The following is a 111,716-nucleotide window of genomic DNA, read 5'->3' as shown; positions in this document are numbered from 1 at the left end:
GAAGATGCTATTTACATTAGGAATGTATTTTGGAGCTATTTATACACGTCTCTTAGAATAACATTTTAAAAAAAACAAAACCGTTTGCATTGACAACGGGTTGTGAATACTGAAAACAGAGTTGAGATATTAAGTTCATATTTGGCTAATGTCATAATTATTCCTGTTTGGATTCCATAGCAGTCACTTGGAAACACATGTCAAGTTCATCGCGTTATTTTTTCCACGAAATACAGAGGAATAGACCCCCTTTTCTCTACCGCAGTGTAAAACTGCTCATCTTACTCTCCACCCACAAGCATGAGTCACCACGGTTCAGCTGAACCACGAAAGCATACAGTAGCCTACCATTCAGTGAGCTGTCAGTTCAGTGGCGAGACAACCTGTATTAGCCTACCCAACTGCTCCATGTTTTCTACGGCACTGGTGTGTGTGTGTGGTTATTCTCAGCCAATGTATGTTTATTTCCAAATTCAAAATCGACCGTCCGACGATACTGAAACCTAGCGACGTCATACGCCAGCTCAGATAATGTTTTACTGTGTGGGTCAGGCTATAAACCTGTCAGTACCTGGTGGGCCATAAACGAACAATACATTTTCGATAAATTGTGATGATAACAGATAGAACGCAACCCGTGCCAATGTATCTTGGTATCTTTTTTTTATTGTTTAGGCAGTTTTTTTTTCCGTGAACACGTGCCGCATCTTCTGTGTAATATGCTCCAATTATTGTTCCATTCTTCAGAACAGTGCAAAATGCTCAGCAACTTATCGCTTTATCTGCTGCTAAAGGCTTTAGGCTATGCATTCCGACGAAACCAAAACATTTAATATAGCCTACCGTAGCATATTAACATTCAAAATTAGGCTATAGTCGGTGTGGCACAGAGAAATTAATCCACAATAATAAACCAGTTTGATAGTGATTCAGGAGTGTTTTATACAGTCTATGGTTAGGCTCCCTCTAATTTTCAGAATAATTACAATATTCATGTTAGCCACTAGAAGGCGCCCAATGCTTTATATCGCTATTTTCCATGTACCATGCAGACAGTAGCCGAGTGGAATATCTCATAAAATCCATATGTAGAGATTATTTGTCGCGGTATAGCCTAGTGAATACACAACTGAAGCTTGCGAATTGTGTGAAATAAATACTGCTCTTCTTTAATCAAATAATAGCTGGAATAGGCTACCCTTTCGTGAAACACTGTATTCCGAGATGCAGATGCTTGGTAAAGAGCTAAACCAACGCTGTGCAATGAAGTTGTGATTGTCCTTTTTTATTAGAGTCATGTAGCCTATCATATATCCTTGACCATTCTTTGTACATCATGCTCGTTATCACGCTATTCGAAAATTTTAAAGATTAAGATTAGCCTGCAAACAGTATTTTTGTCATTCCTTTAAAATTGCCGTAGATGACGTCTGTAAATTAAATTTGAAAGAGGGTGTCCAAAATGGTGTAGCCTATTCATATCACATTTTTGTGCCCCTAAACAATAAACCCGCCCAAATGCTCCGTCAGTAAAGTAGCCTATAGCCTATGTCATACAACTTCCAAGGCAGAACGGACCCTTTCCTAATCCACACATACAATTACTATCGGCCTGTGTTTCTCAACCCTGGTTCTGGGACTGTATGCTGGTTGTTGTCAAAGCCAATCAATTAAGTTTGTTAAAAATTGATTTTTACGTTCTATCATAATTATGTGGTTACATTTATTTAAACGCAATCATGCGTGTTTGGATTCTTGCCATTTGCAGTCAGTAAACTCCATTCATTTACCGATGGTTTCAGGTTCCCACATTCTCAGAAAATGGGACCCAACTGATTTCACCTGTCAGTTTGTATGAATCAGTTCAAATGGAACCTCTTTCAATTAAAATTATTTGAAATATATTACAGTAGGCTAGATTAAAGCATAAATTGTTCTGACCGATTGAAATTCCTGGGATGTGAATATTGGATATTTTTAGGACATCCACAGCTAGGCTATTTCTGCCATAATGTGACTTGAAGAGGGTAAATCGTTTTTTAAAGACGTAAAAAGTCTAGTTAAGAACAATTAGTGTACAATTAAGAATCGTTACAGTAGGCCAAAATTAAAGCATAAATTGTTCTGACCGATTGAAATTCCTGGGATGTGAATATTGGATATTTTAGGACATCCACAGCTAGGCTATTTCTGCCATAATGTGACTTGAAGAGGGTAAATCGTTTTTTAAAGACGTAAAAAGTCTAGTTAAGAACAATTAGTGTACAATTAAGAATCGTTACCAGTTCCTTACAATACAACGCGTGTATATGGTTGGAACAAAAACCAGCATAAGCATACACAGTGGGCGGGATCGGGGTTGAGAAACACTACACGAGGCTATGGGTAGGCCTATTACATTTTCGCAGCAGAAACGTAAAATAAAAGCCTGCTGCGCATAATACGACGCTACCTCTTTAAACCTTTCGGGCTGGGTTTGGTTTCTCTTCGTGTCCACTAGTTATGACAAGCTCATCTGAATATTTAACGCTCGTTCAAATACGTCGACAGGGAGGGAACGATATTTCTTCCAGTTCTCCGTCCTGCCTATTTTCGCAGCATATCTCAATGCAAATAGTCAGGCTACCCCTACACGCCGACCGTACGGCAAGCCAGCAGTCAGCCTGCAACAATGTGCGCGTTAAGTAAAACATCAGTCGTCTTCAGATGCCTCGAAAGAACTTCAGCGTTATTTCAACAGTGGTAGCGCCTCCGCCGCCTGCGTTGTTGCAATCATGAGACTGTAGCCTGAAGATCTGAATACTGTACGAGGACTGACATTTAAAGGAGACTCTCGCACAAGTCATCATAATAAATATATGGCTTTCATCATGATGAAGAAAAAGAAATTTAAATTTAAAGTCGATTTCGAACTGGACGAACTCTCTTCCGTTCCTTTTGTTAACGGCGTCCTGTTCTGTAAAGTCAGGCTTTTAGACGGTGGTTTTTCGGAGGAGTCATCTCGGTAAGTATACGTTTTTATTAATTGTCTAGATAGCCAATTAGCAAGGTTTTTCTGTTACTGTACTCCGATAATCGAAAGCATCACATCTTAGTTCGGATTCGACTGCTGGCTATCTAGCTAACGACTGCTAGCCTTCTAGCTAACCTTAATTTATTCATGTTGTCAGTCCTAGCCTAAATCATTAACAGTATCGTTGTAAGATGTAGCGTTCAAATATTGATACCGTTATAATACGGAAACCATTGTTTAAATTTACTCATTGAATTTTTTAAATTATTATTATTTTCCTATCTATCCGATATTCTCTATCCATTAGGATAGTTAGGCTACATGCTCTGTTACTGTGATGGTCTATCCCTGGACGAGATGCACGAGAGATTGGGAACGTTTTGCATGTTAGGCACTCATGATATTTGAAATTGAATGTCCCACTAACAAAGAGAACGATATGAAGGAAACACATTCGCTCAGCAAGAAACAAGAACATCTGTTGGATAAGATACCTTAAAGCAGTTGAATTACTCCCCATGTGTATTGACGTCGGAAAGCTAGATGACTAGTAAATAGCCTATGTTGCCTCTGAAAATCAAGTTTAGAAACGCTTGAGCATAGTTTCTGTAGGCCTACTATAACATTAGCATTATCTGCCTATTAGTTTAAAGTCTGGAGTTTTTGTGGTAGTCAACAAGTTGCTGAGCCATGAGATAAAGTAGAAAAGTGTAGTGGTTATAGGGTAATCCTTTGCTAAATATCGGTCATTTTGTAAAGAGTCGCCTTTTGTTTACACTAAATATCCACACACAGCCATCAACGATGATTTACATACAACTGTGATGACATTGTGTTTTCAGAAATTGTGCCTTCATTTTTACAATCGCAAATTCATGTAATTCCTGTAACTTATAAATTGGTTTGACAAGTACAAAACTGTTAATCAACTTGATCCTGATATAAACACAAGGAGTCAAGTAATAAACAGGCTGACTAATGCTCAGTAATGATAATTTTGGGAGATCATGTGTAGTGTATAGGGCCAGTATAGTAGTTTTACTGTAGTAAATATAATGGCTCCTGTCACTCCCAGCTGTGCTATGTTTATAAGCATGGTGTGAGGCGCAACAATTTTAAGTGAAGAGCCAGACATTGCACTGAACTTGTGCAGCTGAGCAAATTTATTTAGTGAATGTGTGATTAGGTTTCTTTCTCTCAATACAATTACTAACCACTGGGTAAACAGATGGTTTAAAATGTAACTGGCGTTCATTTGCTGTGCTATAAAATGTATCATGAATATACTGTTTTACATATATTTCTGAAAAAATTAAATGCACTGCTGAATATTAATAAGTTTAATATTTTAAGTTTATTTATTTATTTTTTATTTTATATACCAGTTCTGTTCTGACACTTTGCATATTTCTGTGTCATATTTTATAGGCTTGTTGGAACAAATGCAGACAAAAACTCAAGTGCACTTGGGCTTGCGCAATTCATTTTTAAAACCATCAGTTAATGCATGGGTTTCTTTATATGTTTATAAAATGAAGGAACATGGATAATTAGCTAAAGGTATATTCCGTACTGACATTAAGAATAATTTTTTCACGCAGAGAGTAGTCAATGTGTGAAATTGCCTGCCAGGTCATGTAGTAGAGGCAGAAACTCTAGGGATTTTCAAGACTAGGCTTGATACGGTATTAGATTACCTACGAACTAGATAGTAGGCTATCAGAGCACTAATTTAGTTAGGAAAATGGCGAGCATTGGGCTGAATGGCCTGTGTTGTTTTGTGTTATGTTATGTTATGTTATGTTACAGTGGGGTACAAAAATTTGGGCACCCCTGGTTTAAATGTCTGTTACAATTAAACTCTTAAGTGATCAAAAGCAAACCTGAACTCTAAATGGTACAACATTAAACATGAGACCTTTCTGCAAAATTTAAAGCAAGATAGATTTTTATTTTCATTTTTTACATGTTTTTAAATGATAAAAAAAGGACCCTGTGCAAAAGTTTGGGAACCCTTTTGATTATTCTTTGTTACTTTTTAAAAAGATAATTACTAAGGCCCAGACTCAGGTGATTTACTCGTTAGGGCTTCAATGAGTCAGGTGAATATAATTCCAGGGCTGAACTATTTATTCTGAAGTATCCGAATGTGGTGGATGTTCTGTCTGGTTTTAACAGCCATGGGTTCCTACAGTTGTCCAAGGATGTCAGTATAAAGATAGTTCACTTCCACCAGAAAGGAGAAGGGTATAAAAAAAACTCTCTCAATGTTTCAAACTACCTATTTCACCTGTTAGAAACATTATCAGAAAACGGAAGATAAATGGAACAGTTGAAGTCAAGGCAAGGTCTGGAAGACCAAGAAAAATTTCCAATAGAATGACTCGAAACCTGGAGAGAAATGCTCAGCACAACCCCCACGTCACTGCAAAAGAGCTGCAAACAGAAGTAGCACACACAGGTCTAGTTGATCACAGGACAACAATACAACATATTGTAAACAAAAAAGACCTACATGGCAGAGTTGCCAGAATGAAGCCTTTCCTACGACCTCAACACAAAATTAAGCGTCTGAAGTATGCAAAAGAAAACCTTGAGAAGCCTGAAGCCTTTTGGAAGAATGTGCTTTGGACTGACGAAACTGAAATGGAACTTTTTAGCCACAACCAAAGAAGGTATGTTTGGAGAAAAGAACACTTTGCCAACTGTTGAGCATGGAGGTGGATCCATTATGCTTTGGGGTTGTGTGGCAGCTGCGGGCACAGGAAATATTGTGCTGGTGGAAGGAAGAATGGATTCCACCAAATATCAAGAAATTCTAGAGGCTAATGTTCGAAAGTCAGTCCAGACTTTGAAGTTGAAGAGAGGTTGGGTATTCCAGAAAGACAAATATCCAAAGCATACCTCAAAATCAACAATGAAGTACCTCCAGGAAAGACGGATGAAGATTTCGGAATATCCACCACAGTCCCCAGACTTAAATATTATTGAAAATCTGTGGAGAGATCTTAAACATGCTGTGCATGCAAGGAGGCCGAAGAATATTTCTAAGCTAGAAGTGTTCTGCCAGGAGGAATGGAGAAAAATTCCAAAAGCAAGAATCGAAGGACTCTTAGCTGGCTACAGGAAGCGTTTGCAAGCTGTTATAGCTTCCCGAGGAGGAGTTACAAAGTACTTACCAACAGGGTTCCCAAACTTTTGCACAGGACCTTTTTCCTTTTTTTTATTATTTTGAAACAGTAAAAAATTAAAATAAAAAGTAGTCTTACTTTAAAAGAAAGAAGAAAGGTGTCACGTTTAACTTTGTACCATTTAGAGATCAGGTTAGCTTCTCTTCACTTAGATATTAATTGTAAAAGGCATTTCGACCAGGGCTACCCAAATTTTTGCACCCCACTGTATGTTGAAACTGCACTATCAAAACACACACATTCTATTCCTTGGTGGCTGCATCAGAAAAGCGTGTGTGCCAGCTGGGTTCGGTGCAAGTGGTTCTGTGAGTGGAACCTTTTGTGCCTATGCTTAGCCATAGCAGGACTGTTTAAGTGGTTTAAGGTTTGTGTTGCTCTTGTGTGAAAATATGACACACATTCTAAACATTTAATCTAAATGACAACAGACCGTATTTTACTCAAGTATTATTTTGGAAACTCATTTGGCCTCTCTGTGCTCTCCTGTGCTTGTTTTGAAGCATTTCAATTTGCACTTGTAGAGCAAATGATTGAAATCTTGGGAACACCTTGTGTGAATGTCAATATATGTGGACCATGAGGGGCCAAAGAACACTGACTGGCTGAGCGCTGCCAGCGTGGTTCTACCCAACCGGTTTTCATCCTTTAAGGTTGACCTTTAACTGGTTTCACTTGATGTTTTATTGAACAACATGGCACTGACAGGAGGTCTTGGAAAATGAGTGAGCCGTGTAACATCTAAACAGTGTCCACAGTGTGTGACAGTGGCAGTACATTGCTGGATAAACCGTCAACTACCCCCCCCCCCCCAGTTTCTTCTGCTGTTCACATTTATTTCAGAATCTGCTCTGTGAGCCGGCATGTATGCTATTACATCAGGCCATTTGGTCCATCAGTCGCAATGTCCTTTCCATGGTTTGATTTAAAATTAATGATGGGTGAAATAGGAACTCAGGTCTTGCTGAGTGCACTTTCCGCATACCTGTGATTTGTTTATGCCTTGAAACCTCTAGCCAAGGAGCAAAGAACCAAAAAAAGAGCACTTTGATCTACTAAAGTCTCAACTGGATATTTAATAGCTACACACGCTTTGCTATGTTAAAGTGAATTTCTCCATCGTCCGGCCAGTTTCTCTTGATCCCCATGCCAAAGGCTGCACAGACGATACGAATGAAGCCAAGCGCAGCCCATTTGTTCTACTGTTCTAGGCATTATGCTTAACTGTGGTGTTATTGGGGCTGCTGAGTGCCCCAGTTATTTAAGTTCCAGCCATGCAGGGTTGAGTCTTGGCAATGGCATTATCCAGCTAGCTAAAGGATAGCCTTGGCGCTCGTTGTCCAGTGCTCCTCCGGTTACTGCTGCTCAGTCCCTGCCAAACCGCATGTTGGGCGCTCGCATGCTACCAGCTTTGGACAGTGAGAGACACGCCTCTCCTTGGGCCCATGCATGCTTTACGGTTGTGCTGTTTGTGCTGTATTATGGGAAGCAGGGGGGCTCGAGAGTAAGTGCTTTGGAGGAGTGCACGGGCTTCAGCCGCTCTGCTCCCTGGCATAGCGCTAACTAAAAAGGTATTTCCAAATCACTAGGGAAATTTGTTAATAAAGGCTAAAGTACTGTTGTTATGCTGTGGAACACCCCTGTCGCCAGATCATATTTACCCCAAACACAGCCTTAGTCATGGTTACTGGGTCCCTGTACTCTCCATTATACCGGACAATAAGCATGAAGTTTTTTCCCTGTGGTAAAATTGAGTCAGCAATGTCGCCTGCAGACGCTGTCTCCCGTAAGTGCCCGGCTTTAAAAACTAATTTACACTCACAGTAAGAATGCACTGGAGATTTTTAACAAAGACCTCGCTGTCCAAGCACACACAGGCTACCTTTGATATCACCATCATAAAAATATGACATCCAAAATTATTCTTTTTTTAAATCTCTAATTGGAATGCGTGTGCCTAGGTCTTATGCAAACCATAATGAGGAATTCGGGTATCCATTTTGAATTGAGGGGTACCTGTGGCACTTCCTGTACCCAGACAGCTGGAGGCTGTTGTCAGTTCGTGCCGAGAATCTGAGGTGTTTATTCACGGTGCTCGGCTCCAGGTAGCATATGACCTGCCACACAGAACTTGCATGCGAACAGGGTGAGATTATTTTCAGACGTACTGTCACAGATGCAGGCAGACCATCTTCATGTGGAGGTGGGGTCTAAATATAGCGGTGTCAGATACAGGGACCTGGGCCTCACGGTGATTTGTGGGTTCTTTTTGGATTTCATCTCTCTTTGAGCAGGACTGATATTGCTGATTTAACTCGTGACTAAACCGGCAAACGGTTGGTGGACATTTCACCATGCGCTCAAGCTCACATCCCGTTCTTTTTCATTTTTAAATTATTTACAAGGGCGTGCCTGTGAATACGAATCTGGTTTAAAAATGCTGGTGGTAATTGGGCAATTTCTCTCTATTCCGAGAGGCCAGGCTGTTGAGGGAGGAAGAGCAGGAGGGAAGAAGGCAGACGTGGGGAATGAAATGTCCCACAGCAATGAATAACAAGCAAGCCTCTCTTAAACATTAATGAAGCGCCTTCCAATTCGTCACAGCATAACAAGAAACTGTGAACACAGTCCTGACACAATACGAGTTGTAAAATGCCTCGGTGGTTTTCAGGATTTCAGGCGAGCGCCTGACCATCTATTTAGAGGACATTTAGCGGGTTGCTCGGTAGCCGTTATTTACTTTGCTTGCCATATCTCAGATTGTGTTTACGAGCGTGTAAGAAACCCCTCAGATACACCAAACGGTACGTCAAGGTCACCAACTGTGAGAAACCCCTCCGCAAACCGAACAGCGGAACTATCTGAGCAGCGAAGGAACACGTAGTCTTACCCGGTGCTACTGGAATGGGATTCATTTCATTTTATCTCAGTTATCTGAGATGTTTTAACCTTTCCTATGTGCTAACAGTTATGCTTAGATGGAGACCACTGTCCTCTAGTAGTGTGGCTTTATATGAATCGCTATCTAACTTGGTAGATGTCTCTGGCTTGTGTAGCCTGCATAAATAAAATTGTGTATCCTGCTATGACACTAGTGTATAGGCGAGTGACTACGGGGTGCAGATATCCTGAGTTCAATGTTTATGTAAGGACCTTAAAACTGCTAGGTGTGCAGTGGTAAGAGTCAAAGAGGAATGCCAGGTAAAAATGAATGCAGTTTGTTGTTCAGTGTGTCTAGTAATAATTACAATATGCAATGGTGCAAAACGTGAGTGGTGAAATGGATATACGGGTAAATGGTTTATATGCGCAGGACACCATGTTGATGAGTCTCCTCAAACCACTGCACATTTCCCCTTATATACAAAATGATCAAAGCAAAACACCAAGTCATCAAATAAAGACACAATTATGGCAAAACACTATAGATCTATGATACTGCTGGCGCTACCTCTGTAAGCATATACTGCTGGGTTAACCTTTGTATCTGTCTGGGTGCTGACCCATAGGTATCAAGATCTTTAGCCAGCACCCCACCACCAAAGACACCAACTTGTTCCCCTTGACATCAGTTTTCCAACAATACAAAACCTGATTCCATTGTATTTTGGAGAACCTGAAGTTCACATAATGCTGATCCAGTTGGATGTTTTGCAACGGAGCATTGTCTCCTCATTAAAATGTCTGACTCCCTGTCAGCACAGTAAACAGTCTGTTTTACTCTGAGGGTCTGATAAGAGGCAGACTTGTGTGAAAAGTGTTGATCTGCCCTGAGAATATGTGAGATGTTTTTCAGTGAAAGCCAGCAGTATTCCGTGCTATTTTTCTTTTGTCTTTTTATAGTCATATTTGAAGAGGCTTTGAAAGAGACCCTGAGAACTGTGCTGTATGGATCCGTTGTTGGCTCAGCCGCACAGAACTCTTAAACAGTAGTGCTTTTCATCTTCCATCGATGGACTGCTCCATAGCAGTGGGTATTTTCTAAAACCGTAAACATATTAGACTCATCCATGTTATTGGTCCAGGACATTATCTCACTGGTTTCCAAATAAATTTTGAAGTTACTTAACAAAAAAATTAATAAGCTATGTAATATAAGATTTTCTGCTGTTTGGTTTGTTACCAATGTCCTTATAAATCTCTTCAACTAGATTAAGCTGCCGTGTCCCTTTGTGCTCGGAGAAAGGATACCGTGTAGCAGCTGAGCTAACGGCCACCAAATGTTCTAAATTACATTAAGTGAAGAAATAGTGAAGACTGCTGGGCTGGAATCACAATGGAAGTCAGTGCATGTGCTATTAGGGCAGTGAGCCCTTAGGCACATATGGAAATGATATCCCCTTAATGCCTTGTGCTGTTGCTCTCCAGACTAACCCAATTTTCTGAAGAGAATGGTAAAGCAGTGGCATTATCAGACTTGCAGATCTCCGACTTGAGTTTCTGGCCAGAGTGTGTCTTAAAGAATTTGTGCTGCGGGAGTGCAAGAGCGGCCATCTTTTGTTGGAATGGTCGTGCATTAGATTTTCCTCTATGGTTGTATTATTGTTCAGAGAAATTTGTGTGTTCTCTTTGTGCATTTTCACATGATCAGTAAATCTGAAATTTTATGCATATTTATATAATTTTTAAATAGTCTGAAATTTATCTGCTAAAAGCAAGGTTATTAAAGCATTTAGATCACAAAAAAGTGTGCTGATATTGGTAGATTTCAGGTGTCAGATATGCAGTCTCATCTCATGTAGTCAGTTCTTCTTCATTCCACCCAGTGTTAGTCAGGGACATTAGGTGGAATTCAGGGTATTTTCACGCACTTTCAATATCCCAAGATTGGTCCCTCAGTCATATGTCTGTTAAAGGGAGCTTAGAGGTGTCAGAATCAAAGTGAAACTTTAAAGCCAATCAAAACCTTGTCTTTGCCTTTAAACCGCTTCTTCCTTATGAGTCTTATGTCTCTGAGTTATGCTCTAGTTATGCGTCTGTAGTTATGTGTCTCGAGTTATGATGAGTTATGCTTCTATCTCTGAGGTGTGCTTCAGGTTACCTTCCTGTAATAGACCCTTCATTGAGGATTCGGACGCGGGCTGTTTAAAGTGCTGCTGCCGCTGAAATCCCCCCAGGACAGAGGATTATTGGGTTATCACCGCGCTAGCGGTGCTTCACACAGGTGCAACCCGTGTTTTTCATTAACCGACATCGTTTGCAGCGGCCGCGGCGAGGGAAACATGGGGTTTGACACGCAGCGACGGAGCCGGGGCCCAGCACGCGCTCCTCAGCAGGTGTTTAGATTAACAAACGGCTCCCACCGGAGATAATTCGCACAAATGATTAGCGCTGTCACCGTAACGTGATTAGTCCATGACCTCCTGGAGGGGGAGTATGGCCGAGGCAGGGAAGCTCCACTCGCTGAAGACCTGCCGTTAGTCAAATGCCAAACAGTCTACTGCCAGTGAACCACATTCTAACTGATTTAATGGTATATCCCTTGCTTTGTAAGGAAAGTATGGTCTTCTGAGGGAGAAGATGATTACATTACATTGAAGAGAGAGAGAGCACTATTAGTCACCTTGATGAAGCTCGTGTAATCATAACTTGATTACCCTCTGAGAGATCTACTATAAGCTGTGAATCATCTTTTCCTGCATTTGGGATTTTTTTCTTTTCTCCATTGTGAATATGTGCCATTGTTTGCCAAAAGAGAAGTCCCCCGTGTTTTGCGTTTCCATGTTTCTATGGTAACTGTATGTTTGAAGCTTGAGATTTTTATTTTTAAAAAAGATTCACAGAGTGGCAATTTGGACCAAGATAATAACAGAAGTATTTATCTCAGCCATAAAACAGCAGTATCTTCACAAAACAGAAATGACTCTCAATTCCTAAAAGGATATTACTGTGAAAATGTAGACTTTCGCAGTGATCCTTAGATGCCTCCTTTTTCAGGAATCTACTGATGCGATCAAGAGCCCAGGTTACGTATCACTTGTAGTTGCTTTTGAGGTAGGTTTAGAATTGTGGCGAGCTGTTTTTCCAGATGATCTAAACGCAGCTGAGAACTGATATCATAGGTTGACAATGAATGAAGGGTATGTGTTTTCCATGGATCCCCCAACCCTGCTGTTCGGTTCCAGTAAGCCGTCATGTGTTGTTAATACACTTTAAATGAGGCAGGGATTAAGTAAGCCTACAGTGCTCTGTGTGATATTGTATTTGTATTTTTTCGTGCACTTGTGGAAAAATAACTCTCAGTCAGGCCGTGTTTTATTTTGTTATTAGCGGCTGTGGCCATTTGCCGCGTTCATTTTTCAGGGGATTTTTAATGTCTTTGCACATGAAAGGAAGGATTGAGTTGGATGAGCAGCGTGGATGCACATAATCCAGATGGCCTGCCTTCCCTCTGGTGTCGGTTTCCTCTAGCCCCCTCTAGCACGGATTCACAAGCTGTGCGTTCCAGCAAAGCAGCCTTTCGACACAGAAGCAGTCTTTTCCTTTCCTCCCCGACCCGACGCTTATCGAAGTGGGCGTAGTGTTAGTCAGAATGGGATCTTGTCCAGGGTGCAGCGTTCGTCTTCTGAAATTGTGGCTATGTTTTTCTGCACAGGCATGCACTCCAGTTCTATACAGTTAAACTGCCCCTCGTGTGGGTAAATTAAACGTCTGCATGACTGTTGCTGCATTGGTGTGGTGTTGTTGCATGCTGGGTAATGGTGTTCTTTCTCTTAGGGAGGTTGTCCAAGCCAATTGCGTACACTGGCGAAAGAGGTTCTCTTTCCTGTGTAAGATGAGTGCCAGTGCCAGCACAGGTGTGCTGGACCCCTGTGTTTGCCGAGTGTCCGTGCGGAAGGTAAGGAGCCCGAATCCTTTACGTGTTCCGGTTCAGGTCTGTTTGGTGATTACGCTGGTGTTTCCTCTGATTTAATGTCGTAAGATGCCTGTTTTTGTGTCTCTTTGCAGGAACTGAAGGGTGGAAAGACATACGCAAAGGTAGTAAACCCAGAGTCCACCCCAACTTTCCTACTTTCATTTTTCAGAAAAGAACAAATATAATATAATCATTTAATAATTTAAAAATCCTTTTGAGTGAATCTGCCAGCAGTACCTGCCACTAACGTATCTAGCCTGTTTGTAGTGCTAAGAGCACATTTTGTCATTGTTTACTTTGCTGTGTAATAAATTGTTTGTTTAAGTAATGCCTGTCTACCATTTGTTTCCATTTTCCATTTGTTACCGTTTGGCTATTAACAAAATGTGCCTGATTCCTTGGATTTGTTTTAATAAGACCAGATCAATTAGAAAGAAGCCCATAAAGTCAATTCCTTAACGCGGTAATATATCAAATGTTAATTCTATTTGAATTGAACTTAATTCTTTCCTTATCTTAACTGAAGTGGTAAGGCTTTCAAGTAATTGAACAGATTGCAGGCATCCCCCAAACAAAATGAGTGCTGTTTTAATGGTCTCAAAATCCACCTTAAGTAAACAGCGTGTGCAGTTGCAGCTCTGCGAACCGTGCACGTACTGTTAGGATTTAGTTGGTATTGAGAGAGTGGTAGCCATTTTAGTTTCACAGTTTCAAGGTTTATCATTAAAAAGGCTGAGTGAAAGTACAGAGAAAATCCCGTGGGAATGAGATATGAGGCAACTTTCGAGATTGAGGAAGTAACATGGGGACAAATTTTGTTTTCTTCCCATGCGCAGCTTGGATTCGCTGACCTAAATTTGGCAGAGTTTGCCGGGTCTGGGAATACCACTCGGAGATGTTTACTGGAAGGATATGACACCAAGAACACGCGTCAGGATAACTCCATACTGAAGGTAGGAGGTTTGGGAATGCACACACCATTCCCAGAATTCCTCTCACTTGGCTCAACATAAGTGGGCGGGGTTGACAGCTGAGCCGAGTGTCCTGGCATGTTTTGTTTGGACTGTATCCAAGTCTATACTGAAAATGACTAAACCACCCTAAAACTATCTATAGTCTCTAACTGCGGTTGTGGCTGAAAGTGAAAACTACAACAGGCCTACAATCACTTGTCATACTACTTTCATTTCAGTCAACACTGTTAGATTAGTTGGGCATATTGATTAGAAATGCATATCCCACTCTTATTATTCTCAATCTTCTTTCTTTTAGGTGCTCATCAGCATGCAGCTCATGTCTGGGGACCCTTGCTTTAAAACGTAAGATGAACCCTTTACGTGATTTAAAAAATTTTAAAAAATTTATAAACCTGTATGAGGTGTATGGTTTCAGGCTGAAAGCAATTCGCTGGTTGGTGCACTTCAAATGATACAAAAAATAAGAGCTGTGTGATACTGTGGAATAGTCTCTGTGTCAGTTTAGTGCCTCTTTAAAGAAAAGGCTCACTGGTCACTTTGTAGAAACAAGTGGAATTAATCAAACTTTTTACTGAAATTTGTACACTATTGAAATAAAATATCTACATAGGATATAGAAACAAGATTATATAAACTTAAAAAATAAGCAAGTGGCAGGAATTTTGCATAACAGACTGTGAGCGGTCTCATTTGAGCAGAAGAGTGTTCTGTCAGTAAAAGTTTTTGCCATGCTGTTTATTTTGTTCTATTTAATCTGTGTGAAATAATGGTACATGTTTGATATTTACCTGGCTCAATGAAATACTTAAATTTGACCATAATAAACTGATAAGGAGCTCCTTGTGTAATGTACAATGCACTGTTGAGTGGAGATTTTTCACGGTAATACACATTTGTTCAGCATTTTTCTTTTTTCCAGTTTTGAAAAAGAAAGCCATTTGTGCGTGACCCACACCAAGTTTCTTCCAAATTCATTACAAGCTTTTTTTAAATCACTAAAACATGGGAAAAATACACACTTTTTTTCATTACTTGAATAGGATGGATAATATAAATATGAATCATTGGTTTGAATATGTCTTAATATGAAACAATGTAAATTACATTTTTTTTGTTAATCCTTTTAAATAATGGTTGTTCTAGCATGGAACTGGAATCATTTTAAGGGATAAGAGCCTGACCTAGTTAAAACATCTGTGCTCAGGGCTGGGTCTTCCTTGGAAGCAAGCTCAGACTTCACAAGACTCTGGCATGATTTATGCAACTTTCTGTAACCCTGTTGTCACTTTCTATCAACATAAATAATATTTTGACGCTGTGATTAAAAAGTCAAGGTTTGGAATGCCCTCTTAAATTGAATGGAAACTTTGAGAATAGGCTTTCCTTTTTTGTTGAATCTGTACCTTAATTGTAGGAGAAGAAATATGCATTTAAAAGCTACAGCTTTGTGGGGGCTGAAAACAGAAGAATATTCCGCAGGACTGCTGTTGATGAATGACCTGTGATGTTACTCTCTGGTTGTATGGTGGAGGACTGCATGACAAAGTAATGCATGAAGTCACTCATCACTACCTTGCAACTTTACCTTTATTATCTGAAGCCGCTTCTATGAATCTATGTAACGGTATGAATATGAAGGTGTACTGCCTTCCAATGTCTGGATTTATGCTTCATTACAAAGTGTTGCTTTGATGCACCATGTGCAACTTTTTAATCTGTATGTTTTTATGCCTCCGCGATGGCACAGTCGTGGCCGGAGGCATTATGTTTTCGGGTTGTCCGTCCGTCCGTCCGTCCCGATTCTCGTGAACGCGATATCTCAGGAACGCCTTGAGGGAATTTCTTCACATTTGGCACAAACGTCCACTTGGACTCAAGGATGAACTGATTAGATTTTGGTGGTCAAAGGTCAAGGTCACTGTGACCTCACGTCCGTCCCATTCTCTCGTGATCGCGATATCTCAGGAACGGCTTGAGCGAATTTCTTCAAATTTGGCACAAATGTCCACTTGGACTCAAGGATTAACTGATTTGATTTTGGTGGTCAAAGGTCAAGGTCACTGTGACCTCACAAAACACGTTTTTGGCCATAACTCAAGAATTCATACGCTAATTATGACAAAGTTTCATACAAATGTCTAATAGGATAAAATGATGATGACATTCTATATCCAAATGGTCAGTCTAGCCAGGAAAAGGAACCAGGGAAGGAGTGAATTATCACATGCATGAAGCCTTTCCTCCTGGCTAGACCCCATTGTTTAGAGATTGTACTTACGTGCCCTTTCAAATGCAAGCTCACCCCCGAGACTTAGGTGCCGACAGCCATTGGAAAGCAACCCTGGGTGACTAGAAATTATGTGAAGAGTCATTGATCTAGCCAGGAAAAGGAACCAGGGAAGGAGTGAATTATCACATGCATGAAGCCTTGATGAAGTGATGACATTTTATATCCAAACTGGCTACTGGGAGGTATACAACCGCGAGGTGGTATTTCTAGTTAGAGACTGTTGTTTACCATTCAATTTAGATCTTGTGACAGAATCAGATATTGTGATGAGAATCTTGTATATTTTCTTACTATTCATAGCACTGCAGTCAGGAGGCAAACAGACATCTGGTTAATCCAGCTTGTTATAGTGGTTTTGTCTGGAGATGTGGCAGACAAAAACTCATTAGGTTTTGTCTGTTAGGTTTTGTGTTTTGTGGTTGTGTGGTTCATTTCATGGTTAGGAGAATCATATTTGTGCTGAAATGTATTCGGTTGTTTTGAAGTTTGGCTGTAAAAGGAAACTGGAGATATTGAATGGTGCTGATCAGGGATTTGTAGTTTTGAAAAGCTGAGAACTAACTTTCAAAATCCTCCAAATGTCTTTGAGTCACACTGTCCTCGATTAATTAACCTAAAAGTGTCCCAGTTTAAAGGTGTCTTTACAGTATTTTGCAGTATAGTGCCTCTTTAGCAGCGGGTTCCTGTTACATAGAATGTAATATAATGTGATAACTCAGCCTCTATGCACTTCACATTAATGTTAAATGCATAAAGGAAGTACTTCCACTGCAGACATGATTAAGCAAAAAGATATCCGCTCAAAACTGGCAATGAGAATTGGTTTAGAAACATTGTAAGTTCTCTGGTGTCATTATTTTAGACTAGAAAGAATGACTCTGCTTCTCTGCATAGAAAAATGAAGTCAAATGGTGCGCCAAGCCCAAAATGCTAAATAAAGTAGGCCTTCGTCTGTCTGGTAATAAGTTTGTGGGAGTGGCGCCTATTCCCCTGTTTCTTTTGTCCCCAAGAGGTACAGAATCTATTGTCATTATTTTCATCTCACCAGAAGTGATGGAGTGTTGAAAGTCCCTGGGTTTGCCTAGCGCACAGGTTCAGGTGACAGGGACTACAGATTCAGATGACAGGGACTAGTGCACAGGTTCGGTTGAGAGGGGTTGGGCATTGACAGCAGGCAGGAAGAATGTCTTCCTAGGGGTTTAATGACCCTTCACAGTTCTCCCTGTTCAGAGCATCACACAGAGATTCGGTCACTGTGTCAAATTACTGGTGGGCTACGGCACTACCAAGCCCAGGCTCATGATGCCACATACACTGCACTGAAGAGTCAGAGCAGGAATTGTTCTTACTGTCCTCAGTCTCTTCGTTCATGTGTGTTGCTTGGCAAAGTCCTTTCATTGGGTGGGTCTGAGAGCTTGCATTACCACTGGGAGCTCAGGATTCTCTTTTCAGTATTGAGAAGTAATGGAATGGTTGAAGTCACGTCCGTGATGCTGGGGGTTGTGGGGGAGGGAGGGGGTTTTATCAATTGACACATTCATTGTCATATTCATCCCCAAAACATCAGAGCTGACCCCTTCATCCCACACCATGATTCCCCACCCACTGCACAGGAAAGGCTGGCAGCTTTGGTAGTTGTTTCAGCATCAGTGTGGGATTCACCCTGAATGTGTGGGGATTATGAAAGCACAGTGCAGGGAGGAGGGAGCCGGCAGCTGTCGCTCCAGCCCTGATGTGCTGCTGCAGATCATCCCTTAATCCCAGTGTGGATGTCATCTTTAACACACCCAGGCGGGTCCCACACTGCAGCCAAAATATTCCGTTTAATCCATTGAACTGGACACTGGCGTTCATACTGCTATGAAGGGCTATTTGAGATGGAGGATACTGGCTATATACAAGGATATATAAGATATATAGGCTATATATTGAGGATCTGTATTTTATTTTAAAAGCATAGTACTGCTGAAAAGATTGCTTCAATGATAGGGGAACTTGTTGTTGCTTTGCCCTTCGAAAAGTCCTATCTCAAGGGTTATTGAATGTAAACTTCAGTGAAGAACTTGATTCCTTTCAAGGAATCCCCTTTTATTTCTATATTTTTGCACTGAAAGGCTTTGGTTCACTCACGGTTGATTTTTATGTTCAAATGAGTGTATGTCCATTAAATGTCCATTAAAATGACCATGAACATTAGAGAGCATTGGTCTGACATTAAAATGATTCATTAAAATGAGTTTTTTTAAATAAGGAAAGACACTCCTGAGTCTTCTCGCTACGAAAAACATTTCAGTGGATGCTTCAGCCATTTTAGCTTAATAAACTATGTATCCTCAAGCACACCATTTCATTACAATGTGGTCCTTAAGGATAAGGACCCTCTTGAAATCTTTTAAGACATTCTCAAGATGTGGCGGTCTTCCATTTCTGTATAACACTATCCAGGTTGTCATTGCACCCTTCAGGAGAAACTGAGAGAGTGAGTGAGGAAACGGAATAGGTCAAATGGTCCGAAATCTAATAAATATAGAAGCCTACATCATCCAGAGCCACATTAAATATAATGCTGTAGTTTGCTTTTTTAAGATATGTTATGAAGGTGCTCAAAGTGGTGAAGCTATGTGGGATTATGTGAGTTTGAAGCTGGTGGGTGCACTCAGCATTGTGAGAGGCACTTCTCCAGCTGGCTGTAGCGCTGTCCGGAACATCACAGTTTGACCAGAATGCACCACACTGTCTTGTTGTTAACCTGGTTCATATGCATTCTTTATGGTGGTGTGACCGATATTCACAAACACTGTTTGTGACACACAAAGCACAAGAACGGTTTGTGATATTTTACATAAACAGGGAAAGGAAATGACAGCACGTGTAGTCAGACCTGTTGTTCCAGGGCATTGTTCTTTGGTTCGCATTGGGCTGACCTGTGACTGCACTGTGTGAACACTGTGTGCCATGTTTTTCCCAGTACTGAGGTGGTCTTAAAATTCCCTACACATTTTTTTCCCACAGGCCTCCATCCACTGCCATGTACATAGGGATACAAGGAGACACAGAATGTCTACACGGAGATAGAAAGGGAGGAGAGACTCAGAAAACATTTTTTGGAATATCAGGTATGGACTTTTGGGGGATGTTTTAAATCGGGAAAGGTGGCAGTAATCAGTAATCGGCTTTTGTTTCAATGGGGTGACTATGTTTTCACACTTTGTTAGCTCTGGGGCCTGTTGAACCTGCTAATCATCTTCTCAGTGCCAATCACCATGTGCCCTAATTCCATAATTCATACATCGCTTCATCAAATGTCGGGGCTGGGAATGCAGACATTGACCTCTCCTTCGATCGTTCAGTGTGATGGATAATGAAGCCTGGAACGACAGCAGTCCTTCTGCCTTGCGTGTGGAAAGCCTGCCGCTCCCTCCCTTTCCCCGCTCCGTGTAGTGCTGAGCAGCTTCTGAGAGTGCGTCTCTTTCATGTATAATTCAGACCGGCGCTTTGCTTTGCCACGGTCCCCAGGCAGCCCTGAGAGTAGTCGCACGCAATATAAAAATGAAAAATAAAATAGGCACTGGCGTGATGGCGGGACTGCTCTTCACCGTGTGGCAGACAGTGGCTCATGTCCCGTTTATTTCTTTTTTTTTTTTTTTCCCCCGTGTCAAAAAAAAAAAAAACCCTGACAGAGACCCCAGGAAAATGTGCCTCTGTTCCCGACGAGCTGGCGGGGTGCGGCCACTCCAGAACCTCCAGCTATGCTAGTCAGCAGTCTAAAGTATCAGGTAGGCCTCTGCATCTGACCGTGTGGGCGGACACACTCGCCTGAACCACGGGCCCTTGCATCAAACCCCTGGCCCCCCCTAGGATTTTACATTTAGGCCTTCGGCCTTCTCACAGGTGTTGTCGTAAACAGAGATAGGGCTTAATGAAACACTTGCCCACACAGCGGAATTGATGCGTTTTAGCACTGGCTGGTAATAACATTGCGCTTTGATTGATTGCTGTGATTCAGTCTTTCCTTTCTCGTGACTTTTCTCTAATTAATGCAATCTGGGGAGGAGGCGCTCTCGCCCTGTGATTCTGCCGCTCGTCTCAAATCTGTATTTATCCTTGGTGTCTGACTTCATGTCTGCTTTTTGTAACCTTGTTTGCTGTGGTGATTAGCCATAATTGATAGGAGGATGTGTGATGGGGAGGCCATGCTCAATCTCCCCCCCCCCCTTTCCAGATCAGGTTCTTTCGGCAGGCCCGGGCTCGGATGTCTAAATGGGGAAGCCTCTCGGCTCTGCCGCGTGAGCTCCAATTACGCGGCACTCATTCGATTACGTCCCCACCCAACCTCCCCATTATACAGGCTTCTGCTCTCTTCAGTGAGATAAATGTTGGGCTTTTAGACAATGGCTCGATAGCGGGAGCCCAAATGCACTCAGCGCCCTGGATCGCAAAATCTCAGTATTGATTTTCAGGGTGGCGATTTTGATATGTAATTGGAATACGTGTTAATTGTTTGGACGTAGTTGTAGTTGTGACCTTTGCGGTAAAAGGAGAGGCTTGACTTTTCGAGCAGAAAAAGAATACATCTTAGGAATGCCATTGAGTAGGACGGTGTGCTCCAGTTTAAAAAGGGAGGAAGCAGCCTTTGCAGTGCGCTGTGTTCTGGAAGATTCCCTGTGTGCCGGTTGAGAGTGAGTGGGAGGTTTTTTGCTCTTAGGAATAGCACATTGTGCCTTTTGTTTCTGCGTTACTAATCTTCTGTAGATAAGAATAACATGCCAGTGTGTGGGCGTATGTGTCCTTGTTAATAAATGTGCATAAAATAGTTTTTAAAAAGGAAGCGTTCATCGCTTGGCTGTTTTACCGCTTGACTTCGACAGAACTCAAGGGTTTCTGAGCTTTTCCCTCACCAACACTTGTCAAGTAGATGACTGGTAAAGGTGGAACATATCAATATATTTTATCCATCTTCCTTCATAATGAAGATAATTTATATTAGAGTTGTGTATTAATGATTGCATATAGTATGAAATAACCCCATAAAAAAATATAGATTCCTACCCTCCTTTTATCTTGCTGTGTATTATTTATGTAGTGTGTGTGTGTGTGTGTGAAATGAATATATATATGAGCACATGTATATGATACGAATGTGTAATTGTGTGTTATACGTGTGTGATAATGTGCATGGGATGTTTAACTGTGTGTGCGTGCTTGTGTTTATACACGTGTACACATACAGCATGTGTAACTGCGCGTGTGCACTCGCGTGTAACTGTGTGCATGCGTGTAACTGTGCGCGTGTGCACACGCGTGTAACTGTGCGCATGTGTGTAACTGTGTGCGTGTGCCGGCTCGGCTCCTGGCAGGCTACAGCACGGGCCACTCGCGCTCCTCCAGCCTGTCCGAGTTCTCTCACAGGCGGAACACCTCGATAGGCAGCGCCTCCACCGGCATCGCCAGCATCCCGGAGCCCAGCGAGGAGCGGGAGCCCAGGACGGCGCCCCCCTCCGCGGCCGGCGCGGCCTGCGCCTCCGTGCCGGAGCACCCCGGCACCCCCATCAGGAGCGCGCCCTCCTCGGAGCGCCTCCACAGGTGAAGCGCCCCGCCGCTCTCCCTCCATCACAACACCTCTGTCGCCTGGCCTGCGTCCGTCACGTACTGCAGTGTAGCCTGCGTGCCTAATGGAAACCTAATGACCCACAAGACCTGTGACACACTCTTGCATGAAAGACTCCTGTGTTATTGGCCTGTGGCGATGTAACAGCTCTGAATTTGCTTCTCAGTCCCTTGAGCTTTCCTTACTATTAAATGGTTACAGCTATGAGAGTTCCACATTTATAAAATATGCTAAAGGAGCTTCATGTTATGTAATGATTGCACGTGTATACACAGTATATGTACATATGTGTAAGTGGATGGCTTGTGATGAAAAAAGTCAGAGTAATCACATGATGAAGAGTGAGAAACCTCTGAGGTGGCAGCAGCATGGTTTGAGTGACAGATCTCCTCAGGCATCCGGTGAAGCAGGACTCTGTGGAGTCCCAGCTGAAGCGGGTGGATGCCACCAGGGTGGATGCTGACGACGTGGTGGAGAAGATCCTTCAGAGTCAGGACTTCACTCCCAGTCTGCTGGACTCAAGCGCTGAAGGTACTACACATGTGCACAGAGAAAACCAGGGTACTGGTGGCTGGGGAGGAATGAGTCAGACTGCGGTTGAACAGGAATGTTGAGAGGGACACGTGTAGATGTGGAATCCTCTGCTCCATTCCACCTTTAAGTGTTAAGTACTGTCGTGCATTAGTACCATCGTCATCTTATTAACAGCAGTACTGTGCACTTCCTTGTTTCTGGGAGCAAACACCAGGGATGTCCTTAATTGTTTTGCAATGTCTGCCTTTAATTGTAATGGAACCTCTTCAGCATGAATAGCAATAGAATATTGCAGTACATCTGCAATACATTTTCAGTTAGACTTAGGAGGAGTAACACAGCCTTTTGAAAACTTGAACTAAAGTCGTCTGCTATTGCTGCCTAAAGTGTCTTGCACTATATAATTCAATATATTTTATATTTCAATATTTCATTTTTATTTTTTGCAAATGCATAAAAAAACTAAGGTCGCTCTGCGTGAGTGCACACTAGTTATTTTTGATACATTTAATTTGCTGAATCCATTTAGATTTAAAAAAAGAAACATTAATGTCACATGTTTTAAAGTGGATATGGCATTATCAAAAATAAAAACCAAAACCACTATCCTTAATGAAGAGTCAGACTGATATATTGTAGAGTATTATTTCGTACGGATACATACACACAGTCGGTGTATGATTGAGTGTAGACAGGCTACCAGAGAAGAGTAATTAAGTAGTGCAATATTGGAGGTGTGTAGTAAAGTAGGACCAGAGTACTGGAGCTGTCTGACAGAGCTAGAGGAGAGGACTGAAGATACATGTGGTGTAGGCCCACAAAGCTGTTGTGAACACACAGTGAATGCGAGTCCTTCGGGGAACAGTCACACTGACGAGACACGGACAGCTGCCTTGTGAACGTGGGCGTGCAGGCCTTGCTAACGCACTGCTAAAAGACAGGCTTCCAGCTCCTCCCTCCCAGTCACAGTTCACCAGCAGACACACTGAGTGACATCATGGTTAGGGACTTTACAGTACTGTTCGTCAAATACCATAACACTGCACAATGTAATGTCTGTGATCTTATTTTAAGTAAGTTGGTTATTAATTAAGTCTTAGTCTAGAGGTTCATTAATTATTAAGATATTTTACTAATTTTCTACTCTCTGAGTTTAGTTTCTTTTTCCCAGAAGGGATGTGAGGAAGATTAGCTGCTCTTTTAATTATCATAAACCACAGAGACCGGAGTCCTCCGCTCCTGACGTGCAGACACCCCCCCCCCCCCACTGTGGAGAGCTGGGAAATAAATGCGTCTGTCAATACTGGCTTATTTTTAGATCGCTTGGCAACCAGCTTTTCTGGGCGAGGTATATGCAGGAGCTTGCGGGCTTCATCCCGCAACTTGAGTGACAGGTTCTGAATGACGTGTCTGTTGGCTTTCAGAGGAGGGTCTGCGCCTGTTTGTGGGTCCTGGGGGAAGCACTGCGCTTGGCAGCCATCATCTCCCCACCAGGTGAGTTAGCGTTCAGCACTCCGCTACTGTCACAGCCCAGTGACAATGCTGATGAACAGCCTGAGGACATTCCCTGATATGCCTTTATCCAGGCAGGTGGATACAGTACGAATAGGCCCGTTTAATGTGTTCAGTTGATGGGTAGGATTTATGTTTATTTCTGTGCTGGAAGCGTGGAGTTTAACAGCACTTATTCGCTGTGTAATTTCAGGGTTGGTGCCGGAGCTTATGAACAGGTGGTGATAAAGCGCTAGCCGCGGCGGGCGCCGGGCCGACGGGCGGCACAGCCGAGGGCCGACCGGCCGGCTGAGAGCGACGGCTGCACCCTCAGGTTGTACCTCACTTCATTCCAGCAGCACAGTTTTTGAACCCGGAGCTGAGGGCGGCGGAATGGACTGCACGTACGCGCCGGCAGCAACGATGCCCCCTGGTGTTTGAAGTGCTCCTTCGTTAATTGAAGTCCATGTTTGTTTCACAAGCTCAGAAAATCGTGATTTAAAGGGGATTTATTGGTGTGTGTGTGTGTGTCTGTGCGCTAAGCTACAGTGTAACGTATATTGCCATTCATGTCCTATCCTGACTGAAAGGCCTTTTGAGAGACCAGATTTAAACTCTGTTTAAGACAAGGGTCAAATACTGTGTTCTATTCATCTCTGGCATATTTCTCATGTACAGTGTGTATATACTGTATGGTTAGGCTACTTATTTTATGTCACTTATGGCCTTCCTGTAATTCTCTGATGTATTGTTCTTTATTCATATGCTGCTAAGTGGTGTTTCAACACCTGTAGTGTCAACACAGTACGTGTGAATCTATGCTGATCTGAGCGCTGAGCTCAGGGCTATGCTGTCAATGGTGTAGGCCATCTTTGTTGTGGTGAAAACATGAAGGCATGACTAAGGAACTGTAAGCTCAGGAAAAGGAAAGGGGGGATTTACTGTGGAGATTCGCTCAGTTCCGAGGGCCCTTGATGGTATTAAGGTTGAAATTCAAATTCAGGCTCCTCCATTGAGTTAGAGGACCAAATGGAGATGGGAAAATAATCGGAGCGAGTTTGCGGAAGAGCTGTGGACAGCTGCTGGCTCGTAAGTGTGATGGAGAAGGAAAGAGCCTTTAAGAAGCAAAGGGTTCCTGCCAAGTAAATTTAATTCTGTAGATGTAGGGCTCCAGGAAGCTGATGACCTCTTACAAGCTTAAGAGCTGATGGACTGTGAATTTCATGGGATTGGTCATTGCCAGAAAAACTGTGCTTTTGAGTCTGCTTAGGTTTCAATCATGAGGCTTCACTGTAGCCTGTTATTGGAGAAGCTCAAACAAATCAGCTGTTAATGGGATCAATTAACTTGCTAACAAATCTACTGTATTTCAGTATCTGTACAAAATCCTGTTTTCTGATATATAAAATGTGTATTTGATACTTTTGGGATACATTTGAAATGTTGTAATGAATTGCAGTTCATGGGGTATATTATGATGGAGAGATACTTAGTTCTAAGTAGAACTCTACTAACTCAAAAGAAGAGAACAACCATTGTGGGGTATCGAAATATCATGCATTTGATTCGATTTTTATTTATAAGGATATAGAGCCAGTTTCACTAATACTGGTTCTTATCACTGTATAAAAATAACACTTGGGGAAAAAAAAAGAAAAACAATGACACGTGGTACACACATCATTTCTATAACAAGGAAAGACGTTTATTTACCTTAATAACTTAATAGATTTGAACATTTTACTGAATAGATCTTGATTAACGACTGAAAGATATCAATTGTCACACATCATACATACAAACATCAGATTATTTAATCTGTGTCACATATACTATTATGTGGTCAAGGTTGCAACTTATTGGAGTTCCTGTACATTAATGTTTGTGCATGACCCGCCACCCGGAAGTTACTCCATAAATGTCATGAAATCGACTGTTTATTTCGTCAGAAGTGAAGACGTGTTCAGAAACATTTCAGACACCATATAACATCACAAGCCCATTTTCTACATGCATCAGAGGACCAAAATGAGGACTCTGGGATCTTTAGTTCAGGTTTGAATATTTTTTTATATATTTTTTTTTTACTCATTTTTTTTAATGGGGCATGCTAAATGAAAGTCACTGCCCATGTTATAGTATATCCACTAATGTATTTGTGTGTTTTGTATTAATCCTCAGCACACACACATACACTTCTGTGTTTCTGATACAGTAGTTCTCCAGCTTTTGAGGAGCAAATACTGCACCAATTAAATGAAAATGGTCTCCATAATAGGAATGAAAGAAGTTAAATTCATATTTTTGTTCTTTTTAATGTTCTGTAGCACTTAGAATGCAGGGAGCTGGGGATAGCTGCCAAAATTACATAATCAGAACAAAAAGCTCATTGGTGTCATCACATCCTCTGAGCGTCTGGCTACAAATCTGTTTCACTACTTTACTGGAAGGCTGCTAAGCTCTCATAGAGCTCTGTGGAGTGAACTTCCTTCACCCATGCCAAATTAACTTCACACTGTGTTTCTAAATGATATTGGTACTAAGTATGTGGTAAAAGATGTTTTTCTTCTGTGATATCTTAGATTTATGGAATTGTATATGGTTTATTTCTCTAAAATGATGTTGTACTTGCCTATCACACAGTGTTTATCTCCAGAGATGAATTTTCTCTTCATCGTTGGCTCTTCCCCCATGTGTATGCTTACACATGTATCATTTATTGTCAATTAAAAGTAAAATATTTAAATACGTACTTTGTGAATGGGGTTTTTTTAAGCGCCAGCTGTCTGTGGATGTACTACTGGCCAGAGTGAATGCCAAACATCATGCCTCTTTATGAACAGTTCAAATATAAAAAATATTTGATTCTTTAAACTTTGAAATGCATGAAAATAGATTGGTAAAATTCACATAAGAGCTGCACTGCTTGGCTGTTCTGCCACCCACAAACATTTTATCACCATCATGGTTTCCTTTTCACAAGAATACTTTGGCTTTATGCTGTCTTTCCACATTGCGACCAAACACTTGTGTGAAAAACATTGAAACAACATTCTTTAGTGCTCTGTATCTAGTGCTAGAGATAAACAATGTCTCTTTTAAACAGATGACCTGAGCAATGAGACACAATCTAAATTTAGACCATAAAAGTATCATGCTAAGGCCTTCAGATTCAAAAACCAGTCTTCCTGGCAAAATAACAGAAAATAATGGAGAATTTCTGCTTTGAAATTCAGATACCTCTTCACCCTGAAGGCACCTTTCACTATACAAACAGTATGGAGCTGGTTCTTGTCATACAATTACCTCCACTGTATTGTGGTCTGTATTTAGAATTATCCATACCTGTTAAGCAGGTCTTTTTCACTGTATCCACTAATATCTTCATTTTTGAGACCGCCCCATGTGTAAAGGTGACTAGCTCTTCAGAGACAGTATTGTCATAGTGTGGTCCGTAAGTATTTTAATGGTGACACAATTTTAGTTGTTTTGGCTCTCTACTGCAGCATGTTAGATTTGGGGGAAAAACAATGAATATGAGGTTAAAATGCAGCTTCATTTTGAGGGTCTTTACATCCATATTAAGTGATCCGTGTAGGAATTACAGCCCCTTTTATACAGACCCCCATTTTTCAGTTTTGCACAGCTGAAAACTGGGGGACACGACATAGAATCATGGTAAAATGGTATATATGCATGTGTATACCAGGAAATAAAAGTTGATTGTCTGTACTTTTGTTTCATATTCATCATGTGATCTCAAATCAAATGCATTAAGTATATAGCACGAATGAATTTCACTTTCTACCTTTACCAACTAATTGTGTAGTTAGCATTCAGCACAAATGATCAACTGGTGCTTCTGAACACCATGTCGGAGTCCAGCTCTTAATCCTCATCAGCTTTAAGCTTCTAATCAAAATAAAAACATCTCACATCAAAAATGGATACAACTCGTTTTTTTTATGAGAAGATGATTGGTGAATACTTGTGTTCCATGTTTTTCAAGCACCAGGCCATAACATTTTAGACCATTTACAATGGAGAGAAACATTTCAAAAACAACAAAGGTCGTGCATGACCACAATTGTGCTAGAATCATTTGAGACACAAAAAGTAGATGCAGTTTAGACTTTATAAACAAAAACGAATCTCTCAATTTGACAAATCTGCAACGTTTCACATGTTGCAGATGAAATATATAACAAATGAATATAACAAATGAAATATTTGAAGCAAAACTGCTTAATCTTGGACACAAAAACAATATGGTTTTCATTCCAACATCACTTACATGTATAGCAAATAATGTTACAGCTTGTGTGAGTGTTTAGTGTACTGTATCAGATGACAGCAGAGCCACAGATCTGTTACAGAATTTCTGTGGTAGAATCTAAGCCTTGACCTTGAGCCTGCACTACTGCCACTCGAATTCTAAAGAATTCCTCAATCAGAAGGCACCATTCTGATCCCCTGTAATGTCTCACAGGGGCATCAAAGCTCTGCGTCCCAGTCCTCTGTGCAATCCACTGCACACTTTACCGCTTCAGCGCACGCAGGACCCACACATTCCGCCCACTCCTCATCCGCATCGGTCTCCTCTTCCTCATCTGCGGCTAATGCCACGGCGAGAGAGTCACCCGTCAGTGCCACCCGACAGTCACCCTGCAGGGCCTCCTGCAGTCGCTGCAGAGAGCCACACAGCCTGTGCACGCTGGGGAAAGACAGCACTCTGGCCAGAGGAACACACACTGAACCTCCCTGCAAGTAGGGCTCCTGTGCCGCCTCTTCTGAAATGTCCTGCTCCTGACGGTCATTGGGGAAAGCGCTGATGTCACTGACATGAAGACCCGCCCCCTCCTTCTCTGAGGCTTCAAGCCATTCCCTCTTGACGTGTTCTGCCCAGTACAGGACTTCATTCACCAGGGTCCTCTGGAAGATGTTGTTGTCACATAGGCTGGGATACACCACATCATACAACTAGAGGGAGAGACACCATAATTATTCAAATACGCAGTTTTGCTATTCAAATAGACTAAAAAATGCTGTTATGCAGATTATGACTGGCAGCAAACTACACTCTAAATCACAGTGCTGTAATGAAGTACAGACTTGTGCATCTGATTGATGAATGTTGAATTCCTTTACCAGTTTGTAAGAAGAAGTGTTTTCCAAGTTCTCACATCTCACATAAGTACCACTTCTGTAGGGATCCTTGCGAAATACTCCGATCTGAGAACAGAACCCGATGCTCTCATCATTGGAGGGGGCTTTGCCTACTCCAGTGAACTCCACCACATAGCCGTATAATCGACACACCTCCAAAGCCCTGCAAAAGAAGAGCTCAGTTTCAAGTGCACAGCAAGGGTTGAACTGAGTAGTACAAATACCATGGAATTATTACAATCTTCTGTAATACTGAAATGCAAAGGCATCATGTTAATTGTTTGGTATACCAACCAATTCTGAAAGTCTGTTTTGGTCCACTCAAATTTATGGTCAATGTGTCTAAACCCAGAGCATCCTGGCAGCAAGGGGTTGAAGTCTGCATTTGGAGTGCTGACGATCACGGCGGCAGGGGACATATATCCAAACAGAACCTCGGAAAACCTTTCCACTTCAGCAAGTGGCAGGTGTTCAATGCTGTTCATCAACAAAGTACACAACACCTAGTTAGCATACTGACCAAAAGCTTTAAAAATGTCTTCAAAAACTCTAAAAATGAATATTGGATTAACCAAATTCATATGAAAAAACTCTTTACCATGTAAATTATGACAGATAATACAATCCTGTTCATAGTACCAGGCTAACGTTAGTTTCAGTATAATTAGTTAGTTAATACCAGTTAATAAAAACTGATATATTTTATCACAATATTATGTGGCACAAATGGAACTTATCACAGACATTACCCATAAACTATAGCTATAAGAGAAGAATAACTTACAGCTCAATGCACGTCACAAGATCAAATCCCTTGGTGCGCAATTCCTTTTCAGTGACAGATCCCTGATAAAGCTCAATTGTTAACGGCTGGTCAGCTGGTTTCAGGTACTCACTTGGGAAAGGGGCCAAAGCATACCTGTTAAAAACAATAAACATACAAACATTTCATATGACGACGCAAGATCAACCATGGTTTTGAAATGCATTAAAAAATTAATGTTACATTTTATGTTTAATAACGGAACTGTCAATGTCTACGCCAACCAACAGCTCTATGTCACGATGAAATTTCAGCTTTCTGAGCAGACTACAGTCAGCACATCCCAAATCTACCACCTTCAAGAAAAAGAAAAGAACGATTAAAACGTTAGTGCTTCCTTCGAATGTTCAAATTAGCGTCTGAAGTTAGTTAATATATAATAAAATATAATAGTCTAGTATTATTAGCAATAATATATTTGCGTGGTGTACATGTCAGAGCAAAAGACAAGTTTAAGTCACCTTAATTAATAATTAATACTTCGATTAAATCATATATCTTCTAATTTACGAATGATCAAAACAAGAAAAATTGCCAGAGCTAGCTACCTTCTTGGGTTTGTGCCTTTTAACAAACTCTACAACAAACTGGTATCTCTGCTTGTACAGTGGAGGTGTGAACATCATGGCGAAAAAAGTTGAGCCAACATTAGTTAGTCTTCATAACTTTCGCTAGGTACGTTACGTGAATACACACAAACAGATATTCATTTCTGTAAGTGATATGATAGGTTCTCAGTTACAAAGCACAAATCAATAGGAATACCAGCGAGGTTTTGCGCAAAACATCTGCTCAATCGTTACTAAACTAAATTAGTCTTGACTAGCTATTTGCTTGCAGTATTCGGTTGGCTAAGCCCGTTCTGGGCTAATCTATTTATTGTGTTTCCTAACCTACGCAATTTGCAACCATTGTGGCTCCTGTAGGATGAAGTACTGAAAGATAATGCGGCAAATTTCAGAGCCACCATGGAGATCGATCTATTCAGTTTCCTGAAACTAAGACAATATTTAACCTATTCGAAAATGTTTTCGTGAATCTCATTGGATGTGCGAGCGATACGTAAACTGATTTTCTGCTTCTTTCGGCTGCAGTTACGGCCATCTTGGTCCCCGGTTAGCTGGTGCGTTGAAGCAGGTCTTTGCTCATACTTAAAGGGCTTAGTAATTTTGTAAATTGGTTGAACGTTTGTGTTTAGATATTGGATGTAACGTTACTTAACCGAGAGACGAGCGGAAATCAAGTTTTAATGGAAAAACAGTTGTAACTAGTGTCCCCAGAATAATAACCGTAAGCGCCAGATACATAGCTAGCTTTAGCTACGAGATATGGCAAATAACACGGCGTTGGCGGGGAATCAGCAGCAGCAACAGGCCGTGAATAAACCCGCTGCATCAGGAAAGCATGGCAATGTATTACCTCTGTGGGGCAATGAGAAGACCATGAACCTGAACCCCATGATTTTGACGAACGTGCTGTCCTCGCCTTATTTCAAGGTACAGCTATATGAGCTGAAAACTTACCACGAAGTCGTGGACGAGATCTACTTTAAGGTAAGGATGCTTTTTTTTTTTTTTTTTTTTTAATCGTCACGCTGTTTAACGCTAGATGCTTAGCTAGCAGAACCGCTACATTAATTAATGGCAGGCTAATTTGCTGTGTAATTAGTGTCTTGCTGTCAAGCACCTGTTTACGAGTGCGTTAACATAGCTAGCGGTTTGCCTAACGTCATACTGGAGTATTGGCTGCTAATTCCCAAAGGTTGTTGGCTCAACATTATGGTGCAGCCTACTGCAAGTCAAACTTGGAACATATCGATGGATGCATTTGTATGGAATGTAGCACTCGTCACCAGATTAATTCTGCGGTCCACATTTAGCGTCAAAATCGGCTGGTGAGGTCGTATGATTCCCCTCACCCACCCCACATAGTGTATGTATGTCAACTAGGCTAACTACACAAACTAACTTAATAGCCAGTTAGCAAACCAGTTCGCAGTTTGGAAGTGACGGACGCTCGTAGTAACGTTCGCTATTTTGTTGGGCACCTGACGATATCTGTCATTTTTGCATATAGGTAGCTAGCTGGCTGGTATTACCCATCAAGCAAGTACGAGTTTTCCTATAATAAGTGCAGCCGATATAGCAATAATATAATATGAATAATTTGCTTCCGTTGTTTATCATTAACTGTTACTGAGTCGAAGAATTAACATGTTATTGTAGTCTGCCAGTTTAAATATCTTTTACAGGATTTCTGTTCTTTGTTATTGTACGTTTGATCAGGCATTATGCAACCCTCTCGAGGACTACGAGTCCATTGAATCATCAGCGTCGGTTCAATGCCGGCGCAAGTATGGTTAATTTCTCCACTTTCTTCCTCTAAGTGTTTGCTTGAAATGTCCAGCATTTCTGATTATGAAAAATTCGAACGTACTGTACGCGTGTCATTTTGCCTTTGAAGTATATGCTCTGTAACCACATCAAATTTTGAAGAAAATCTCTTCGGATTTAGGTATGTGGCTAATGTTATAATTCAATAAAATATAAAACATTAGCAACGATTTGGCAGTTCTGGCTTTACAAAGTATTTATTTCCTCGTTGTCACAAACGTACTTAACTATTCAAGGGTATTGCTCTTCCAAGTCCTTGGTACTAAGAGGAAAAAGCTTCCCAAAAATGTTTCTCTTTGTGGTTGCGACAGGACAGAAGGTACAGTCTTGATTACATGGCAGTAGTCTGATAAGCCAGATGACTGATGATGCGTGATGTAATTGTGTGATTTAAATGCAAGTTTGCCCCCCACAAGTAACACAATGGCCTTATTAGAGCCTGTTCAGCTTTTTGCCAATCTCGACCACGGAAAATAGGATAACGCAATGTTAAATATTTAAAATAATAATTGATGCTTTTTATTGCATTCGGCACTCATGCACCCAATTGAGAACTCCAGACTTAAATTCAATAGCACGTTAATCCTCCACTTGATGGTACAAGTCAGCATTACTTTTAACCATAAGCTTTTATTCATCTGGGTGATAACATAAATTTGGTTGCAAAAAGACAGCTTTTTTTTTTTTTTTTTTTACCGGTGGCTCTCTGATCAATTAAATGCACAAGAAACTCAGCTAAATACAGCCTAAAAGATTTTTAAACACAGACTGGGGAAAATTAACAAGAAATGAGTTGCAGCTGTTTATCACATGGCACATACCAGTCCTGGGCTGCCTGTTGAGTTGCTCTAATTGTTTGCCATGGTGGTAAATATGTCTGTGGGAACCAGTCCTCATATTGCATTCGGTTCCTTCATTTCAGAGTTTGCAGTGTTTGAAGGAAACCACTGCACAGCCTTGCTGTCCTAAGAGCAAAATTCATACTCTGGCTGCAGGAGTGAGAGCATGCAGTTCTATTAATAATGTATGAAAAGTGGCCTCCTGATTGGCACAGCAAACTAAAGCACTCGTCCATGCTGCAGCGACATGCCCCTCAGTACACAGATGAACCCAGCCAGTGCCCACTGCGGCTGCAACGTGCTATTGGCCCTAGCGTCATCTAGAGAGGGAGGGTTCCATCAGCAGGTGTTCCCCGCTAGAGCAGCCACTCTGGTCGATTGGGTATGAGTGTACTAGGGCTGTCAAACTATTCGAAAATCTTTTCTTTTTTTTAAGTTCAAACCTAAATTTGAGCATTCGAATATTAGTTTTGGATCCCACGTTTTGTAATTAACATGAATATACAGGCTTTAATTTCATGCGGCGAATCATGTTCTTGAACGCAAAGTTCATTTCCTGTGCTAACGTTACTTCCTCTGTCAACAAAAAACGTTCTGCCCTGGACCCAGAGCAAGTGGATCGTCTGGTTTTCCTGGCTAATAACCTCCGGTGATACTTCCAGCTCATGGACACCTAACGTTACTGGTCAGCTAGCCTCGCGAGCCAGCCTCTTTTTTTTAACTTCGTTCAACAGATCTGGTCAGCTAACATTTTAGGCTAAATAATGTTCCCATGGCAGGCTATGTTTCCTTTCTGTTCTGAAGATTTTTATAAAATTGGATGATGAAAGAAGTTAAACAAACTAAACGGAGTAAGTAATTTATGTTGTTTTAGGCTACACGTATTAGCCATTTGAATAGTTTTTGTGTTAAGAAATAACCAGGGATTTCCTATAAACAATCATTTCCCTATTATTGTGATTCATAAATGCCGAGTTGTGACAAATTACATCCTCGAGAAAGTGCTTTATTCATTTGCGCATTAGGCTATAGAAACTGCAGGGGGCTCATTTATAAAATGAACTTGCGTGCTTACGCCAGTGAAGACCTGACGTAGAGCCACAACCGTTTCCACGGTCAAATCGAGTCATGTTGAAATTTTATAAATCACTACTTTGACGTGATTTTCTACGTACGCGCCACACAGTTAGTCTAAAATACGTTTTATAAATGAGGCCCCAGATGTAGTAACCTAGTATGAAAGTTGTCCTCTATTCCACTGCCCGCTTGTGGAAAATAACGCGCAGGCCAGTTTAGAGGGAGCGTCACGTGCATATTGCGCCCGACAATAAGCAGCTTATTTTTGTGAATTATAGGCAAATGATATTCGAATATATTCGAACTCTGACTAATTACAAAAGCTAATATTCGAAATCAATTTAATTGCACTTTTGACAGCCTTACAGTGTACCTCCACCAGCTGCACACTGTGCAGTTCAGCTAGCAAGCTGCAAGGTGCACTGAAGCAGGCACTGGCTGTATATGTTTTGGAGTAGCGCTCAAGACTGCTCCCTCCTGAAATGTTGAATGAAGTTGCAGTGAAGGGTTGTGCATATGATTATGATTGGATGTAATGTATGGGGATGACTTTTTTCTTGTCTTCTGTTTTTTGTTTGTTTGTTTCTTCCCTAAATTTTAGGAATTAAGATTTTGTGTTTCCTATATTTGTGTGTTCAAACTCATCAGCAATGCAGTTTCCGCTAGGTTGCAGTCAAAGCCAACCATAGGCCATTTATTGTGTCATTTTCATTGACATTTGATTCATGAATTGTTTTTTTTAATATGTGGTCATCCCTGTTAATTGCTCTGAAGAATTTCACTGTTTAAGATCTATTCACAGTTTAGGGTGTCTGCTGATCTGGATATGACTTGCTACAGATTTATTTAAAAAACAACACAGTGGTTTGGTTTGTGGTAACTATTTTTTTGAGCATATCCTGACTTCGGTGTGGTCTACCAAGTGGCAGTATTTCGAAACTACTCTGTTCACCAAAAACCCATAGTTCCTTCAAATCAGAAGTATTTATTCTCCTTTCAGTCACAGAACAGTTTAAAATGCAGCATAGTGGCAGATGAAGCAGAGTTTGAGATATTGGATTGTATATGACCAGACTCATTTTTCCCTCAGGCTCTTCCTGTGAAAAGCTCCATTATACTATAGCCGCTTTTCCACAGCATGGTACCGGCTCAACTCGACTCTACTCGCCTTTTTCGGTTTTCCATCGAGCAAAAGTTGTGGATAGTTCCTGGTACCTGGTACTTTTTTGGTATCACCTCCGTCGAGGTTACAAGTGAGCTGAGGCGATACCAAAAGGTGACGTGAAAACACTGCAGACCACTGATTGGTTAGAGCAACGCGTTTCATGCGGCGTCGCTAATGACAACCAGCTACATTGACGGGGGTACTATCTGCAGTGGAAAACGAAGTACCAAAAGCGAGTAGAGTCGAGTCGAGCAGTACCATGCAGTGGAAAAGCGGCTTATGCTGCCTCTTACAGTAGCATAAGGAGACATAGCTCTTTTATTGTCTCTCTCTTGCATTACTTCTAACAAAATAACAATACCCAGTGCCCTGGGGAGAAATAAATACTAAACTGAAAATGATTCAAGGTTCAGAATTGAATAGGGCACATGGATGAATTATCAAGTATTTGACCATTCTGTCATCCTACATTAACAAAATCAATTTTTAAAATTCGGTCAAACTGTGATCATTATGTTTTGAAACTAACAGTGAAATTTGTCAGACTTTGACAAAGGTGTTTTTGTGTGCATTTCAGGTGACCCATGTTGAGCCATGGGAGAAAGGCAGCAGGAAGACTGCAGGCCAAACTGGCATGTGCGGAGGGGTAAGTAGAAGTACGTGCCTTTTGACTACTTCCTGTCCTACTTCCTGTCCTTTGTGCAGAGTAGGAAAGCCTTTGGTTTCAAGCTGAAAAGAGACAGTGAGTTGTGCCACCCTATCGATCGCACGGAAGTGTGCACGTCTGCTACGTCCGTTACGCTTTCGCTGGTGGGACGCACTGGCTAGACGTGTGGATTTCTGAAAGTGTGTTCTCCTTCAGGTCCGTGGTGTTGGAACCGGAGGCATCGTTTCTACAGCCTTCTGTTTGCTGTATAAACTGTTCACCCTGAAGCTGACACGCAAGCAGGTGATGGGTCTCATCACACACACCGACTCCCCCTATATTAGAGCCCTCGGGTTCATGTACATAAGGTACGCCTGTGTATTCGCTGAAGAAACATTTTTGGGCTCACGGAGTGTTCATGGCTGTATGTCTGGTCTTTCACTGCACTGATTGGCAAGACCAGTTTGAGCAGATGGACTGATTTCTGTCCTGAGAATGTGATGTACTGGTGAATGTGGCAGTGTACTCTTGTGAAATGATGTCTTTGTTGCCGTGAAACAGATACACTCAACCCCCTCCAGACCTCCTGGACTGGTTTGATGGGTTCCTTGATGATGAGGAGGTATGTTAACACGGGTAATATGTTTTTCCTTACTGGTATTGAAAACAAATACTTTTCTATAACCTAATGCATGTTTTCATTATTCAAATAGGCTATAGTTCACTACTTTATATTGTGATGCATAATAGCTAATTTTCACCTTTGCCTTCATTTGGCTTAATGTAACTGTCTCTCAAATGTTCCTGGCAGTTAATAAAGATTAGGTCACTGCTCTGTTCCTGTTTTATCATGGTAAGTACGAATGAAATGTAATTTATATAAACATTAAAACATAGGCATGCTCTGTTTCTTTTGACAGAAATGTAGTCACACAAGCCAATGTAGTACACCAGTGTAATATTCACAGCTATTGCCAATGTTTACCCCAAAATAATGTAAGATTTAAGGGATGAAGATACTATTTTCCTGATCTAAGAAGTATACTTGGCACTAGCAAAGAGGGCATCCATTTACACTTTGGCTGTTGATAAGGTGTTTTTTGAGATTTCTTTGTTCTTATGCAGCATTGACGTGCCGCTTTACCTCCTTCCAATTGGCTAATTTCCATGTTTTCTTCTTTAGATCTCCCTTGTGCAGCAGGTGAATTGGAAATTGTATCTCAGCACTGTTGGTTTGTGTGTGTGAGTGCAAGCAGCCGTTTTACCATTTAGCCTCTTCTTCTGTGTACCTGGTTTGAACATTGTTCTCCACCTGTGCTTACGCTGTAGGTTCAGCCAGACAATAACTAACTAACTCGTCTTGAACTATGGGGCGGCACAGCAGAAAAGATGTTGGTGTAAGGACATGTCTCTAAACACAGTGGTCGGATAACGGTCTTTTCACGGTGCCTCTTCCTCATTGGACTAAAGGCAGTTGGTTTGTTATTGTGTCTTTTTATTGAAAGGAACCTGTAGTGTAAACATCTTTAAATTAGCTGAGCAGCAGTTACTTTTACCACCTTTCCTGTGCATTAAATCTTGACCTTTCTCTGAATTAGCTTATAAGGATGATTGCTTTTTGTCCATATTAAGCTTAATGAATACAGAGGTGAACATTGGGTACTTGGTCATCACAAATGTTATGCCTGGATTTGATGACTGAAATCTTGGTAGACCTTTGTTAAGGATCAGTAATTGCACAACTCTGAGGACACTTTGAGGTGAGATTCAGGCTGGACTGGCTGTGGGGGGAATGAGTTGCTAATGGCACGGATGGCCGTGTTTTCCAGGAGCTGGACGTAAAAGCCGGCGGTGGATGCGTCATGACGGTAGGGGAAATGCTGCGCTCTTTCCTGACCAAGCTGGAGTGGTTCTCCACGCTGTTCCCGCGCATCCCCGTGCCAGTGCAGAAGATGATAGACCAGCAGATGAAGAGCAGGCCCAGGAAGATCCCAAACAAGGAGGGCCAAGAGGAGGCGGAGGAGCCAGAGTGGCACGCTGAACACAGGTGACCCCCTGAGGAGGCCTCCTCTTAGTATCTGCCGGTTTTCTCCTCCTGCCGCTCGTGCCTGGTGACCTTCTCCTCTGCTCTTTCCGCAGGACTCCCAGAAGAACCCCGAGCCCCCGGAGGTCCCCCAAGAGGTCGAGGAGCAGGAGCCACCACCCAGACGGGCACGGCTCCGCCAGCTTCGACTGGGAGCTGGAGAGGGAGCGCGAGCGCCAGAGGAAGGAGAGGGACGGCAAAGACCAGGACAGGGAGAGGGGTGAGAAGGACAAAGACAGGGAGCGGGGGGAGAGGGGTGAGAAGGACAGAGACAGGGAGCAGGGGGAGAGGGGTGAGAAGGACAGAGACCGGGAGCGGGGGAGAGGGGTGAGAAGGACAGAGACAGGGAGCAGGGGGAGAGGGGTGAGAAGGACAGAGACAGGGAGCAGGGGGAGAGGGGTGAGAAGGACAGAGACAGGGAGCAGGGGGAGAGGGTTGAGAAGGACAGAGACAGGGAGCGAGGGGAGAGGGGTGAGAAGGACAGAGACCGGAGTGACAGGGACAGGGGGGACAAAGAGCGGCGGCGCTCGCGAAGCCTGGACCGCGCCACGGACCGACGGAGCAGCCGGAGCAAGGACCACCGCCGGAGTCGCTCTGCTAGCCGGGACTGGAAGAACAACCGCAAGGACCGCGAGAAGGAGAGGGAAAGCGACGGGGACCGGAGCAGGAGGAAGGACCACGACCATGACCGAGACAGAGCTAGCGACAAGGACAGAGACAGAGGCAATGACAAGGACAAGGACAGGGCTAGTGACAGGGACAGGGACAGGGCTAGCGACAAGGACAGGGACAGGGCTAGCGACAAGGACAGGGGCAGGTTTAGAGATGGCGGGGAGAGGACAAAAGACAAGCGGGGCAAAGGAGAGACGGAGGACAGGAGGCACAGGGAAGAGAGGGAGGAGAAGAGGCACAGGGAGGAGCGCAAGGCGAAGAAGCACAGCCAGAGTAGGAGCGGCAGCAGGAGCAGGGAGCGGAGGCAGCGTAGTGGCAGCCGCAGCAGGACCCACGCCGGCAGGAGCAGCCGCAGCAGGAGCAGGCACAGGGCCGAGCGGCCTGCCAAGAGGCCCCAAAGCCACAGCAAGGAGAGGCCCCAAAGCCACAGCAAGGAGAGGCCCCAAAGCCACAGCAAGGAGAGGCCCCAAAGCCACAGCAAGGAGAGGCCCCACAGGCACCGCCGGGAGCACAGCGACTCCAAGGACCAGCGCAGATGCCAAAGCACAGAGGGAGAGGAACAGGTGCAGGAGAGCAAGACAGGGTCCACGTAATTTAATCTTCAGTTTCGTTCGCTCACTAGTTTCTTTTGTAATTTGCTTGTTTAGTACGGAAATGCATCTCTAGGTTTTCTTGGGCCGCTTGTTTAAGTTTCTCATTGTAGGGAAGTGCCTTTGTGTCATCTTCAACCGCCATTGTACCCCAAAACTTGAGTTGTGATGCAAAGGTTTTCATTTTTATCATTTGTTTTCAAAATTGCTTTGTAAATAAGTCTGAGAATGTTTTAAGGCAAATGGAGCACCAACTATGGTAAATTTGTATTAGGGGTCAAGACTGCCTGAAATTGTGCTGTATTTGGTTAATTGCCTCGTTGCAATTTTTTTCTAATAAAATACTTTTACGGATGACATAGTGTGTTTCCGTGTGTAAAGAGCAAAAACATGCATGCACCAGTTAAAAACCAAATGTAAAATTTGGGTTCATTAAGGAACCTGTGGTTGCAAATGGGTTCTTTTCCTTCCTATTCTCTGACTCTGCATTATTGCCTTTACTTCTTTGAAAAGAATAGCCATCCATTTGGAAGTGCATATATTAATATTTAGATTTTTGCTGGGCAAAAAATCCAAACATACTTTCCCTAAGTGATCTGCCCTATTTTTGAATCTCTTGTTTTCCTTCTCCATTTTTCGTTAGTCGAGAATCCAGCCAGGCTTTGTTGCATTGTTGCGTCTAGTTTCTGTGCAGAATGGAGGCTGTATTCCAGGTTAGCCATGACCTCATTAGGGAATCAATAACAAAGACTTTTTTGTCCCTGTGCTGCACATCTAATCTGCCACTCCCAGGGCCTGAAATCCCATGTGGACCTGAGACAAAAACTAAATTTCTCCCCTGATAAGGCAGGAGGCTTACTGATGTTCTGTTATCAATATCGCTTGTACTCTATACACAGTGCCCTCCAATAGTATGGTAACAGTAAAGTGAAATTTGTTATTTTTCTTAAGGCATTTGGATTTGATATCAAAATAAGAATTGGACAAATTAGTCAGCTCGTATTTCACGGTGTTTATGCCATGAATTAATCTATTGTACAGAAATTACTGTGTTTGTGATGAGTTCCCCTTTTTTCAGCTGTGTAAAATCAAGTTAACATATGAACTTAAAAATAAATCAAAGCAATAGCCTAATATTTGGTTGCAAAACCCTTAAATGCAATAGCTGCATCAAGTCTACTTGATCACCAAACATTTGGTATCTTCTTTGAAATGCTTTTCCAGGCCTTTACTGCAGCTACCTTCAGTTGATCTTTTTCTATTTTGGAGGTTTCTGTCTTCAGTGTCCTTTTCAGCAATTGCATGCTGTATTGGATTTAAATCGGGTGATTTGGCCAGTCAAGAACTTTTGTCTTTTTCCCATTGATGAATGCTTTTGGGGTCATTGTCTTGCTGAAGAAATGGAAATGCTGGCTGATGAGAATTTGTACATAGCCAGATAAAATCTGTCTGTACACTTTTAAATTCATCCTGCTGCCATCCTCTGTTGCATCATCAATGAAGATGAGTGAGCCTGTTCCAGAAGCAGCTATACATGCCCAAGCCCATGACAGTACCTACTGCATATTTCTCAGTGGTATGCTTTGGATCATGGGCTGTTCCTTTCTCCACATTTTCATCTTCCCATTGCAAACCTTGATAAAGGTTTATTTTGGTCTCATCTCTCCATAAAACTTTGTTCCAGAACTCTTCTGGCTTCCCTATTTTTTTGGTGAATTCTGATCTATCCTTTGGATTCTTGCTGCTGATGAGAGGTTTCCATCCTGGAGTGTAGCCTCTATACTACTGTCTAATTCTTCTGCATATGGTGACTTGGGATATTTTCACCGCTGCCCTCTGGAGACTGCTAGTGATGTTTTAGGGTTTTTCTTCACAGCTCTTGGGATTTGTCTGTCATCAGATGCAGTTCCGTGGCCGACCTGTACGGTGTTTATTGCTGAGTCCACCAGTGGTTTCCTTATTTTTCAATACTTTCCAAACTGCTGTATTTGATACGCCTTGTTTCTGTGCTATCCTTAATTCTTTTGTTCTCTCAGCTCACAGATTAGTTGTTTAGCCAAAGTTAGTTCTTTGGTCTTCATGATGGTGTATGCCTCTGACTCCAAATGCAGTCTCTACAGAAGCAAACAAAGTCTTTAACCAAGACTCGACACTCACTGCTCTTGTCTGTGTGAAAGATCCATGCAAAAGGAAACACCTGACCACCTGTTATCACCTGTCAGTCATCTGCTAATTTTGCTGTTTCTGTAAAATGGTGGAACATATAATCATGTAGAATAACAGCTGATTGTCAGTACTTGTCTCGTTCATCAATCATTCCTTTTCATTTGCGAGTTAGCTGATGGTTTCTTTGGTTTCATCCAGGGTAGTTGGGTCAGCGAGAGATGTGGACGTCAAACAAGGGTGCTAGCGGTTAAAACGGCTCGATTCAGAAAGTTCTACCTATTTTACGTAATCTTCACTCCACCAAGAAAGTGTAGGCTGAAATAAACACCTCTTTAGTCATTCCTATAGTTAGCCAATCCTGAAGTCCTATATCCTGGTAAATGACTAAGTTGAATCATGGAGCTTAGGAAGTTAGATGCTGATGTATGGACTGCTGAGCGGGTCAGGGCATCCTAGCAGTGCGGCCCCTCAATCCAGCAGGACCAAATGTTCCCATATCAGCCTAGCCCAGCTCGTTGTTCTGGGCTATAGCACAGAGGGGGGAAGGTAGCTTAGCATAGTCCACAAATGCATAGTCTTCCTTAGCCCTGCAAGGTTGGAACATAAATTGAAATCGAGTTTGGGCTCCAGTAGGGGGGTTCTCAGTAGTGGCTGCTTTAGCATTATAGGTTATACACTGGTGGATGAGGATTATCTAGTAGCTGGATGGAATCATAGTGCTTAACCTTCTCTTCTCTGTTTCTTTTTCCCTGCGGACGGCTCCAGTCTTATTCCTCACCCGGAGTTCACAGGATCCCTACAACCCTGTCCCTCACTCCATGGTCGCAGGCCACTGCAGCCCTGTTGCTCCACCACATTTTATTTCCCTGTTGCATGCCCATGCCTTGACACTGCAGGCAGGTCTTAGGCAGGTCTCACTGCAATTTCAACGCTGTATCTGTATGGTTCCCTGCCAGTAACAGTGTCTCTCTGGCCAATAATATTCAGTCAAACAGTATCCATGTGAGTGCGGCTATTCCAGTAAATGGCCTGACCTCTGTCTTTGTTTGGCTGCTGAATGGGATCCCCAGAGGCTGGGGTAGGCTGGTCGGGGTGATGTAAAGCCGAAAATGTTCCGAGCACCTTTTCTAGCCCCTCCCTCAGAACATGGAGGTGAGCAGTGTGATGCTTCAAAGGGGCTGCTGAATTCAACTGCAGCACAGTGACTAATATCCTGAGCTACCTGTGTGTAGGTCCACAACTACAGCTCCCAGTCTATGCACACCTGCTGCGTTGTCACTTGCCCATTACCACAGGACTTTAGGTAGATACAGTATCCATGAAGGCTGATGTTGGTGTTTTTGTCATGACTTGCATGATTGATTTGGATGAAAGTGAAGTAGAGTTGAACAGTGTTAACCCCACTCTCTTGCCCAGGCTCATCAGAGGCAAGACAAAGTTTATATGTCTGGAGATGTAACTGGACAGCCAGAAATGGCATGACTCATTTTGACTGTTGCCCGAGGTTCGCCGTTAGCAGCTGCTGTCATTACCGACTCACCAGGTTTCCATTCGTACATAACTAGTCTACCCGAGCCTACAAGAAAAGTTGGCATTTTTAGCTAGGCTTTGGTGAGATGACTACTCAAGCATCATGTGCATGTGTTTTAAAAAGAACACAGAGACTTGATGAATGAAAACATTTAAGTCCATGCTTGCGGTAGAATGACAGTGCTAATTAGGATACCTGACAAAACCTTGTAGACAGTGTAACTACATGTCCAGTGACTGAAACCCTACACTGACAATTTTATTTTTAAGTGGCAGTACTGATGATACTGAAAATTAATTTGAGGCCCACATAGGCTGCTCCTGTCTTTATTCCACTAAACTGACAAGTCAAGCAAGTGGTTTCACTGTTGGTATAGAAAGAACAATTGACAAGCATGATATTTTTGTCAGAAAATTTATTTAAAGATGGTAAATATCCAAATCAGTTCTTGTAAGGGGGAATGTCAACCATACATCTTTCCTTGCCTAGCTTAACACCTTTGTCTCCTCTCCTCCATTCTCCCTCACCACCATATTCTATAAAAATGTCTGTTCTTACTGTCTATTATAATAACCAAATATTGCATGACTGTGTCTGAAATAACTTGAGTCAACTGTATACAGTAAATTGTAGAATCCTGCTGGCGAGTAGTGTTGCCCTCTCTCCATCCAAGTAGTAATGCCCAGCCCCTCCATTTGTATTCAGTAGGCGTGGCAGCCTGTGAACGGTGTTGTCTGTTGCCCGTCCGTTGTAGTCTTTAGTAAAGCAGGTACCTGGAGCATGCATAATAATTTGGGGATACACTGTATCTCTGCACTCACTACAGGTAGAGAACTGGCTGAGAGTTCATTTTAATCAGATGGACAGCTACTCGTCTACGAGTAAAACAGTTCACTCCACTTTAAGTTATGCGCAGGTTTGATTGGTGTACTTACAGTAGGAGATAGAGATGGAAATTCAGCTATCTGGCAGGACAACACACACACACACACATTCGGCTTTCTGGATGTCAACCATTCATTTAAAGATGACTAGCAAATGAAGGCCGTTTCTTCATTTTGCTTTTATGGAGATAGAAGTGTTTAAGGTTTTCACAGACCTTTATTCCTTAAGTTATAGGCTTAGTAAAACACAAGGACAAATTAAAATGTTCACATAATAAGGCAAGTAAAATAGTAAATTAGAAAATATACTTTATAATTACAAAATATTGGTTGCATTACTATTTATTATAAATCTAATGTCACATTTTGATTTTACATGAATGATTTAAACAATGAGACTGGGATTTTTTGCATGAATTAGCATAGGTTACAGAAAGGTGTTTTTTGAAAATATTTATGATAAATACAAAAATCTTCTAGCAAAGCTTGATTTAATAGTCATGACAAAGACTTGGTTACTATGATAGTGACCAGGAAAAATTGTAGTTTATTTAACCAATCTAAAGTGAGTCAAGGATTATAGTGTTTCAATTAGCAGGTAACTCTGCCTATTTGCTTTCCTCTGCGGTGATCATCCTTTCCAGATTCGGCAAATGGTGAAGAAATAATCTTCAGATTTAAGCCACTGTGTCAACACAGATAGGTTGTGAATACGGACTACTGGCGAGAGCGCTTTTGGCCGACACGCTGACACAGTATGTGGTGTTGGGTTCGAGTCCAGTCACAGTGTAGGCCTCCTGGAACACTGACTGCACCACTGGGCTGTGGGTGTGGTACGTGGGTTCCCCAGCTGGATCTCTGACGAGCAGGGTGTAGTATGTGGCGTCTCTGACTGCTTGCCATTGCACAAGCAGAGACACCCTCTTCACCTCAGAGACTAAGACCTGAGGAGTCACCAGGTCCTCTGGAACAAGAAACATTTTGTTAGACAGACTCAAGGAGAAGGGTTGGATATATACTACAAATATAAGCTTCATAATATTTTTAAAATGTTGTTACTGGATTTGATGTTGGTAATGTATGATTATAACATGTATAGCTTAAAAAAAAAATTATAGCAAGTTCACTCACCATTTTCACTTAACCCGGCAAACATTTCTACTTCCAGGAGATTACGTTTACTGCGTGTTATTATTGGACCTGAAGTTAGGGGGAGGGTGGGGGGGATATAGTTGGTTTTAGTCTTTTTTATGCAAATTCAATGCTCCGCTAATGGGTGACATACATATCAAAGTTATCAAAGGAAAAGAATCAAAATCATGTCTCAACATTTACATTGTCTTACAACATTTACTGTAGATGCTACATTATAATTGTGCGAAAGGGAATTGCCTAACTAGGGTTGAAGCAAGGACAGCTGATACTACGATGCTGCCCAACTTTTGTAGCAAAATAAGGCTCACCCATTATGATTGTATTTGGGCTGCTCTCTCCTGCAGAGTTGCTAGCGGTAACTTCAAACTCGCTGGACTGGACATTCGTCAGATTGCAGAAGAGCTGGGTGGTGTTACAGACCAAAGTTCTGCCTGTGCCAGTTGGCTTATAGACAGTGTACTTAGTAGCAAAGATGGAGGCTTTCCAGGCGAGAATGGCAAAGGTGGAGTTCCCAGCATAAGTCACGTTCTGTGGGGGGCAGGGAACTGGAAAGACATAATTGCAGAAAAGCATTAAAGATAACATAACTTTCTAACGGATAACAGAATACTTCCCACAAATGCAGTAACACTGTCAGTGGTATGCTGTTTCTATGAGCAATGTATCCAAAATAGTCTGAATCCATCAACACCCACACTGTTGCAGTCAGTAAGATTTGCTGCCCTTGTGGGGCCGAGGAATTAACTGCAACCCAATCAGTACCTGTGCGTCCACTGATGGCCACGGAAGGCTTGCTAATGCCTGCTGAGTTCCCGGACTTCACTGTGACGTTATACGTTGAGCTGCAGGGCAGGGGGATCTCAAAAAAGGTGCGTTCCGTCCAATAAGAGGCCACCTCCAAGAGCGCCTGACTGTCACCCAGGATTCTCCCAGTAACTTCTACCAGGTACTCCACCACAGGGCAGGACACTCGGCTCCAGGACACCCGGAGTACTTTATCCCTGTCACTCACTGGTAGCATGCGTGTCTTCACGTGTTCAGGTGGGCAGGGCACTAAAGAGGAGAGGCACACAAAGTCAGGAAAGAGAGAGAGAGAATGCCTACACTATCATAGGGCTGAAAATGCTAGTTAAAATTGTAAAGTAAAAATTACAGTGTATGTGTGTGTGCGTTTTCCCCCAGAGTTAGCGAATGTAATGCCCGTGGGCTGTGCGTATGCTAGCTCTATCGTGGCGGCAGAGTTGGGTTACCTGCCCCCTGGTGGAGTGGCGCACTGAGCGAGCTGTTGCAGACGCTGTCAGAAGCCAGCACTGAGAAATTGTACACGGCCCCGCACTCCAGTCCATCCATGACGCAGGACGGGTTTGAGCCGCCGCAGAACAGCGTGTCCCCAGTGCTGCCCTGAGCGTAGGCAAAGTACTCCAGCGAACCCTGGCCTGCGCTCCAGGACAGCACAGCCGAGCTGCTGGCACACTGGAGCTCTACCTCCAGGTTATCCGGATCGCAGGGCGCTGTGAACATCAACCAGAGAAAGGGGAAATCACACCTGGAGAGGGGAAATCACACCTGGGGAGGGGAAATCACACATGGGGAAGGGAAATCACACCTAGAGGGGGGAAATCACACCTGGATAGGGGAAATCACACCTGGGGAGGGCAGAGCAACTATCCCAAGGAGAAATCTTTTTGTATGGATTCATGCAGATTAAGACCAAAGTAACAGAAGTGCAAAATATACAGACTGTTGTAAAATTACACCCAATAGCAGGTATTCCTATTAAACCAGTCAGGCCCTTGATGAGTTATCAAGGGTGAGTGTGGGAGTTTGTCAAATGACATTATGGAAGGTTCCAGTGGGCAGTAATGACACAAGGCATGTGGCGCACCTGTGCCAAAGGTGAGTACCCACGCTGAAAGTGTGTGCCTGTGCCAAAGGTGAATACCTGTGAAGGTGGGTGTGTACCTGTGCTGCGGGTGGGTGTGTACCTGTGCTCTAGGTGGGTGTGTACCTGTGCTGTAGATTGGTGCGTACCCGTGCAGTAGGTGGGTGTGTACCTGTGCTCTAGGTGGGTGCGTATCTGTGCTGTAGGTGGGTGTGTACCTGTGCTGTAGGTGGGTGCGTACCTGTGCTGTAGGTGGGTGCGTACCTGTGCTGTAGGTGGGTGTGTACCTGTGATGAAGGTGGGTGCGTACCTGTGCAGTAGGTGGGTGTGTACCTGTGATGAAGGTGGGTGCGTACCTGTGCAGTAGGTGGGTGTGTACCTGTGATGAAGGTGGGTGCGTACCTGTGCAGTAGGTGGGTGCGTACCTGTGCAGTAAGTGGTGCGACCTGGCTCTAGGGGTGTGCCAGGTCTGTAGGTGGGTGTCACCTGTGGAGGGGTGGGCTGACCCGAGCATAGGTGGCACCTGGCAGTAGTGGGTGGTACATGTGCAGTAGGTGGTGCGTACTGTGCTAGGTGGTGCGGACCTGTCGCTGCAGGTCGTGTGTACATGGTGTAGGGGGTGCGTCCACGACGTAGGGGGCCGTACCGCAGTAGGGGATTACCGTGCGTAGTGGATGCGACCATTCATAGGTGGTGCACGGCGTAGTGGGTGTAACTGTGCTGTAGATGGGTGCTAACCAGAGCAGTGGTGGTCACTTGATGAAGGTAACACAGCGGGTTAGGCTGATGAGCTGTGCGAGAGCTGGCGCACATGAAAGGAAGTTGGCTCCCAATCAGCCCAGGGTGCAGTTCTCACGTTAGGCAGAACGTCCTCACCGGCCGTCAGCAGTAGGACTCCACGACAGGCCACGACACATCTACCCATGACTCACAGTCCTGTTTAAGTCACTTTCTGGTGCACAGAGCTGGGAACATGTTAGAATGGTCATGATCATAAGCAAATTTGTACACATACAATACAGACCATGTTACGTGATTAGATGTGGCAGTGTGGCTCGAAATAGCTCCTGTCTTTATTTATTACCTCAGGGTTTTTAAGAACGTTTGACTCTGTTCTGCAATTAGATACAATTATTGTACCGATCCTGTTTTTATCTTTAAATGATTGATTTATAGGTATTCATAGCTTATTATTATTTTGTTGTTGTTGTGGTTGTGTTGTGTTAGATATAAATAAAATAATATGAGATGATGATGATGTGATGATGAGCACGTGCGGTGCATGGCCTGTGCTGATCTTGTGGGGGGGGCTCCTGAGACTGCTGCACTTGTCGGAGGATGCCGCCACGATGATGGTGTACTGCATGCCACAGCGAGCGCCAATCAGGTCGCAGCTGGCGCTGGTGCTGTTGCAGGACAGGATGCTGCGATCGTTGCCCTCCGCCGTGGCGATGTAGAGCCGGGAGCCGCCCGACAGCTGCCACTGGACCCGGATGGTGCTGCTGTGGCACTCGGTGATGGCATCGATGGCGGTGAGGGCGCAGGGAGCTGGGGGCGATCAGAGTGCCCACCCGTCAGCGTCGATGCCCCTGGGCCCCAGGGCCCCGCTGGGGCAGCGATGCAGCGTAACAGAACTGCGCTTGTAGCTCTAAGGTTGGGGGCCTGACTCCCAGCTTGGGGTACGTGAGGAAACCTTAACTGCTTTCATAAAACACCCCGCTGTATTTAAACGGACTGTGCAAAAAATGTGATCCGTGTGAGTCGCTCTGGATAAGCGAGTGTGGGAAATGCCCGGATGTAAAGTGCTGGTCTACGATCTCGGTTTCACCTGTCCATATCCTAACCTAACGATTACAACATCAACACAAAACTTAGATAACAGACCCCCTTGCGGAAGATTATTCTGTTTTACTGGGACAACCTGGTTAATTAGAAGTTGAATAAGGAAACGTAAAACGCTGAAGTGGAGTGGTGGGTACCTGTCTCGATCTCGAAGGTGGCGCTGGGGGGGCTCTGGCAGCGGGCGTTGGAGGCGGTGAGGTAGAAGGTGTAGAGGACCCCGCAGCGCAGGTCGGGCACGCTGCAGGTGGTGTCGGTGGTGGAGCAGGAAGCGTTGTAGCCGCCCACGCCCTCCGCCGTCACCGTGTAGGTGCGCGCCCCCATGACCGCCTTCCACGTCACCCAGGCAGAGTTCGTCACGCAGTCGAGATTACCGGAAACCTCCTGGGGAACGCACGGTGCTGGGGAACACAGACACACACACAAACACGCATAAACCACACAAAGTCCTCAGAATCCTGCCTGAACATGTCTCGCACAGTGGATCCCATCACAGATGTCCAAGTAGAAAGAAAGATCTAGTCACGCTTAAATTTACTCGACAATTTTACAAAAACTGAACTCCAAGTGAAGGCTGGAATGTGTTCCTCAGGAGGTGGCTTCAAAGGGGAGTGGGGGAGGTACCTGATGACACGTTGACGGCTCTGGTGTAAGCGCTCTCGCAGCCATTTCTGACAGACACGGCGCGGACCGCGTAGACGTGTCCGCAGAGCACGTTCGTGATGGCGCAGAAGGTGTCTTGGGTGCGGCAGGACAGCGCCCCCCGGTCGCTGGTCAGGGCCTCCACGCGGAAGGAGTCGGCGTCCCTGTCGGCGTCCCACGCCACCATCATGATGCCGGAGTCGCAGCTGAGGCTGGCCTCCAGGTTACTCGGGGGGCAGGGAGCTGACGGAGAAACACAGAGGGAGTGAGGGGCGAGCGCGGCGGCCAGGGACCTGGCGGACGTTCTCCCGCGCGCGTCCCACGCCGCTCCCCCTCCCGCGCGCGCCTGACCCGGACCTCACCTGTTCGGACCGGCGCGATCCCGCTCTCCGCGCTGGCGCACGACTCGTCCAGGGAGAGGACGGAGACGTTGTAGGTCTGCCCGCAGCGCAGCGCCTCCAGGTCGCAGTGGGGGGCGCTGCCGTTGCAGGCGGCCGTGTGGCCGTCCGCGGCCTTGCCCGCGGCTCGGTAGGAGAGGGCCCCGCTGCTCGTCTCCCAGGCGACGGAGATGGAGTTGTTCGGGCACTGGAGGGCGGCCTGAACGTTGTGAGGCACGCAGGGAACTGGAGAGGCAAGCAAACGGTCATGGGAAATTCAGTAACGGTCCCGCCGCGCTAGCGGAAATAGCGTTGTGAGCAGTGCATTGTGGGAAGAGGAACCCACCTGACTGCAGGCTGAGGTAGGCCCTGCTGGTGTCACACTGCTCGTCCTGCGCGGTGACGGTCAGGTTGTACTGCTGGCCGCAGTGCAGGCCCGGCAGCCGGCAGCTGGTGGAGGTGCTGTTGCACTGGGTCATGTGACCGTCCACGCCGGCGGCCTCCACGCGGTAGGAGGCCACGCCCTCGCCCTGCTCCCACCTGACCAGCCCCGCGTCACTGGCGCAGTCCACGGACGCGCTGACGTTCTGAGGCTCGCAGGGCACTGCGGAGCAGCGTCATGACATCAGCGCAGCAGACCCACAACAAGAACCCGCCCCGTAACCAAGGGTGAATCCCCCCGCCTCACACACACCGCCTCCCACACACACACACACACACACACACACCCGCCCTTAACGGCCTCACCGGTGTTCACGTGCACGGCGGCGCTCCGTTCGCTGGAGCAGACGTCATCGGCGGCGCTGACGGTCACGCTGTAGGGCGTCCCGCAGAGCAGGTCGGGGAACTGGCACACGGTGTCGCTGGTGTTGCAGGTGGAGGCGTAGCCCCCGTTGCCCTGGGCGACGACGGCGTAGGAGGTGGCCCCGAAGCTCCGCTCCCAGGACACGGACACCACGGCCGACTCGCAGTCCACGCTGGCCTCCACCTGCTGCGGCACGCAGGGCACTGCGCGGGACGAGGGCGCGAGCGCAGGGTTAGTCATCCGCGCCGCACGCTCGCGTGGTCTCTACGCCGCGGCGCCCCTGGCTACTCACCGGCCTCCATCTCCGTCACTTCGCTCTCCGAGACGTTGCACTGCTGGCCGATGGCGACCACGCTGATGTTGTAGTCGCTGCCGCACGTGAGGTCAGGCACCACGCAGGCCAGCTCCGTGGTGTCGCATTCGGCTGCGAGGCCCCCCCAGCCGACGGCGTGCACTTTGTAGGACTCCGCCCCGTTTGCCGCTTCCCACATCACATGGGCCGAGTGGGAGGCGCAGTCCAGGTGATACGTAACATTCTGAGGAACACAGGGAACTGAGAGAGAGAGAGAGAGAGAGAGAGTGTGATAAATATTCACAGGTTCTTTCATCTTTTAAAGGCTATTGATTGACGTTAGAATATAAGACACCAAGATGAAGGTGGAAAAGCCAAGATGGAGTGGCCAGGGCCGCTACCTGACGCCACCTCCCAGGCAGCGCTCAGCGAGCTGTTGCAGAGTCCGTTGGAGGCGGCCACCCTCACGCTGTAGACCTTCCCGCACTGCAGGTCCGTGATCTCACAGTTTGTGTGGCTGGAGTTGCAGACGGCCGTGTCGCCGCTGGTCTCCGCCACGCCCGTGTAGAAGCTGGCCCCCTCGGCGTGGTCCCACTCCATCAGTACAGAGTCCATGAAACAGTCCAAGTAGGTATACAAGATTTCAGGCGTGCAAGGCACTGGGACACAGAGGGAGAAAATGTTAGATTTTAGATTATTATTATTATTTCTTGTAATTTCCTTCACAATAGAATCTCACCCATCATGACCTATAGGCATTCATTTAGCAATAGATTTATTCAAGAACTTGTTGTCACTTCAGGCAATGCTAGAGCATAAAGTAGCACAGACAGGATGAACGTGTTTGTGCATTGCTGGGATTGGGAGCCGCATGCAGAAACAGCGACAGGCCCGATTAGCTCAGCTGATTAGCGTCGGTGTCCTCCAGCCCACCGCTGCGTGGCAGTACCTGACTGAACCTGCACGCGTTCACTCGGGATGGTGGTGCAGCTGCTGTCCATGGCCACCACCCAGACGGTGTAGGTGGCGCCGCAGGTGAGGTTGGTGAGGCGGCAGTGGGGCACGGAGCTCTCGCAGAAGGCGTTTCCTGCCATGCTCTCCGCCACCACTCTGTAGGACAGCGCCCCCCGGCTCTGGTTCCAGGAGACCAGCGCTGTGTTGTCGGTGCAGTTCACGTCCACGGCCACGTTCTGGGGGATGCAGGGAGCTGCAAAAGGGGGACAGACGGAACCAGGGTCAGCTGGTCCCAGCAAACGTACCTCCCACCCACCCACCCAAAAGTAACCCAACACAACCCAACAGAACAGGGCAGGCTTTGTTCCGCTCGGTCCTCACCTGAGCGCAGGCTGCTGGAGACGCTGGGGGCGGAGGTGCACTGGGCGCTGCTGGCGGTGACGGACACGGTGTAGTTCCGAGCGCACAGCAGGCCGGGGATGCCGCACTGCGTGTCGGAGGACATGCACACGGCCGTCTGGCCGTCCCGCGCCCGGACGGTGGCGGTGTAGTACTCAGCCCCCTCGGCCTCGGCCCACGCCACCAGCACGATGTTGGTGAGGCAGTCCAGCTGGCTGGTGACATCGGTGGGCGTGCAGGGCTCTGAGGCGGGACAGCGGGGCGGACAGAGTGGGGCGGAGAGAGCGGGGGGTTAGCATCCTGAAGAGCAGCTTTAACCCCCGCCGCGCGTTAATCGTTAGCCCGATGGAGAACATAGCGCTACACCTATGAAAATACATCTCACAGCATTCATTTTACACAGCATGAGCCAGCTCGCCCGGCGGCGGGGGCTAGTTAAACAGCGGCCGTACCTGTCTGTAGGCTTGAAGCCGCGCTGGGGACGCTGATGCACACCGGGCCTACGGCTCTGACCGTCAGGTAGTACACCTGGCCGCAGGCAAACTCGGAGATGACGGTTCTGTTGGTCTGGGTCGTGACCTCCACCCTGTGGTCGTTGCTGCCTTCTGCGGCCACAATGTAAAGTAGAGCGCCCTCGCTGACCTCCCAGGTCAATGTCCCCACCCTCAGATCACAGACCAGGGTGGACACCAGGTTCTGGGGCACGCAAGGTGCTAGACACAACATAATACTGATTAGTGCTGAGAGCATTGTGAAAAGTATTTGTGCAATTATCTCATTTAATTCATTCAGTGTTGGATAAGCGTTGCATATCTCTAGTGTTACAGTCTTTGTTACGTTGCTTGTAGTTGCCATAGTTATTCGCACTTAATGTTGTTTGCCATAATTGTTGTTTGCTATAATGACCTTGTAAGCTGGTTTTGGTCAGTTGTCCGCCCAATTAATACATGTACTCAAATATAGAACCCCGTGCCAAATATAGGATCCAGTGCCAGAACTCACTTATTGCACGTCACTTTGGATAAAAGAGACTGCCAAATAAATGTAATATAATTGTAATGCCAGCATGCAGTCTGAGTTCAAACTGAATTGGGGGGAGTGGGGGGGAGCAGAAAGGGGAAGTGGCAGCCACTTTACCCATGTGGATGACGGTGCCGTTGCTGGGCAAGCTGTTGCATAGGTTGTCGTTGGCGATGACGTGGACGGAGTAGAGGTCCCCGCAGTGCAGGTCGGTCCAGGTACACGTGGTGGCGTTGGTGGTGCACATGTGGGTGTGGCTGTCCTGCCCCACCGCCACGGCTGTGTAGGACTCCGCCCCATCGCTCGGCATCCAGCTGACCGAGCCCACGCTGCCTTCGCACTGGACGTAGGCCTGCAGGTGCTGAGGGACGCAGGGGGCTGAGGAGAGACGCGGTGACCAACACATCCGTGAACAACAGAAGGGGGAGGGCACACCAGTGTCTTCTCAATCTGCATGGCTTTAATGAGTAATGACATGCAATGCAAGCCCACTCTTGCTTGTAAGCAGCTTAGCACAGGCGGTAGCAGTGTGACTTGTAAATTAAAGCTTCTAAATGCACAAATGTTCAAAGCTCGCTAAAGCTCCTGTTTAGAACTTTGGCAGATTGACAGCCGGGAATAAGTTTGGCAAGTGTAATTATGAAATGATTTCCCCCAAGCTAATGAAACCCCTGTCCCGGCGACACTGTCGCTTCTGAACTGTTTTAAGAGCGGGACGAGGCGGGGCGTGGAGGCAGGCGGGCGGGCGGTGAAGTGAGGGGTTTGGGGGCGTACCGGTCCTGAACTGCGCCCAACCACTGCGGGGGCTTTCGCACGCCTCGCCCTGCGCCACCACGCTGAAGCGGAAGGTCTGGCCGCAGGGCAGCCACGCCTCCAGGCTGGTGTCGGTGGTGTTGAAGTCCACGGTGTACCCCAGGTCTCCCGTGGCGGTCACTATGTAGACGGACGCCCCGCGGGACTCCGCCCAGCCGAGGAGCACCGTGTCATTGCCGCAGGACCCCGCGGCGGACATGCGGCCGGGTCGACAGGGCTCTGCGAGGGAGAAGAGGGAGAGAGATGGCGGGGGGAGGTTGAAGGTTGGAAAGTGCAAAGAATTTCAGGAGCCTGAATATCCTGACCACACGTCCTTTCATACTATTTTAACCGCCCGTAAATTCATACAAATCACTTTAAAATGAGCTAAAACTATCAATATTAAGCAAAGAAATGCCATATACTTTGGGACAACCAATGCAAAGTAGCCTTTTGGCTGAACTGGATACAGTTACAATGCATGGTTATCGTGAATGTTTAATTGTAGATTTTTCCGAAGAAACAGATTATGAGAAAGAGGAAAGAATAAGAAAAAGAGTAAGAATGACAAGGGGAAGCTAAAGAGAGGAAAAGAGACACACACAAACACACACAGTAGACTTAGTGAAACGGTGCACACCTGTGCTGATCTCCACCGTGTCACTGCGTTGACTCTCACACTGGCTGCTGTATGCAGTGACGGTGAAGCTGTAGGTCTCTCCACAGTCCAGGCCGGAGAAGAGGCAGGTGGAGCCGGTGGAGTTGCAGCTGCCTGCGTGCTCTCCACTGCTCTTCGTGGCATTGGCTACATAAAGCTCCACCCCCTCGCTCGTCTCCCAGGACAGCATGGCAGTGTTGTTCCCACACTGCAGGTCTACAGCCACACGCAAGGGGGCGCACGGTCCTGCAGGCAGGGGCACAGTGGTCAGGGTTCCTCCCTTCCTGTGATCTACATACAGCTGTCCAAGTCACCTGACTCTAAGGAAAGTATGTAATCTACAGGAAGGTGAGCTCTATGGTGCATTTGTGGTAAAGAGCTGGTGTGTTATCCACATGGAGATAAGCTGATAGCTACATTGGTAGGTAAAGAGCTGGTGTGTTATCCATATGGAGATAAGCTGATAGCTACATTGGTAGGTAAAGAGCTGGTGTGTTATCCATATGGAGATAAGCTGATAGCTACATTGGTAGATAAACAGCTGTTGTGTTATCCATATGGAGATAAGCTGATAGCTACATTGGTAGGTAAACAGCTGGTGTGCTAACCATATGGAGATAAGCTGAGTTACATTGGTAGGTAAAGAGCTGGTGTGTTATCCATATGGAGATAAGCTGATAGCTACATTGGTAGGTAAAGAGCTTGTGTGTTATCCTTATGGAGATAAGCTGATAGCTAAAGTCATTGTGGTTCCCTGCTCCACTCACTGGTCTGGAAGGTCAGTCCGGTGTCGGACACGAAATCACACTGCTCATTGATGGAGGTCAAGGTCAGGTTGTACGTCTCTCCGCAGCTGAGCTCGGTGACTTCGCAGAAGTTGTTGTCGGTGGAGCAGAAGGCCATGTCCCCGTTAATCCCAGCCGCAGTCACAGCGTAGGACACGGCCCCGTCGCTGTAGCTCCAGGTCACCAGGGCGCTGCCGTTCTCACAGTCCACCTCCACCTCCACACTGTCCGGCGCGCAAGGAGCTGTGGGACAGGAGGACGCCACTCATTTCGAAAAACCTTCCTTCAAACCAGTCCCGCACACGAATGCGCAACCAAAACTCCCACCCAGAACAACAACCGAGTATAACCATGCGTCCGTTGTTTTTGAAGCTGTAGCTGTGATGTTGGCACCCGTTTTAAACAGGAGCATCGCTAGTGGACGCTACCCGAGAATGCTCACCCGTCGTCAGGACGATGCTGCTGCTGTCTGAGCTGTTGAACACCTCTCCCAGGGCCCGGACGTGGACGTAGTAGGCCGTCCCGCAGTGCAGGCCGTCCGCGCTGCAGGACGTGTTGGTGGTGTGGCAGGAGGCGGAATGTCCGTCCCGGCCGTACAGGAAGGCCTGGTAGCCCACGGCGCACTCGCTCATCTCCCAGGAGACGGAGGCCGTGTTCGTCTCGCAGCTCAGATCAGCCTCCACGTGCCTGGGGGCGCAGGGCTCTGTGACACGGGACAAACGGGAGCAGAAGTGAATCAGAGCGACACCATTATCATACACAGATACTGCAGTAGTACTGTAGGATACTGAAGGATGTGCTCTATAGAGTACTGTAATACTGGTATGCTGGAGGATGTGCTCTATAGAGTACTGTAATACTGGTATGCTGGAGGATGTGCTCTATAGAGTAGTGTAATACTGGTATGCTGGAGGATGTACTCTATAGAGTACTGTAATACTGGTATGCTGGAGGATGTACTCTATAGAGTACTGTAATACTGGTATGCTGGAGGATGTACTCTATAGAGTACTGTAATACTGGTATGCTGGAGGATGTACTCTATACGTACTGTAATACTGGTATGCTGGAGGATGTACTCTATAGTATGTAATACTGGTATGCTGGAGGATGTACTCTATAGAGTACTGTAATACTGGTATGCTGGAGGATGTGCTCTATAGAGTACTGTAATACTGGTATACTGGAGGATGTGCTCTATAGAGTATTGTAATACTGGTATGCTGGAGGATGTACTCTATAGAGTATTGTAATACTGGTATGCTGGAGGATGTCTCTATAGAGTATGTAATACTGGTATGCTGGAGGATGTACTCTATAGAGTACTGTAATACTGGTATGCTGGAGGATGTGCTCTATAGAGTACTGTAATACTGGTATGCTGGAGGATGTACTCTATAGAGTAGTGTAATACTGGTATGCTGGAGGATGTACTCTATAGAGTACTGTAATACTGGTATGCTGGAGGATGTACTCTATAGAGTACTGTAATACTGGTATGCTGGAGGATGTGCTCTATAGAGTACTGTAATACTGGTATACTGGAGGATGTGCTCTATAGAGTATTGTAATACTGGTATGCTGGAGGATGTACTCTATAGAGTATTGTAATACTGGTATGCTGGAGGATGTGCTCTATAGAGTAGTGTAATACTGGTATGCTGGAGGATGTACTCTATAGAGTACTGTAATACTGGTATGCTGGAGGATGTGCTCTATAGAGTACTGTAATACTGGTATGCTGGAGGATGTACTCTATAGAGTAGTGTAATACTGGTATGCTGGAGGATGTACTCTATAGAGTACTGTAATACTGGTATGCTGGAGGATGTGCTCTATAGAGTAGTGTAATACTGGTATGCTGGAGGATGTACTCTATAGAGTACTGTAATACTGGTATGCTGGAGGATGTACTCTATACGTACTGTAATACTGGTATGCTGGAGGATGTACTCTATAGAGTATTGTAATACTGGTATGCTGGAGGATGTGCTCTATAGAGTATTGTAATACTGGTATGCTGGAGGATGTGCTCTATAGAGTACTGTAATACTGGTATGCTGGAGGATGTACTCTATAGAGTACTGTAATACTGGTATGCTGGAGGATGTACTCTATAGAGTATTGTAATACTGGTATGCTGGAGGATGTGCTCTATAGAGTATTGTAATACTGGTATGCTGGAGGATGTGCTCTATAGAGTACTGTAATACTGGTATGCTGGAGGATGTACTCTATAGAGTAGTGTAATACTGGTATACTGGAGGATGTGCTCTATAAAGTACTTTAATGCCGGTATAGTACTATAATACTGGTATACTGGAGGATGTGTTCTATAGAGTACTGGAAAACGGTGGATGTGGTCCACTCCTAGTTATTCTGCTCCACTGAAGGAGGCCATCAAAGCCATAGTTATTTTCATAATCAGGTGCTGTCAGGTGACTCACCTGTGACCAAGGCTATGGGGTCAGACGTGGCGATGTCCTTGCAGGCTTGGTTGTGGGCGGTGACAGTGATGTTGTAGGTCTGGCTGCACGCCATGTTGTAGAGGGCGCAGCTGGTGTCGGTGGTGTTGCAGGAGGATCGCAGCCCCCATAGGGTGATAGCCTCAGCGCTGTAGTATTTGGCCCCCTTGCTCATGTCCCAGGCGAGCTGACCGATTGACAGACTGTACTGGACATCCAGGTTCAAGGGCACGCACGGCTCTGCACAGACGGGAGGGAATAAAACATGGCTTCCTTCCCTCAGGGTGGCTTATCGCTTATGTATGACATCATATCCTCATCTGTCATGAACTCACAGACCATCCATTACACTGCCTAAAGAGCATCACAGGGGCACCAAAGGAAATACCACCTACAGGCTCCAAACAGCACTGCAGTAACATTGCAGTAATGGTTCTTTGCTGTGCAATTATTGTGCAGTTTCAGTGCTGGCATAGTGTACAGCTACTGGATTACTGAATACATACTATTCTCTCCCCAACTCAGAATGCTTCAAAACGGTTGGGGAAGTCTGAAAGGAGTAATCATAAGCACACTTATATGTAACGGTACACATGCTTGTGATAAAGGTGCACATGGCATGCATGATATGAATGAGTGTGACGCGGGCGTGAAGGTGGCGGTACGCCAGGGCCGGGAGACGCCCACTCACCGGTCTGCAGGCTCCCTGCCATCTGCGCCATCCTGCTGCAGGTCTCCCCCCGCGCCAGCACAGACACGGAGTAGCGCTCCCCGCAGGCCAGCTCGCTCATGGCGCAGTTGGTGAGGTTGGTGCTGCAGGCGACGGTGTGGCCGGACGCCGTCTCCATGGTGGCAGTGTAGGACAGGGCGCCGGCGCCGAAGTACCAGCTCACCAAGGCCGTCCGGGACCAGCAGTCCATGGAGGCCTGGATGCGGCTGGCCGGGCAGGGCACTGCAGGACAGGGGGAACAGCACACGGCACCCACTCAGCGAAACGTCCCACACGCCCACTCAGCGAAATGTCCCACACCGCCCACTCAGCGAAATGTCCCACACCGCCCACTCAGCGAAACGTCCCATACGCCCACTCAGCGAAACGTCCCACACGCCCACTCAGCGAAACATCCCACACCACCCACTCAGCGAAACGTCCCACACGGCACCCACTCAGCGAAACGTCCCACACGCCCACTCAGCGAAACGTCCCACACCGCCCACTCAGCGAAACGTCCCACACCGCCCACTCAGCGAAACGTCCCACACCACCCACTCAGCGAAACGTCCCACACCACCCACACACCGCCCACTCAGCGAAACGTCCCACACCACCCACTCAGCGAAACGTCCCACACCACCCACACACCGCCCACTCAGCGAAACGTCCCACACCGCCCACTCAGAGAAACGTCCCACACCGCCCACTCAGAGAAACGTCCCACACCGCCCACTCAGCGAAACGGCCCACACCGCCCACTCAGCGAAACGTCCCACACTGCCCACTCAGCGAAACGTCCCACACGCCCACTCAGCGAAACGTCCCACACCACCCACACACCGCCCACTCAGCGAAACGTCCCACACTGCCCACTCAGTGAAACGTCCCACACCGCCCACTCAGCGAAACGTCCCACACCACCCACTCAGAGAAACGTCCCACACCACCCACTCAGAGAAACGTCCCACACCACCCACTCAGAGAAACGTCCCACACCGCCCACTCAGCGAAACGTCCCACACCACCCACTCAGCGAAACGTCCCACACACCCACTCAGTGAAACTTCCCACACCGCCCACTCAGCGAAACGTCCCACACCACCCACTCAGCGAAACGTCCCACACGCCCACTCAGCGAAACGTCCCACACGGCACCCACTCAGCGAAACGTCCCACACCGCCCACTCAGCGAAACGTCCCACACCCCCACTCAGCGAAACGTCCCACACCACCCACACACCACCCACACACCGCCCACTCAGCGAAACGTCCCACACCACCCACTCAGCGAAACGTCCCACACCGCCCACTCAGAGAAACGTCCCACACCACCCACTCAGCGAAACGTCCCACACCGCCCACTCAGTGAAACTTCCCACACCGCCCACTCAGCGAAACGTCCCACACCACCCACTCAGCGAAACGTCCCACACCGCCCACTCAGCGAAACGTCCCACACCGCCCACTCAGCGAAACGTCCCACACGCCCCACTCAGCGAAACGCCCACACCACCCACTCAGCGAAACGTCCCACACGCCCACCACAACCCACGCCCACTCAGCGAAACGTCCCCACCACCCACAACACACGCCCACTCAGCGAAACGTCCCACACTGCCCACTCAGGAAACGTCCCCACACCGCCCACTCAGCGAAACGTCCCACACACCCACTCAGTGAAACGCCCACACCACCCACTCAGCGAAACGTCCCACACCACCCACTCAGTGAAACGTCCCACACCACCCACTCAGTGAAACGTCCCACACTGCCCACGCTCACATAGCCCCCCGCGGCTCGTTTCTGCGCCTACCGGACTGGACGTCGGTCGCCGGGCTCTCCGGGCTCGTGCAGTAGCCGTCGGACGCCGCCACGGTCACGTGGTACGTCTTGCCGCAGTTGAGGCCGGACACGTTGCAGGAAGTGGCGCCCAGCGCCTGGCAGTTGGTGGAGCGGCCGTCGCCGTCCTCCAGGGTGGCCGTGTAGGAATCGGCCCCGGCGCTCCCCGCCCAGGACACGGTCATGGAGTTGGAGCTGCAGTTCACGTCCGCGGACACGTTCTTAGGGACGCACGGAACTGCGGGAGACATGCCCTCGTTAGGACCCGGGGAACTCCAACCGACGACCGCAGTTTCGCGGGGGAGCACGTTGTCGGGCGCACGGGCGGCGGCGGCGGCGTACCTGTCTTGAACTGGGCCGACTGACTCTCGGCGCTGGTGCAGGTGCTGTCCTCGGCCACCACGGTGACGGTGTAGCTCTGTCCGCAGCGCAGCGTGCTGAGGTCGCAGCTGTTGTCGAACGAGCTGCAGGCTGCCGAGTCTCCGTCGGTGCCGTTGGCCTGCACGATGTACAGCTGCCCGCCCCGGCTGCTGTTCCACGTCGCTTTGGCCACGTTGCTGCTGCAGCTCACGCTGGCAGACAGGTTTTGCGGGGTACAGGGCACTGCACACATTTGCGAGCTTCGGTAAGTCAACGTAATTCAAACCCGTACGCCCATTTTTTTAAGCTGTGTGTTTTTTAATCCTGAACGTTCTCACCTAGTTCCGTGAACCGTACACTGTGTGTATCATATCTAAACAAATAATCAAGTTGTTATTAAAATCTTCCTGAGGATTCCATTGGAGATTCACTGGATACTGTACGAAATGGCGGACAGATAAAATGGCAGTTGTGAGTGTCGGCAGGGTCCAGGTTTAGCCCCCGCGTGCCGTACCTGTCCTGATGATGGATCCGGCGCTTTGGGAGCTGTTGCAGGTGCGCCCCTCGGCCGACACGGTCAGCACGTACATCTCCCCGCAGGGCAGGTCGGCGATGCTGCAGCTGGTGCCGCCGGTGGTGCAGCAGGAGGTCTCTCCGTCCGTGCGCTCCAGCGTGGCCGTGTACGTCAGCGCCAGGTAGCTCTCGGCCCAGGCGATGCTCGCCGTCCTGTTCTCACAGCCCATGCTGGCCACGACGTCCTGCGGCGGACAGGGCGCTGGAGAGAGGACAGGGGGGCGGGGATTAGTGGGGGCAGGGGGTGGGGCTTGGCGGGGGCGGGGGGGCAGAGCCTCTCTCCTCACCTGACTCGGACATGATGGCGTTGCTGGGCGTGCCGCTGCACTGCAGGTCGGAGGCGGCCACGGTGAAGGTGTAGTGCTGCCCGCACTGCAGGTCCGGCACGGCGCAGCTGCTCTCGCTGGTGTTGCACTGGGAGACCTGGCCCTGGTCGTCCTCCGCGCTGGCCGTGTACAGCATGGCCCCCGCCGACTCCTCCCACACCACCCAGGCCGAGTCCGACAGGCAGTCAATCTCCACCTCCGTGAGGACCGGGACACAGGGGGCTGGTGGAAAGGGTGGGGAAACGAGACCCGTCATCACACCCATCCACCCAATGAAAACTCACATTTCTACTCAATGTGTAATAAAAGATTTATACAATGGTTCATTCATTCCCAGACTGTAATATGACATAGATTCATACAGTTTAGCATACATCAAGCTCCACGTTTCAGAAGGCCCGTTCCTGACCTGTTGTGAAGGTGTATCCGAAGGTCTGAGCACCCACGCAGCCCCCCAGAGAGCCAGAGACGGTCACATTGTACTCCGTCCCACAGCGCAGGCCGGTGAGGGCGCAGTTTGAGTCCGTGGTGTTGCAGGAGGAATTGCTCCCCCCGGCCCCGATGGCCTTGGCGGTGTAAACAACGCCAGGGGCGCTGGAGTCCCAGAAGACGCTGGTGATGCTGGTGGAGCAATCCACGTTCATCATAATGGAGGCCGGAGGACAGGGCGCTGTGAACATGAGGTAAGGCCGTAGCATTTTTTTTAGAGCAGGGGTCGCTCCCTCTGCTAATCCCATTCAACTTTGTTTTACTTGCAATATGCTATCACTGTCACTAGAGGGCAGACAGACGAGAGTATGGGATCCTAAGAGTCTGAAATCACAATAGTCAAACTTAAAAGCCAGGATATACTTTATTTATCATGGACCTAATTTCACTGTCCGCTGATTATAATGTAGAGAAATTATATATTTAGGCAATGTACAGTTCTTTATTTTTATAAACATGGTTTTGAGTAAAGACATTTAAAGTATGACCAGTTATGTCCATTAAATGGATAAACTGGATACTTGTAGTGTCTTTTCCAAACCATATTTCATAAAATAAAAATGTTAAACTTACATTGCCTAAATATATAAAGTATGTGTAAATGAGGAATAATATAATTTCACTGCTTGATAGAAGTTTATGTGTATTCCTACCTTTTTAGGGTAGAGCTTTTACTTGTTTTTGCCTGCCCTCTAGTGGTAGAATAAATTGTTACTGCTTCCAATGTGTGGTGTTGGTTAAGTCTACCTGCTGTGACGGGTTTCGCCGGGCTGCGGGAGCTGTTGCAGACCTCGTCAGAGGCGTACACGGTGACGTTATAGGCCTGCCCGCACAGCAGGTTGGTGGAGAAGTCAGTGGAGTTGACCTTAACGTGTGCGGTTCGGCCACTCCTGCTCTGCACCATAGCATGGTAGACCAGTGCCCCACTGCTCCGTTGCCAGGTAACGCTGAGTCGGCCGGTCTGACACACCAGGTTCGTCTGCACCGCCATGGGCACACAGGGAGCTGGAGAGAGAGAGGAAGTGGGCGAGGTCAGAGCCTCAGAATCGTGACCATCATGATGGGGTCAGACAGGGACACATGACCGTCATCACTCTTCCTCACAGCTGTGGTGACCACAGGGCAGAAAGACAGCTAATAAAATCCCTCTGCATAACCCATAACCCCCTATTGAAGTTTAATTAAGTCTTATGAACATCATTCTTGTGAATGTTAGTGAATGAGAAATGCATCCATCAAATAAAGACAGCCACCATGGGCTACGCAAAGGGATGGGGGAAAGGGTCTTTCATAAAGCTCTGTGTTTCTAATCTTGAAATATTGACTCAAAGAGCATAAATTCAATTCAGTCATAGCTACCAGTCTTCATTGTGTGGGTTTCGCTCCGTCCCCCGACGCACTCTTCGTTCAACGCGGTGACGGACACATTGTAGGCCCGCCCGCACGAGAGCCCCGTGATGTTGCACGCCGTGTTGCTGGTGTTGCACGTCACCACGTTCCCGGCGCCGTCCACCGCGGCCGCCACGTACCTCACCGCCCCCTTCGCCGCCACCCAGGAGACGAACGCCACGTCTGAGTCGCAGGAGGACCGCACTCTCACCTGTGTGGGCGGGCACGGGGCTGGGAAAGGCCGGGACATGACAATTAGCCAATTAGCCACTCCTCCTACAGGCTTGATTTGAGAATGACAGATGCTGAAGTGGTAAAGTGTGGTAGAGTGCGGGGTGGCAGTTGGGGGGGGCTCACCTGTGTTGACTGGGACCCAGGACCCGGGCCGGCTGTCGCAGGTGAGGCCCCGCCCCTCCACGCTGACCCGGTAGCGCTCGCCGCACTGCAGGGAGCTGACGTTGCAGGCGGAGCCGTTGGTGGAGCAGCTGAGAGAGTGGCTGGAGGCTAAGGACTCCACCGAGGCGTTGTACAGCAGCGTGCCGCGCCCCGGGCTCCAGGAGACCGTCACCGCGTTGGAGGCGCAGTCTCGGGAGGCCTCCAGCCTGCTGTGCGGGCACGGACCTGCAGGGAGCACGCCGCGTTAGAACGCCGTCAGGCGAGGACGGGGCGGGCCGAGGCGGGGCTCGAGGGGCTCCGTACCCGTGGTGACGACGACAGTCTCGCTGGCCGGGCCCCGGCAGCCGTCGTGGAGGGCCGCGACGGTGACGTTGTAGTTCTGGCCGCACCTCAGCTGATCCATGGAGCACAGCGTGTCGGCGGTTAAGCAGGAGCTGTTGTGGCCCAGGCTGCCCACCGCCTCCACCGAGTACGAAGTGGCGCCCCGCGCCGAGTCCCACATCACCATGGCAATGCCCGTGTCACAGTCCAGCTTGGCCACCACGTGGGAGGGGACACAGGGAGCTGAGAGACCGAACAAACACTCAGTGTGCTGGGAATGAACACCACCACATGTCCATTATATATATAACACGTTAGCCATTTCGACTAATTTGATGACAGTTTGACATTTCTAATTGGTAAACCCAAACCTGTTCCTGGAGATCTACCATCCTGTAGGCTTTCATTCCAAACCTCCAAGCACTCCTTATTCAACAGCTAGAGATCTCATTGAGCTGCTAATTAGTACAATCAGGTGTGCTAAATTAGGGTTGGAATGAAGACCTACAGGATGGTAGATCTCCAGGAACCGGGCTGGGCTGCCCTGGGGAAGAGAATGCTACCAGTGAGCCCCATGGTGGAGGCGGTGGGTGTCCTGCACTGGTTGGTCACGCCCACGATGCTGAAGTTGTAGGCCTCCCCGCAGCTCAGACGGTCGAAGGTGCAGCTGCTGTTGGTGGTGTTGCAGGTGGCTCGCCGCCCCAGCTGGTCCACCGCGGTCACAAGGTTCATCTGCTGCGTGGTCCTGCCGTCCCAGGACACGGTGGCGCCGTTGGTCCCGCAGTCCACGTTCACGGCGGGGTTGGCGGCCGTGCAGGGAGCTGGAGGGAGAGAGAGAGAGAGAGGGTATGGGCGCGGGCTGCACGGACCCTGGCGGTGGGACGTGAGCATTTTCACCTGGCGGAGGGTTCCCACCTGACGGGACCATGTAGTTGGAGCCCTGTATCCGGCCGCACTGGACGGAAGAGGTGACGACGGCGATGCTGTAGGTCTGGCCGCAGCGCAGGCTCTTGATGGTGCAGGCCGTGCCCGAGGTGTTGCAGGAGGCCCGGTAGCCGTCGCTGCCGATGGCCAACGCCGTGTAGGTCTCCGTGCCCAGGCTCCCCTGCCACTGGACTGCAAACTCGTTCCTGCTGCAGTTCAGCTGGGCGACCACATTGCCCGGCAGACAGGGGGCTGAGGGGGAGACAGGAAGTGACACGGCAGCTAAGGCTCACATCTGTGTAGGTCAACACCATGTTTCACAGAAGGGAGAAATACCCCACTCCATGATCCCGTCCAGGGTGTAGTCCTGTTCTGTTCTGCGCTCATTAATCAAATTTCATACACAGCTGTGATCGCTAATAGAACACAATGGTTTTGAAACTGAGTTGGCATGAAAGTTGAATGTTGAGTGCAGGGAGAAGCGTGATGCTTGACAGCTGGTGCAATTAGCGAGTGGAAATAACTGGTCGACAGCCAGAGGAATTCCATCAGTGATTTTCCAAGAGACGGATTCCACTGTCCCTCAGGAATACAATGTAATCACACATAGCCTACTTACCATACTCCACTGTGTGTGGCCTTTCTGTAGCTAATTAAAGCCCTTAATGTTTCTCATTTATATGTGGAACACTTCATACATCAATTAGCCATTTCTGATGATTGCATGATTGCCTTTATGTGAGCATATCTATGTTATATTTTATCCATGATAGTTCTGTTATATCCCAGGCCCACTGACTAGTTACCTGAGTCAAACTCAATGGTGGTGTCCAAGGAGCTGTTGCAATTGCCATTGGAGGAGATGACAGTGGCTGTGTAATGGCGGCCACAGTCCAGCTTGACCGAACAGGATGCACGGTTGGAGGAGCAGGCGGCCCTATGACCGTGGGCCCCCACGGCCTCCGCCAGGTAGGTCACTCCGCCCAAAACAGGAACCCAAGAAATGGTGCCAGTGCTGGTTCCACAGTCAACCGTGGTTGCCAGATTGGAGGGTGAGCATGGTGCTGTAGGGAATGCGAATCAAAGTTTAAGAGGAAGTGGGGGGGAACATCCGCGTAGCACGGAAACACTCAGCCCGCTCTAGACGGTGCTAAAAGACTGAAGCGGTGGCGCATTTGTACCTGTGTCCTGCTCCAAAGGCAGACTCAGACTGCTGTTGCAGGTAGAGTCCTGGGTGATGACCCTGAAGGAGTAGTGCTCTCCGCACTGCATGCTCGTGATGGAGTAGGAGGTGTCTGTGGTGGCGTGGGTTGTGTTAGCTCCTCCCCTCTTCTTTGAGACCAGGAAGTACGTCACGCCTGCCACGGGGCTGGGGTCCCACATTATTATCAGGATGTTGGTCCCACAGGACATATGTCCAGCCAGGTTAATGGGAGGGCAGATGGCTAAGGAATCCCAAACCAGAGGAGATATGAGCCACCCCTATAGGAGTTTGTGTTCCCAGTGACAGCACACCTGGGTTTTGATCAACTAGAAAATAATTTCAGTGTATTCTCAAAAAGAAATGCATTAACAGTCTGGTTAATGCTGGTCATTGTATTGATCGTTAGGGTAGCACTGATCTGGGTATAGCACTTTGTATTAAAGGGCCAGTTCCCTGAAAATAAAATAAAGCTGTCTTTCCACTTACCTGGGGTGCTATCTATACATCTAGATAGATGGATAGGTGGCTCTGCGGGTAATATACTATAATGGTGTGGTTACTCATGAACATCTGCGGACCTTGTTTCATTGTAAACTAGTTTCTACCGAAGTACACCTACTGCATATATCCAAAAACGTTTCAACCGAAGGATGCTAGTACTCTGTGTCAATACACAGTAGGTATATTTGTGCAGATATACAGTAGCCGTACTGTGGTAGATATTTAATATTTGCAAAGACAAGTTGCTGTCGAGATTTTTTTAAATGTTTTGAGGTCTGTTGTATCAGGATGAGCTATAGTGGATATCTAGGAAACTCAAATCTCAGTGAAACTATCTAGATGGATAGATAGCACTGGGTGAGTGGAGATTTATTTTTTGGTTAACTGTCCCGTCAGCTATGGTCAGAGTAATGCTGATCTGAATGGTCGGAAAAAAACATTTTTTCTCACCTGTTTTGAGATTTTTCCCAGGACTGGGGTCACTGTAGCAGCTCCTCATGAAGGTAACCACGGTGATGGAGTAGGTCTCCCCACAGTGCAGGTCAGTGAAGGAGCAGCTGGTAGAGCTGGAATTGCAGGTGTGCTCGTGCTCGTCGGCGGCTCGGGCAGTGGCCACATACAGCTCTGCACCAATCACAGCCTGCCAGGACACGGTCCCCACGTTTCCTTTGCACTGTAGAGCCACCGCCACGTTGTTCGGAGGACAAGGGCCTGCCAACAGGACAGAGGGCACAGGTCAGGCATTACTTTTCCACAATTAAGATGTTGATACTTCAGGATTACTACCAAGGATTAAGCAGTGGTGACATTCACCTTAATTGGCCAGATCTGTATTCTAGCAATTCATTAAGAGACCGGTGGTGAGGGTGTGTTCTCATACTGTGTCACATGTAGGAATGGTGTGCTCTAAGACACTGTGTTACCTGTGCTGAGGGCATGTTCTCAGATACAGTCACATGTAGGAATGGTGTGCTCTAAGACACTGTGTTACCTGTGGTGAGGGTGTATACCTGCTGTGTAGATGATGCTTTCACTACGAAAGCCACTGCAGGTCTTGGAGTAAGGAGTGACAGTTATGGTGTACTCCTGACCGCAGTGCATCATGGGTAGTTTACAGCTGGTGTTTGTGGTTCGGCAAGACTTGATGTCTCCATCTCTCCCCAGGGCAGTCACGTTGTAGGCCACCGCGCCAGCAGTCGGGGCCCAGGTCACAACGGCCGTGTTGTTGGCGCACATCAGGGAAGCGCTCACATTCTGCGGGGGGCAGGGGGCTGGGGAGAGGAAATGACATCGTCGGAAACTCAGGAAATAAAAGGAAAGATGCTCACGTATGAGCGAGATGGAAACGCGGACTGGTGCTCATATGAAGCGAGCGCTCTACCCGTATGGATGCTGTTGCCGACGGCCTGGCTGCTGTTGCAGTGGCCGGCCAGGGCGCTGACGGTCACGTTGTAGCGCTTTCCGCACCGCAGGCTGGTGAAGTGGCACATGGTCTCGTTCGTGCTGCAGGAGTCCCTGTGCCCGTCCCCCTCCACGCAGGCGTGGAAGCTTTCCCGTCCCAGGCTGTCGTCCCAGCTCACCTGGGCGATGTTGGTTCCGCAGTCGTACTGAGAGTTCACCATGGCAGGAGCGCAGGGGGCTGGGACAGAACAAACACATCCCCACCATGTCTCATCTCACTGAACACAGAGCTCAAACACACTGAGCACAGAGCACATACACAATGAGCACAGAGCTCAAACACTCACACTGAGCACAGAGCTCAAACACTCACACTGAGCACAGAGCTCAAACACACACACTGAGCACAGAGCTTAAACACACTGAGCACAGAGCTCAAACACACACACTGAAGAGCTTAACCACTAGCACAGAGCTCAAACACACACACTGAGCACAGAGCTCATACACATTGAGCACAGAACTCATACACACACACTGAGCAAAGAGCTCAAACACACTGAGCACAGAGCTCATACACACACACTGAGCAAAGAGCTCAAACACACTGAGCACAGAGCTCATACACACACACTGAGCACAGAGTTCAAACACACACACTGAGCACAGAACTCAAACACACACACACTGAGCACAGAGCTCAAACACACACACACTGAGCACAGAGCTCAAACACACACACTGAGCACAGAGCTGAAACACACACACTGAGCACAGAGCTGAAACACACACTGAGCACAGAACTCATACACACTGAGCACAGAGCTCATACACACTGAGCACAGAGCACAGAGCACAAATACACTGAGCACAGAGCTCATACACACACACTGAGCACAGAGTACAAACACAAAGGTTCATGTTTCTATGAGAGCGCCCCCTGGGGACAGACCTGTGACAATGTTAGTTCCGGGGCCAGGTCCGCTGTCACAGGTCATCCCGAAGGCTGTGCCGTGCAGCGTGTAGGTCTGGCCGCACTGCAGGTCGCGGAGCGCACAGGAGGTGTTGGTGGTGCTGCACGATGTCTTCAGGCCCAGGGTGGAGGTGCCGTTGATAACAAACCCCACCATGTCTTCGTCATTCTCCCAGGACAAGGAGGCAGTGTTGGTGGCACAGTCCACCGTATGGTGATCTATCTCAGGTGGGCATGGTGCTGATGGAAGAACGGCACAGGTGAGCTGTGTGCCGACATCATTTAACAGTATAATTACTGGCCCTGGTAGACAGAGTCATTGAGTTGTGTGTGTGTGTTGTGTGTGTGTGTGTTTCTTGCTGCAACTCATAGTCATTTCCCTCAATATTTGACTTGTGTTTTTGGCATTGCTGAAACATTCTGCATGATGGTTAATGATATCTTTCCATGATTATATTTATGTGCGATGGTGAATAGATTTTCTCTCCATCCACTTCTATATGCGGTGGTGAGTTGCACAGTTTTCTGTCTGATTACCTGTGAAAGTGTACTGAATTCAGTTGCATATTGAACCTTTCTCTGTGTGATAGTGAATAGTATCTCCCACTGTTTGCTTGCCGGTGTGATGGTGAAGAGTATCCCTGTGTCTGCTTGTCTGTGTGATGGTGAATAGTAACTCACTGCTTGTCTGTGTGATGGTGAATACAGTGGTCACACTAGCACATGGATTGTTGCATCTTTGGAAGGTAGGACATTAAAAATCTGTGATTTACACTAATTCGCTTGTGTTCTGATAAAAATAACTATTTTTTTCCATAATATTCTAGCCCATCCCAACAAAAAAAATACAATAAATGTATGTCGTTCATAAACTTGTCATGATACGTGTAACAGAAGTGAGTTGAGAAAGTACAATTAGAGGGATTAAATAAGCTACAAATAATGTTTTGGCATTCTGATCAAAACAGTTTTTTGTCACACAGGTTAATGATATCAAAAAACCAGAGGATCAATTTCTGTTTTAATTTACGTTGAGCAAGCTAGCTAGAGCATGACATCTCGTTTTCAGTTTTTCATTCAAATTAACTGCTTTCTCTTTGAATCTCGTAAGGATACCAATGACAGTGTAAATGTCATGATCAATAAACAAAACAAATGTCAGACACCGAAAGACAATTGGCTCAAAGAAACGGGCACAATTATTTTGTTGTGGTTCAAGTCTGGGTCATCGGCCGTTGTAATCTTTAAAAAAAAAAAAGACCTCAGAATTTATAGAATGTTTATAGAACACAGTGTATTTCTTTCCTGTGTTTTGGCTCTTTTTTCTGCGTAGAAAATGCAGAATCCTGTGATAACACGACCACTGGAATAGTATCTCTGTCTGCTTCTCAGTGTGATGGTGAACGGTGTCGCTCTACCTGTCTCTATGACAGCCTGTGGCTCTGAGGAGCTGTTGCAGGTCCCATCTCCAGCCAGCACGGTGACGTTGTACTCGTCGCCGCAGTCCAGCGGGCCGACCTGGCAGGAGGTGTCGGCGGTGCGGCAGGTGGACAGGTGCTCGTCCTCGTGCTGCGCCAGCACCGTGTACAGGCTGGCCCCGGCGCTGGCGTCCCAGGACACCATCAGCGTGTTGCTGTGGCAGTGCAGGGAGGTGGCCACGTTCTCCGGGTCACAGGGCGCTGCGGAGAGAGACGCGAGCGGTCAGGGGGGTGGGCGAGGTCACCCGAGCCGGGGTTCAGCCTGCGGCGAGACGGCGAGCGCCACTCACCTGTCGCCGTGGAGACGGCGGGGCTGGCGGTGCTGTTGCAGCGGTGGCCGTGGGCCACCACGCTGACGGCGTACTGCCGGGCACACAGCAGGCTGCCGAAGGAGCAGGTGAGGTTAGGGGTGGAGCAGGACTCGGAGTAGCCCCCTGGGCCTCTCAGTGTGGCGGTGTAGGAGGAGGCCCCCGGGGAGGCGCGCCAGGACGCGGTCAGGCTGTTGTTGCCGCAGTCCACCTGTCCCATCAAGCCCTGCGGGACGCAGGGAACTGCCAGAACAAAGACGGGTTTATCAGCTGGCTACATCCTAAGCCACAACACAGTACCCAAAAAGACACGGCCAGTTTATGACCCAAGTTAATGTGTTTTTTGGACATATAAATTATACATCTGCTTTAAAAAGCTAGTTTCAGTGTCCACCATCAAAACTGTACCTGGGGAGTCACTTATTGACTTCCACAAAAGCTGTAATTTCAAGTTCCAATCAAGATTCTGTACATACTGAGTGATAATTGCAGGGCAAACCAAAGATGATACTGTTGCTGTTCTTATTACATTTTAAGTCTTCCATTGGCTCAGTTTGTGACCCCCACCTGTCTGTATGGTCTGTGCAGTGCTGGCCGGTCCACTGCAGTATTTGTTGGAGGCAGTCACAGTCACGCTGTACTGCTGACCACAGCCCAGGCTGCTGATGTCACAGCTGGAGCCCGCGGACCCGCAGGAGTACGCAGTTCCGTTGCTCATCCTCACGGTGGCGCTGTAGTTGAGGGCTGCGGCGCTGGCGTTCCAGCTGACCGTGAGGACGTTGCTGTTGCAGTACAGGTAAGTTCCCACGTTCTGCAAGGCGCAGGGGGCTGACACAAGAATCAGAGAACAGGCACTCAGACAAAGCTGCTATCCACACAGCCTTAACCTGCACATACTTATGCAGTACGTCTCAGTCCATAAGCATCACAAAATCAAAATGGTGAAGAATGAGCTGATAAATGAATAAAATACAATGTTGTTATTACCTACAGTAGTCTATGAATGCATTTTTGTTTTTATACCTATATCAATTGCAAACCTGGGTCAAATACGTATTTGTTTTGGATTCAAATACTTTTCTACGCTTTACTGATCTTGTCTGGTGTATTGGAACCAATTAAATACTCTCAAAATGTGCAAACCCCACCTTCTGGTCATATTGGCAGGTTCAGTTACACCAGGCAAGATCAACAGAGCACAGAAAAGTATTTGAATCCAAAACAAATACGTATTTAACCCAGGTCTGATTAATAGCATGATTTTATGTCTATTGCAAGACAAGAAAAACTAATGAGATCAGTAAAGCAGATTGTGTGGAACTCTTTTTCTGTGGTTTTCTCTCACTGTGGGCGATCGGGCCGTTACCTGTGACCCGTGAGAACTCCGTGCTCTCGGGGCTCCGGCAGCTGCCGTCGGCGGCAGAGACGGTGAAGGCGTACTTCTGGCCGCAGCGAAGCCCGGTCATCTGGCAGCCCGGGGACCGGCTGTCGCAGGATACCGTGTGTCCGTCCGTCCCCACCGCCCTCCCCAGGTACGAAACCGCGTTCGGGCTGGCGTCCCAGGAGAGGGAGGCCGCGTTGGTGGTGCAGTCGATCCCGCCGCTCAGGTTAGAGGGAGGACACGGGACTGCGCAGAGAGAGGAGAGGGTGAACAGACTGTCCTGCAGCCTTTTAAAGCCTCTATACTAGCCCCTAGCTGACAGGAACACACCTGTGCAGAGCAACTGTACTAATTATATTGGTCAAATGTTACCTGCTTGGACTGTTTCAGGCCACGTTTGGCTACTTCTGCTGTCAAAAAATGTATGTCAGGTCTTCTATTAATCATCTGTGTCCTCTGTGAGTCGAACCAGATGATAATGTGGATCAGTGTTTTCCCTCAACTGAGGTTCATGCGCAGTGTAACGGTCTCTTGTCATACCTGTGTGCAGTGTAACGGTCCGGCTCTGCAGGCTGGTGTCTGTACCTGTGCGCAGTGTAATGGTCTGGTGTCTGTACCTGTGCGCAGTGTAACGGTCCGGCTCTGCTGGCTGGTGTCTGTACCTGTGCGCAGTGTAATGGTCTGGTGTCTGTACCTCTGCGCAGTGTAACAGTCTGGTGTCTGTACCTGTGGCCAGTATAATGGTCTGGTGTCTGTACCTGTGCGCAGTGTAACGGTCTGGTGTCTGTACCTGTGCGCAGTGTAATGGTCTGGTGTCTGTACCTGTGCGCAGTGTAACGGTCTGGTGTCTGTACCTGTGCGCAGTGTAACGGTCTGGTGTCTGTACCTGTGCGCAGTGTAATGGTCTGGTGTCTGTACCTGTGCGCAGTGTAAGGTGGTTCTGGTGTCTGTACCTGTGCGCAGTGTAAGGTCTGGTGTCTGTACCTGTGCGCAGTTAACTGGTCTGGTGTCTGTACCTGTGGCAGTGTAATGGTCTGGTGTCTGTACCTGTGTGCAGTGTAACGGTCTGGTGTCTGTACCTGTGTGCAGTGTAACGGTCCGGCTCTGCTGGCTGGTGTCTGTACCTGTGCGCAGTGTAATGGTCTGGTGTCTGTACCTGTGCGCAGTGTAATGGTCTGGTGTCTGTACCTGTGCGCAGTGTAATGGTCTGGTGTCTGTACCTGTGCGCAGTGTAACGGTCTGGTGTCTGTACCTGTGCGCAGTGTAACGGTCTGGTGTCTGTACCTGTGCGCAGTGTAACGGTCTGGTGTCTGTACCTGTGCGCAGTGTAACGGTCCGGCTCTGCTGGTTGGTGTCTGTACCTGTGCGCAGTGTAACGGTCTGGTGTCTGTACCTGTGCGCAGTGTAACGGTCTGGTGTCTGTACCTGTGCGCAGTGTAACGGTCTGGTGTCTGTACCTGTGCGCAGTGTAACGGTCTGGTGTCTGTACCTGTGCGCAGTGTAACGGTCTGGCTCTGCAGGCTGGTGCAGTTGTCGTCCATCGCTCTCACTCCCACGGTGTAGACCTGACCACAGCGCAGGTCAGCGAGGCTGCAGGCCGTGCCATTGGACAAGCAACGGGCAGTGTGTCCGCTGTTGCCCACAGCGACGGCGTCGTAGTACCTGGCCCCCCGGCTGGGTTCCCACGTCACCCCGACGGAACTGCCGTTGCAGCTGCGCTCCACCATCACATTAGTGGGGACACACGGCGCTGGGGCACCCCGCAAAGACACCGGCGGTTAGCACACGGACCGGGGCAACGCCACACGGCAAACAAAAACGTACAAAGACGAGGGACTTCGAAGCCCGTACTCTACCTTCCCTGATGAACTCCCTGCTGGGCATGCTCAAGCAGGTCCCGTAGACCGACTTCACCATCACCGTGTAGGACCGGCCGCACTCGAGCGTGCGGAAAGTGCAGCGTGGGGCTGTGGAGTTGTAGTACACCCGTATATTCCCGCTTTCCGAGGTCACCAAGGTGGTGTAGCCCCCAGCCTGAACGGAAGCGTCCCAGCTCACGTTCAGCACCCCCGTCCCACAATCCACCACGGTCCGCATGTTCAGAGGCCCGCAGGGAACTGCAGAGAATGGGAGGGAGAGGATTCAACACTCAGCTTTCATCTCAGGCTCAAAAATGGCCAACATGAATCAAATGAAAAGGTTGAGAATAGCTAACCAGCAGTCTTGAACAGGTGAAAGAAAAGAAGTCAAATTTAAACAAAAACACAATCTACCAGAGTCCATGCGGATGGTGTCAGACGGCATGCTGGGACATATGCTGTTGTGGTGTGTGACGCTGACGTCATACTGCTTCCCGCACTTGAGGCCCGGGATGGTGCAGTTGCTGCCGGTGGTCATGCAGCTGAGGAGGCCTCCCGCCCTGTCCTCGATGGTGGCCGTGTACGAGGCCCCGGTCAGGTTGCTCCGCCACGAGACCAGGGCGCGGTTGGCCGCGCAGTCCAGCGAGGCCTCGATGCGGTCGGGCGGGCACGGCGCTAGAGGATTCACACACCGTTTAGCGTCACGCTCGCTCGCTCGGAGGCCCGAAATGAAATAAGGGAGTATGAAGTAAAATTCATGTTTAAAAACCCACTGCGAAGGGCCGTTACCTGTTTCCACAGAGATGTGCTCGCTCTCTGAGCTGTTGCACTTCAGGTTGGTGGCTTTGACGAAGGCGGTGTAGGTCTGGCCGCAGCGCAGGCCTTGGATGTGGCACTGCGTGGCCACGGCGGTGCAGGTGTGCACGGTGCCGTCGGGGTGCACCGCCGAAGCCAGGTAGAAGACCGCGCCGTGGCTGTACTCCCAGTCGACGGTGATGGAGTCGGAGCTGCAGTCCATGACGGCCGTCACGTTCTGCGGGACGCAGGGCACTGGGGAGACACAAGCAATCGCGTTCCTACACAGAACGAATGTCAACCGGCCTTGGTCACCTCCTGTCCTGCTCTCTCAGGTTCACAATCACAGTGGCGACGCGGCGGCTCAGCTAGCGCACCCCCTCTGCTCTGTCGACAGGCCAAGCGGGTGTCCGACACACGGAAGAGAGTCTGTTTACCTGTCTCCGCCACCTCCCCGAGGGCAGTTTCACTGGAGCACTCGTTGTCAAATGAAATGATCCGAACGGTCAGACTCTCGCCGCAGTGCACCCCCGGCATGGCGCAGCTGTTGGTGAAAGAGCTGCAGTTGTAGCGGCTGTGGTTCATCACATTGCCCAGTGCCTCCACCGTGTACGAGAGAGCCCCAGGCGCCATGTCCCAGGTGCTGATGAGCACGTCCGAGTAGCATTCTGCAGTCGTCTTCAAATTCGTTGCGGCGCAGGGTGCTGAGGGAAATTCAGTACCGTCAGAGGATTAAGCCACACGACAGCACTGTTTGCGTTTCTTGCATTACTCAAACCTGCCAGTAGATGGTGCCATGTGCTCAATGGATAAAACTTAATTGAAGGTTATCCACTGGTTTTTCCAATATTGAAAAGATACGCTGAGCACCATCCAGTTTCTTGACAATGTTCTTACCTGTTCGGATACTGGCTGGGGCGCTGGTGTTACTTTTACATGTTCCACTCACGGCGTACACGGTGAACTCGTACTCGCGCCCACAGAACGTCTGGTCAAAGAAGCACGCTGTGTCAGTGGTTAAGCAATTCATGCGCTCTCCAGCGGAGTCCACAGCTGTGGCCACATAGTAGGAGGTGTGATTTTTGGGCTCCCAGGAAAAGATGATCACGTTGCTGGAGCACTCGCGATAGAGGGCCAGGTCCCTTGGGGCACAGGGTACTGCAAGGGGACAGGAACAAAGAAGCAGTTGAATAAACTTATATAGTCTTGTGCCAGACTCATCATATTAGTGTTATCCTTCCAGATAAAACCTAAGCCGTAAAGTGTTTTTTATAATAGTGGAGATCTAAACCACCTGTTCGATATAGCTCAGATGGCATCAGCGCTGTACTCACGCCTCTGTTCAGAGACTATGATCACGGGACACACAAAAGTTGTGAATGTCTGAGTATAAAATTACACGGGGGTGAGCGGTGGACGAGGACAGCAATTCCTCACACGACCACTGTCATGGTATTGAAGATAAAATGAGGCAAAAGCAACTTAACAAAGTTATGATGACCAGCTCATGGTTAGGTCTAATGAAAAAGTTGAGCACACTTCCCGGATCATACTGTATTACTAAGGTGAGCGGGAGTCTTTAAATGATGATGTTGGAGCGGCTGGCTCTAAGCGCTATGTGAGCCTCTGTTCTGATGCACCCACCTGTCTCGAAGTAGGTAGTGGCGTTGGCGGTGCTCTCGCAGCTGTTGGAGATGGAGATAACATGTACCGCGTAGCGCTCCCCACACCTCACCGCAGTTATTTGGCAGTCCGTTGACGCAGAGGTGCAAAATAGGACTCCCCCGTTGCTGTCAACGGCGGTGGCCCTGTACAAGTCCGCTCCGAAAACTGCGCCCCACATCACTCTCACCGAGCCGCTAGAACAACTGTAGTCCACTGAAAGGGATGTCACGGGGCTTAAGGCTGTAAAACAGGAGGGGAAAATGAAATATTTTAACTTGTCGCCTTCTATAATTTGCACATTACTGCAGTCAAAAACAATGTCAACGTACTTGTTTCAAGGTGCTTTTCGTTTGTTTCCCCACGGGTTATTAGTAAGCAATACTTAATATTTCGTAGGCTACAAAAGAAAAATAGGCTAATGCTATCATGTCGGAGATATCAGAATTTTAGTCTAATCCACCTTAATTATGGCCAATAAACACATCAATACGTTGTCTCCTTTGTTCATAAATGCAAAATTGTTCTTAATTCACTTTACTTACTGTTTGTAGTGTAGATTACGTATTTTTTGTCTCCCGGCTGTAGAAATGCGTTCACAGATGCCACTGTTATGTTATACGTTGAGCATGGCTGGATATTAAATATATCCAGAAAGGTGGTTGTGGAATTTGTAACGAAGGGTATGCTGCCAGGTTTACTGATCTGAGTGATTGTCACTTGATACATAATCACTTTATTCACTGGTGCCCAGTTTACGCGTGCTGTGTTCTTCCCAGTTTGCGTTACGGTGATTCCTTCGGGCGGCTGCACCACTGCGTATGAGAAGGAAAAAGAATACTGTTTATGTGATGGTTGTTTGTTTGTCATAATATTTCACGTTGTTTTTTTCTCTACACCCCGTGGCTTGTAGCTTTGAGCAGCCTACCATTAAGTCTAAATTGGAAGCAATTAATTATTGTGGCCATATATTGTTTCCATCCACGATTTATATAGACTAGGCCTAGCAACGACGAGAGTTCACTCACGTGTTATAACTGTTATGACTTTGCTGCTGGCGCCCAGGCCGGCCACGTTGGAAGAATAAACGGTGCAGTCGTATGCGGTTGATGGGCGCAGGTTGTGGATCTCGACGCTCAGAGTGGTGAGACTCATATTGTGTCTTTCTCCGGTTGCCTTAGATTCAATCACAACGAAGTAGCCAGCTGCACCTCGGACCGGTGACCACTCTAATCGAATTGCAGTGCTCGATATTGCTTCCCAATTGGTTATTTGCGACGTGTCAGGTACTAGAATTGGAATACAAAATAAGATCATTTAACAAGATCACCAAAGCACCATATGCCAATTTTAGTATTTTTCAAGTGTAAAGTGGTTGCCGTTACTATGGACAACATACGTTGGCTACACGGACAGATAGCCTTAAAAACCGCAGTGTCCAGCTACTTAAAGAATTCCCTGGTAACATTTCTGAACACACTGCCCATACTTCAAGGTCATATATTTGTTAGCATATGTCGGTAGGAAATATAATAACATACATGTCTCCAACGTTTTGTTAACCATACATTACCTGTTGTGGCTTCTTGTGTGTCGATGCACCTGACATAGTAGAACTCGAAGACTTTCAGTGTTACATTGTATGTAGTTGCCGGTCTGAGACCGTTTATTAATCTCTGTGTATTGGGTGAAGGTATTGTCACCACAACCGGCGCAATATCTGTCTTGTTTTTAACCCGAATGTCCAGGAAAAAATTCGTTGCGGTAATATATTCGCTCCATTTTACAAATAGTGAGGATGCTGATGGTGACGTTATTGATTTGATTGTGCAAACTGAAAGAAAAAGAAAAACAGTATTATTAAATTCAATTCAAGCAAACAAAAATTGATTGGTCTAACCGATCAACATTTTAATGGGTTAGAGTCATTTCAAATAAAGATTACACAATTATGTCTCATGATAAGCGCTATACTCTGCAGTTAATGGCATTTTAAGAACATAGTAAAATACTAAGAAAGTATTGTTTCTATCGATTCCTATATCGACGTGGTATCCCGCGACTGATCACCTCTTCCTTATCAGGAATGTCTACATGCAGAGTAGCCTATAGAGTGAGATGCTCACTTCAGTCCAAAACACAAATGCTAAATGTAAAATATAAAACAAGATAACTTTAAAATCTTTAAAATTGAAATCTGAATAATTCGTATTTTAACCCCATGCCTTACCACATATTCCAATAATGGAACAATTTATGATTAAACTGACATAAAATAAATAGAATTATTTTTAAAAAAAAAACAAGATAACGTGCTCGGTTAATAATAGTCATGGTTTGCATGTCTTACGCTCTTTACAGTCTTATCGTCCTTGCAAATATAACCTGATGTTTAGCACAAAATGTAATTAATATAACTTAATTAATACGTTAAACTTTCCATTTAATAGTATATGCCATATGCCGAAGTTATGTTTTCCTAAATTATAAGCAAGATAACGTTAAGTTTGAGTCAATAACCGCCAAAAAAAAAAAAAGAAAGAAAGAAAGAAAACGTGAAAATCACGAAAGAGTTTTCAACTGGAAAATCACCTTGTGCCTGTGTGGGTGGAATCTGAAATAGAACAAAGTTTAAATAAGAATTAACAAGTCAAATATAAGTATCACCTGAGATATAATATAAATATAAATGAGAATATTTTTTCCACTGTTTTGGAATTATTTACCTGAGCCAGAGAAACCAATATTAAAGAAAAACATAATGCTCCCAACATTTCCATCTTTGACAATGACAGCAGGATTTCAATTAGTTCTATACAAGAGAGCCAAATACAAAAGGTGCTCTGGATTCTTTTGAGCTATAACACAGGTATTCCTGTTGTGTGGGAACCAATCAGTACTGCTTAAATGGGGACAGGTTGCCTCCTAATGCCCCAAGGCTCAAAGGTATCATTGGAAGGGGGAGTGGGAAGGTGCAGGTGTTACTTCTACCTTAGCTTGTCCTGTCTGCATCTGTGTCCGGTTGCACAATCCACTGTGTTGTACATATAATTCTGTGCTCATGTACTGTATATTGACTTCTTACCCCTATGAGAAATTCTGACCCTGGGTTTTGAGGTAATGACTAATTTATCATGACCGATGAAAAATCTTATTTCAAACTTCCTTCTGTGGCAGGAAGTAGTAAATGTCTAATTTGGAGCAAATTGATTTTGAGTGCATTTTGGTATCATTTCCACTATTTTGAGGTATATTTAAATGTAATGGGAATGGACAGTTTTACATAGGCAGTGTTTTCATTTTTAGTAATGTCATGAGTTTGTTTTTATTATTTGAATCCCTGTCATGTCCTTTCAGATTTTGGAAATTCTCACTGTACTGAGTAAGAAAATCCACGCAATAGCTCCCCGTATGATGTAAATAACTAATAGATATCACATGTTTTATTTGGTCATAATTGTGAAGAAAATGGCAACGCAAACGCTAAATCTGCTTTGGCATCCAGAACTAGTGCAGAAACAAATTCAATTCAAAACATATATTAGATTACTAAATTCAAAGTACACAACCTGGCCATATGTTTTCATATGACTGAGAACAGAAGTACTGTTGAGATGACCTGTTCTACAGAGATACGGATTTTGGCTGGGGCCACTTCAAAAAGAGGCCAATGCTAGAGAAACTGAAGGAGAGTGCATGTACCCAGGTGCAGTGCATGAGGAAGTACCGTATGTCTTCAGCATTTTGGAAGCTGAATTTATAATACTATTTAGTGCTAATCATCTCATTGAAAATTCTTCAATTTTACTCTCCTTGCAAGTAGTATGAATCATGGGAATTTCATTTAATTTCTAAATACAATACCCTTGTGTATTATATGTGGGCTACGCATTGAATGGGAGCTTTTATCAAATGACAATAAAGGAATATCACCTCCTAGTTCCTGACAGTGCACAAGAAAGAAGGGAGCCAATGCGAAAATGAATAGCCACACTCTCTAACCCAGTCAGGAAATTCAAGCTGTCTCTTGAACAATAAGCAGAAAGTTTGAAGCTCCTTGAATAAGGACATGCTGTGAACGCCTTGCTTTTTTTAAAACAGGGTGCAGTGTAGCCTTCCCATCCCAAGTTGTCATTGCAACCTCTCAGCATATTTTATGATCAAGAAATGTGATGAAATGATTTACAATGCAATTAATGTATCAATTTACAAAACATTATTCACACTGGTCATGTGTAAGAATACATTTAGTTTCTACTACAATGCTGGATTATACGTCTATTAATTATTTTAGTTGTTATTTGGATGTTACAATATTTGTTTTATGATTGAGTATGTAGTTTTCAGCCATGATAAAAAAATTACTTACTTTTTCTTCACACAAATCCCATTTACTTTATATAAATGTATTGATTTGAAACCAAACCAGCTGATGAATTTCTTGTGATATGATGAATATATTCATGAATCCTCCTCACCGTATGTAAATGTATCGATTTGAAACCAAACCAGATGATGAATTTCTTGTGATATGGTGAATATATTCATGAATCCTCCTCACTATTTCATCCAGGTACATTTCTACACTTTGTTTTTATTCTAATTGTCCTTCTTACCCATTTGTATGATATTGAAAGTGTTTCGCTATACAGCTCATAGAGTTGTGAATGAAAATGGATGTGTAGAAGCAGATGATAGCAATGGATGAATGTGTTGGTTATACACACTTTATTAGCTGCGACCGCAGCTCTATAGCGCTGTCTGTCGGTCGGTTGGTTGGTCGGGTGGTCCACAAAAAGTGTTCCACCCCGTAGCGGCCACAGTTTTCGCTCCAGGAGGCGTTGGTCATGACCGAAGGCAGAGCTGAGTAACTTTTAAGGCCGATTGACCAAGAGGGGACGTGGCGATGGGCGTGGCCTATCACAAAAAGGTGCATAACTCCCGTAATGCGCCATAACTAGAAAGTTTTGCGTGTATGTACAATTGGGTTAAACCAGACACCGATTTCCGAACAAACATCATTTGTTGTTAGTTACTGATGAGATATCACACTATTTGAAAATGCATCCAGCGAATTGAATGTTCATTTGACCTGTTCAACTTTCACTGTTGACAGAATGGGTGACTGTGAACAGGTGACATAGCTGAACACCTCTGTGGTCTTTGGCATGCTCTGCATCTCTGACACATTTATTTTAAGCATCATTGTCCATACATCCATCCATTATCTATACCCGCTTATTCCTGATCGGGGTGCTGGAGCCTGTCCCAGCATGCATTGGGTGAGCGGCAGGAATACACCCTGGACAGGTCGGAAATCTATTGCAGGGCACACACACCATTCACTCACCCTTCACTCACACACTCATACTTATAAACAATTTATAGTTTCCAATTGGCCTACCTGCATGTCTTTGGACTGTGGGAGGAAACTGGAGTACTCAGAGGGAACCAACGTGAACACAGGGAGATTTGAACCCACAACCTTTTGCCGTGCTACCCACTGCCACTGTGCCACCCTTAAGCATCATTGTGCATGTTCACTTTATTTAATTCCATTTTATGTCATTCTGAGTCTATTTGAATTCTAGAATCTAAAAAAATGCTTATTTAAAATATCTCTAATAAGGACCTGTTCTGTTTTTTGCAGTCCAGTTAAAGATATTTTCATGTTTCACTTCTCTTATTTTCTGTCTTTGCATTTTTAAAATGCAACATATGAAACACAAGTCTATGCCATGTGCCTGTGGCACTGGGCCATATCACACTACCTTGCATGTGTACCTTGCATAGTCAACCATGTATTAAAGTATGAGAAGGGAAATGCTACGGTTAGGAGTTTGCCCTTGCATGCTTAGAATTTCTCAGCATGCTGTTATATAACTGGCCAAAGAATCAGAATGGCTCAATTTCAGATTTTGCATTGTGTACATTGCAACTGATGCCCACTTGGGAGGGGTAATTTTTCGTGAGAAGAATGAAAAGGATATCACAAAGCAGTTTTGGTTTTAAATGGTCTCTTTCAGACCCCACCTCAGCGTTTCCTGTCAAGTGATTGTTAGGCACGTTTTTCCCGTCTGAGGCACTGGTGAGGCTGTGTGGCTTTTCCAGTAATAGTTTTAATTAGTTTGTGATGAAAGGTTCCAATGACAGTGGACCATTATAACTTTTCCGCGTGGACATACCAGCTTCTACATTGGCATCAGTGGGTTAAAATGGTCAATGCCAGTAGAGAAGTACATATGAATGTAAAAAGCTGGATGGAATGTAAAATGTGAATGTAAAAGACTGAATTGAATTCTGTCCCTTTTATTTAGATCGTACTTAAATTATTTATGTTATATCATCTGAATATAGTATAGTTATGGAATAATATAACAAGAACATGAACTGTTCACAGGGTTTGTCACTACTTAAGCAGCTTTCATTATCAACTTGCCACCTAGTGATAAAACAAAAGTATTACAGTTAGTTTGTGGGAGCCTCAAGCCAGTGATGTAGTGAGTGAAAAACAAGCATGTGTGTGAGGCTACTTTTTCGTGGGAAGCCATTTTGGAAGCCCAAGTGAAAAATTAATTTGAAAAGCTTTTCACCCAAAAACTTCTACTATTCAACCTATGCTCTCAATGTTCTGAATATTTTATATAGTTATCACAATAACAACTATATAATACCTATAACTTCTATCTTAAAGCCCTGGCTAGGTTTGTGGATATCTGTTGATAACTGCTGCTGTGTGATATAATGTGGAAATAATCACATATTTGCATGTTACATTCTTCGCAACAACAGTAACAATAATAATAATAATCATAATAATCATAATAATGACACCAGTATATATTATGATGCAAAGAGGGCATTTTATTCAAAGGAATATGTTTGTAGATACCATTCAACATTATAACATAGTTCACAAGAAATTTGTTAACATCATTCAAAATAAACGGGAAAAGTTTGGAATATCCTGAGATGAATAATACCTGTTCAAGATATTTCATAATTGATCACATCTCCTTTGGAAGCTTATAGCATGGGGACAGACAATTTATACAAGTAAAATTCAAAGCATTATTAACATTCAGTTCACAATGGGCAGAATTATTTGTTGTATAATATTAAACATCTTCAAATTCAAAAACATTAGCACCTTTATGATCAGTCTATGTACGTACTGCATTATCACCCATATCCAAAATAATAATAATACATTGCTTAAATTAAAGCACTGTTTAAGGTCATATTTATTTCACTATTCAGCTTCGTTGCAGATACTTTGTGAACACAATATATAAGAACATGGTAAAAACAAATAAAAACAATCACATTTTTCCTTGCGAGTAGCAGATTTCTGACATTCAGAAGGTTAGTTTGCCCAAGATAAAGACAGGTATGGTAGATGAGAGTGAGGTGAAATGTCAGTTGGCAGATGCGTCTTGAAGCTGCGTGATGAAAAACGAAAAAGAGCAAATTCAATGCAAGGACAACAATCATTCCTTGTGCTGTATTTTTGCTGTCAGACCAAAGAGCTAACATTTTTCGGGAGACTTAGATGCTCCGATATGAATGTCCAGTCACAGCTTTGATGTTCACTGTCACACACTTTTGAATGACCCAGATGTACATAGCTCGGAAAGCAGACCTCCAAATTTCTAACAAATGGCTAATTTCAAATGCCTATTCATTTACATGAATCTCGAATCCGGGAGATTGTGTTGTTCCCTCTCTTGGTCATATATCAGTAACCAGCAGTTCAGAGGACCGTGCTGATATTTTGGATGGCTTGAAAATTAATTTAGTAATGTGAACATGACATTAGAGAATTTTGGATAGTGTGTCATAGCTCCAAATTTGTTTGGCCTTTTCTCTATTGTTCCCTCGTTTGGTGCAAAATATCCAGTTGAAACGTATTACCGTCAGGAAACATGTATACCTTTTGACACGAGGCTATTGTTAGATTAAACGACTGCCTGTGGGCCATAGTCTGTAATATTTTCCACAAAGGAAAAAGAGCTTAAGATTCATGAGTGCATGGCAGTGATGTTATGTGATGCTATAGTGTTACACAAAGTACAGATGTACATTCAGAAGTTTATTTTGAAAGTGCTTACTATGCATGATGTTGGGATTACATTTCAAAGATTTTTTTTTCAAAATAGAAAAAATGAGCAGTGTTTGATAAGTGTAAAGAACTGCATGCATTTTACATTTAACTGTTTATTAATACCCTGCAATCATTTTGTATCCCATCGCAAAAATAACTTACATCTCATCCGCTAATCGGCGCTTCTCTTTCCTCGATAGATAACTGAAAAAAGAATATTCAAAATTCCAGAATGAAGGGTTAACATTGTCTAATGTATTGCACTGAACGAAAAACAGATAAATGTCTTCCATTGAATATTTTAATCATCTTTATTGCCAGGTGGAAGATAATATTCTTCTACGTATATTGAGATGATAGGCTGCATATGTGCATGTCATCATGTTAGCATATTAACATATGAGCTTACCCATTCCAACATTGCTTCCAGAACAAGAAACTGAAATAGGAGAGGACTTATTAGATGCATTCATGTCCTAGCACACACTGAAGGAAGTCTTTTCAAATGGATGATTGCTTTTAAAGCAGCTATTCTACTTATTCTTCTAATTGCTGTGTTGTTAGTCTCTCCAGGATTTCGCGGAGTTTTTTTTGTGATTGCTGAGATCAAAAATGCTTGCTTTTGCAGCGGCTTTTCTCGAACTGCGGGAACTGGCAAAAATTGCAAGTCGAGGAAAAATTGTGATTTTTTTAGGAAGAGTCATATACTCACTTCCTATGATAATAAGCATATTGCACACAGAAATAGCTGGAATATATTTTAGTTCTCATCTTTTTTAAATTTTCTGAACATAAAGAACCATAGGCTCAAAGTCACAAAAAAATTCCTCAGTCATAAAAGTGACGTAGCTTTACAAAACAGACCGTCTGTGACTGCAATATAGAATGTATAGGCTACATCTGTAAAAATAAGTGCTCTAAATGATTTTTAAATAATATTAATTCAACACATACTGTATGCACAGAAACGAAGTGCAATCTCTTACAACTGTTTTGTCGTTTGTTTTGATGATGAGAGGAGAGGTTGAAGAGCCTTGCTAACTGTAAATGAGGAGTTATTTTAATACAAAGTTTCCGAACGGACTTTTGGAGTAAACCAAGTTGTATGCAGTGATGAACGGTCTTTCCCAGCGGGGCAACAAGTAACGTTACACAGGTCGAGCTACGCTACGCTTGCTAATTATGCTAGATAGCAGTGCTGATAACAGAGATTGTCCGAAGGAGCCGTCTGCCAACAAAGATATTGTTTCATCAGAGAACAAATTTATTCACAAAATGGAACACCATTCAACATTATTGAAGACTCGTGACATAAGTACTTATGATTACTTTCCCTAACCATTTTGTCATGCATTTCTTTATGACCGCAGCCCCTACGCATTTTGCTACGTATTTTTTTATATGCGTTAACGCATATATACGGCTCTTTATACGGCTCTGGATTTGGACATTTAATGCAGAGAAATAGCGGGAATTTTGCAAAATTGCAAGCCCCCGCAAATATTGCGGAGTTTGATTGAATTTGCATTAATTATTGCGATCGCGATTTCCTGGAGGGACTAATTAATATAAAAGAAGCCTTTACCTGAATACATTCTTTTGGGACAGAACTTGATTTTTGTGCCATCCTGTGACAAGGGGGCAACCACAACGGTGTAGACGTCCCCGCACATGATCTCAGAAACACGGCAGGAGTTACCGCCCGGCGGGGGGGTGCAGGTGTAGTTGGAGTTCGCTCCGTACAGGTCAGCGGTGTAGTTGTTGAGGTTTCCCGAGGAGTGCCAGTACACCTGGATGGTGTTGTTGGTCATCCTGTACAGCTTCACACTGGAGGGGCAGCAGGCACCTTACAGAGGGAGAAGGGGAACGCTCAAGCTTTTAGACCTTTCTGCCAGTCACTGCATGGTAGTTGTATATTGTGGGAGTCTGTGACTAGTGACTGTACTCACTGGAGGAGAAGCCGTGGTAGATGCACTCAGATTTGTGACCTGTGCTGCTGATGGCTTCCAGAGACGTGGTATAATTAATGCCACAGGTAATGCATCCCATCAGGCAGTGCGTCTCTAGCGTGTGGCATTTGGTATCACCCCTCATTGATGTTAGGGAGGTGACATATGACTGTGCTCCTGTGGCCTCCGACCAGGTAACGTTAGTCATAGCCTGAGTCACTTGTGTCACCTTCAGGACCTGAGGGCAACAGGGTCCTGGAAACACAAATATTTTTCTGTGCCTTCAGTAACACATTACACATTATCATGTGCATGCTTTTGTTGTTGCAGCAATGGCGCAAAACATAGATCACTGTACCAGACGAATGTGTTTCAGTTTATTGTAAGACAACACGATTGGCCAGTCCTCCTGAATTGCCCTGGTTACCGTACCTGTTTCCAGGGGGATGGTGTAGCTGGCTAGACTCTGCCCTACTGATGTGCAGGCAATGGCGCTGACCTCATAGGTTGAGCCACACGCTAGGTGGGCGACCTCGCAGGAAGTGCCAGTGGAGTGGCAGGTATGAGAGTCCATCTCGCCCACCACTTTCACAGTGTAGTTTGCTTCCTTGTTGCTGGCGCTCCAGGAGATGTTGACACAGGACACATTGGTCTGCGTGATGCTGAGGATCTCAGGTGTGCAGGGAGCTGGGAGGGGCAGGAAATTATGTCACCAGGTCAGTCATAGTGAGAGTCATGGCTCCAGAGTCATACAATATTAGGTGCTATTTTTTTCAAACCTCAATAAAAAACAATATGGCGAAGTAGTGAATGTGTCACAGAACAACCTCGTACATTTCAGTGACATATCACCCCCCCCCCCCCCTCAGTGCAGTGGTGTTTGAGTGTGTTACCTGTCTCCTCTGTGTGGGGTCTGCAGGTGTTGTTGCAGCCTCTAAGCTCGCTGCAGGGCCGGACCACCACACTGTACCTGCTGTTACACCTGAGGTCAGAGAGGGCGCACACGGGGGCCGTGTCGTTGCAGTGGATGAGGTCAGACGCGCCGGCCGCTTTGGTCTCGTACACCTCTGCCCCACGGACGGGCGACCACGTGATCTCCAGGGTTTCCGTGGACACCAGCGATATGGACACATCCTCCGGACAGCAAGGGACTTCAAACAGAGGGTGAAGGACAGCACCTCTTCAGAGATCGTTTCGCTAGTATCCCAACACCCCCCACAAATCAGTATGCGTACCTGACTTACTTTTCCTTAAAATTTAGTTTCGTAGTGTATATTGGTGACTTTGAACATGTACAGTATTGGTGTGGACTGCTGAAATGAATGAGAATTGCATTTTTTCAAGTTTCTCATTGATTATCCTTTGCTAATTGCTTCTAAGGCTTAGACTGTGGCTTTATTTGCTCACTGGTGGTGTAGTTGAGAACATGGCCAGGCGGGCTGGAGCCTGCTCTGTTGTAGGCAAAGACGTTCATGAAGTAGGTGAAGCCACACTGGCAGTGGTAGTTGCAGGTGTTGCTGGTGGTGTTGCACAACTCCTCACTTCCGTCGTCCCTCTTCACAAAGGCTTTGTAGTACTCCACCCAGGGCACCTTGCTCCACAGGACTGTACAGTGGCCTGGCACCGGCTCCTCCACCCAGATCGACTCTGGAGGACATGGAACTGGGAACCACGAAACGTTTTGGGTTCAGCCTTGTGCTGTTTATTGTAGCGCATCGGTATCCATGTGTAATTTAACACGGGCAAATAAGACTTTTGTGAAATGGCAGCAAAAAACCATCTGAATCAGGTGTGTGTCCTGACAAACCATCTGTGTCAATATAGAATACTTACAGGTGAGGAAGTCCTCTGGGTCAGAGGGGCCGCTAGGTCCCGCCCGATTTAAGGCAGTGACAGTGATGGAATGGTTCTGACCACAGCTGAGGGGGCTGATGACACAGTAGCTGTCAGAGGAGCTGCAGTTCTGGCCAGTGGTACTGAGGGCAAAGTACCGATCTGCTCCATGCATGGTCTCCCAGTGCACGGCCATGTGCTGAGAGCCATCAACAGTCAGCATCACCTGGACCAAGCCTGGGGTGGGGGGACCTGCTCCAGCGCAGTGTCGAGGAGGACAACACCCAAACGATCACAGAGATAGCACACGAGGAGGAATATTATCCTCTGAATATGTGCCAATGTCACATAATCTTTTACTGAACAGTACAGAGATCATTTAGAACATCACAACAGTACTATTTTAATGGTGTTGAGGTTCTCCATTTGAATGTGTGTGTTACAAAATGAAAGAATGAATGCAGTGAACCTTAATTGGGCATGTTTAGCAATATCTGGATCTTTATAGTGCATCTCAGTTCAGAGGATCCTTTAGTGATATAAATTAGGCTTAACTAGGGAATACATGAGTGAAGACTGGTACTTGAGCTGTGGATCAGAGCAGTTGTTTCTGGCGCCTGTATGGCGAAACATGAGTGAGCACAATGAGATAGAATATGAAACGCCACTGCTATCCACCCACTATCCCCCCAGGTCTGGCTCTCAAGTGTTTTCGACTGTGTTTATTTGCAGGCTCAAGTTATGTATCTTCATATAATCTTGTTTAATATTAAGTGAGGCAAATGTTTAAATCCTGATCTGAGCACATTTATATTTATTTTTAAAAACCGTGGTTTTTTGTCCCTATGCTCAACCAACTTTTGGTAAAAGAAGTTGTGCATGTTTATTTAATGACAGGCTTGACTGTACACAAGGTGGAATCATCTAGATGGGTTATTAAATAAACCCCACCAGTTGCACTGCTGATGATTGGTTTGAGGTGTTTGTTTAAACCAGGGGTGCACAACAAGGGCCTATCCATTTCAGGATTTTGTGTGAACATTTGCCAATATTTATTTAATTAGCCCAATCATATCTTGATCTGACATGTGTATAAGCACCAGCTACAGCCACAGACTGCAAGAGATTTTACTGAGCTCAAGTGCAGGAGTGAAGCAGCATAGTTTATAGAGCTGTCGGAAAACTATATCTATGGTAATCGGTTGGAACAAAAACCAGCACACAGATCGGCCCTTCAGGACTGGAGTTGTGTACCCCTGGTTTAAACCCTTACGTGTAATCTGACAGACAGTGAAGTCCTCTCCTGGGATACTGTGGGGGTCCCAGGCGTTTCCCTTAATGCAGTAGGTTGTGCCAGGCTCCAGGTCCATGAAAGCCACAGATGTGTTGGTGGTGTTGAGCTTGACCCGAGTATCAGACCCTTCCATGATGATACACAGCGTATACAGCACTGCGTGCTCCACCCGGTCCCAAGTCAGGAGGATGGTGCTGTTACTGGAAGAGGTGGAGTTGAGCTCTGGGGCAGCCACCACTGCAGACACCAGGAGCACAAATGGTACGGTCAGTTAACAGAGCCATTAAACACATCTCACAGTGTCATAAGACGGGTGGGTCTGGAATCTCAACATGTCAAAGGCCATCATCTGACCAATCATAGCTAGAAGGCTATACGTTCTGTATTATTGCTTATTTAAACAACAAATGACAGTGACACCAACTACAGGCACTGCCCACGTACTGCACCCCACTTCATTAACTGTTACAGCATTTGTGAATTGAGTAATGTTTCTGCAGAAACGAGAATGAAATTGCAAATAAAAGTAATCTTCTGTTTTCATTTCATTGTTTGGTTAACTGCTCATTGGTATATACGTTTAACACGTTTTATTGAAAGACACTAAATACAGAATATTATCATTTTAGGAACCAAGGACATACTGGTTACTTGTGTGGCCTGAGAGAAAACCAGTAATTCTCCACTCCATAGGTGGACTGCATGTCTTTAGGCAGACCAGAGTCTTTAGCCTAGTTCTCAGTGTTTTTTTTTTCTTTTTCATTTTGTTGAAGTGCAATAGTGGATACAGTTACCACTGGTACAAAATAATTCCCCAGACACAAGAATTACAATGGAGATGTACTATAGAACTGTCTATGCAGCACCATTGTTAAGTTTAGGATTAAAGTACACTGCTTTTTCTAAAGAAAATTAAGTAAACCAAATATAAATACATAAATAAATACATAAAGAAACAGTATTTTCAGTTTCATACAGGATGAATCCACAGATTCATAAAGCCTCTGCTTAGACAGATATTTTTTAGATGAAGAAAATAGCCAGGAATCTTCTAACTACTCCTTTGTTTTAAATTTGGACTGCAGGCTGGAGAGAACAATACCTGTCTTTACTTGCACTGGCAGAGAAGGCTGGCTCATTCCTCCACTGTTGACTGACATGACGCTGAGGATGTAGTCGGTGTATGGTTGGAGGTGGAGCACAGTCCCTGGGGAAGCGGACACCGGAGTTTCAGAGAACTCCCCCGCCGCAGACTCCGCTCGCAGAACGTAAGAGCTGGCTCCGGGCGTGGCGCTGAACTCCACCGTGATGCTGTCGCTCTGTTTCGAGTACGCCTGCTCAATCGTCGGCACCTCAGGGGCTGCAGACGAGCACACCTCACATAATTAGTTATGCTGGTACAATGCCGAGTTACGAAGCACATTTTTTTGGGTCTAAATCATTTACCTGTGACCTCTTCAACCTCTGCAGTACTCAGGACATTCAATGCGTTATCCATGGCTTCCACCGCCACGATGTAGATGGTGTTGGGAGCCAGCGAATTAACAGAGCCCATTACTGAATTTTCACTGAACTGGGCAAATGCAGGTGGCTCAGGTGAATTCTTTGGAGTTGCCGTGATCTTGTATGAGCTGGCACCTGAGTACTTACTCCACTGGACCGTCAAGCTTTTTGATGTTACTGTGTATATGGCTAAACTAATACCTAGGTGAAAATAAATATAATCAATTACATCATTAAAATATGAGTTTACAATGATAATTTAATCATATAGTTAACACAAATGGTCAGGCAAGAAGAAAATGTCTAACCAAGGTTACAGCGCATTGTTACATGAGCATGTTATATCATTTATTTATGACAATTATAAATTGACCGTGACATTCATTCATGAAAATATAACTTGTAAATTTTGAAAAAGTTTACCGTCTTGGGCAGCACTCTGTAAATGAAGCACAGAATGCAGAGTTTACAGTCTTGAATGCAACTGCTAACACAGTGATGTGATGTGATGTTCTGCGTAACGTATGCAGAAAGTATAATAGTATAGCCTATATTATACAATAATGTATAGTACACACAAAAGTAGAAATATGGGTTCCTTCACAGATATTTTGAAAAGTAATAACATTTCCCTGAAATAATGTGTTCACTAGTCCAACAACATGCACTTGCTGAAAGAAAGATTGTTCTCAGAGTCATTTTAAGAAGCTGAATCCAGTCAATTCAACTAGGATGCAGCATCCATAACATACTAATAAACAGCTGTACAGCTAGTCAAAAAATATATATTTATATATTATATTATATTATTATATATTATATATTTTTTAAACTTATATAATGCATTGAAGACAAAATTGCCTTTGGGAAAAGAAGCTTTAACTGCATTTATAATAGTCACATACATGTAGCCTATACATAATATGTACTTATTGGCTATATACATTTAGTTTGTTTATATAAATCATGTATTGAGATTTTTCTAATATATTACATTTTAAATGATATCTTTAGAGGCCAGTGAGGTCCAGAATACAATGCAATTGTGCAGAGTAATAGGTATGAAATTTTCCAATAGCAGAATATATTCATATTCATGCACAGTTAATTGCCTTTCACTCTTACCTGCGAGCACATGCCAAGTAAGACAAAAAGCATAACCATCTTGAAATCCCTGGGTTGCATTCTTTCAGTGCTCTTTTTGCCAGACCACTGAAAGCTTAGATGTCTCATAAAACTGTTGACCGTGGAAATTCTGTCCTGCCCTGCTTTTTCTGTTTTGAATTTTCTAGTCGAGTAGAGCTTCATCTTTTTTCTTTTCCTTTTCTTTTACACCACAAATCTTTTGTTTGATTTGGATTAGCTGAAGTACCCGTGTGTGACCCCTCCTCCTGAAAACTGAGCACCTATCAGCTACCGGAAAGGAAAATATACCTGCAGGCAGGTGGGCTTAATGCTGAATTTGACATTTTCGTGATGTAATTATATAATCCAGGTCATTAAGTCATTCAAATGGCGTAGTATTCTTTAAATTCTAACTTCCATAGCTCTAACAGGATTGTAATGTATGGGCTACTCATAAAACACAAATACATTAATTATGGCACGTTTATATACTGTAATTATAATACGATTTTGTAACGAGGCGTCCGTAATTTGTTCATTTCCTACATTTCATTGAGACACAAGTGTACTGAGCCCATGAAATATCCTATTTCCTGACTGTATGATTTGAGAGATTTGATTAGCCACAACACGCTGCAGCGCACTTGTTGCGCCCGGTGACGCACCCACGTACTGTTCACATTGTAGGCTAGCCAGGAAAAAAAAAACAAGATGGCAACTGGGCCAGAGTACGGGCTAAAGAAAATAGTTTGGCAAAGTAAGTTACTTGAAGTTGTTCAGCACAGTTATCTAACTTTTAAAATGGAAACACACGTGTACCTAGTTCTTATTTTGGTTGCCGTGTGGGTTGCTTTCTGTGGATTTTTTTCTTTTGGTAGCTAGCAACAATTTAGCTTACAGTCTCTGGTCGGAATCCTTATGAGAGATCGGGTATGACAATATTTCGTGTACGGAAGTTTGTTAACACTACGAAGTCGAAGTAAAGTTGGCAAAGAATGTATGGTGTCGCTCCATGTTTTTTCCACATATGTTACTGAAAAGCTAAGTTAGTAGAGTTATTGAAATAGACTACTGCGATAAGTTGCTATCCGCCCCTGTATAGCCATGGCCACTTAACATGCTAGCTAGCTGGCAGTGCGAGGTCGAGGTGGGAAGTGTCTGCTCTGACTGATTCACTCCGAAAAGCAAGGAAATTTAGATGGCTTTACAGTCGTGTTCACTGGAATGTTCTGTCTAATTCTAGCTAATAGATGCCTAGCTAACTAGGTGACTGATTTTGAGTGTTCTTTCGAGTACATCTAACTATCTTGCTAACAGTCGACCTGGTAAAAGTTAACTGCGTTGGCACTGGCTTAGTTTAAATCATATAACGAACTCAGTTTCACACGACCTACATTCTACAGATGGCTAATGTTGCCGTTTGTCATTCTCTGCCTCTCTGTCTCAGCTAGCAAGGTGGCAAACATGCATGTCAATGTGAATGCTATAGCCTAGCGGAGAGCGTAAAGAGGAGTAGCCAAAATCTTTAACATGCAAACTGGCACAGGATTATAACAGTATCTTGTTCAGTACTAAAGACAAAAATATGAAACATTGGTATCTTTTATTTGTTGCTCTGACTAATGCTTTCCTTACAGTCGTACAGACATGCAGATTGAACATGTTCAACTAAGCTAAGTTAACAGCATTTTATAGTAGACCCCCAGGATGCCTTTTGAATTCTGCCAAATTATGCACCTGGACACCACTGATTTAAGACTTTTTGCTGCCAATGGCCGATGTCCAAAATAACATTATGCTTTTGTCTTTTATTCTTTAATTATTCTTATGCATTTCATCCTGGGAAATAACCCATTTGTGTTATACAGGAATAAAAGAAACAATAATCACAGACTGCAGAAAGTCTGCAGTATGGAAGGTATGTACGTGCATATACATTTACAGAACAGTAATGCAAAGATTGCATTTTTTTGTTTAATATGGCCTCATTTAGTTCAAACATTTTCTCCCCTCAGGTGGTTTGGGATCTGTGTTGTGTGTTTTATGTTTATATGGGGAATGGCCTACATTTTATTTTCTTCTGTGCCACTTTCTGTTCTGTTTCAGATACTGATGCTAGACCATTTTACCACCAAAGTCCTGTCATCATGTTGCAAAATGTCAGATCTCCTGATGGATGGGATTACCAGTATGTAGGCCTAACAACTGTTCAATTATAATGAAATTACTTTTCACAGTTGGGAGATGAAACCTTTGTGTTAATATAAAATACTTAGTTTAGGATTTTAAAAAGATTGGGACAAAACAGCTTTGGCTTTCAAACCTTGAAGCAAAGTTGCAACTGTATTATAAAGCAAGGTATCACTGAATGTTACCTGGGAATATGGATATTTGATGTTGCACATGTGGTGTTATGGATAAGGTTTGCAGTTATTGAGTTACGATCACAAAATCGTACTTCATGCACATTTCTAACCAATTAAGAACATGTTCAGGCATATTACAAAAATGTCCATGAGGTATGGCTTCCAACCTATGATGAGACCCTTGATTATCTTATCTTCCAATTCGCAGTTGTCGAAGACCTCTTCAAAAACCGAGAGCCTGTCCCTGAAATGAGGGCTGTGTACTTCATCAGCCCAACTGCCAAGGTGTGTGCACAAGAATTGCAGTTTAGTATTAGTAAGATGCTTGTTTGCATTTGAATTTAAGGAAATAATTGTGAGAAATAATTGTGGAAATACTCAATTCCTCTTTCAGTGTGTTGAGGCCCTTATCAATGACTTCAAGGTCAAACCCAAGTACAAATCGGCATACGTTTATTTCACTGACTGTGAGTACCTTTTTTTTATGAATGACAATATTGATATGAGGCCACCTTTTCAGTTAAAGTGCAACTTGTGTTGAAGTAGCTGGCTAAAGAGCATGTATTGCTTTTTTGTAGGTCCAGATATTGACAAGTGTCAGTAAACTATGTTTCATATTTCCATGTACATGACACAAGAATTGTGCGTTTTTCCTTTCAGACTGCCCAGATGCATTATTCAATGAAATGAAGCTGCATTGTTCAAAGTATATCCGTGTTTGTAAGGAAATAAACATTTCCTTTTTGCCTGTAGAGTCTCAGGTAAGTACTTATTTCAGAATGTGTTACAGTTTCTTTCAATTTCAGGTGATGTAATTTATCCATAAAGAAGGAATCCTGACAAGGCAATCCAAAATGCATGGTCTGGTTGCCTGTTTCTAAAGTTACAGTTTCTGGCTACTAATTCTTAGGTTTAACAAAAATCATGTTGAAATTGGTTTAATTGATTTTTATGTGGGTTGCATAAGCAACTAAACTGTTTATGCTGTAACTTCTCCATCAGTATAACCAGTGTTTGAGTAAAAATTAATCCATATGCAGAATTAATTTATTGTAGTTGACACTGAAATGTTTTTGTCTGAAATTTAAAAGCCGTAATTTGTTATTTATGATATAAGTCGTGAATAAATGAATCTTATTTTAAAATGTGAATGTCACCTTTATAGCTGACTCATTCCACCTCTTAAATGTCTTGTTTTGCAGGTGTTCACTTGTGACAGTCCAGATGCGTTCAGAAGCATTTACAGTCCCCACAGTCGAGACAAAGAGGAAACGCTGCAGAAACTAGCCGATCAGATCGTCTCACTTTGTGCAACTCTGGAGGAAAACCCAGGAATCAGATACAAGAAGTAAGTGAGTAGCTGCCAGTGTCTGCCCTACTGGATCAGTTCTGAAACCTGATGACTGCAATGAAGCTGTCTTCTCAGTCTATTGATAGATTTGTAGTTATGAAATGTATCCCCTTCTACAGATTCCCCACACTTGTAAATCTTTTGTTTTTTAGGGAGACCACATTAGGTAATTCAAAAAAGCTTGCTGAGCTTGTAGACAAGAAGCTCACCCAATACTGTGAGATGGATGAAAAGATGAACAAAAAGGTAAGATGATGATGCATAGTTTTGACGCTATACATTGTCTTAAACATAGGAGATATGCCTCACCTGTTTCTCACTGGTATACCTTGTGTTCCTGTAGGGAAAGACGCAGGCGCAGCTTCTCATTGTCGAGCGAGGATTCGACCCTGTAACCCCGATCCTGCATGAGCTGACATACCAGGCCATGGCCTACGACCTCATCCCCATCAAGAATGACGTCTACAAGTAAGGTCATCCCTCTAAATCCCATTTCAAATATGCAAAGTCTGTATTTTGCCCCCCATACAACATATTTGTATTGGATTGTCTTTGATTTAATCTTCTCAGTATGGACTTGGACAAGCCCTTGTATTTAACGTGGAAATGGTTAGATGTTTCCTCTGCCCTTTTGATATTGAATTTTATGAGACTTCTGAAATTGTGTAAATGGTAAATGGACTGCATTTATATAGCGCTTTTATCCAAAGCGCTTTACAATTGATGCCTCTCATTCGCCAGAGCAGTTAGGGGTTAGGGGTTAGGTGTCTTGCTCAAGGACACTTCGACATGCCCAGGGCGGGGTTTGAACCGGCAACCCTCCGACTGCCAGACAATCGGTCTTACCTCCTGAGCTATGTCGCCTATGTCGCTGTTGACATTTTACATTTTATCTGCAGGAAAAAAACATAACTAAAACGCTTTGTGTTAAATTTGGGTGGCAGTATAGTACAATGAGTAAGGAACTGGTCTTGTACCCTAAAGGTCACAGGTTCGATTCTCGGTTAGGACACTGCCATTGTACCCTTGAGCAAGGTACTCAACCTGCATTGCTTCTGTCTTTATCCAGCTGTATAAATGAATGCAATGTAAATTCTATATAAACAGTCGTGTAAGTCGCTCTGGATAAGAGCGTCTGCTAAATGCCTGTGATGTAATGTTAAATTTGCCGATGTGTGCGTCATATTTTGCTTCAGATTCAAGTCGAAAGACAAAGCGGAGAAGGAGGCGCAGCTGAATGAGAATGACGAGCTTTGGGTCAGGCTTCGGCACATGCACATTGCAGAGGTGTCTGAGTAAGTACTGAAATCCACCCAGTGTCAGGGAAATTACTGTTTCCCGTCCCCTCGTACCAACAGGTGAAGTCTTGTTTCTGATCAAACAGAGTCACAGCACTTGTTCACGTAAGGTTTCACTGCAAGCAGAGAAGATGAAGACTCACAAACTCTCTGAAGTTCGGTGTGTACAGACAGCTTCTTATGTACAGTGTCTCAGTACTTTTCCATCATGCACAAGAGGCGTTCTTTACATTTTGCAAGCCTATTACTGAACTATGCCCCAGTTATTTTCTACTCGAAGTGGGGTACTTATTATAGTAGCTTACAGCCAGCTATATCTAGTTATCATTATTCTTCGAAAAAGCAGAGGTGTGAACTTGGCCTAGTTTCAAGGTTGGGGTTTAGACAAGTCTCCTTTCACCATCTGTCACAGACACATCTTGTGCTCCCTGTTTTGCTCATCTCTTGGGGCCTGTCGGCTCAGCACACACACACACACACACACACACACACACATAAAAAAAAGTTTTTCTCTTACACTGGGTACATTAGAGCCAGCTTGCTAACGCCCTCGATTAAGTTACTAGTCGTGACATTTGTCTGTTCTGATACCAGGCAGATCCCAAAGCTGGTTAAGGAAATCTCTGCAAACAAGAAACAGCCGGATGGAAAGGTTCTCATTTTTATTAATCCCTCTTTTTTTTTTTGCATTTATTAAGAGGTCACTGGCCCTCTGAAGTTCCGTTTTAATTTGGACCCCTTGTTTTTGCTTTCAGATTACGATAAGCGGTCTGTCCCATCTCATGAAGAAGATGCCTTCCTTCCGGAAGCAGCTTGCAGAGGTACAGGAGCACTGGTAGTAGTCCTAACATGCACCAAGAGCGCAACTATGGACATACTGTTAGTGTATTGCACTCGCGTTGGAAGTTGGCGCTTGGCATGCTGTCAGTCTCGATTAGAAATTGACGTTAACATTTAAATGATGGCGCTGGATAATCCGGTTGGGCTCTTATGCTGGATGTGGTTGTGCGGGAGTTTTCTGTAATTCAATTTTGCAGTGCTTGATACAGTGGCTTGGTAATGTCTCCATTGTTTCGCATCACAAAATTCTGTGTTAGTTTGTCTCGTGCCTGCTTTATACTCATTAACGATTCATTTCAGTAAAATATACTATGGGAGGTCTTTTTATGCCTCTCTTTTCCACTTTCTATACGTTTTGGTAATTTTGGTGTTATTTTTAACTTGTGTTTCAGTGTGTTGGGTAATGTCCTTTAATTACAGAAAACTGTACATCTGAATTTAGCTGAGGACTGCCTGGATCACTTTCAGAAGTATGTGGAGAAACTGTGCAAAGCAGAGCAGGTAACATTTGATTTCTACTAGTGAGCAGTGGGAATACTGAGTTGAAAATAAATTTAAAAAATACCGATATCACTTTTATTAAAGCTTCCATTCTGTAATGAAAGCCGCATGGCTTATTTAGAAGTTTTGGTTGAACACATCAAAGACTATTGCAGTGTATGAACGGTAGTCAGCCTCTGTATGTGTGCAGAGCGTGTCAGTCAGCTCTTATCTGACAGTGATAAGGCATGTTCTCTCAGGTACTCTGAGCACCCTTCATTCCTATACTAAGAACCACTTTTTGCTTTAGGTCTGATATCAGAAACTGGAGGTAACGAATATGCCTTTGTGAACATTTGGGTGGACTACATGTATATGAATGTATATGTGCTCTATGAAATATTGCCAGGATTCAGCACTTATTTTTTAACTGGGTCAAACTCAGAAATTGAGAACTGAAAGTTCTGAAGAGCTAGTTTTGACTCGTTTTAAGCAGAAGGGTGTTTCTCTCACTGTGGTTGTTTGGCAGCTCTTAGTTTCTCCCCGTAAGCTCAAGTGACTGTAATGCGGCCTTGCTCACCTGAAACGCCGAGGCCCAGTGAAGTGAGCTCAGCTGCGGGGTCACGCGCGGGTCTGCCTTGTGTGTCGCTCAGGACCTGGCGGTGGGCGCTGACGTAGAAGGGCAGAAGGTGAAGGACCCCATGAGGACGCTGCTGCCCGTGCTGCTGCACCCTCACTCCACCCACGACAAGATCCGAGCCGTGCTGCTCTACATATTCAGCCTCAACGGTCTGATGTCGCCATTTTCACTCACTCACAAAAAATAATCATGACAATATTAGCACTCCGCTTTGAGGAACTTTATAAATATGAACACTGTATCTGTGAATGAATGATTGTGGTAGTGCTTTTAGGAATAAATAATCAGCTATTTCATAATGTAGGTTTGCATTTTAATATGTTGCTACGTGATCTAAGGCACCACTGAGGAGAACCTGAATAAACTCATTCAGCACGTGAAGATTGAGAAGGAAAGCGAATTCATTCTCAACTGGAAGGCGCTCGGAGTCCCCATCATCTCCTCTGTGAGTGATTTTAGCTGTTTCACACGGCTTTTCAGCTGGGGATTTTGCCGTGCTCTTGATGACATTTTGTTTTACTTTTGGAAAGGGGAAGTAAAGAGAGACTAGCTTTTATGAAAGTGTCTTTTTGTATGCAAGCATGTGACTGTAGCTGTGCAGCCTCACTAGTCCGTGATCCTGAACTTCCTCTGTCTCTTCCTTTGTAGTCTTTGTCATTCTCCTTCAGTAAGCCGTCACGGAAGGACCGATCCCAAGAAGAGAGGTATAATCTCTCTCGATGGACACCTGTCATTAAAGATGTGATGGAGGTTGGTACTGTAGAACTACTTAATTAGTTAGAATGGCTGGTATACCAGAAAATCACTCACTAGCACTGGCCTGTATCTAGGTCCCAATGCAATTTAATTCTAAATGCTTAGCATGTAGCCATGTACAATAAGGACCGTCAGTGTTATGGACCACAGAAGGGCCTTATCCATGATAACAGCAAAGAATTGTGAACGCCTGGATCATCACCTCGCCTTGGATAAGTTGCTTAATGGATTTTCATACCGTAGGTCAATTTGAACGTTTCAACCTTCTTGTTAATTTGGATGTCATAACCCTATTTCCAGTCAAGGATTTTTTAAAAATCTGAAGCTTTCCTTTCCCTCTGCAAAGGAGAATGTTATTTGTTTTTGGGTTATTTGTGCATTCACCTATCAAGTTACTTTCAGCTATTATTAAAAGTGTTCAGAATTAAAAAAAAAAAACCCTCATTTGAAATCCTCTATTTGTATCAGTGCTGTGTCCATATGCATACCACTGTATCTATTGTGTGCATTCTCAAAACATATGTCTGTATTTGAGCCCTTTTTCAGTACAATGTGAAAAAGATTTATATTTCTCAAACGGAGTCCCATACTGTATTTCAGTGGTTTAAATGAGAGGGAGAGAGAGGACTGTGGTTTGTGACTGGTCTCATGTGTTCCATAGGATACTGTGGAGAATAAGCTAGACAGCAGGGAGTGGCCTCATCAGTCTGAGTGTCCGGCAGCGTGGAACGGGTCTGGAGCTGTGAGGTACGCCGGATAATGATGTCACACTAGCCGCCTGCGCCGTCCACGGTTACCTAAAAGATTAGATGTCCCTTAGTGTCTCACAGTCACCCGACCTGACCTCCTCATTCCGCTGTGCAGTGTGGTGGGAGGCACGGCTGACTGTATGCTGGAATTACTGTACATCAGGGTCCTTATTAATCCTTGAAAATATTTTTACTCTGTAAAGATGAGAGCTGTGGAAAGCAGTCAGTGTTGAGTTTTCCTAAGTCAGTAAACATAGTCCGGGAAGTTCATTCTTGCTTATTTCTCAAAGTAAGTGACATGAGCTCCTCTTTTTTGTTTTAATGAGGGCAGTTCTCATTGCCCTGTGCCATTAACCTGGGTCTACTGGTTGTGAAATATACAGGTGCCAGTGCAATGATATTGCTCAGAAAATGAGTTGTCAGTTGGATTGTGCTTCAACAGTATTTACTGCTGAGCATGTCTGAGTGTGTGTCCATGCTGGTGCAAGCGTTCAAATGAATGCTTCTCAGAAGATATTTTTGAAAGCGCTTCCATTTTAAAAGCATCGTGTTCTAACGATAATTGGCAATGCTGCATTAAAAGTGATCCTTAATTTCAAAGTCTGTTTATCCTTAATATTCAAATGGGATTCTCTATACTTGTATTGCTTCTTGATATATTTAGCTTCCTCAAAAGGTTTGTGTATCAGAAGTCTGTTTGTCATTACTGGCTTTTAATATGTGGAAAAAGTCACTCAAAAATGAAAGGAATTTTTGCTTTATGCAGGTCATAAAACCTGCTAGAGCACAATCCATGTAATGCCCTGATTATAAGATGCCAATCCCAAAAGACACCGCTGTGTCATTATGGTTTTCAAATCTTTTGAACTTCATCTTGAAAGTGAGCCATTTCTCTTGCACAGTCTCTCATAATTCTTTGCAAAGTCTTTTTCTACAATGTCTATGAGATTCTGGTGAAATGCTTGATGGGAATTGTATTACAATCTGAAGACCGGTTCTAAGCATGACAGAATATTGAAAAGGTACATTTTCTAACCTGCAAAAAAGAAATGCAGGTAATATTTGGTTAGATTATAACCATATTAAACTTAACCAACACAGTCATATTAGTGATAAGCCAGTGGAAACAAGCTTGCTTTCCTTGGGATAGGGGTGCTTGTCAAAAAATATCCAAATAGCATGTAGATGTCTTTTTAATGTGACTCACTAGGTTAAGGACACACCTGCTGTGACCGGTTCTAAGCATGACAGAATATTGAAAAGGTACATTTTCTAACCTGCAAAAAAGAAATGCAGGTAATATTTGGTTAGATTATAACCATATTAAACCAACACAGTCATATTAGTGATAAGCCAGTGGAAACAAGCTTGCTTTCCTTGGGATAGGGGTGCTTGTCAAAAAATATCCAAATAGCATGTAGATGTCTTTTTAATGTGACTCACTAGGTTAAGGACACATCTGCTCTTAATTATTTCGCTAATGATGTAATGGAATTTTATCATGTAATGTTGCAGTGCATTCTTGTGCGTTGCTGTCCTCACTAGGTGAGAACAACATGGTAGAAGTAACACAGTGTATGTACTGTACTACACAGGGTGTTTTTCCCCTTCAGCAGTGCCTAGCGTTCTCTGTCAGACTGTCGGGTGGAAACGCTCAGGACTGTGTATTTTTAAGGGAAGCGGAGATGAAAGAGTTTGTGCATATAGGTCAGTTCTGACCGCCCCTGTTCCGTCTCAGTGCCCGTCAGAAACACAAAGCCAGCAGCCAGGACGAACGCAGGGGCGGCGCCAGGCTCATCATCTTCGTCGTCGGGGGCATCAGCTACTCTGAGATGCGCTGCGCGTACGAAGTGACGCAAGCGGTCAAGTCCTGCGAGGTCATCGTTGGTGGGTCTTCCTGCCTCCCACTGAGCGGGCCACTCTCATTGGCCAGTCTCTCCTTTCAGAATGAAGCGCCTGTACCCTTTTTGAGTGGGGAAAAACTGCTCATTGCTACATCTTGCTACATCATTGTCTTGCTGTTTTTTATTTTACAGATCGCACTTGTTACTGCACATTTAACATTTCTGCTCTGCATCTCGTGTAATTAAAGAACGTGAAAAGGCGCAGTGTTTTAAACATTTTTTATTAACGTATAATTTGTCTCATAGGGTCCTCCCACATTGTGACCCCCACCAAGCTCCTTGATGACATCCAGTCCCTCAGCAAACCCCCGGCCGCCCCGATGGAGACCTTCACAATCGAGGACGAGTCCAGTGCGTGAGTGCGCCACGGAAACAAGCACCCAATGCTGTCTGAATGCAAGACTGAAGGGAATTTATCTCGTAATTGTACTATTTCATCATCAAACCGGTTTCTTATGTAACTATTGTGTAAGTACACTTAGTATCAAAAAGCCTGTCCAGTTAATTTTTCTTTTTAATCCTCATGATATTCCAGGTTTAAAAATGGTGAGAGTTTGCTGGACATCAACTTTTTGAGACCTTTTGCATTACTAGTGTATATATTTAAACACTGCCGACTGGCTACATTATTTCATTTTCACTACGTTTGTCAAAAATGACATGTCTACTAAGTATTTTTACCGTTGGGTTTTCTAATGCTGACTAATTGAGAAATAAATGGATGATGTGCTTTGATTGTGATTGATACAGTCATAAATATTGTGTAGTTATGCTGTATTGAAAGAGCATGGACAGATGCATAGACACTCAATTTAGCATACATATGAACTATATACATAAACATTCAATTAAATGTGCTGAAATAAACAGTATAAAGTTTGCATGTATTAGCTTTTTTGATGCTCAACATTTTTATTTGCCATCAAAATGAACATAAAGTATATTGAATTGTACCGCTGTGTTACCATGCTCTAGATTCAAACCAGTAAATCTTGGGTTCCTGAGTGAGTTACCAGCCTATCTTTTAGCTGTTCAAACTGGTTGTGGTCATTTAGTTCAAAATGATGAAGAAAAATATTCAGAAACTGCTTGGTATAAGCCTACAGCTGTGGGGGTGGGGTGGGTGGGGGGAAGAACATTATCAGGAAGGCTGTGGAAAATCACGTGACCCCAGCACCAGGAAACTGAGTAGGCGAGTGACGTCTTGGTTTCAAAAGATAAATGAGGAACACCACTTTTTGGTGCACGAAGCTTTCCAGTAAAAGGGTGGAGGCAATACTAGAACACACTTGAAAACACTTCATCAGATTCCACATTAGAATAACGAGTAACACAATATTCTCCAGGAAAACATGCTCTAAAATGGGATATATATGCCTGGCACATAAAAAACGAATAAAGATCAGTTCAATAGAAACTCAATAACTGCAGGTTTTGTCTGTGATATCCAGCATTTGAGGGCCAGCGGTGTCAGGTGACCAAGATGGGCAAGGGACAATGGGCACTGCCCATTCCCAGAGGAAGCGATAAGGTTTTTGTAATGCAAGATATGAAGTTTGCCCTACTTTATATCAAATTGGATTTGACCTTAGCCATTGTCAGTATATAAGTGTGTACAGGGGATGTTGGCCCATTGTATTATATAATGTAATGTGATAATTTATTGCGTATGATGTCTTTTGGTAAAGGGTAATTAATTTTAAGAGCATGTATGGTTTCCTGTTGAAACATGTTGGGTTTATTGTCGGAAAGGCTGGTGCGCCACCGTGTGTTCACCTCTGCTCATGCAGTCTGCTTCCGGAATATTCCACTGTCTTTATACAGCATTCACCATGGCTTAGAACAGAGGCTTCAGAAGATTATTACATACATTGATTGTACTACAATTGTGTCTAAATATAGGAGTGATGTAGATATTTAGAACCAGCACATATTTACTCCTTATTCTCTGGGTACAGAGCAGCAGCCCTCTCGAGCCTGAGCTAACTCCCTCAGCACAGAACAGCACTCACATTCGACTTTACTCATTGGTCAAAAGTCTAATGAATAAATTTCGTATTTCACAAGGTTTTTCAGGCTAAACCATCTTTGTTAACAATGGGACATACACTAGCTATATTTTTACAGTGATCTGTTTGGTTAGTAACTATATGTTTTTATCAGTAGTGATTTTATTGATCTGCTTCAATACTATCATGTTAGGTGTTGCACTAAATAGTGTTATTGACATGTATCAGGCCCTGGCTTTTTATACCTTGTTTTGTTAATAAAGGTGAAGCGGAACAGGAAACGGGTTTTGTAGTAGATGGCCTGTGACCTCTATCATTTGACAGAGCTACAGTACAACATGGCATTTTCACTCTGTAGGGTGCGCCATGTAACTGCCACATGCTAACGGACAGCGGAGACTCAACCATTACCGTTTAACAAAAACACAGGCTTTTGTACAGTGAGTAAAATGGAAACTGAGTCACTTCCATTTTAAATAATATCACCCAGTACACCTTGCACAAAATGGAGGACGTCAAGGAATCCAGGGTCATAAATCAGCACAAACACAGTTTTAGCAACTGTAAATTTACTGTGGCCTACTTTAATTGTGAGTGAGTTACCAAACGGCATTCATTGTAGTCAAATGCAGTGTTGTTATTGGGTCATTTCTATGGAGCAATTGTGTTTTTCTTATTCAACCTATTGAAGATTTGATTGACTGTAAAGATTGTTGAATTTTGATATCTGCATTTTTGTTTCGGTGAACATCTCAATGCAAAGTAAGGCTTGTTCTTTACTTTTAGTATCAACATGCACTGCTCAATGTACTTATATTATTTTTGAACTTTTCATCTCTAGAAGTGACACAGTCATTCACCTTGCAATGGTTAAAATGGTTTTCACATGCCTCTGCTCTGTCTGTTTCCAGCATCTAGAATGTGATCTAAAGAAACATGAGGAGAGGGTTGTGAAGTGTACTTTAATGTGAAGTCTTCCTGTGTTTAAATGTTCTGCACGGTACCTGAAGGGGGCAGGTTTGTGACTCCCCCTGAGTTGTGTTTGAAGGCCTCAGTCCATTCTCTTTAATGTGAGGCACATGAAACAAGCTGTCCTGCTGCTTCTTTTTTCAGTCTGACAATTGCTTGTCAGGAGAGCAAGAAGTAGGAGGAGACACACAGCAGAAGAAGTATCAGTATCAAAGGGGAAATACACTCAGTCATTTATCATCATTTGTCCAATAGCATGTCTCCTTTTTTGGGTTTTGCTTCCTTTTTAACCTGTACCAATGACTTGCAGAGTGGTTGTGGTGTACATGGTTAAACAGAGTACCTTAGTATTGCATTTATTATTTCAGAACAATACAATTTAAGGATTTTTTTCTTGCAAACCAGTTTTGTGTTGCATAACATACAACTGAAAAATGTAACATTTGTTGTTCACATAATTATGCCAGTTATGAATGTATTTTCTGTCCTGCATATATAGCTGCATGGATAGCTCTAGAAATATAATATACATCTGTTACATGTTTTTACTTTGCAGAATAATTGGCCCGAATAGCACAGCTTTGTATTCTTCTGTTCAAAAACATGTTTAAAGCATAAAACATTTACTATGTTTGTCAGCGATCACTGGCGGTTAAGGAGTTAAACAAATTGTTCAGTCTGTGGTTTGTAATATTGATTGGTCAGATCGTCTGTTCACATCACTGAGGTCTGGGATGTTTAAACCTCTATCCCCTAACTCTTCTGAGGTGATCTGCAGAAAAATGCATGTTGCATGTCTGCACTTCCTGAATCCTGTGAGTTTCTAGATCTGAGCACTGCCAATTGTTTCACGATATGCCTGTTAACTGCAGACCTAGCATTGTTCCACCATTCAGGTTGGCAGTACATTGCTGGCTACATGCTTTTTGGTTAGCTCTGATAGTATTATGCCATCCAAACAAGACTTGTTAGTAGAAGAAAATGAAAAGGCACATCGGTGAAAACAGAGAAATGGTGAACATAACCTGTGTAAGCTAAATACACATGATTGTATGTCTGTAAAACTTGAAAACTGTTGTGAGTTTAAGAACTTCAAGGAAAAAGAACACATTACCCTCTTCAGCATTGGGCCTTAAAATAGAGCTTCTGAAGGTTGGCCTCTTACAGACACTCCCAGCCACTTTTTCTTCTGTCGGAATAATTACAACCATGATCTAAGATGCCCTGTTTCTTTACGTAAGGAGATTCACACCTACCATGAAATATAAATTCAGTGAGGTTTCTAACCAGTGGCAGTTTCTTGTAAAAGCACATATTTGCATATACATGCATAATGCATAATGAACTGTATTTCCAACACATTTCTTTTGCCAGATTTCCAACCACGTTATCATGTAAGTGTCAGTGTACATAACATTCTATGAAGAATATGTTCTCTGGCTGCTACGACTGCTATCAATTGACCTTTCAACTGACAATACATGAAATTATGAATCAAAGGTAGCAAATGTGCCTAGTGGATTTGTTATCAATATGTACATACAAGTGTATCTTCCTCCACATGACATCACAATGACAGGCCCAAGGTTTATTAAGATGCTTCTGGGACCAGAGACCTCAGGGCAGAGAGCCTCACATATCCCATCCCCCAATATACACACACACACGCACACACATTCACATACACGAATACACGTGCACACACACGCATGCACATGCACACATACACGCACACAGAAATTCCCCCTCCCTCTGCTTCATCAACCTGATCCGTCTGAGGGAGGATGCATGCGTCAGCTGTTATGAGAGCTCCTTTCCTTTGACCAGATCAACAAGCATCCTTCCTTGACTAAACACTGGTTTTACTGATTAAACTCGATTCCAGTTTATGTTTGGGTTTTGTCCTGCAAATAGAATAAAGCATTGATGTTTGTAAAAACTATAAACCCTGCTAAGGGTTTATAGTTTTTCTGCAGTGAAACTCCTGAAAATATGGTTTCACATAATAATTATGTAGTAGATGCTCTTATCCAGAGCAGCTTATAATGCTGTAGTCAGCAGTGCCAGACCTGCTGGTTAACAACATTCCCACAACAGCAAGTGTTTGTGGAACATAACTAAAGCACTAAATGTAGATTAATTATGCTAACAGAACCGCAATACAAATCATGAAAATGTCCAACATACATTACACACACTCATACTTTGAACTGCTAACAGTTTGCCCTATGTGACTTAAGCCATTTCAACATGATCATTGTGTGTCCTAGCAATGTCACATAGCATAGTATTTCAAATGACTGAGAATTAGATAAAGCAATTATTTTGATTTTATGTCAGTTCTGTCAGCCATTGCCTTTCTGAGGTTTAAATAATAATTCTACCTTTTGCCTCAGATCTATGGTGTCAAAAAAGAGGCAAGTGTCATATGATACAGGCTAGTTGGACAGCATAGCTTCCCCGCTCTATACAGTGCATTGTTTTTGTGTCTGTTCTCATGAAAGCGTTGGTCATGAATGTAATGGAGCACTCCTGCCACCTGACACCCTTTGGTTGCTCAGGAAACCAGGTCCAAATTCCAAGTTATTTATTGTGACCTTCCTCTCCAGACAAAGACATTGTTGGATCTTACAGCTCAGATTATAGACGGATACAGTTGAACTTTCCTCACTAAAAGAACCCTTTTAATGAACCATAAAAGCAGCGTTGCTTGTGTGGACACTGGCGATTATCCTCATTGTTCCCTGAGCCTTGCATGGCTAGTGGATGTATACGTTTAAGGGGGAGGGATGTCAGGTGACATATGTTTCTGCACAGCGGAAAGAACAGTCTAAGAGTTAACAGTTACAGGATAACATTATGTATTTCTCGTGATAACATGATGAAATCTGAATCCACAGTTAGATAATACCCAGATATGAATTTACAAGTTTGAACTAAAGAAAATGCTTGAGGTCTCTAATGCTATACAATTTTTGTAGGTGGAATTTGGGACCAGGTTTTTTGTGCACATATATATGTTTCAGTTCATTTGCATAGTCCCTATTCTTGCCTGATTATACGCCCCTGCATATTTTGCTAATAATTTATGATATTCTGCCGAAAATAGAATAACAGAGTCAGAGTTGATGGAATTATGTACATTAATTATATCTCTGAAGTTAATTCAGAGGATCAGAAATGTGTTTCTAAAAGACTAAATTAATTATGAAGTGTATACTCAACAAAAAAAATTTAAAAATTGCCAAACTGACTGTTTTTTGTTTTTGTTTTTGTTGTTGTAAGAATGTAAATTTATTTTGATAGCATTTTACCTATAACTGTCAAATAGATTACCTATTTTTCTGCTTGGAACTACATACTTAAGGACTTTTCTGATATGAGCAGCAGATTTGCAGAATGCTGAGAATCTACCCAGCAATTGCACAGGTAAGATGAGGCCTTGCTAACAGGCTTCAGAACACAAGTAACTTTTTGGGGTTCTAACAATGGATTCAGCTTGGGAAATATATGAAGGTGAAAGTGGATTTGGGTTTGTCTGCACTTTTTTGAAAGACTATTTGTAATCTATTATGTCTGAAACTGCTAGTTCTCCTGAAATGGGCAGGGTCTTTATTGCGACTTGACAATACACTTTGCAACAGAGACAGTTTCACGTTTGTGTTATTGTCCAGCTTCCTCTGTGTATTCTACAGAAGTAGGTGGCCTGCTAATATACTATTCAATAGTAGTAGGCCACCGCCTACTCATTTTAAATACCCATATGCACAGGCACTCTTTGCTTTCTCTCCCCATGTCCAAAAACTGTGAGTAAGATCTGGACAGCTAGTGTTTTGTGTGTATTGTGTGTATTGTGTTTGGCGGAGTTTCTGAAACCACTGCTTGCTTATATTGTCCCTGAATGATTATTGCTTATCACTATTTTTGAGTGTCATGGGTTGTAAATGCTGTGGTTGATGGTGGAGATACCAATGCTTTTGGAAAATAAAATGATGATGACTCAATATTTTTGGAATACTGGCCACCATTATTTTATAATATGCTTCAGCACCGTACGAACATGTACAAAACATCTGAAGTCATCACAGTAGAAACCACTTCATATCACTGATCTCACTGCTATCTGATGGAAAACTTGTACTGTCACATTTATGCCCGTTTATGGAAATTAAAGAGAGGCATCACAGGTGAAAAGGGTGAATTGGCTGGATAGGTCCATTTTGAGATATTATGATATTTAGCTTCTACAACTACTGTTGTTTCATTAACATATAAAACAATCGAAAACAATTAAAATAGTTAATTTACATGTTTTATACCAGCCGTGTCAAATATAACCAAGCACAAAATTAGCTTTAACAGCCATATTATTTAAATTACACATTTCCTATAGGAAAAACTAGAACCAAACCCTAACCCTAACCCACCTTAGCTTATAGCTAACAATTTTTAGCTATTAATCAAAATAGCTGGTAATTTACAGAAGTGTTTTTTTTTTTTTTTTAAAAAACATATATTTAGTCATTTCATGACTATTTCATGAAATTTATGTTGAAAAACAGCAAAACAATCTGAATTTTTTGGCATATACGTATTTTCAAAAAAGATTAATCAATGCAACTTTTGAAAAACCCCTATGTACATCACCAGCTATTGAGTTAGTCAGCACAATGAAAAAGAATAATTAACTTGATTTAATCCACAGAAAAGTGTTTTCAGTAAATATATAAATTAACACTTTTCATTATTCAATTTGCATATATTCCTTAAAAATAAATGAATGTCATAATACAAAAAAAAAAATGTTTGCATTTGTGTCCACATTCAAAATATAAAATGTAATTTTGATTGGAGAAAATGATTTTTTCCCCTGTTCACCTGTGGCCCTTAATTACAGTCGCGGGTGACAGATAGTTGACTGCCAATTTATTATTCCAGTGTCTACGGTTCACATTATATAGTATTAACAAAATAACAATGAGGTTAGTTGGTTTTTATTACCACTACACTTCTTCACCTGTAATGATTTATTTGTATTTATTAGTTATATATGTTTAAAATAAAATATGTTTTAGGCTACTTATATTTCATACTGGACATTTCAATTTATTGAAAATCTTCAGGAAAATACCCCGTATTGTTGCAACTTTAAAATTATTAATTCAAAATATCATTGAGCACATTTTTCAAACCGTGGCTTGAGGCGTGGCTCCTTAAAAAAGTAGAGCCCCACAATTGGCTTTGCCAGGAACTTCAGTTTTTGCCTCTGGAGGGAATGGATGCTGGTCATCAGAAAAGCAATCGGTGTGATTTTACAGTGAAACGTGGGCATACAGTTTAACCAAATTATATTAAATGAAATTAGACATCTGATATAATAGTATATTGTCTGTTTACATAAATTTATCAATTGTTATCATTACAATACACTCTTTTTTTACGTAATGCCACGATAAGGCTAAATGGACTAAAAAAAACTATCGCGCCAAGGGTTTTAACCATGTTTCTAGTGCAGCATGAATCGCAGAGAAACGCATATATGAAGTAAGTATAGTTATAGCTTACTAGCTAGCATTGGCTGGCAAAACATTTTCA

General features: G+C 44.7%; 7 protein-coding genes across 12 annotated transcripts in view; 4 read left to right on the top strand and 3 right to left on the bottom strand.

Moving 5' to 3' along the window:
* The first annotated feature begins 2,429 nt into the window (after positions 1 to 2,429).
* Positions 2,430 to 26,705, top strand: fam102bb (family with sequence similarity 102 member Bb). 2 transcript variants are annotated; one of them, XM_064332091.1, is made up of 11 exons: positions 2,450 to 3,004; positions 12,919 to 13,039; positions 13,150 to 13,179; positions 13,894 to 14,010; positions 14,330 to 14,376; positions 19,337 to 19,440; positions 20,005 to 20,100; positions 21,682 to 21,907; positions 22,327 to 22,463; positions 23,891 to 23,960; positions 24,172 to 26,705. In XM_064332091.1, exons 1-11 carry the CDS (start codon positions 2,859 to 2,861, stop codon positions 24,212 to 24,214), a joined length of 1,137 nt encoding a protein of 378 aa, XP_064188161.1. In that variant the 5' UTR covers positions 2,450 to 2,858; the 3' UTR covers positions 24,215 to 26,705. The 2 variants fall into 2 exon arrangements, with proteins under 2 accessions (XP_064188162.1, XP_064188161.1); XM_064332092.1 differs by lacking the exon at positions 20,005 to 20,100 and having other exon boundaries at positions 2,430 to 3,004.
* Positions 26,706 to 27,905: 1,200 nt separating this feature from the next.
* Positions 27,906 to 31,820, bottom strand: henmt1 (HEN methyltransferase 1). 4 transcript variants are annotated; one of them, XM_064332090.1, is made up of 6 exons: positions 31,470 to 31,820; positions 30,130 to 30,242; positions 29,908 to 30,042; positions 29,418 to 29,600; positions 29,106 to 29,286; positions 27,906 to 28,937 (listed from the first exon to the last, which is right to left on the bottom strand). In XM_064332090.1, coding segments are annotated over exons 2-6 (987 nt in total). In that variant the 5' UTR covers positions 30,132 to 30,242; positions 31,470 to 31,820; the 3' UTR covers positions 27,906 to 28,451. The 4 variants fall into 4 exon arrangements, with proteins under 4 accessions (XP_064188160.1, XP_064188159.1, XP_064188157.1 ...); XM_064332089.1 differs by lacking the exon at positions 31,470 to 31,820 and adding an exon at positions 31,015 to 31,055; XM_064332087.1 differs by lacking the exon at positions 31,470 to 31,820 and adding an exon at positions 31,009 to 31,050.
* LOC135253152 (pre-mRNA-splicing factor 38B-like) lies at positions 31,275 to 39,768 on the top strand. 2 transcript variants are annotated; one of them, XM_064332084.1, is made up of 8 exons: positions 31,275 to 31,499; positions 35,998 to 36,066; positions 36,283 to 36,434; positions 36,628 to 36,688; positions 37,250 to 37,267; positions 37,896 to 38,113; positions 38,206 to 38,369; positions 38,612 to 39,768. In XM_064332084.1, exons 1-8 carry the CDS (start codon positions 31,275 to 31,277, stop codon positions 39,412 to 39,414), a joined length of 1,710 nt encoding a protein of 569 aa, XP_064188154.1. In that variant the 3' UTR covers positions 39,415 to 39,768. The 2 variants fall into 2 exon arrangements, with proteins under 2 accessions (XP_064188154.1, XP_064188155.1); XM_064332085.1 differs by lacking the exon at positions 37,250 to 37,267.
* A 3,582-nt stretch (positions 39,769 to 43,350) lies between these two features.
* Positions 43,351 to 68,374, bottom strand: LOC135254105 (uncharacterized). Its single transcript, XM_064334058.1, has 38 exons — positions 68,105 to 68,374; positions 67,545 to 67,805; positions 66,571 to 66,834; positions 66,196 to 66,453; positions 65,381 to 65,641; positions 65,029 to 65,286; positions 64,448 to 64,708; positions 64,106 to 64,369; positions 63,719 to 63,979; positions 63,107 to 63,364; positions 62,280 to 62,540; positions 61,832 to 62,092; positions 61,486 to 61,746; positions 60,954 to 61,214; positions 60,586 to 60,849; positions 58,749 to 59,009; positions 58,040 to 58,297; positions 56,035 to 56,295; positions 55,575 to 55,835; positions 54,790 to 55,053; positions 54,132 to 54,389; positions 53,475 to 53,735; positions 52,790 to 53,050; positions 52,320 to 52,580; positions 51,934 to 52,191; positions 51,386 to 51,643; positions 50,985 to 51,245; positions 50,635 to 50,895; positions 50,234 to 50,491; positions 49,873 to 50,133; positions 49,493 to 49,753; positions 49,009 to 49,269; positions 48,317 to 48,577; positions 46,398 to 46,658; positions 45,910 to 46,200; positions 45,456 to 45,692; positions 45,124 to 45,192; positions 43,351 to 44,956 (listed from the first exon to the last, which is right to left on the bottom strand). Exons 1-38 carry the CDS (start codon positions 68,328 to 68,330, stop codon positions 44,670 to 44,672), a joined length of 9,711 nt encoding a protein of 3,236 aa, XP_064190128.1. The 5' UTR covers positions 68,331 to 68,374; the 3' UTR covers positions 43,351 to 44,669.
* A 15,418-nt stretch (positions 68,375 to 83,792) lies between these two features.
* LOC135253148 (fibronectin type III domain-containing protein 7-like) lies at positions 83,793 to 93,266 on the bottom strand. The gene is made up of 14 exons (XM_064332075.1): positions 92,760 to 93,266; positions 92,058 to 92,073; positions 91,578 to 91,835; positions 91,234 to 91,491; positions 90,111 to 90,368; positions 88,838 to 89,089; positions 88,412 to 88,666; positions 87,898 to 88,155; positions 87,437 to 87,691; positions 87,005 to 87,259; positions 86,641 to 86,901; positions 85,465 to 85,494; positions 85,218 to 85,259; positions 83,793 to 84,393 (listed from the first exon to the last, which is right to left on the bottom strand). The coding sequence occupies exons 1-13, from the start codon at positions 92,940 to 92,942 to the stop codon at positions 85,228 to 85,230; spliced, it is 2,571 nt and encodes an 856-aa protein (XP_064188145.1). The 5' UTR covers positions 92,943 to 93,266; the 3' UTR covers positions 83,793 to 84,393; positions 85,218 to 85,227.
* Positions 93,267 to 93,367: 101 nt separating this feature from the next.
* Positions 93,368 to 104,024, top strand: stxbp3 (syntaxin binding protein 3). The gene is made up of 19 exons (XM_064332083.1): positions 93,368 to 93,516; positions 94,628 to 94,677; positions 94,866 to 94,947; positions 95,334 to 95,410; positions 95,520 to 95,592; positions 95,786 to 95,886; positions 96,328 to 96,473; positions 96,629 to 96,722; positions 96,820 to 96,944; positions 97,673 to 97,771; positions 98,369 to 98,426; positions 98,530 to 98,595; positions 99,035 to 99,115; positions 99,748 to 99,883; positions 100,073 to 100,179; positions 100,383 to 100,484; positions 101,152 to 101,237; positions 102,978 to 103,126; positions 103,390 to 104,024. The coding sequence occupies exons 1-19, from the start codon at positions 93,471 to 93,473 to the stop codon at positions 103,500 to 103,502; spliced, it is 1,791 nt and encodes a 596-aa protein (XP_064188153.1). The 5' UTR covers positions 93,368 to 93,470; the 3' UTR covers positions 103,503 to 104,024.
* Positions 104,025 to 111,354: 7,330 nt separating this feature from the next.
* Positions 111,355 to 111,716, top strand: part of LOC135253149 (G-protein-signaling modulator 2-like) — a 16,770-nt gene continuing 16,408 nt past the window's right edge. Inside the window, exon 1 of the mRNA XM_064332078.1 lies at positions 111,355 to 111,665. Coding sequence (XP_064188148.1) covers positions 111,622 to 111,665 — 44 coding nt within the window. The 5' untranslated portion in view covers positions 111,355 to 111,621. The remainder of the gene's footprint in view (positions 111,666 to 111,716) is intronic.

This window comes from Anguilla rostrata, chromosome 4, assembly GCF_018555375.3.
Source record: "Anguilla rostrata isolate EN2019 chromosome 4, ASM1855537v3, whole genome shotgun sequence".
NCBI lineage: Eukaryota > Metazoa > Chordata > Actinopteri > Anguilliformes > Anguillidae > Anguilla > Anguilla rostrata.
Note: the sequence above shows the minus strand (reverse complement) of the source record. Positions and strands in the feature narration are given on the sequence as shown.

Excerpts from the sequence above, each read along its gene's own strand:
- LOC135253148 (XM_064332075.1), bottom strand. The coding sequence starts at position 92,942 with ATGAAGCTCTACTCGACTAGAAAATTCAAAACAGAAAAAGCAGGGCAG. Across the intron at positions 91,492-91,577 it reads AGAGGTTGAAGAGGTCACAG|CCCCTGAGGTGCCGACGATT; the intron begins GTAAATGATTTA and ends GCTCGTCTGCAG. Across the intron at positions 85,260-85,464 it reads TGGAAGCAATGTTGGAATGG|TTATCTATCGAGGAAAGAGA; the intron begins GTAAGCTCATAT and ends TTCTTTTTTCAG.
- henmt1 (XM_064332086.1), bottom strand. The coding sequence starts at position 30,572 with ATGATGTTCACACCTCCACTGTACAAGCAGAGATACCAGTTTGTTGTA. Across the intron at positions 30,243-30,494 it reads AAAGGCACAAACCCAAGAAG|GTGGTAGATTTGGGATGTGC; the intron begins GTAGCTAGCTCT and ends TTTTTCTTGAAG. Across the intron at positions 30,043-30,129 it reads TCCGTTATTAAACATAAAAT|GTATGCTTTGGCCCCTTTCC; the intron begins GTAACATTAATT and ends TGTTTTTAACAG.
- fam102bb (XM_064332091.1), top strand. The coding sequence starts at position 2,859 with ATGGCTTTCATCATGATGAAGAAAAAGAAATTTAAATTTAAAGTCGAT. Across the intron at positions 13,040-13,149 it reads GCCGAGTGTCCGTGCGGAAG|GAACTGAAGGGTGGAAAGAC; the intron begins GTAAGGAGCCCG and ends GTCTCTTTGCAG. Across the intron at positions 19,441-20,004 it reads AACATTTTTTGGAATATCAG|AGACCCCAGGAAAATGTGCC; the intron begins GTATGGACTTTT and ends AAACCCTGACAG.
- LOC135253152 (XM_064332084.1), top strand. The coding sequence starts at position 31,275 with ATGGCAAATAACACGGCGTTGGCGGGGAATCAGCAGCAGCAACAGGCC. Across the intron at positions 31,500-35,997 it reads TGGACGAGATCTACTTTAAG|GTGACCCATGTTGAGCCATG; the intron begins GTAAGGATGCTT and ends TGTGCATTTCAG. Across the intron at positions 36,067-36,282 it reads AAACTGGCATGTGCGGAGGG|GTCCGTGGTGTTGGAACCGG; the intron begins GTAAGTAGAAGT and ends GTTCTCCTTCAG.
- stxbp3 (XM_064332083.1), top strand. The coding sequence starts at position 93,471 with ATGGCAACTGGGCCAGAGTACGGGCTAAAGAAAATAGTTTGGCAAA. Across the intron at positions 99,116-99,747 it reads AACTGTGCAAAGCAGAGCAG|GACCTGGCGGTGGGCGCTGA; the intron begins GTAACATTTGAT and ends TGTGTCGCTCAG. Across the intron at positions 100,180-100,382 it reads GAGTCCCCATCATCTCCTCT|TCTTTGTCATTCTCCTTCAG; the intron begins GTGAGTGATTTT and ends CTTCCTTTGTAG.
- LOC135254105 (XM_064334058.1), bottom strand. The coding sequence starts at position 68,330 with ATGTGCGCCAACAACACGGCCGTTGTGACCTGGGCCCCGACTGCTGGC. Across the intron at positions 61,215-61,485 it reads CGGATCCATCATCAGGACAG|TGCCCTGTACCCCGCAAAAC; the intron begins GTACGGCACGCG and ends AAATGTGTGCAG. Across the intron at positions 55,054-55,574 it reads CGGACTGACCTTCCAGACCA|GACCGTGCGCCCCCTTGCGT; the intron begins GTGAGTGGAGCA and ends CCCTGCCTGCAG.